Here is a 123,437-nt window from a genome sequence, read left to right as displayed (position 1 = left end):
TGAATTAAATTAATTTTTTTTGGCACTTTCGTTTTTCGCGATTATCTCATGTATAATGAGAGATAGAGCCTTAAAACCTATTCCATTCGATTCCTGAGGAAATTTGGGTTCCGTATAGGCAGATGGACGGCTCAGAATTGCGTTTTTCCACTTCCTACACCCTATACAAGATGAATTAAATTAATTTTTTTTTGCATTTTCGTTTTTCGCGATTATCTCGGAAACTATGAGAGATAGAGCCTTAAAACCAAATTTGGCTTCCCTATAGGCAAGTGGATGGCTCAGAATTGCGTTTTTCCACTTCCTAGGCCTTATACAAGATGAATTAAATTAATTTTTTTTGGCACTTTCGTTTTTCGCGATTATCTCGGAAACTATGAGAGATAGAGCCTTAAAACCTATTCCATTCGATTCCTGAGGAAATTTGGGTTCCGTATAGGCAGATGGACGGCTCAGAATTGCGTTTTTCCACTTCCTACACCCTATACAAGATGAATTAAATTAATTTTTTTTGGCATTTTCGTTTTTCGCGATTATCTCGGAAACTATGAGAGATAGAGCCTTAAAACCTATTCCATTCGATTCCTGAGGAAATTTGGGTTCCGTATAGGCAGATGGACGGCTCAGAATTGCGTTTTTCCACTTCCTACACCCTATACAAGATGAATTAAATTAATTTTTTTTGGCACTTTCGTTTTTCGCGATTATCTCGGAAACTATGAGAGATAGAGCCTTAAAACCTATTCCATTCGATTCCTGAGGAAATTTGGGTTCCGTATAGGCAGATGGACGGCTCAGAATTGCGTTTTTCCACTTCCTAGGCCTTATACAAGATGAATTAAATTAATTTTTTTTGGCACTTTCGTTTTTCGCGATTATCTCATGTATAGATATTCCAAATTTTTATTCTTTTCCTCATTGAAGTAGTTTTGAAAAAAATTGCGAGCTAATAAAAAACATTTGCTGGTTAGGACTTTTTTTTAAATAAATTTTTGAAAAATCTCCCCTGAAAAAAGAGGCGTTATCCCTCCTATTTCATTATTTCCAAAAAATTTTATCACCAATCGGTAGCAAATTGTTTGAAGATTTTTGCGAGTTAAGAAAAAATCGTCAATGCACTCCTATTATTGTGTAAATTAACACTTCCAATTTCAACTGAAAACCAGAGTTGATGACCAGAATTTGTAGCAGAGATGTCAGACAAGATATGAATGTTTTTTTTGGCTCAAATGAAAGAGCGGGTCGAGAAATGGCGTGCAGAAGTCTTTAAACATGACAAACGTCTCTAAAGATGATGTCTGTTTTCAATTGAACAGCAGAGAGGTGACATCATTGTCTAGGAGGACAATGGGGTCTAGGAGTATGTATAGATCATTGGGGTCTAGGAGTCTCCCCTGCAAGTTCACGATTATCACGGTCGCAAGTTCTCCATTATCTATGTACATTTTCTTTAATTATTGTTGTTGAGACCGGGAGAAAAATAATTTGAGAAAAATAATTTGTAACATGAATGATTTAGCTAGTCAATTTTGTTTTTCCTTCCGACTAAATTGTCCACTTGATAGGTTAAACATCCTTAAACTATTCTTACTGGTCCTCACTCACCTTTATCGGTGTCTTTTGCGGTAAACATATTCACCAGAATTGATGAATGACGATGGTGGTCGTGTCACGCCTCGATAGCGTGGATTTTTCTATTCCGGGAATAGTCTGGAGGTGAAAAATATCCAATGATGGAGTTAATAGAGTGGCTGGAATAATATCTAATCGCTTCCGGTGGATGTTATAGAGTACGTGTTCCGTGGACTACCCTCTAAACCTCCAGTGTTAACGCCTGAGAATTACAGTGAAGTTGACTTCCCACTTCCTGTTTCTTTAGGACATCCCTTTCCGGAGGCAATTGTTATCTCATATTACGCAGTGATGACATGTATCTTACACACTTTTTTGATTGATATTCGTTCATGAGAGATCGTTACATCATAAATATGATTGGTGTTAATTATTTTTTATTTTTAATCACTGTATTTAGGCTCTATAAATTTTTATTATTCAATTTCCGTCATTTATTTTCTTCTGTTGATGATTTTATTTAATCAATACTATCGATAAATACTAATGATTACTGAAGGGGAAAATCTTGGCATTTACATGAATAGAAATATCTGTTCCACGTACATGAAATGAGGAAATGTGTAGGGGATATTTTTTGAGCCTAGTGAAAGGAGCATGAATGCTCATTCATGGATAACGTGTTTAGCTTTTTGCTTTTTATATTTTTGTTGCTTTAGTCGAATGAAGAAAATGGGGCCTCAGTATTACCCAAGGATGTCTAGTCAGGGGGATCTCGCCGAACGAACTTTGAAAACATTGGAAAAAATATTTTAGTTTTTTTCTTTATTCCCAGGCGAGATGAAAACGGTTTCAGTATATCGCGCTGGATGACTATTGAGAGCACATGGGCTCCTAGGATTTTTTGAAGTGAAGGAACTAGTTCATTTCCTCTTTTTCAGCTTTTTTTTGACAATTTATCGTCATTGATTTTTAGGAATTGAAAAAAAATATTTCATTCCACAAATTCTCAAAGGTGACAGGAAATAAAATATTTTAGCACTTGAAATGGGTTGATTAAGGCCCGGGTGTACTATCTTTCGAACGTTATCTCGATGTTATTTTTCATCTTTCGTCATCTGAAATTGTCAATTGAGTCCTGCATCATGCAGAAGTTTTGAAAAATTATGAATGAATAATCAAAAAAAAGTAGAAGGAATTCTTAATTTTTTCAAAGAGCATTTGTAATTTATATTCAGAATAAGTTGAATAACAAGAAATGTATCTGAAAAATGTATCTGATTTACGGTGACAAATGGCGGCCTGTCACCCAATATCATGCAGGGGGAAGACTTTTTACTCGGGTGAGGTTGGGGTCCGAGCCGAAGGCGAGGACTGGCCAACCACGCGAGTAAAAAACCCCACAGCTCTAGACGCGAACGATATTTTTCCGTAGTGATTTTCACTTTTACAAGTTTGGGGAAGGGCCAATACCAATCCCCGGATGAGGAAAAGTGAACGTCAGTACGGAAAAAAATATTGTCATAGTCCAAAATTGTTAAATTTCAAAATTTCATTAGAGAAATTAAGAATTTAAATGATTAATTCTTCAACAGTGCAATTCACCTGGTAGGCGAGTACAATATGTTGACAAGTGGTAGAAGAAAATAAACAAGGTAGGATATCCTGAAACAATCCTTGGAATACTGATGACATTCTCAAGTAGACTTTTCGTATTTCCACGCGGCGTCCCTGACCGCCGTTGTACGACTTCTGCCGGATGTTGATCGTCTCGGATCGCTCGTTGGCTGATGTCAACGGGCGATAGAGACTGCTCTCCTTTATTTAGCAGCTCGAGATATTGTAGACACGTGCAAGGTTATATACCTGCTGGATTCACTCCCAATTGAGTCATTCTCTTCATCCATCCCCTGAATTCAAGAATTATTTCTGAGAATTCTCCCCTGAACATTGGGCTGTATCTTTTGGGGTCACAATTGTGATTCACTGTTTTTCATTACCATTATGCGAAACCATCTGTCTTCAGGAGAACGTTGACCGCAGGGCGATTGGTAGCTGGTACTCATATCATACGTTGTCTCAAATTACGTCCACATTAGTTACATCATATGAGAGGATTGATAAATGAGTGTGCGGATAGCAAAAGCGTACGCCGATCCCAAGGTCATCTCTCTCGATCGGGATAATTGAAAGNCCTCTTCCCAAGTGCTTCCGAGACCTTTCTACCTCTGGTTATGTCCCACTTCAGCACTTGTTAGGTGTAAGCAGGACTTGCATTCAGACTTTCCAAATCCTTGCCGGTCCCCGTAATTCTATGGGCCTATATTAAATCTGCGTTCATATCCCTGTTTACTCATGCGTTATTGAAATAAAAAATGCAATTATTGTTTTTTTTTTAATCTCGAAAATCGACATTTCACGAGAGGGTGGAGGGGAGATGCATGTATGCGGAGGCTTGAAATTTTTACCCAACAAGGGAGAAGGTTCAGAATCTATTCTAGCCACTCTTGTCCCTCCGCTTGCATGCATTGTCCAAATAAAAAATAAAATTGTTAACAAATCTGATCCTTGTTCCAAGTAGAAACCGAAAATCTGACCCTGTGGCCCCCGGTGAAAAATTTTTTTTTCAGTTTTCACTTTTTCCACATACTTTTGATAGTTCTGAATAGCCCGTCGCTTAAGTAGTTGGAATCAACGTTCACCCGGCTAAAAAATTCGATTTTGGCGAAAATCCACTGGCCCTGGAAAACCCGAAAATCTGACCCTTTTGCTGGGGCCAAAAAAAACGGTTTCGCAGTTTTCACTTTTTCCACATACTTTTGACAGTTCTGACAAGCCCTGCGCTTAAATAGTTGGAATCAACGTTCACCCGGTTAAAAAATTCGATTTTGCCGAAAAATCCAAGACCTGACACTTTGACCCTTGTGACCCTTTGACCATAAAAATTTAAAAAATAAAAAATTCAATTTTGGCGAAAGTCGACATTTGTAAGTCAATATATTTACTTATAAATGAAGACATTGACAATTGGAAAAGATCTCAATACTTCCCATTTTGCCCGACCCTTCCCTATACTATATTATGATACATTGTATAATGTATGTATTGTATGTATCCTGCTTATTGTGTTTGCTATTCCTTTCGCCAAATTTGGTGTTTAGCATGTGATGTTGTATATAAAAAAGAAAGTGCAGTGATACATACAGGAAGACTTGAATGAGGCTATCATAATACGTTTTGAATTATTATATGCATTGTAACGGTGTTGTATTTTTGCTTGCTAAGCAGGCTCCGATGGATTTTCAAACTGGGGTCTATATAATAAAGATAGATAGATAGATAGATAGATATATATATATATAATATAGTATAGTATTATCATAATACCTTTGATGTATGCTATCATCATTTATGAAAAATCTAATGACACAATACGCCGAATAGATTGGCTTCAAAAAAAGTCACACTAGATGTATTACATATAAAAAAATGGAATACATCCTGAGACTTTCCCTTCGGAAACTTTGATATCAACTTCAGAAATCTAATATAAAATTATTGATTACAATTAACATACATTAAGCCCTACGGCGTAGGACATACGCCTGCGGAGCGCGCGGACTAATCTAGTGATTATAAACAATCAATTAAAAAATGGAATATCGAATCTAACAGGAAAAAAGGCATCAACACCGTGGCGGCGGTTCAATTACAAAATTAAAAAATTGAAAATCTCCAGCCGAAAATACTCAAATATCCTCGAGAGAAGGAAAATTCTGAATGGAAAAAGCCAAATGTGTTGCCCTTGGAAAATCCATATATCTGTAAATTCAATTTTCCCTAACTCTTATCGCCTCCCATGTTTACATTTGCATTGCGATCAACATTTATTCAATTAAACTATCAGACTAAAAGTGCAAATTATCATGAAATGCGGTCATTACTGGGTCACGCCTGGTGTCAGCCACCATTCCCGGTTCTTATCTGCATTATACGACCCCTGCAGCTATCGTCGTGTTGAACCGTAAGACGTGGGGATTTTTCCATCAATATCAGTCGTCGATAGAGCACGCGTTGAGCCCATGCCGAACGAACGAGAGAAATAAAAAGAGGAAGTGGAGTTCCAACGAAGTCACCTATATCGCTACTTCATGTTTTATAATCCTCTGTTCCGTTTTATTCTGAGAAAGCCCCAAGCACTATTGGTGACTCGACTAAACCCCCTTTTGTGCACGGCATAAACTCCGTGGCCTCATGATGACCCAATGGGTTTTGCCTCTCTGTTAACTTCCTCGACCCCCTCCCCCCCCTTGACCCCCTCCCACGACCCACATTTCATCTACTACTGGGTTCATGCTGTCTACGTGAACTCCTTGGTGACCGTAAACAGACTATTTCTCGTTACGTTCTCTTTGTTGTTGCTTGAGAGAAGTCATGAATAATTTTTTCTTGTGGTTTGGAAACATCTGAGTACAATGTTTGAAAAACATTGAAATTTTATGGACAATTTCGTAGTAATTTACACGGCAGCGACATTAGAAATCATGAAATCTCAACTTCAACTGAAAATTCAGTGGAATTCCACATTTTTGAGCCGCAGGCAGATGAGAATTCAGGAGCGAAGCGGTAAAACGGTCTAGTCGATTTTGACTATTGGCCAGTTTTCAATGAATATCTCTCAATCTAAGGGAGATGGAAAAATATTTGTCTTACCTTTTTTAAAGTACATTCTTTGATATATTTCGATGCTCGGTGTGGAGTTTCAGATTGCTGAGGTTAATGGTTCGAATGGAATGAATTATTTTTTAAACAACGCAAATTAACTCGTGTTCTTATGGGAAATGCAACCAATGTTCCGAGTACAATGAAAAATCCCAAATTATTCAACAATTAAATTCTCGTTATGAACAACTTTGTTGAAACCATTCATTTTTTCTGCATTATTATTGAGATGAAAATTAATGAAAGTGAAAAACAGTGAGGTTTTACTATTCCGGCACCCATGAAGAACAGTACATGCGCGGTGTTCTAGTAGTGGAGAAAAATGGACATGTCCATCTAATATCTCAAGCATTTATATAATGAGATCCTCATGCACGACACCCACGACGATTTTGTCTCCATTTTTCACTCACCTCCTGGCCCCTCGATTTCATAACAATTCTGACCGTCCACCACTGCAAAGATGAAATAACAATTTGTCTCTTCAATCACGTGGCCATCAGTTTGAAAAATTACTCCCCGTTCCTTAATTCTCCTTGTAATACCAGGAACAATGAAAAGTAATCAAAATAGATGACGTAATTTAATAATAGTTCCCCTTGATCCCAGAAATACCTGAAATAACAGAATTAAATTGAATGCTTTCGTGGAGTCTCCCAGGTTAATTGCCACTGATTTACAGTTATAACGCTTTTTGTTCTCTGGTTGAGGTACCACAGCTAGATGAAAGGATACAGATACGAATTTCAATGCAAAGGCTGAATAAATCTTCATTCTCACAACGATCTCTGTTGATTGTCTCGACTCTTGAGTTTCTTGTGAGCATCTATCAGTTTTCTCCGTTATAATTATTCACAATCTGCAATTTTTCCCCATTTTATCACGAAGAAAGAGTTTTTAGTTTTCACAATCACAGTATTGGGTTCACGAAACGCGTGGTTTAGAAGGCCTCATACGGACAATGAGATCAAGAAACTGGGCAATTAATTCCAGCAAAAAAATCTCTGAAATTCAGCACCAAAACCTACTTAATTTCAGTGAAAGAAGTCCTTGAATCCAGGACTGTTTGTTTCTTAGATTAAAGTAGTATGATCAAACACCAGTTGAGTCGTTGAGTGTAATCAGGAAAAATAAATTCACAGAGCCCAAAAAAAATGATTCATCATTGGTAATTTTTTTCATGACATCTAATTTTGATGAGTGTAAGAAATTGATCTCATCAAATTCTTTCTTCAATTATTATCTTAAACAATAGTCTCTCGTTTAACACTGACGATAATTTTTATATTGGACATCGGATTTTTCTTTAATTTTTCCGACTGAAAAAATTTTTTCTTCTAGATTTTAATTGTCTTCCGAACCTCGAAAAAATCATTTTCTCATAAGACTCTGTATTATTTTGCATTATTATTTTGCGATTGAGACTGTTTAGAATTCCTTTCAAATTTTAGAGTAGAATATTCAAACTCCACGTGAGTCTTTGACTGTAACAAGAAGATGAATTTAGAATGCCCGAAAAATAAATTAAAGTAGCTCTACCCTTACGGTAAATTCAAAGATTATTGAAAACTGCAAAAAATTGCAGACAATTCGATTAGATTCGGAATTATAATTTTTTTCTCAATTAAATTATCATTTTGGTTGGTCATTAAATTATCAAAAATCGTTAAGTCGATTTTGACTTTTGGCCAGTTTTTGAGGAATATCTCGGAATTTAACGGAGATAGAAAAATTTTTGTCATGACCTTTTTTGTAGAGCCAATTGTGGATTATAAAAAAGGTCATGAGAACAATTTTGCTATCTCTCTTAGGTTCCGAGACATTCATCAAAAACTGGCCAAAAGTCAAACTCGACTTAACCCGGTTTACCGCTTCGGTACTGATTTGAAACTATTTTTTTCATGGAAATCGGATTGTGCACTATATTCGTTCACTCGACATTGCTGACTCGGCTTTCTTTTCTATTTCTTTGTATTTTTCAAACATTTCTACTTCTCATTAAGAACCAAATAAAACGTTTTCTTGGCTCAGTTTTTTTCACAAAATATCCTTAAAGACGTATCGACGTCAAAAACTTTTTTTCCCTGGGCTCCTCTTTCCTGAGTCATCAAATGCGTTTCTCGTGGGATTCTGAAAGTCGTGAAAATATTTTCCTGAATCGAAAGGTAAAAACATTTTCAAAATACTATACTTTACCGGAAAGAAAGTTTCTGAAGAAAAATCCCATTTCCTCACTCGCATTCCACGATTGCACACTCACATGTGAAGGAAAATTCTACGTCTTGTGTAATGAGACAGGAGGCGAGTGAAAAAAAAGGAGAAAATAAGTGATAAGTTGTGCAGGAGAATTATCACGTTGAACCATCTCTCATTTTATTAATCGTATTTCGTTTTGTTACGTAATTATCGCGGAATGCGAAACGTGTGATATAATTCTTTTGCCCCACATAATCTCCCGTTATATTTAGTTTCTACTCGCGCGAGCACTGCATGGGGTTTGATAGAATTTTTTACAATCTCACATCTGGTGAGATGGGATGGGCTCAGCTTGAGAGTGAACAGCCAGATGATCCATCTGATTTATCTGATTATGTCCGTCACTAATTTAATTTTATGTGATGAAATGGAAGGGCATTTTTGACGTCTTGTTTGAACATTGAATTATCTTGATGATGAGTTACTTTGGGGGAAAAATGGGAGAAGGAATTTTTTGTAGAGAATTTTTTGAATTGCAAAACCGGTATTTTGATGTTTTTGTTCTGAAGGTACTGGTTCTCGAGATATTTTGAATTTATGAAAACTCTAGTTTACTGAAAATTGCATTTGGTAATTTGGGATATCCAAGCAATTCGGGAAATTTTTCCTGGGGGAAATCCTCTTCAGAGTTTATAGAGTAGACCAGGGAAAAAAATATCTGAATTGAGTAGGGGAGAGTGGGGCAAAATGAAACAGTCAAAAAACGACTGTTGGACGCAAGTCAAGCAAAAAAAAATTTTTTTATTCAATACCGTGACTGAAATAACCCCGTGAATTCATGACGAAATAGTGCGTCCGGTGTCAACCATACGAGCGTGGTTTACTACGATAGTGAATTGAAATAGATGAGTTATTACGTTTTCCAAGCGAGGATGTGAGCCACTCATATTCTCAGCGTCACGGGAATTAGATCGTCAAACGGATAATGCACCCACATACATTTTTACTCCGACTACTCGGCGCTATTTTATGCCAAATAGCCGTGAAAATTAATGGGAGGGAATGAATTCGATATTCAGTCCAATGATTTTCATCTTCGTTATAAAAAAAATTCCACCTCCGTGATTTTTCCTGTTGAATTATCGTCATTATCATTGGGATCTTCTCAATATTTTTCTCCACTTTCACTAGTTTTTTTCCAAAAACTTGGGACCGAGATGAGATAAATTGACTCGGGGTCATCACGAGAGGAGTCGATACTGACTGGGACGAGACTAAAAATTTTCATGTTCATTTAGACCGAGACCATCTCTCCAAAGTTATTGTCTCGTAAAGTCTCTCGCGGCAGGCCTTTTTCATAGATAACTGATAAAGAATCAAATTTTCACCCTAAAAAACTAATTTCAAAAAGCATTATTTTTTTTTTCAAAATGTAATTGAAATTCCATTGATTGTCCATATATCTTGTCTATTCTTGGTCTCGCAATTTAACAAGAAAGTTTGATTCTTAAAAAGACCCGAATTTATAATATGAAGAACAATAATCTATTATTACAGTTATTTCCTCAATATTTTTCCACACTTTCACTAGTTATATTTTTCCCCGCAATTTTTATTTTCCACTCCAGTTGTAAATTTTTTTTTCCCATTGCAAAAGCCTCGAAAGTACTTAAATACGGCTGTTCTCAGTTCCCCTGGTTGAATACTATGTTGGCAGATACATCAAAAACGTTTTTGTTGAACATAAACGTCGGAGTGGAAAAAAAGGGGGCGGGGAAACATGTAAATCGTTTGAGGGACTGCAATGGCATATAACACATTTGAAGGAGGTGCACACAGACACAAACGGTCAGCTCCAAGGTGGCTTGAGCACTTTCTCGTGTATACGAGGGTTCCTGCTCTAACGGTCCTGCACAGGTTATTGGAAAGCTGTACTAGACGAGACTCTCCGTGCATGCCAATAGGCCATCGTAAATATCTTATCGGTTCAACTGCGAATGTTTCAACAATATTTTTGTCACATTTCAAAAACAGGATTTTGGGTTGAGAAGACAGAGAAAGAAAAGTCCCAGTGTTTAGGGATGTTTTCATTATATATATTTAATTTTTTACATGAGGTGTTCCATATGAAATGAGTTAACGGCTGACCCTCGCCCTCTTGGAAATTGATTTCAATTTTTTCTACGATTGGGGGACTAGAAAAACTATCTTTCAATTTTTTTCACATTTTTTCGACAGCTCATTTCGGAGATATGATTTTTTCTTTGTTTTTTTTTTCAATAACTCCAGTTCTATTCATCTATAAGAATATTTTCCGTATTTTATTTTAACCCTAGGTGCTCATAATACCGAATTTTCGAGAAAAAAAAGTTGAAAAACTTGAATTTTCAAAATTCTGTCACATTTTATTTTTCTATTGTATTTTCTATTTTTTCTCCTCGAAATTCCACGAATTTGGTCAAAATACCTCAAAATGGCATTGATTGACTTTTATTATAAACAGTATGAAGTGAATTTAAATGTATACTTATATGTTATCAATTTTTTTGATACATAATCGAAGTCGTTTTGAGGTGTTTTGACCAAATTCGCGGAATTTCGAAAAGAAAAAATTTAAAATAAAATAGATCCAGGACGAAACGCAATCTGTATAATGGCTCAAAATACTTGTTTTGATTATACGAGTTACTGAAAAAAAGATGAGAAAAATCGAAGGTGACATAATTTTGAAAATTCAAGTTTTTCAATGTTGTTTGTGTTTTTAATATTTTTCCTTCAATTTTCATATTCAGTAGTGAAAGTATTTTTATGAATAATTAACTGGATAAAATAAATTTTAAATTTTCATGGTTCATTTTTCTCACGTCCCAGAGCGATGATTTGAATCTCTATCATCATCTTGTTTATTTGAAAAGAGAAATGCTCCACTCATTAATTTTATACAACCAGAAAATGTGAGGAATTCACTTTCTAGTCTCCATTACGTCCTAATTGTTCTGAAGACTGGCATCCGGTTGCTTCCTGTTGATCTGGATATTTTTCCCGTTCTTTTTTTCTCCTCGTCTGCATCTTCATTCATTATTGTGTTGTTGGGCATTACTTAATGGGTCGGGAGAGCTCTAATGAAAGAAGGAGAACAAAGGCCAAGCGCAAGCTGTTGTGACGTAATGGCTTGTCTCCAAGGTGCCAACAATATTCATTGCATTGCCCCACCTCGTGATCTCATCGGGGAATTGATGTAGGATATTTCTCAAGGGATTAGTGAGGCTATTCACTAAAAAATGAAAAAGGTCTTCTCATTTTTCTCATGGACACCATTAGTTCAGATTTTTTTTAAGGATTATCCTTTCTCCATGTACTTTACCTTTGTTGATTGATGGAGGCAAAAAAGAGGTTTGTCTTGTGTTAAGATTATTGTTCTCCAGACTATAGATTAAGGAATTTGTAATTATCCAATTTCGTTATTAAATTGCGAAATGAAACTTCTTGAAATTTTTTTTAATGTGAATAATTCGAGTAATTTTAATTACATTTTTAAAAATAGTATATTTAGATACGAGTGAGACGGGGATTTTCAACTCGTGTGATTGTTCATCAACTTTACACTCGTGAAAATTCCGGTCACACATGTGTCGAACAATATTTTTCATGACGCTGTGCGAAAAAGTAACTTTTTACGTCCCTTTTCCACACATTGTGATGAAAAATATCGTTCGATACACAGGAGAACCTCTCCCCCCCCCCTTCCCCCCGCACAAGCACTTATCAGTGAGCACTTTTCAGTGGTTTTTGGCTCGTGGAAGATTTATAGCACGAGCCGAAGGCGAATGACATAATCCCACGAGTCAAAACAAATTTTCCGCACTCGTGTCGAAATTATACTATTTTGACATCCGTAAATCGCCGCTTACTGCCGTTATTACAAAAAATATTGGCCGTCACGCGGCCTAAAAAAATTTTCTAGCTCCTATGATTTCAACGAAATATACTATTACGCATGCTCGTGAATTTTACCCACGCGGTGCGGAAAACAGCCGCTTTACGCACACTAAATCGTCTCGAAAAGTTCACTTTTCAGGCCGGTAGCGCAAAAAATACAAATTGTGAGCTGAAACTATTGTAAAATTGCCTATTATAAAATTTCACTTCATCCACAAGTGACGAAAAATTAATGAAAAACAATTAATTCGCTAAATTAAGTTAATTTTGAATTCAATCCATTGAGTCATTCATTAATCCTTAATTAAATTGATTAAGCATTGAAAAAAAAAATGTCACCCGGCGATAAAAGTATTATCTAACTCATGTGATTATAGAGCCTTCGGCTCGGAAAATAAAGTCACATTCGTCACATAATATGCTATGATGAGCTTAAGAAATGAGGAAATACCGCGTGTTTTCTTAACGACTGCTTTCACGCGACTGATTGACCACTCAGAATTGAGGATTCGGATGAGGATCGGTCAGGTGGATGATGCGGTACATTTCGAGATAAAACAACTTCATGAAACGTCGTGCTTTTGGAGACAGAATATTCTCCATTCTAAAACCACCGATCGCTCTCTAACCATCGCAGACACTCGTGAAACCAAGGAGCAGCCCTATTTCCGATTGAATCGCAAGAAAGTGATTTAAGCAGATCGTTTAGAATGTTCAATGTTCCATTACTTGAATTCACAGACACGAGAATTAATCTCGAACCACGCCCAAATGAAAAGAAGGCCACTTGCATATTCCCCCGCAGTCTAGCTGCCCCACACAATAAAAACCGACTGAAGAGAGCCAATGATCGAAAAAAAATATCGAGCACAGAGAGTCGAAAAATGAAATGAATCCCTGAAAAATTCATTGATACCGTCATCCGTGCATGCGGGGGTCTTATTCTGTCCAATTCTGTTCTCTTCCGAATGCATTTCTGGCATGAGCATCTGCTCACCATACGCTCCGCCTACTAATTCCCCTCGTTTAATATTTCCAAGCCCGTGCGACGACTCTCGGTGATCTTTTTTCCTCTCATTACTTTATCTTCATTCCCTCCCCCTCATCACCCCCCCCCCCCCCCCCCCCTTTTNCCCCCCCCCCCCGCCACTCTATTTTTCCATTCTCTCATTTCTACATTTACCTGGCACTGGTCACTACGGATACCGTTTGCATTCCGGTTTTATAACGCTGGAGCGAGACAAGGTCGGGGATAAATAAACTTATTTTCGATTTTAAACGTGAAAAAAATTTCACTTTTTAATCGTTAGGAGTTTTTCATCCAAAATTGTTCGGAATGGTTTCGTTTTTTAATTGTCGTTTTGCAGTATTTTTGTAGTTTCATACGCGGGGAGACAACTTTAGGAATTGTTACGGATAATTACATTTTTTAACCTCCACTTTTTGTCCCTTATATTCTGAGACTCGGTGCCTGACCCTTATGTTGGTGTGACCCTTATCCGGCCTGATACAAAAGAATCGTCTTCGAATTGACATAACTATCCCCCAATTGAGTATAAAATATACTTGATTCAAGTACATTTTACATTTTATACTCAATTCAGGTTTTTTTTTTCCATGACTGCACTGAAAAGAGAAGAGTTTTTTGATAAATACGTATTTATTTGTATCAAGAAATTCATGGCTTGAAAATCACCAAACGCCCAATATCTCACACTAAGAAAAAAAAATCTTACGCCACGAAATTTTGAAGATGAGGGCAATCAGTTCATGTCAAGAATACGAGTTCTCAAATCAATTCAAGTGGTTTTTGCATTCAAATATTTTAGAATTGAGGCTAAACAACTGTTGAATGAATTCATTCAATTTTACTTGGCACGAGAAATCGTCTTCTTGTCATCAAGAAATTGTTCTCGTCTTTAGGACTAGCACAAAATTTCTTGACGAAAGTTTTTTTTTATTGATGCAAGATAGGGTAAGCTATCCAGTAGATGGGCAATGCCCTATAGATGGACGAGCTACTTTTGGATAGGAAATTACGCAAAAGAATGCTGAAATGTGAATTGTTGCTTTGAATTTTCATCAACTGTTGTGATTCTTCACCCCCTAATGACGGTTTTTTTTCGATCAATTTTCTTTTCAATTGATAAAAAACAAACGTCCGTCTTCTGGGCAGTTTATCCTATTTTGCTCTTGAAAATTTTCAAGCCACCTATTTCTTCATATAGAGGAGAGTGGGATAAAACGGCCCCTTTTGATTCTTTCAAAAATGTTAACAACTCATTCAATTTTAAATGAAATGGCATAATTTTTTTTTTCATGGAAACTGCACTTCTTCCCCTTTAGAATGAGCTTAGAGTGATCTCAATCAATGAATTTATTCCACAGTATCTTTTTTTGTGATACTCATAGTATCACAAAAAAAGTCAAAAAGGGCCGTTTTACCCCACTCTCCCTTAAGTAAAGACGTACTTCTCAAAAACCTTTGTTTTTCTCAGTGTGAGGTACTCTTACAGCCCCATCTCTTTTGCATTTTCATGCCAATGATGATTGAATAACTGATGGAATATCTCCTATTTATGGCTGCTGAAGTGTGCGTTCTTCAGCCGCAGAATCCCATAATTATTTTTTATTTATGATTGAAAAAAAAACACGTATCTCCGTTACATTCCACGGCTCATATTTTTTCGCGCTGTTTCATCATCACTGTTATTAATTACGCACAAAGATATTGCTGGCAATAAAGCAGTAATGTCAGAGAATCACTGGGGGAGAAGATAAAGGGCCGAGATAATTGTTCCATCATCTGTTATTATAGGGATAAATAAACCCGAGGGGAGAGATGAGATAAACTGAGAATTTCTTCTTGTCATCCAGTTTGAGAATAGTAGTGCTGATCTTCACCTCTTTTACCGAGTAGAGGTATCTTGCGATAATCTTGAACCTGGGTTATTTACCCGGAGATCCATGTTTTCAGATACCTGAGGACTGGGGCTCGTTGTAATGTACTTCTTGGGGATAGCTCTCGGTGAGTTTAGGCTCGTACGTTGCGTCAAACATAACTGTAATTCTCGTGCTCATGCGATCGTTCGTGCTCCACTCCTGTGTACTCGATTCACTCGTCATTCTTTGTATTTTTTTTTTGTTTTCGTGTGAAGGAGAAAAATTCCAGCGATTTATTTGTGGGGATTATAATCGGAGTTTCTAACGTTTTGGGTATCTGTGGTAGATAGATGGATATCGCGAATTTCGTTCAATGTGATGTACGGAAAGCTCAATTTACACATCGGCTTCATTCGAGAAAACAACATTCAATTTATTCCTCAATGTAATCATCTCCTAAGTACGAATTTTGGATCAATTCATGAAAGCAGAAAATTTCTCGACTGGAAATTATATTGTTGAAAAAATAGTATTTTTCCGGCCTGTTGTGATGGGGTTTTTTACTCGTGCGGCGTTGGCCTCCGAGCCGTAGGCGAGGACTGGCCAACCACACGAGTAAAAAAACCCCATCGCAACAGCCCAGGAACAATATTTTTCTGTAGTGATTTTCAAGTTTTCGAGTTTGGGAAGTTTGTAATACCAATTCCCAGACGAGAAATCGTGAGAAGCAGTACAGAAATAGAACTTTTCCATTTTTGTGGTGAATACATGTGACTTGACGCCAAAGACTGTTTTATTTGATTCAAGTAAATGTATCTCAAGAAGAAATACTTGATATTTACCGCAAGATCTTATTTATTTGAAATTGGTTCAAGTATGTAATACTTGTTCCAAGAAAGAAACATCTCAATAAAAATAATTTTTTCTATCAGTGCATGGAAAATTTCCTTGAAACTTGAGAAGAAGCGAGAATTCAAGCGACTCATTCGGGGAGAAAAATCCAAACGATTGATTATCATAAATGAAAACTCGTTGCCTCTAACATTTTTTTACCCTTCTTCCTCACGGGCTAGTTCTTTGTTTCTTCTGAGTCATTCATACGAGAATATGGAGAGAGTGAGACAAATCTCACGTGAAGAACGTCTTTCATGAAATTGATAATATTGTTCTCGATTCAAGGAAGAACGGAGGAGAATCTGATTTTTATTAGAAAAATTGATGACGATCAAGGTTGTAAATGATGCCATTAAAAAGATAGTAAAATTTTATCCGGAATTGGATAGAGTGGCCATCCTGAAAAGTTTATGGAACTTAACATCCACGAAATTTCTAATGACCAATGAAAACGATTTACGTGATAATTCAATCGTCATTCTCGGAATTTAACATGCAGGCTATCTTCTTTATGGAAAAATCCGGTCTTTGAGGAAAAACAGAGAAAAGATTGAAAACTTGTACACTCAAAGAAAAAAATACTTCTCACCAGTACCGAGCGCAGTACATTTTTGCAGTTTTCAACTAGCGATTTTGTTGGCCCAAACAAGACTTATTTGAGAAATTGTTTGTTTTTCTTTCAGTGTATGGCAAGAAGAGATGAGAAGAGATTTTCTAAGGTTGTTTATTTGATTGTTTTGTCAATCAGAAGAAGAAAGACAGTGGAAAATTGCTAAAACGTCAATGTCAATGTCCAAAAGTTTCTATAGAAGACAATGTTTAAACAGAAAAAGTTTTCTAGAAAGCTCAAATTCTACTGTTTTTTATGTAAAAAAGCAGTTTATATTGGGCAATTTTCTAGTAAAAAAAACGTGCAGTAAAGCTGTGGAATTCTCAATTCTTTCTAATTCCCTTAGTCACATATTCTCCGTAACATGCGGATAGGTAACTGGCGAAAATTATTGAGAAATATTCCCTAGATGTCTCGTGATAATTAATTGAAAATCAGTCGTTATCGAGGCCAATTTTTCGATCATGACGTCACGAAGACGGTCAGGTGAAGCTTCATTGGTCGAAAAAGGAGAGAGTGGGGAGTTGTCGTCTTCTACTGGCCGAGGCGCACCTCAAGATCGGGTTAGATCGGCTCGAGCCATTCTATGATTGGTCCAGCGCTCGACCGTCAGTGTGACGTCATTAGCGATGTAAAATCGATTGAAATCTTCAACTTTTAACGATTCATTATTAATTAATGAGCAGTATTTCAAACGTTTTGAATGAAAAATGAATTATTCAGATCCCAAGCTTGAAAATATAAATGAAAATATAAATATAAAATAAGCTTTAGAAAATTGAAAGAAATTCATGCAAGTTCCCTATTCTTCAATACAATTTCAGTAGCGTTCTGTCAAATTTTCTAGGTCTTTCTATTAAATTTTTTCGTGCGTAAAAACTCCAACAATCATTGATCTGCAATTTTTTGAGAAAAACACCCCTGTCCCTATATCCGTCACTTATCCGATGTCACCGCTTCTCTCTATATGAACAATATTGTTACTGTGGGAACATTTTCTTTCCTTTGTCACGTAAACAATCGGATGAATCAGTCCCGAGGTATTTTTTGGGGACAAGAATTGAATAGAAAAGTAACGAACAAGTGGCTGATGGAAATTGTAAAGGTTCACCTTTGATGTTTGAGTTTGAGTTTGTTTGATGTCCAGAGTGTTCTCAACTTGGTGAATGTACAAATCGCAGCGTTGAGGAAGGTGTTCGGGGTAGAGAGGCCCACATAATCGAGAGACCCAGCAGCCGCATTCCAAGTTGGGTGTGAGCAGAGGGAAAGACGAAGGTGAATGGTTTAGGATAATCTGCTCACCAATGCCCACTGTCAATTTTTTTCTCGCATTCAATGGAAAATTTGTGGAACTGAATGACCAAAGAACGATTTCCCATCGAAATCCTGCGAATGAGTCACGGGTGCGCGGGGAAGAAATGGGGATGAGAAGGTCGAAAAAATAGTTGGGAATTGAAAGTAAAAAAAGCATGTTGCATTGTCGATGAGATTGCAATTTGTTTATTTATATAACATGAGATATCGGAGAGTTACACACTCACGTAATGATGACACATCACCGGCTGGGCTGAACGCTTGAATAAATGTTGACATGCACACTTGCTCCATAAATTAAATATTTTGTTCTTTATTCTCTTTTTCTCCTTGAATTAATTATATGGTGTGGTGGTGAGTTATCTTTTATATCTCTACGTGCTTTTATGTGGATTTTGCTGGAGATTGAGAGGAAGCTATCATTAGGATTCAGTTGGATATCTTGGGATTTGGGGAAGTGATTTCAAATCATTTTGTAAGCGATTTGTTTACCCTACCACGAGTTTCTGGATTTCAGTACCGTGATTCTGCCCTGGTAAAACAGTCCGATTATTTCCGACTGGGTGATAAAAAATGAATCGGCGTCAATGATGTCTCTGTCTTTGCCCGTTAAATTCCGATTGGCTGGTGAGGAGAGTTTGGAGTTTGAGAAAATTATGAGAATTAATGGGAACAAGGGTATGTAGCCGTTATCGTCCGATTACTTTCCAAAAAAGTGGTTGATAGATCTCATATTATGCATATAGATATTTAAATGAGCAATAAATATTAAAGATTTATATGAGCAACATGAGATCTATCAACCAGTTTTTTGGAAAGTAATCGGACGATAACCGCCACATACCCTTGATCCTATTAATTCTCATAATTTTCTCAAACTCCAAACTCTACCTACCAGCCAATCGGAATTTAACGGGCAAAGACAGAAACATCATTAACGCCGATTGATTTTTTATCACCCATTTTTCTGCAACGAAAAAACGTCGAATTCAAATTATCACGTTTTACAACTTGACTACTGAATTCATATCATTTCCAGTTCCACTCCCACTCCAATTTTTCCATCATCACACCGGCTTCCTACTCGACTCCATCCAAAGGAATAAATAAATCATACCTCAACAGATATGAGATTAACCCGTATTTCCAACAACTTTATAAATCCCAATTTTTCTAGATTCCCTTATCTCTGTGTATTTAGTTATAGAGCAATAGTGCAACGTTCTTTGTAATGCCAGCGCGTGTATGAACTTTAGCAGGCTCGAGTGAGCACGCAAAAGGCACAATCCCTCCGAGTACAAAACGAGAGCCCCTGGGGGGGAGGGCTCGGCATCGGTCAATGGACCCTCGTAAAGAACTTTTCCGTATAAACATCACTTTATTATTTTTTCTTCACTCCACTTTCATAACTGTACCCCACATTCACGTGAAATTTCCTTTTTCTCCCTCGGGTCCTCGTCATCGTTGAAACTTTCCCACTTTGAATTTATTTAAGAAACTTTTCCTTATCCAGTGGAGCATCACGTTAGACAGTTGAATGGGTGTGAAAGAGGAATGATAAAAACATGAGGAGAATTAATGTGTGAGTGATTCTTCAGGGGTTCGCTCGCCTTTTTTTTTCAATCTTTTTGTATTAAAATCTGGGTCATATCATCGTGACCGTATTTCTTTGTCTCTCGGGGCCTCTCGAGGGTCGCCAATTTCACTGGAGATACCGTTGATCGATTATAAAATATCTTTGAGATGAAACGCGCTCCCCGAGATTTTTCCATTTGCATGAAAGCATTTATTCATGGAAAGGCGGGAAGGGTGGGCATATACAGCCAATTAAATTGTCCATCTATAGGGAACTTCTCTGGAATTTATTTTTCCCTTATTTCTCTACTCACCCATTCCACATAACCCATGCGCTGAAAGAAGAACGAACGAGTTTCTCCAATGTAATATGAGGGTCAGACATTAAATTTGATTATATAAGTGTCAAAAAGTGAAGGTTAATGAGGGTCGGGATATTAGAGTCAAAACGTAAGGGCCTGAATGTAAACTAGATTTTTTTCCTGACCGTCACTATGCGCCTCTTTTTCCGTGCTAGCACCAGAATTTTTCTAAAAAATTTCTCTCCGTGTGCATGAAAAATGTCTTAGCATCAAGAGAAAATTCAAACAATAACCAACCTATTCTTATTCTTCATTCGAGTCAAAATTCGAGTGTTGATTTGTTACCCAATGTATAAGGTACCATTGTAGGGGAGGGTAGGGCAAAACGGGGCAGGGTGGGCAAAATGGGGCGCCTCAAAATTTTCACAAAAATTGAAATAATGATGAATTTCCGAGAAAAGTATCAAATAACTACCAGATGAGTTAATTAAAAACTATCTCTCAATTTTTTTCAGATTTTTTCGACAATCCATTTCAGAGATATGATTTTTTCTTCATTTTTCAATAAGTTCAATTCTATTCATTGGATTTTCATTTAGAACCCATCAAAATTTTCCATTTTCTACTATCTATAAGAATATTTTGAGTATTTTTTCTTGGTAATCCCTAGGTGCTCATAATGACGAATTAAAAAAAAAGTTGAAAAACTTGAATTTTCAAAATTATGTTACATTTTAATTTTTTCGTATTTTTTTCATTAATTCTTGTCATCAAAACAAGTATTCTGAGTTCTCAAACAAGTTAGGTTTCGTCCTGGACCCATTTTATTTTCAATTTTTTCTTGTCGAAATTCCGCGAATTTGGCCAAAACACCCTGAGACGACTTCGATTATGTATCGAAAAAATACGTAACATATAAGTATACATTTTAATTAATTTCATACTATTTATAATCAAAGTCAATCAACGCAATTTTGAGGTATTTCAATTGGGGCATTCCCATTTTGTCCTTCAATTATTTTTGTTGAATTGATGTGATTTCAACTCATGCTGAAGCCATACTTTAACTCAAATATAATAATTTTTACCAAAAAATAGGGGAGGATGGGGCAAAACGGCCCCCCTTCAATCGTCAATATTTTCCGATTCAATAATCCGATTGGGATGAGTTAGAGCTCGTTTTGAAGAATGAAAAATTATCTTCAAAATGAAGTTGAAACTGGGAATTTTCACAATGTCATTCACAAGTTGTTGACAATTGAAGGGGGGCCGTTTTGCCCCACCCTCCCCTACTCATAATTGACCTCTACGTTTTCATGCCCCATTTTGCCCTCCGCTCCCCTACAATGTCGATCAACAAAATGAAATCCTGTTCTCACAATCTGCTCTTGTAATCTGTTCTAGGATGCGTCGAGTCCGAGGGTGGTTGTGTTCGTTGTCGCGGCGCATCGTGCGCCCGTTGTGCAGCGCTCCTGCACGAGGGTAATTGCGTAGACTCATGTCCACCGGGTTACACCGTCGATTGGTCAACGAGGGACGAGTACATGGGGAGGATATGCCACAAGACTGGGTACATCCTCGGTCTTACGGGGAGCCAAGTCGCCATTCTAGTTGGAATTATTTCCGGTGCAACAGTCTGCATATTCATCATCTTGTGCGGTGCAATTGTGGTGCACAGGAGGAAGAAAAGGGCGGTTAAACTCATTCGGCAGTATGAAGACAGGTACTAAATTCAGTACTAGACTGGGCAATAGGAGACCTTTCAACTTGGCTCGGGATTGGCTTCTGGGGAAGTCAGTTCTACCTCCTTTAGATTCAAGAATTTTTCAACTTTCTGACCCGAACACTGTTAGAAATTTCTTGAAATTTCGGTCATAACGTCATCTGAATTTTCGAAGATGTGAGTTTGAGTCGGAGATAGCCAAATCCATAAAATATCATTACCGTTAATTGTAGCCGTCAATTTAGTTAACATCACGCTCAAATTTTTTGATTATTTAAGTATCACCAATTCACATATTCAAATTTTTAACTATTTTAGTGATCAATAATTGTGGTAGGAAGATTGACGATTATTTGTGTAATCGAAAATCCCCTTTTAAGAAATTTGAATTATTCACCTAATGGTAAATTTACAGTTCCATATGAATAAATTTTTAATTCATCATAAATCGAAAAAATTAGATTATTAATATTATACTATTTATAAAGTTTGATCAGCATATTTTAAACCTTCACTAATATAAGGGACAAATCCTTGTAATTTTACAGAAATTTAATATTTATGGTGATCCCTGGTTTGAATTCAATTTCAAACGAAAGCGTCCACTAAATTTCTCATTCGTCTTGAAAATTTGAGACAATTCGGTATTTCATTATTATTATTACATAATAATCCGATATAATTTTTAATCTCCAATTCCTAATTTCTGTCTTTTATTCTATTCATTCTATCAAAAGACAAGGATAGAAATCGAATTTATGGATGTTCTTCCATTATTCGAAAAAATATATCGATTTCAAAACTTTCCGGAGACATTGAAAGATAAATTTTTTAGTTCTTTCCACATGCGTTTTTTTGCATTTCTTGAATTTCTTCCCCCTGAAATATTGATATCCCTCTAATACTTGAAGGAAAAAAGTGATTCGAAGTTCCCGCCCGCATGGAAGAAGAAAAAAATCTAAAAAATTAAAAAATTATTCATAACTCATAAAAAAATGTAACAATAGAGCTCAGTTTAGGCTCATCACAAAGGGAAAGAATTGTTCTTTGTATTAAAAAAAAAAAATTATTAAATTTCATCAACATTTCAACCCATCACTACTATTTAAAAAAAAGTCAAGTGTCCATTTTACCCCAACCTCCCCTAACTTGAAAAGTGCTTCTCTTCATGTTGTTTAAAAATTAAATCCGCCATGTTCGATTACTGACCCATCTCATTTATATATAAGGAACAAGGATTATTCCATTAGTCCATTACAAGTGAGATGTCATATTTTTTATTCATCCCCAATGACCTTTCTTCCAGTGCTGAAAGACGAGAATTCCTCAAGCATCTTGGAACATTACGAGGCGAAGCAACAACATTTCTTGCGATGTTAAACGATACGAGAAGACAAGTAAGAGAATTGTACTACGCTGGTAATAATGGAGATGGTGCAGTCGGCGTGCAGGCCTACAGGTAAACTTCACTCTTATTTTCCAGGATCCCTCTGTTATCCGCTTGAATTCAGAACAGACAGATGTACATTGTGAGAAAAAACGCTAATGTCACAAAAATAACATAAACTTCTTGGGCTAGGGAGATAGCATGTAAATTCGATCTAACCAGTGGGATAAAGTTTTTGGGATAAAGTACACTGAGAAAAAATCAAACAAGTTCTCACCCAAGTCATGTGTGGAATAACAAATCGCGAGTTAAAAATCATTTGAAAAATTGTTTGAAAGAATTCTTTCAACAGAGACGAAATATTTGGGTCAAGAGGCAGATCATTCTTACCAGACGGTGCCTCAGGATGAAAACATTTCTTGTAAAGAAAAATTTATGAAGAAATATTGTATATTTTTATTCTATTTAAGAATTAATTTCTTATCTGTGATTATTGAATAGTCGAAATGATAAACTACTGTCCCTGGTTTCGCTTGAAACAAACATTTTTCGTGTGCAAAATACATATGAAAGAAATGAGATTTATTGCTTGTAGAGAGAATACAATTTTTTTGAAACAACTAAATCTATTTTTGCAATACAAATTTGTCATCTCAGGATAGTCTTTAAATGGTCAGCCCTAGATTTTATTTTTCTCGAGAATTTCAAGTTGCTTTTTTTTTTAATTTCAAGAAAATGTTCCCAAACAAGTTTTCTTTAAACCAAAAGAATGGCAAGTTTAAAATTTCAAAAATAGAAATTTTTTCATTTGATTCAAGAAAAGATACGAGATCCCTTTTCCTCTCAGTGTAACCATGAAGTCTGTTTTCCTTCGCAGACCCGTGCTACGAGACCTCGCCAGAATACTAGTTTTGGTAAATCGAAAAGATGATGAGATAGCACTACCCCCCAACGACTGGCAGAGGCTTCTGGCTTGGGCCGAGCGTCTCCTCAGGAGATACAAGAAACACACGTCCCCCGAGGTAAGAGGAAACACTTGAGATAGTTTTTCGAAATAAAAATAGTGCACATAGACCTATTGAAACGACTCGACCAATTGAAGAATCACTGTGTGATGCAAAACCCCTTTGTTCTTTCCGGAAGAAACCGAAGAATTGACGTGACCACTAGCATATGTAATTGCCCTGAAACAAAGGGGGAAAAAAAATTATCACAAACTGTTTTTTTTCTCATTCCCCGCAAACTGCCAGTCGGTCAGACACTTTGGTGAGTGGTTTTTTTTCCTTCAAACATCGAGCGTGATTACGTTTATTCTATTCAAGAGGCGTTGCTAGATTGTTGCGCCATGGTGAACAACTCATAATGCACTGTTTATGATTTCTTCACGTTCTAGTTCCTCCTTTTTCGCATTTTCTTTGCTGAGGTTTTTGAGAGGAGGGTACACGGAGAGAAAAGTTGGATAAAAATTATCTAGAAAATCGTGACAAATTTTAGTGTAGAGTGAACAGGCCACTGTCACGAAGTTTCATGGTAGTGCAATCATTTTCCTGCATTTTTTCTAAAGTTTTGCGATTTTATTGAAGAATTTTGCAACTTTGCAGCGCATTTTTTTCCACAGCAAAATATCTAATAACAACTATTTTATCGAAAAAATTAGTAGAATTTTATCTTTCTATACTTTTTCTATTGAGACATTTTCTATAGTAATGCCTCGACATGGATTTTCTGAATTTTTTTCACTCTACGTTTCTTCTCTTTTCATTAAAAAAATGAAACAAAAAAAATTCGAAAATTCAATAGAATAGAATAAGTTGTGAATAAGTTGTGTAGAAAAATAAAAATTTCATTGATTTGTCCCATAGAATATTTTCCATCGAACGTTTCTGTTGCAAAAAAATGCACAGATAAGCTGCGAAATTTTTCAACAGTGATCCAAAAACCAATAGAAAATTCAATAGAAATCAATAGAATTCTCTATCGAATTCGTTAGCTTTTTCTATGAATTTTCTCCCTACGTGTTTCATTGTAAAAAAATTGGTGTGAATTCAATAAAAATAAACCACTTTCCTGAGTGCACCCCATCATTTATCTTTCTAATGGTCAAAATATGTTCCAGGTGGCCCAACTAGTGACATTTCTTCAGCAGCCCACACACCAGTTGACCCCCCAGTCACCCCAGCAGATTGCAATCGCTCAAAGCACCCCCCAGACATACGAATTACGTTCAACACCAACGAATCTCACGACATTCCAAGCAAATGCACCACTGACAACATTTCAAGCGAGTGATAAATCAAGCATAAGTCCAGCCTCATCGAGCCTGGGCTACACCAAAGACAGTAGTCCAATAGGCTCAAGCCTCGGGCAGAATAACTCAATGATATACAATGACAAGCTGAGTCCATCTGGCTCGACAGTTGGCCAAACTACACCCCTTGTTTATGGACAGAACCACAATCCATCACCACAACTCCAAGAACTCGCTATTTCAGCATTCAATCACAATTACAATAATTCATTGGGTGAAAATAGTGTGTCATGTGGAGAAAGTGAGTGCAATGGACTTAGCAGTGATCTTAATCCACAGTGGGAATTTCAGACTAGTATCGAAGCGACAAATTACACCATTCTGAATGATTGGGCCCCAGGGAGGGACTACCTCATCGATGATTTTACGATTCTTGGATTCAGGCCGCAGGATGAAATCACTACTGAGTTATAATTTATTTTTAATTATTGATGCATGTTACGAAGGAGATGAGGAGGAGAAAAGACAACGATTGGTCCGAATTTATGTAAAAGTTATGTTTTATTTAAGTTGAAGGATTTCGGAGGTTTAGAGATGGGATTCGGTAGTGGAGTCGTCATTCCTGATTTACTGAGAGTTTACGAAGTTTTTTGGCAATTGGATATTTATGTCGAGAATAAGGGGGACCAGATGGCAATGTCCACAGACATTTTGCGTTGTTGAACGAATTTCTGTAGAAAATTTTTTTCTGACGTTTTTGTTGGAGAGTCGATGATGAAGATAATTGGATATATCGATTAGGAACTGGATTTTTAGTGGAAATTGAGCTTTTTACAGTTGAAATATCTTGAGATTCAATGGATTGAGGAGAGATATATCAGGAGAGATCGTCTGTGGCCGAATTAATTTTCATCGAAGAATTATTTTCTGTCATTTTGTTCCAGAGGCGATAAGAATGGAGATAATTCGATAATTCATTGGCAAATACAAATTTAATTCGGAATTCAATACCTTTACACTTGGAATATATGAATCGATTTCTGAAAAAGTTGTCTCCTGATTTTTTTGCAAAGGTGCTTAATTAGATAAATTCATTGTCTATTCAAATTTTGATTAAAAATTGGTCTATTTATATACGGAATACCTAGAAAACAAGTGGATCCAGCTGTAAATTCATTAATAATTGAGGTCTTTTACGCTTGAAATATTTTAAGGGCGAGGAAAAAATCTCAAAAGAGCGAATTTCGAGACCAATAAATTTCCGACATTATTTTCTTCAGACATTTCACCCCAGAGCCCATATTTGTAAAGAAAATTCGATTATTTCTTCAGCAATTTAAATCTCGATTGAAAATAAATGTTTTTTATGCTCGCAATATCTCAAAAACGAATTTGCGAAAAAATATCGAACGATTTTTTCCTAGTAGAAAAACTAATCCTGGAGATGATGACACGAGTTCATCATTCAATTGAAGTTCGATCAAAAATTGATTTTCTTGCAATTTTTTAAAAGTGATTTGGGAAAAAGTGTCAAGGGAACATGACAACTGTCTTCTGACGTCTCGTCTTAGATTCAAGTATCAACAAGTTAATTAAATAAATTCATCATTAGATGACATTTTTTTTAAGATAAATCCGTGACACTCGAAATATCATAAAATTGAAGTGTCCAAAAGTCATGTGGAAGCTTTTTGTAAGAGCTGGTTTGTAGGTAGACAAAATTTTCTGAAGATAATGAGGTAAATTGGTCATTCAGTTCAATTTCGATTGAAAATAGAAATTTTTCACTTGAAGTATCTTGAGAAAATGCCCTGTCTTCTGACGTTCTCACTTGGACTAGATGGTGAACGAGATAATTAAACAAATGTCTTAGAAAATCCAATTTAAAAAAATAAAGATTTTACGCTTGAAATATTTTCAAGTGGTTGAATTTATGAGGGACAGAAGATCTATCATGTCCTCAACGAAAGCAGTCTCATGAGGCTTTCTCTTAACATAAACCATTCATGATTGAGATGATTAAATATTCAATGAGCCAAAAATTGATCAAATTTCGCTACTTATTCGAAACTCATCTTCTTTCTTTACTCGAATGTCTGATGTCTATAGTAGATGTGTTTTTCACCAACAACGTGGGACTGATCTTTAGTGTACCAAATGTTCAAGAGGTTCTAAGAATTTAGGTGATAATTCGTGTCAATTATTTAAGAAAAAAAACACTGCACTAGTCAATTTGCAATATAACGTGCAGTGGAGAATAATAATGAGACTAAGAGTGTTACGAAAATTTTTTCGAAAGTTTTCAGTGGCTACATATCAAAACTTGAGAAATCCGCCCAATAAGCAATGTCAATTGTCTATTTTCGATAATCTTGAAAAATTATTAGAAAACCTTGAACGATGTCCAGTGATGATCTGGTATTTGTGTATTTTTCGTACACATCATTATTTTTCACGGCTCGTAGAGAGTCTCTATGTACAAACATTTGTAAATATTAGATAATAATCTGGAGATATATTCACATAATATATATATATATATACTCGAATGGAAACAATAAATTTATAATGAAGAATCATAATAAACCGTTCTTTCGTTTTCTTTCAAGGATGATGAGGAGAATTAGTTTCATTATTTATAATTTAAATATATCTTTTGTGTGGGAGTGATGAGAAGGAGGACGAGGGGGAGGAAGACACTTCGGAGGAGCAGGAGCAGGAGATTGAACTGGAGATGGATCAGGAGCAGTATGAGATCGAGGGAGGAGGAGTTCGAGGAGGGCGAGGAGTTTGATGCAGAAGAGCAGATTGTCAAGTTTGAGGCTCAAGAGATTGAAGGGGAGTATGCGCAGGAGTACGAGGAGACCTCCAGGGAGGACACTACTGGGAATATTGAGGGGGCTGAGATGATTACGCATGAGATCTCACCAATGAGTAACTTGAAGAGTATTATTATTATTAGTATTATTAGTATTATTTCTTGTGAGAAATTTTATTTTCTTAAAAAAAGTTATTTTAATTTTTTCCTCTGAAAGCACTCATTATGGAGATAATTCAATGTTTAATAAGATAAGTTAATTTAAATTGTTCATACTTCCATACAGAAATAATCTATGACTAAATCTAATCTATGACTGTGTACAGACTTATGAAAAGTCTAAGGGAACAACTGTACATAAAAAAAATGTCCATAACGATATCTGTCCACCATCATTGCAGTCGGCGAAACAGTATCGTAGAGTAGAAATTGCGTTCGTTTTATTTGCCGTCGATATTAATTATGGATGGCGCCATGTGTCCCACTATAGCGCAAATGATCTAATCGTCGCATAAGCCACTGTGAATTATCAGTTTGATAATTCACCGGTAGCCCGGTGCATTATCAAAATAAAACTGATGCCAAGGTCCCACGTGACCCTGAATACAGCACTCTGATTGGTCGAAATTGGAATTAACGAAATTATCCATCGAATCGGCGCACCACCTCTCAAAAACTCCCGCGACCACCGCAAGAACCTCAGCGCCCCCGGAAGCTGCGTGCGCACTTTCCCCCCTTCCCGTTCCGATGAAATCCAACTCCCGCCTGTATTTTTCCACCCAGCGAAAATTGAAACAACCCCCCGAACCCCAAAAATTCCTCCGGAAAACCGCCTCTAGCCCCAAAAACCCAAAATTCCGTCAATTTCCGGGACCGTCACGCCCAAAAAGCCCCCGAAAATGGCTAAAAAAATTCGGCAGTTGCGGTGAACAGAGCGGAACGGGAACGGGTGGAGAGAGGGGTCGGCCATGACAGTTAGTCCCATATTTTCGATTCAATCCGTTGGTGTGTCCACAATCGTCCCCTCACCGAGTAATCCCAAAATAATCCCTCCAAATATCCCGATTAAATCGCAAAACACAATTAAAATACACCTCCAACAATCGTCAAACAAATTGACGACTGAATTTGCTGAATTGAGTGGTGTCTGGTGGCCATTATTAAAGATTGGTGGCTGAGTGTAGAGGTGGTGAGACGTAAAGAGAAACGTTGGAGAGGAGGATAAGGCAAGGTGAGGTGTGCCCCCCTTGCGTCGAAACAGAAACGGCTCGTTGAGGAGGGCCGACGGGCGACGTACGGGAGATGCAAGAACCCCCGACGGCACCATCCACCACGTGAGTCTTCATCAAAAAAATTGTGAAAAAAAATTCAATTACCCGTTGTCCATTCGAATCCCAGCCATTTTAATTTTTTACACTATCGTGATAAGGCTGGCTGCACTTTATCCGACAGACCCGTAGGCCACAAACCGTCCATCTTGTTGGCCCCTTGTCCTCGTTCCACGAGCCGTGATAATTGACGCGTCATATGTGCAACGAGAAATTTATTCTCAATTCTTTAGCGATAAATTGTATCGCTTTTCGTCGATTACTGAATCACGTTCATCTGGAGTTTTTGCCTGTTCGGTCTTGGTTTTCCCTCGCATTTCCGATGCTTCTTTGGGGATTGAGCGGGGGATTTGGGTGGGCTCTCGCGGGTTTTTAGAAATGTTTAGAGACCTTTGTAACATGGGGGGACTTTACATACAACCGATGACTCACTCTTTCCCGCTCTCACGCTGGAGTTGTTGATTTGGTGGCTAGTTGTTCGGAATTTATCTTTTTTTTTTGTTTCGGGGGTTTTGATGGCGAGGGGTTTCTCAGAGGAGAGGGACGTTTTTACTCGGTGCTTGGGGAATGGAATATTGTTTTTTCGGGCTGGTGGTATATTGTTTTGAGGTTAAAGTGCAGTGGCTGTGCGGTGAGTGCGTGGGGTTCTAGGCAATTTAGAAGTTTTTTTCTGAGAAAATGGTTTTTACGAGTTTTAACGATTTTGGTTTGAAGTCATTGTGGCTTGGGGAAGGAAATTATTTCCGTTGTTGTCGGGTTATTGAGTTATTCGATTTGTTTACGGTAATGGCTATTTGTGGAGAGTTTTGGGGACTCGTTTGATGGAGGAAATAATTGCAGGATGAAAAATGAAGACCGCCCAGAGGATTTCACCTGCAGGTCTCATTGAACAAAGATGAACAGTGACCAGCATGCACTGCCAGCGACGACGCAGGCACAGCAAGAGGTAAATACCAAATTTGATACTGGTAGACTACTCTCTAGCCTCCAAGTGCGTTAACATGAAGGATCAATTGGTGGAATGCCTCGGTGAATCATTAAAGCTTGAATTAATGCTTTGTTAAGTCCTTAACTAAATCATTTCGGTGGAGAAGTGGTCAAACGTACAAGTTCAGTTTGACAGGTCGAATGGTGGGTTATCTCTTTAGGAAGTGATTTTAGCGGAAAATATCAGGAAATATTTTCTCATGAAACTACTCGTTCTCGAGATTTATTCGGTAGGATCTCCGGATTGGCAGAGGAAAATTTGAGAAATTTGAGAACATTTTCAAGGTTGTTTATTGAGGATATCCAAGTACTTTGGCTATTTTTTTTACAGTGAAATGTTTTTTTACTTTTGTAATCGAACATCAGAGCTTTCATAATAGCGCTTTTCTTGAACTGTTTTTTTTCAAAATTATCTGAATGTGTTCCTTCAAAACTACTTTTTTTGTTTATAATTTTTACGTGTTTCTTGAAACCTGGATTAACCTCTAAAACAATTGAACCCTGATAAGCAAGGGGGGGGGTGAGGGGTTAGAGGTTAATCCTGGTTTCATGAAACATGTAAAAATCTAAAACAAAAAAAATAGTTTTGAAGAAACATACTCAAATAAGTTTGAGAAAAAGCGGTTCAAGAAAAGCGCTATGAAGTCTCCAATAACCCTAAGTTTCCGGACATTTTATAATGATTTTTTATTATTTAAACATTGTAGGTTTGAATTTGAATCTCGATATTGAACCGTTACAAAACATTTAAGAACCTCAAAAAAAATGAAAAAGTTTGCTTTTGGAAATTGACGAAATAATTGAAAAATTTTAATTTTAAAAAATCACGCGTATTTTCTATAAATGATTTACGAACAATCAATTTTCCACTATCAAAATCATTTGTTCGGAATCATAACAAATTTATTCATATTCAGAATTTTACCAGAAATCGAGTTCATGCCTAAAAAAATTGTTTCCGAAAGTTTACGAGATAATAAATAATTAAGTGCGGGCTTTTAATATGCAAGACATAGTCCAAACTCCCCGAACTCGATTTTTCGATCTCATGAGACAATGGTTTTTACACAATTTTTAAAAAACTGATCCGTGATGAATTAATAAATTCCGAATACCGCGAATTTTATGGACAATTTTGTACTGCATAGTTTCTGCGATATTTAACTCATAAAAATGCCACGATTTTGCCCAGAATTCAATCGAAATCGAATTACATGTAGATGCATCGAGCGTACTAAAAAAATAAAAACCCATCATTATTCTCGGTAAAATTGTGGAATTTTCAAAGAAAACTCATTTGTTTCAATTTTTTCGCGTTTTATGCGAATTACTAACGGAAAACTTAGACGATCGTGTTCATAACCTAATGAGTTTCTAAGTCACATTAACATTCATCGATTGAAAACAAAATTTTTTGAATCGGTTCATTTATTCAGAAAATATCATTGGACACGCACACCCGCAGAGACATGTCTTCAAAAACGTATCAGGATGATTCTAGAGGTCAAGAAATAGTGGAGAAATCATGGAAATTCCATATTCGATTTTCGGGGTCATTATAATAACTTCCTCCGGGTCGGGAAGTTAACAATTCCTTATTTGATTCAAACAGTTGTTTTCTAAATCAACAACATGAGAATAGAGAAACCCAACAGCTTTTGAGGATGCGATAAATCAAGTCATTTAGAATTCTTTCCGGAAATCCATAGGTACCAACTTTTGGGTATTATTGTCTGGAGATATACCTTAAAGAGCAACGAAATGCCGCTAATGTTTAAAATTCATGGACAAATTTCCTGCCTAAAGTTATCGATTAGCGCCTCCAGGAGGCGCTGACGAAGATCAATCTCCGATGTCGAAAAATATTAATAACGTTGAGCATAAAATTTGTTCAAAAATTTCGAGAAAGCCGTGGCCTTCTGTTACCCCTTAACAAAATAATTTTCTCCCATTGAGTTTCACCACTTCATCACAACAGAATGTAATCTCCAACCAAAATTACGAAAATTAACAATCACGAATTAACGCATTTGTCGCTAGAGCCTAGTCCCCACGCCGCCAATATCCTGTACAAATAAACCATTTTGCACGTAAAATCGCATGCCATCCCCGTCGATGTCGTAAAAACGTGATTTATCTTCTCTCTTCAGTTTTTTCCTGAATTATCCCCCTGTCCCCTTTTTTATTATTATTTTTTTGAATATAAAATTGGTAGGAAGTAAACACGGGTCAAAGTGGTCGTCCTTCTTATCCAGTTGGTCTGACATCTTCATCGAGTGGAAATGTAGGCACTACTGTTCCCCATTCGTCGGCAGATCTACGTGTAGGTACAGCAGTAGCATTAGCATCTTCAGTAGCTAAATATTGGGTCCTGACGAATTTATTTCCTGGACCGATACCCCAGGTATCAGTTTATCATCCACACCACAGTGCAACACACAGAAGTGGTACTGGTGGTAGTGAAGTACAGACAAGCAAAGAAACAACAATAGCCCAGGATATGGCGTTATCCTCAAATTCACATCATCAAACAACGAGTTCAACGCATCATCATCAATCTACGGTTACCACTAGCAGTCATCACAGCTCTTTACAGTCCCCCCAGGTTTGTTTGGGCGTTAGAAATTGCATGATTTATGTCCCATTCTCAGCTTCATGCCTTTTGTACAGTGTATACAGTTTATATTTCGCTTTTCATGGTTTTTATCATTGTTTCATGTTGATGGGGATGGTTCGAATTTCATTTGGAATAGTATTTTGTCTTCATTCCATTGATTAGCGTATGTGAATGAAAGAGATGATTAATTTCATTGTGAGAAGTGGTAAGATTTTGGGAAACAAAATGAATGGATTCATTTTTTTAACATTAAATTGTCTCGAGGTTCAGTGATTTGCAGGCGAATATCACAAGATATTTTTGAAAGGGAATTTTGTCAGCTATAAAAAAGATCCCTTGACATTTTCTCTTCGAAACAGCTGTGGAGATTAATGCATGGTTAACAAAAATGTAAAGTTTGAATTATTAAGATTTATTACTCAACGTGTTGTTAAATACTAAAACACGTCAATAACTAGTGAAATTGATTCACCTGCAAAAAAAACCCTTTTGACATTTTCTCCTACAGGCACTCGTTTTCGAAATAAATGGAAAATTTAATGACATTTTTTAGTCAATTTTTATCCCAGGAATGCTCTCTCGGCGACGAAAATAAATAGAAATAATATTGATGTCTATGTAACAAAAATTATCTTTAATTCATTCAGTGACTGAATAATATTCCCAAGCTAGTGGAGTAAATGGAAAAAACATTGTTTTGAAGAAAAAAAAATGATTTCAAATTGCCAGATACCAGTGTCTCTACCAGGCTTAACTCTGGACGGTTCACATTTATCATCGAGCCATCTCCAAGCTGCTCACGCACAGATGCAACAGATGAATGCCCAACAGCAACAACAGTTACACCAGAGTCAGCAGGGACAGCAACAGTCACATCATCAAATGCAGAATCATCAGAATAGCAGCAGTGGTGGGGGCCAGGGCCAGTCTGGCCGAGAGGAGAATAAAATTAAGGATGAGGGGGGGAGTTGTACGACTGAGAGGTGCAGTGATAATCAGGTGCACTGTCAGGTACAGTGTGATCTACAACTCACTCAGCAACAGGATTTACAACAGAGTATGATGCAGAATCAGGGACAGAATCAACAGTCCCAGCAGATTGGGGTTAATATCAGTGGTAACTCGGGGGGTGAGGCTGGCAGCCAGAGTAATTCGGAGAAGGGGGAGAAGAAGGAGGAGATGAGACAGCTAAATATGACACAGTGAGTTCAATTCAGAAATTAAATGGAAGGAGTAGTTACACTGTTAGAAGAAAATTGAAATTACGTAGACTGTTTCGTAGCAATTTTCTGGGGAGTGACATTGGAGTTGATTTAGAAGGGAAAAATGACGAAGGCTTAATTCAATTAAAAATTAATTAATTAAATTTTATGAATGAATGATTTCAAATATTAAATGGAAGTCGATATTTTTGAGCGGCAGGAAGATGACAACTCTTCGAATTACTTGAATTTTTAATTAAATGAAAATTCAAAAATATATTTATCTGAAATTTGCTGATCTCTATTAATTTTTTTGGAATAATTGAACTTAAATTCATAATTTCCATATACTTTTGCGTCAAATTGGGGTTTTGCAATCAAAATCACTTGGGATTTCCGTGAAACTGTCACTTTTTCTTATTGTCAAATTTTTAAGTCAAATTTTTCTTATTGTGGATTTATCTAGAAAACAGGTGGGATTAGGAGAATATGTTCGTTTTTTGTGGAACATTGAAGTGAACTGAATATTCAATTACCTGTACGAGGTTGTGAATTATAATAAAATAAAAAATAAAAACTCACGACATTTATTGATTTATCTTCAAACCGGTTGATTTTAGGGGAGATTGAGATTTTTGCAGATTTTTTGTAATTCACAAAATCTGCAAAAATGTCTCCAGCACTCTCTCAAAATCACTCATTAACGAGATAATTGAATATATGTGTACATGTGAGAAGTGACGAATCGGCTTTATCACCGAACACTATAAAATACATCAAGTCAACCCAGAAAAAATCCTGCAAAACCTGTCTCTTCTCAAAATTCAATATTTTAAAAGCTCTGAAAAATCGCCCCACCAGGAAGAGACGATTTACCCAATTGTTAATTCCAATTGAAGGTTCCAAGTCCCAGAGTTGAAACCAGGTGGTCACATGATGGACGTGAGAACAGCAGACGGTTCAGTAGTGAAAATAAGTGCTGGAAATGAACAAGATCTTGCTAAAACCCTTGGCGTTGAGATGGTGCAAAACATGTACAAGGTAATCCCAGCATTTTATTTTCATTCTCATCTCCATTCGACTCTCATTAAAAATCAATCTCCACTCACAAAATCGTATTTTTCCATTCTCAAGGTCAACGTTGAGGACATAAATCAGCTGCTGGCTTACCACGAGGTGTTCGGCAAGCTCCAGAGTGAAATAGCAGCAGGTACAACCCTGGTGGGTGGCACAGTACCAACTCAAACTGTTACTACCATTCAGAATGGCACGCCAATTGTTCAACAAGTGCAATTGAATAAATTCGATATTAAAACGAGTGATGGTGAGGCAACACCAGGACCAAGTGCATCGCCAGTATCAGTTGGCAGTCATGCGTGTGAAGTTTGTGGGAAAATATTTCAATTCCGTTATCAGTTGATTGTGCACCGACGGTATCACACGGAGAGAAAGCCCTTCACTTGTCAGGTGAATAAAAAAACATGAAAATTAAATGTTTACGTCTAGTGTTTGTTACATCTGAGTGGATAAAAAATTCATTATTCATTGGATTGGTTATTTATTTGCAACTGTTTCAGGTGTGTGGAAAGGCTTTTACCAACGCAAATGATTTGACCAGACATGGAAAGTGTCACCTGGGGGGTTCAATGTTCACGTGCGCTGTATGTTTCCATGTATTTGCCAATGCCCCCTCATTGGAGCGTCATATGAAACGTCATGCCACTGATAAACCCTATAACTGCACTGTGTGTGGCAAGAGTTTTGCCAGAAAAGAGCATTTGGATAATCACACACGGTGTCACACTGGAGAAACACCATACAGGTAATTTTTGGTCAATATTTACGATTAAGGTATATCCCTGGAAAACATGTTTTTCTAAAGATTGTCCCCGTGTTTTTCACAGGGGTCAGTGGGGCAAAATGAAACAGTCAAAAGACGACTGTTTGACGCAATTCAAGCAAAACAAATTTTTTATAAAATATTTTTTTTATCAACTTTTGCTTATTAACTGTTTTTTATTCTTGTGAGTACATTCAATAGAATGGAAAATTATTGAGAAGTTTAACGCAAATTAATTGCAACTTAATTGACACATTTGATTGTTGAAAATGATTGAATCTATAGTATGGTCTGTACCAAACTCTAAAAAATACTAGGAAACCTTGAGGATGTTTATCCAAAGTCCCAAGCACTTGAACAATTTTTATTTTCTTTTCAACTTTTAGACAGTTATTTTCGATTTTGTATAAATGATTGTACTCATGGAAACCGCCTTACTTTCCCCATTCGTTCGAGATATCCGCCATGTTCGAGTTCTCATTACTGAAAAATTGTCCATCTCTCGTCGATGTCAAGGGATTCACACGAATTTAGTCCCCAAATGGAATCCATTCACCCCGTTTCACCCCTCAATTTCTAAATTATCAAACTCCACTCAAAAGTATGAAGTACACAAGTTAATCTCGACGTTTTTGTACTCCAAAAGGTGTCAATACTGCGCCAAAACTTTCACCCGTAAGGAGCACATGGTGAATCACGTGAGAAAGCACACTGGCGAGACGCCCCATCGATGTGACATATGTAAGAAGAGTTTCACTCGAAAAGAACACTTTATGAATCACGTTATGTGGCATACCGGTGAGACACCCCATCATTGCCAAGTTTGTGGTAAAAAGTACACGAGGAAGGAGCATCTGGCTAATCACATGCGTTCACACACTAATGATACACCATTCAGGTGTGAAATTTGTGGTGAGTACCTGAAAACCAATATTACATTTATCTTGAAAACAGTTTCAACCCTTTTACAATGATTACATAACTATCTTATACCCCCCAAAAAGAGTTTGAAATGCCCTTTTCAATGAATCCCCTTTAATATCATCATCAATTCAATTCTCGATTCAATTACGAATAGGATTCCCCAATTTTTATTTGAATTATTCTGTTTTACCACTCCGCAATGAGAGGAAAACAAACAAGTTCTCAAATAAGTTTTGTTTGGATCAACAAAATCGCTAGTTGAAAGTTACAAAAAAAGGAACTGTTTGATTCGAATTGGAAAATCTCAAATATGAATAATTAATAAATTGCTCATTAAAATTTATTCAATTATGATTTGATGAAGAAATCAATTTGATGATGTCGTTGATATGAATTTAGTTTACAAAATTAATGAATAAATTCATTAGATTCATTAATGCTACATTTACTGCTATTATAGTACAAAATCATTACACATCTCCCAAGCATTATTCAACTCTTTCTACAATCCCCTTTTTTAATTTAATTCAATTCAATTCTTTGTCCAGACTTCCATAATTGGCTTTATTCAGGCTGAATTTAATTACAAATAGAATTATTTTAATTCACATTTGAACAATTCCAATTATCAGTTGAACTATTTCATTTTTGATCTTCAAAATAATCAGATGATGTCGTTTATATTTCGTTCATAAAATTAGCGAATAAATTAATTTTATTTCGTGATCGTCTGAAGTTTCATGAAACCCAGCATAAACCCACCAACTGTTGTGGGAGAGGGGATGACTGTGTGCGTTACACTGGGTTTTGAAATAAAATTTTTCGCGAGAATTGATCGCGCATCGCAGCACCCAAGTTCCCCCCGTTCACCGGTTTCATATTCACGGGTCGCGCGCATTCCACTGTAAAGCGCCCCTCTTTTACCATATAACCTTAGAAATCAGACATTGCTTTTGTCCCCTCCGTCGTTGTGTACTGCCGTTTGCATAATTCGTGGATATAATTACATCTGTCTTTGCATTTGTAGATTCTACTTCCCCGTCTTGTCTAAAAATTCCTAATTACATTCACATTAACAGTTATGTTGAATAATAATATTGATATAGTGAATGGAAATATTAATATTCAATACTTAATAATGAAAACAATAAATCGTATCGAAATGCTTTGACAAATCGGCTGTTTAATTTCATTGAAAATCTGTGTAAACAAGAACTGAATCGTTGAAATAAAATTGAATAACTCAAATCTAAAGTTCGATTGATAATTGTGATGGCATGACTTGCTATTTTGTAAATATAAGTGGTTAGTATTGATATTTCAATGTTTTTTGGATTGAGATGATTCATTTGGGGAATTTTGATCATTCGATAATTTAATTGGAGATTGAGGTTTTTTTACTTTCATTTTTGTCGATGTGTTTTTGTATTTTATGCTCGGGTTTTTCGCCCCTCGACCGCGCCATGCGGGCGTTTGTTTGATTGGTGCATATCGATTTTTAATACAATCGTCTGCGGGCGCGGAGCCCCCCCGTCTCCTCCCCCTTTCTATGTTTTCGCTGTAACTGCCGTAATCACGGGTTTACGGTGATGAATACATGCGCAGCAGCGTTGAATTATGCTCTGTCACGATTCATCTGAAATTAATTGATTATTGATTGGGATTTTTTTATTTTAGTCAATGATTAAATGGGTAGAATTCAATGGAATTCGGAATTTTTTCTATTTTTTTTATCATGTTATCATAATTTTTGGGAATTTCTACATGATGTACCACTCAATTGACAATTTTTGATTACGAAAGATAAAAAAAATCCAGATAACACTCGAAAGATAGGACATCCGGCCCTTAAATGCAAAATTCTCACCCAACAAAAAACCCTAAAAACCAACAGAAAAAAATTCATTATTTCTGTTTCAACGACACAATACAGGTAAGTCGTTCACGAGGAAGGAGCACTTCACGAACCACATAATGTGGCATACTGGTGAGACACCGCATCGTTGTGACTTCTGCTCCAAGACATTTACAAGAAAGGAGCATCTACTGAATCACGTACGCCAGCACACGGGTGAGTCTCCACACCGATGCGGCTTCTGCTCCAAATCGTTCACCAGAAAGGAACACCTTGTTAACCACATCCGCCAACACACAGGTGAGAGCGGTTGGCAGATGTTCACTTCACCGGGCAATCAATTATCTGTTGTTTGTCCAATCTAGAGACCGAATTAATCTATTGGTGGTTTTATCGTACTATTCGTCATTCCAACCATCCCTTGATCGAATTAAAATCTCTACAAATTCATTGTCACTCACTTGTTCATTGAAATCTCCAGGGGCAGACGGTCATCACTCATCTGTCATTATTTTACGAAATTCAGGGGAAGTTCAACCCGAGAAAAAAAGTTTTTCGTTTTTTGAGGAAAACGTTTGAAGGGCGGAGCTAAAACTGGTGGAATATTTGCAAGCGGAAAATACAATTTAGGGGATTCTTTAGACTCGATGATTTAAAAATGCTTGAACACCTCTGGATTCCCCTAAATCGAATTTTCCGCTGGCGAATCTCGCTAGTTTCAGCGTTATTTTTAAAAGTACTATTCATCCCACGATTTTTTTTTTCAGATATCCCATTTTGCATATTGAATTTGCCTTCGACCGCTCAAAATTAGACATTCGATTTTTGCGTAGCCAAAATTTTTGAAATAGTTTGTCGAAAATGATCATCAATTTGTGTTCCTCATGCAGAGGGGGTGACCGCGGTGAAATTTGAGACTTGCAGGGGGTTGTTTCTATCATACAAATGAATTTGGGATTTATTTTCTATAGGGGAGAGTGGGCAAAATGAAACAGTCGAAAACAGTCGAACGACAGTTTGACGCAATTCAAGCAAAAAAAATTTGTTTTATTCACTATTGTTTTAAAACTCATTTTTGTTCATTAACTTTTCTTTTATTATTGGGAGTAATGATTAGAATAATAATTTTCTATTCAGTAGAATGGAAAATTATTGAGATGTTTTTACGGGAGAAGATTTTGTCAATGGATTAATTGAAAAGAAAATGAAACAAAATCCAAAGTCTAGCGGAAGGCCCAGGGGGAGATCCAGATTGGGAAAAAGGAAAATGTTATACTGAATTTCAATCGAATAAAAAAAAAGTGTAATCTGTCTAATCTAATCAATTGTAATCAATTGAATTATAAGACGAATAAGGACTCCCAATAATAAAAAAAGTTAGTAAGAACATTTTTTTTGCTTGAATTGCGTCAAATAGTCGTTTTACGGCTGTTTCACTTTGCCCCACTCTCCTCTACTCAAAAAATGAGAATAAATCAAGTTTCAATTTTTTCCAATAGCGACATGTGGCTGTACAGGCATAAAATCGTCAAAATAGTCCCCTTAAAGGATTTTTGATGGATTGGCTTGAATTTTGGTTTCCACAAACAATATATTGATGACAAAAAATATTTGAGTTGGTTTGCAAATTCCATCATGGGAAAAATAGTACTTTCGAAAATTGTTCCTCGAAAATCGGAAGTTTTTTTTTTCGGGATGACCCTCTTCTTAATCGAATCTGTTTATCAAGGAAAATTCATATTCACGTAATTCTCTTTCATAGAGCATCTGTCCCGTCATTCGTTCGTCCCCCAAAAAAATTTCGGGATCGACTTTTAACATCTTTGAGAGTCCTCGCCACCACACCATCACCACTCATCCTCTCTTCTATTCGAAGAGTCGATGAGACATTCACTCTGCCTAATACACCGCTCTCATAACGCTTAGTCTTAAACAATATAGAACACTACTCGCGAGGGATTTTTTGTCCTTAATTGTCTGATACATTTTCTCGCGAAGCGAATGAACACCTGACCCATTTGTCACGATATTTTTCAGGCACTTGAGGATGTCATGGATTATGGAGAAGGAATTCAATGTTTTCTTGTGTTTAACTGGTTAAAGATAATATATGAAAATAATGAATTAAAATGTTTGAATGGTAAATGATAAATCGATGAGAATCTCTCATGATTCCAGGGGAAAATCGAAAGACTTCTATAATTAGAGTTATTCTCGATACGAATTGTCTCGTCTTTCTCCCCTGGAATTACTCCTTATGGTGATTGGTGAACAAAATGTGAATGATTGACGTAATTTAATGAGGTTGGCCCAACAAGGAAACGAAATTTTTTATTCCATATTTTGGAAGTTCGTCCAGATAATTCCCCATGACATCCTCAAACTCAAATCGATTCAAATGATTTATAAATGCCTAATTACCATGAAGTTCGTTATATTCGTGCTGGTAACAGTGCACTGAGAGAAAAAAACTACTTGATACCCCAAAAATAATTTTTACTGCTGGGATAATAACATATATATATATATATATAATAATTCAGTTAATACGAAAGTCCCTCATCCACAATTCATACAATTGAAGCTTTATGCAATAATTGTTTCATCTTTTGCCAAAAAAAGAAACAATTTGTTGGACTGCGAATTTTTCTTCTCGAAATTCCAGGAATTTGGTCAAAATATCCCAAATATATCAATAGTTAACAAAATTTAATTTGGGTGATACGAATTAGGTATGAATTACTATCAAACATCAGTCAAAGGAACAGACAAAACGTCAACATCACCTTCGCAAAGCTCAACAAACAGTAGTCCAGTGATATTAGGTAGTTTTTTCTCTCAGTGTGGGTCAGTGTGTGCGGCTCGACCACGTCAATTGCGCAAGAGGACTTTCCTCGAAGGGCAACGCACGGATATTTTCAGACGCCAAACGAACCACCACATACGTCCACAAAACCACTGCAAATACTCGTCGTTTTGCAGTGCAGTGAATTACTGTCCTGACTCCAACGAGGAAGTAGAGTCGAATATTTTCAGTGGCAACTAGTCGACACACATATCACGCCATAATTCTCAGCTACCAATGTCGTTAAGAGCAGCCTAAACCGATGGGGTGCCCCAAAATTAGTGTCAACGCCCTGAATCCTCCACTCGTGGTAACGTTTGACGCTCAGGGAGAATGAAAAAAAAAAAAAAAGAAAAATACTGAGAGAACAAATATCCGTGCGTGTCGTTCGGCAAAACTCGCCTTGTGCAGGATAACCACCATGTCTGAATGACGCTGAAACGAATTAAAATCAAATTGAAAGAGTCAGTAGAATCATTGAAAGAAAATTTGAAAGATGATGAAAAATCAAAATTTAGCTTGAAAAGAGATATAAAGAAAACTTGTAAAAATTACACAGGTGAGACGCCTTTCCGTTGCCAGTACTGTCCGAAAGCTTTTACGCGGAAGGACCATCTGGTGAACCACGTCAGGCAGCACACGGGTGAGTCACCGCACAAGTGCCAGTATTGCACTAAATCTTTCACGCGGAAGGAACATTTGACAAATCACGTGCGTCAACACACAGGCGAATCGCCACACCGATGCCACTTCTGCTCCAAGTCATTTACGCGTAAGGAGCACTTGACGAATCATGTACGAATTCACACAGGGGAATCACCGCACAGATGTGAGTTTTGCCAGAGGACTTTCACGAGGAAGGAGCATCTCAATAATCATCTTAGGCAGCACACTGGAGATTCATCGCACTGTTGCAATGTCTGCTCCAAGCCCTTCACGAGAAAGGTAATGGATCATTTGGTTTTCGGGGGGAATCTTAGTTGTGAGGGCTTAATGAGATGAGCCAATTTTACTTCGAAATCTTTTTATTTTATTGTTTTGTAGTTGTGTTGATGAAATTCGGTCAATTCTCGATTTCTTTGGACTCTAAGAGTCTATTCCATTTCCCAAAGATAACAAGTTTATGGAGTCGGGCAATTCTTCGTGTAATCTTCGAAATTTATTGTAATTTGATTATTGGTTGAGCTTCTGGTGGTGAAACTATCAATCGAATAATTTTTGTTTTCAATTTCTTATCGAAAATTTGTATTTTTTAATTTTCTAAATGGATTAAATAATATGTGAAAAAACTTTCATTAATGTTCCTGATGAATATGTTTTTCTTATAATGTCTTCACTCCTTCCAACTTTTAATTCTCAGCAAATACCAGGCTCCAAAAAACTGAAATTGTCTCGTCTTATTTCACTCCTGAACTGCTAAATCCCCGTCCCCCTCTCATCAGAAAAAAATCTTACCAATTTTCTTTTTAAAGGAGCACCTGGTGAATCACATGCGTTGTCACACGGGTGAGCGTCCATTCGTCTGCACAGAGTGCGGCAAGAGCTTCCCACTGAAAGGAAATCTTCTCTTCCACATGCGCTCCCACAATAAGGGGAGCAATGCCGAGCGTCCCTTCCGTTGTGATCTTTGTCCAAAAGATTTTATGTGCAAAGGACACCTAGTGTCCCATCGTCGTTCACACTCCGACGAACGACCACACAGCTGTCCAGACTGTGGCAAGACATTCGTGGAGAAGGGCAACATGCTGAGACACTTGAGAAAACACGCCACTGAGGGACCACCGACGCAAGTTAGCACACCATCGGCTATTCCGCAACCCGGTGTTTTACCTCTGCCCACAGCTGCTGCTGTACTTGTGGGACATCCACTGGCACCACCAGCACCACCAGTTGTACCACAACACACCGTCGTCGTGCCGACACCACCGGGGGTTCTAACGTCCTACTGAACTTAGATATTTGGACCAATTTAGAGAGGAACAGAAACAACTCAGTAGAATATCCACTTTTCATTGAATTGAGATTTTGCAGGGGATTTTTCCATTTTTCGGGGACAATATTGAAGGAGTTTTTTTTATTTCGATTAATGATGAAACAAAGGAGTTGACGCCCATTTGATTTTTGTACAATCAGCTATAGCTTCTTCATTAGTCATCATTGCTTGTAGTAAAAAATACGTATTCAATGTTTTTAATCCAATTTCTGTACTTTATCGTTTATTTTCGATACATTTTTTCATTGAATTATTTCATTCAATGATGATACATGGAGAAGTTTGAAAGCTAGGTTTTTCCACTAATTGGCTATAACTTCTTCATTTCTCATCACTCCTTGTGATAAAGAAAAAATACGTATTGTATTTTTTCCCTCAATTTTTATATTTCATTGTTCATTCTCAGTAGATAAATCTCACGTAACCACTCGATTGTTCATCGAAAGTCAACATTTTCGTAGAAGTCTTGCATGAAATTCTTCAATTGTTAAAAATGAAAGTTGGGTGATAATTGATATTAAATGCCTAAATTTTCATTTGAAAAGTTTGAGAAATGAAAAAGTTTTGCGTTGAATTGACTATGGGCTAGTTGCACCCAGCCCTGTTAGCCAAATAAAAAGTCGGAATAAATTCAGTAGTGAAGCGGTTAAACAATTCAAGTCGACTTAGCTCTTAGCTGAGTTATCGTTGAATATCTCCGAATCTATGGCAGATAGTGAAATTTTCCTAATAACCTTTTTTGTAGCTCTTAATTCGCTCTATTAAAAAGGTTATAACAAAAATTCTCCTATCTGCCGTAGTTTCCGAGATTTTCAGTGAACATTGAGCAATAGTCGAAATCGACTTCAACCCTTTTACTACTTCGCTACTGAATTTATGTCTGGAGTAAATTTACTCTACAGTTGAACAATTTTAGGAACTCATCGTAGAGTGCTTTCATTCAGCCACTCGGGGGTGAATATCGACTAAACACTTCGTAATTAGTGGTATTATTGGCAAATAATGATGATAAATCGATAGATTGGTAGATTATTATGGTTCGACAATGTTTGGACGTATTCTACCTCAAAAATGAAACCGACCCCATCTTCTAGACATTTTAATGCTAATTTAAAATTTCTTCTGAGAAATCTTTTTAGTACATCTATTTTTGAGAAAAAAATGTTGAAATGTTGAAATGTTGAAAAATGGCTAAAATCAACAATTTGAATAATTCGTAAAAAAATTAACTTGGACGTTGTTTTTTCCAAATTAATGAAAATGCGATTTGTTTCGTGGATTCGATTTCATTCCAATTGATTGAGTCACCCCTGTTTTAACGTCAACTTGACTTAACATGAAGTTTGAAGATGCTTTTCCTGTAAGGTAACCAGTTAATTGCTCTTATGAGAAGTCATCTTCAATTGTGGAGAGGTTTAGTTGCTGAAATAAAGTTGAAAAACAAAGAGATTGATGCACAAGGTTAACACACGTGTGTAGATAGATTTGAGATTGGCATGCATGAAAGTGGCGTAAACAAATTGCATTTTCATTAATTCATTGTATTTTTTCTGGGACAAACTACGTCCAAGTTCATGTTTTTATAAGTTGTTTAATTTGCGCTTTAATAAAAACTAGGCGTGGTAGAAAGATTTTCCGAAGGAAATTCAAAATCAACATCAAAATATCTATAAAATGGGGTCAGTCTCATTTTTGCGGTCGACGATGTCCGAATTTTCTGAACCGTGTTATTGCTTCCGAATGGAAGCATTGTAATCGTTCTATTTTTAGGTTTTCTAATTTTGCTTGGAACTCATGGAGAATGGTGTGAAACGTAAAAATACGAAGTTTGACCACCTTTTTTTTTTATTTATTCCGATACTTAACTGAGGATTTCTAAGAGGGCTCGGTGTGACCGGCCCTAAGATGTCTCGATTTTTCATTATTTTTTAGAAAATAATGTATTCAACATCTTTCATTCAATTTTTGTATTTGGTTGATCATTCATTTCCAATAGAAATAATTCAATGCAAAATCCCAATTGTCCATCTTTTGTGAGATAATTGTGCACTTGTTTGTAATACTTGACTGATATGGGACTGACAAAAAAACATAAGAGAAGAAGAGAGAATTTATAATAGTGCGATGGGAGAAATACTGGAACCTATAAATAACAATAATTACAGATGTAGAATTTGCATTGAATGAACCGATGAAAAAAGTGGATTCAGCCGATTTTCTAATATGCGTTTAGAATGTAACTGTAACGAGATTACATTTGTTTATTAATCATTAGCTTCTGTTGAGAAAAACATTGGATAACGCAGGGGAATGATGTTTCGTTCATCTTTAACATCTCTTCTTACTTAGTTTGAATAGTTTTATACATATTGGGAGTACGTGCTCCCTTAAAACATGTGTAGATAATGAAATATATAGAGTATTTACCGATCTGTGAACATTGTAAACAAGATTAAGAGAATGAAAAAAAAAAATGAATGTAAAGGAGAGAAAAAAAATAATTTCATACGTCTCTTTAAGTTTGTAGCCATTGTGTCAAGTGCAATATGGTGTTATCTTCGATCGATGAATATCCCATGAAACTGATAGAAGATCGAAGTGGAATTATGTCTCGGAGACGTTTTTCTCAAATTTTGTTAACTTTCGATAATTAAAAAAAAGTTTATGTTTTATAACATTGAAAAATATCATCGTTTTGTAATAATCGCCCAAAATTTATTATTTTTAGAAATAAAATGAAACAAAATTTAGATCTAATTGACCTAGAGATTGTGTAAGGCCATGTATTTCGTATTAAGAGTATAAAATAAATGAATAAAAAAAATAAATGGGACAAAGGGAGACGTGCACGTTGTGTGTCCCTCAGGGTGGCCCTTATTTTCATCAAAAAAACGTGGAATAAAAGTTTAAAAGCTCGAGACACTCTGAGGGGCGTACGACATGGCAGTTATGTATGATAAAAAAAATATTAAACCCGAAGTAAGATTTTAAAATGGTATATATGATATACGTTGTAGGTCGCGCAACACACGAGCAAATCAATAATAAAAAATGAGTAAATGAGTGGAATGACGTGTGATCATCCGTAATGGGCCTGAAGTGAGTAAAATCGTAGGAACTATAGATTCGTATGAAGAAAGAAAACTATAAATGAAGAATTAGTGTGTCCGAGTAAATCTAATGTATCACGTACTATCCCAAGTAATCAAAACAACATTTTTTTGTAAAGGAAATAACAACAAGTTATATGTCATAAAGATGAAGATACCAAACAAGCACCGAGAGGGAGATTGCATGCCCAGGTTGATCTGATCAAACATTGGATAATATACATCGTGTATATACGGTTTATATAGCTGGATATCAAGGGAATATTGAATGATGATTATAGCAAGTGGGATAACTCTCGGATGTTCAGTTTAATGAATGATTATCCTCCAATTTAATGTCCAAGTCATCAGAAACAACTCCAATACCTTTTAATGATCTAACGATATGAAATAGATTTAACAGAAATAATAAAACAAACGAGAACGAATAGAATTAATGTTTATATGAATTATTATTACAGAAGGAACAGAAAAATAATACTATCATTACCGTTATGTAAAAGTTAAGAAGTTGATTTATGCTTTTTAGGGTTGATTTCCTCTTATTTTTTTGTGGTGTTTGGATGACGTGGGGGGAAATTAGGGGACAGGGGTTATTCAGATGAGTGCAGTAGCGAAACGGTAAAACGGTTCAAGTCAATTTTGACTGTTGACCGGCTTTCAATGGATATCTCGGAATCTAACGGAGATAGCGAAATTTGTGTCATGACCTTTTTTGTAGAGTTAATTGAGGGCTACGAAAAAGGTCATTATGAAAATTTTGTTATCTCCCTTAGATTTGGAGATATTGAGCGAAAACTCAGCTGGGGGCTAAGTCGACTTAAAGAGAAACGAACCCCTATGTCTATATGAACTTTTAGAATTGTGTTTTCTCCTGCAATTATTAGTTTTTATTTATGAAACTACTTCATTCACTTAACAATGCAATGATCGAGTCAATAAAGTAGTTTCATACGTAAAAATTCAATTGCGAAATGGTAAAACGGTTGAAGTCGATTTTGGCTATTGGCCAGTTTTCATTGAATATCTCGAAATCTAGGGGGGATCGCAAAATTTTTGTCATGACCTTTTTTGTAGTTCTCAGTACGCTCTACAAAAAAGGTTTTTACAAAAATTTCGCCATTTTCCTTAGATTCGGAGATATTCCTCGAATATCTCTTGATTTTTGAAACTAAAAACTTGAGTCACTCGATTACTAGGGGAGGGTGGCGTAAAATGGACACTTGACTTTTTTAAAAATGTTCATGACGTGTTGAATTGTTCATGAAATGGAATACTTTTATTTTTCAATTGAAAGAACAATTCTTACTCTTTGTGACGACTTCAGACTGAGCTCAATTGATAAATCTGTTTCTGAGTTATGCCTATTTTAAAAAAAGGAAAGTGTCCATTTTGCCCCACCCTCTGCTATATTGTGCAGTGCTTGAAGCTTTTTGGTTTCTAAAAATGGAGAACTATGGACACGAGGATGATTATAAAATTCAACACATGCAAGGGCTATCGTTACCTCTCAAATGGTTTTACCGCTTCGCTGCTAAATGGGGTACAGTGAAAAATGCGAATGACTTGATTAAAAAAAATCCAGACTAATAATTCTTTGCCAATCCGAAGCGAAAACACGTTGCGTCACACGTGTCTATCAATTAGTTCATAGCTGTTTTATTTTTTTTCGTATAAGTTTCTTCCACTGAAACCGTAGGATCGGAAATCTTTACGGGCCATGCGCGCTTCGGCTTGGAGAGAAACAGGGTGATGGAAAGACAAATATTGAATGAATATTTGGAGATAATTAATAAAGATGATTAAATTTATGATTTAACTTTTTTAGATAGATCAGAAAAAAAATATGTATAGAATTTTATTATGCACCATTGTAATATTATGTAACCCAACTGCGACGCAATATACACTGGTGTTATGTTAAATGTGATAATTGTGTATTCATTGGTCTGACTGCCTTCCAGTTGTTGGTGAGAAATGTGCGAGAGTTACTTACCTCATGTTCAGTTAATTTGTTGGAAAGATGAATGAAGACTGAAGTTTCAGGTTGATTATTCTATGAAAATTCACGGAAATCAGGAAAATTCAGGTAATTATATTCTTGATTGAACATTTAGTAGTATTTCGTACTGAATATTCATTATTTTATTGAAAATTCAAATATTTTGGGGAGTTCTCATGGTCGTGCTGCTAAAAATTTTGAAGAATTTCATTGAATTTTGAGTGCAATTTTTAAATTTTTTATTTTTTCCGGCCGAACCGAATTCAATGTCCACGAAATTGCAATTTTTTTGTAACTGTTTTATTCGGAAAATGAAAAACTATGGTCCAATAGACGTGAATATGTGATCTGGCTCTCGTCGCAATCAGGAATGATTGAATCAGAATAATTGAGTCATAATCATGTGCTATTTTTCACACTCCCAACATCCCTGATTTTTCATGATTAATCAACAACGTTTGAAGATGAACACATGCATTGATCCTCCTCAACGCTTGCAGTTGAATCTGAGAACTTCTATTCAAGCCCAATTCCATTATTTAAACTCTTTTGAAGGACTAACTCGATTGCTCTCTTAAATATAAATATTTAAAGAAAAAATATTTAAAGAATAGACAAAAATTACGAATAATTCATGACTTTTCTGACAAAAAAAGATATTTTTGTCCTGAGAAGGCACCGTCTTGTACGAGCGATCCGACTCTTGAACCAAATATCTCGTTGTTGTTGAAAGCAGAGCAATTATTCATGTTTGAGACTTTCAAATTCGAACCAAACAATTACCCAATTCTTTATTTCCTTGACGTTACAAAAGTTTTTCTTCGTTTTACATCTACATAATCAAACCATTTTTTTTGATAATTCTCAACTAACGATTCTGTGGCCCAAACAAGACTTGTTCGACAACCTGTTCATTTTTCTCTCAGTGTAGACCCATAAACATCAAACAAAGGATGCGAAAATGTAGCAATGAAAAATCTCGATAAATTTGGTAGGATAGATGACATTTATTTCATTTAATTATCATTATAATAATTATTTTAAGCTACTGTTTTCTATGGTCATACAGAATACCTACAATTATGTCCGATAATTATGCGTGAATCCAGAGAATGCGTTAAAATTGCCTCCAACGCGCGATCATTACCTCCCGATAGAATTCCATCGTATTCACGTAAAACATTATTTATTCGTCACTAGACCGAAAAAAACTCTTCATGCAATCCCACGAGCTAGAAATTATTTTTTCGGCCACGTGACGAACGATATTTTCCGTCACAACCGCCGTAGACAGGGATTCGTGGACGCGCAGCGTCCGTGAAGCGTTGCCTTACAGCCGGAATGAAAAAAATTATTGAACTCCCGCGATTGGGTGAGGTCCGGATGCAGCGGTTGACCGAGTGGACGGAATGACCCATTGGGGTGTATCAATTCACAGCCGGAAGTGGATCGAGAGCATGCTGTTATCGATCAAAAACCGGCCGGGTCATTCTTCATTCTTGCAATCATCACTTCATTCAATGAGAATTTCTCTCTTTTCACCATTTTTTTTAAATTCCGCTCCGCCCGAGACCCGAGAACACATTCAATGATTCGAACGCGAATATTGTGCTTAATTACTTCTCATCTTCTCTGTCTCTCGTCGGTTGACAATGATTCATTATATTTTACTCTATTCATTCTTCTCTTTTAATCGGCGAATAATCGAGTCAACGACGATACGACACGACTGGCCTAATTTTTATTTAAATTATATACTTTTCTGCCTGTCGGATGCCCCTCGGGGCATCCGGGGAACGCTGGAGAGACACTAGTTGCTGGAAATAATGATATTCCCCTGGGAGAAATATTTCTGCATGCAACGTGATTCTCGAACGTCTCGACACAATTTAAAACCGATAAAACACTCGTTTTTGGTTTTAATTATCTTTTGTTCATGATTCAAAGTGTAAACCTCTCCCACGAACCGAGAAATCTGTCGTTCTATTCTCCCGGCAATTGGGTATCGATACTTTCGACAGTTCCTGAACGAGACGAGTAGAATAAGAATCGCCATTTGTTCCCAGAATCGTGAAGCTCGATTTTTTCTCGATACCGAATGCGCTTGTGCGAGTTTTTAAGTGAAAATGACAGATGATGGGAAGATTTATCGATTGGAATGAAAAAATTCCAAGCTCCGGATGATTTCGAAATGGTTCGTGATTCAGGAGAAACGATTGTTTTCACTCGGTTCTTTGAGTCCAATTAGTTGGAGATAATTATTGCATGAAATAATCTGGTTGGTCTGAATCCTTCTCAAACCTCTTGGCCTCCTCCTGCATGCTCTCCTTGATCTTGAGAATGGCTGCTGACTCGTTCTGATCCTGCGAACCAACCAATAGCAGGCCGGTTACACCTCAAAATCCAAGAGCGAACACAAAAACACCCAGGAAACAAATATTTCCAGGAAATGATGACCACTCTCTCTCTTTTGGTAATTTACAGGGGCGAGAGGACAAGAGGAATCATTTTCAATATTTATCAAAATTGCTTTTGGTACGTAGGGAAAATTAATGTTTTTGATTTTTGAAAAAAAAAACAATTGTTCATTTTGTTGGGGAAAATCAACACATTTTACAGGTAATTATGAGAATGAGTGATAGTTTAAAAAATTAAATTGTGTATTGTGACCCATATCTTCCCAAATTGGTAGAAAATTACTACGGAATGTTTGAATGAAAAATCTTAGAATTTTGGAATCACCTATTTTTACATGAAATTTACATATATTTTGGGAGTGACAAATCAATTAATTTCTGGAATATTCAATGAAGTTGGAATCTTCAGGGAAATGAGCCAATGAAAATCATTAAAAAAAGTGAAAATGCAATTGATTGTGATGTTTAATTTCTATAATGAGTTTGAAATTTCAATGTCATTTCAATATCAATGATCGAACATGAAAAATGATATTTTGTTGAATGTCTAAGATGAGTAAGAATTTTCATGAACAAATTTTTTGATAGATTACACGAGACTGACGAATGAATATTCTTTAAATTTTCAGCAGCGACCAATTTACATGAAATTTCCGTAATTTGTTACCGACAATTCAGTTAATTTCTAGAATATCAATGAAATTGCAATTTTTCACACATATGACTTTGAAAATCGTTAAAAATGGTGAAAATTCTATGGAATGTGATGTTTAATTTTCCTGATGAGTTTGAGAATTCAATCTGTAATTGAAATATCATTGATCTAACATAAAAAATTCAATTTTGTTGAATTTCCATGAGGAATAAAGAATTTCAGGAACAATTGGATGTTGAATTGAATTGAAATTCACAATATTAAAAATTCAAACGCAGCTATTTCTCATTTTTCAAATAATTTCGAACAGTTGATACCAGAACAACATGTAAGTAATATGTAAAATAATAAATCCAATCCGGTAACAAGGTATTCCATTATAAAATGTCATTTTTTATACCTTTAACATTTGTCCCTAAGTTTGATATTAAGGTCGTTTTCTGTATTCAATAAAATGTAAGAAATAAATCCACCAATGTGTCAAATCGGATATTCTATTGTACATTTATTTGCTGGCAGTGGGTAATTTAAGCGATCTCGGGAGTAAAAAAAACTGCTAAAATTCGGGAAAAACCTCGCGCAATGAATGCTCAGCCACAACGAGGAGAAAAAATCTGAAAAATAACTTAAAAAATTTGATCTTTCTTGAAGAACTAGATGAAACGAGTTTAAGGTGACCTGAAGATGATAAATGATATTTAGAAACGTTCAAACATACGAGGTGGTTGACAGGTGCAGGTTTCGCCATCTTGTTTGACTTTCTCCTTCTGCCGCAAGGAAATTGAAACATGGCGGCGTCTCCACCTCGCATTTTTAAACATTTCTAAAAATTATTTATCCTCTTCAGATTGCTCTCAAGTCGATTGAATTGGCTTCGACAAAAATAATAAATTTTTTAAGTCATCTTTTAGATTTTTCCAATGATTGTTTCAGAAATAAAATCAGTAAACTATAATATAACGTACACTGTTAAGTACTTTACGATATATAATCAATCTTCATCATAAATAATTTGGTAAATTTTATAACCTTGTCCTTATGAAATTTGGTATATTCTAGTAAATAAATAAAATGCTTCTATCAATCTATCTATCCCCCTTTGGCTGAGAATTTATGGCGCAAAGTTTTCCCCGCAATTTACTAGTTTTTCTACTCCCGACGCCTCCCAAAGGAAAATGTCAAAAAAAAATTCTCTCCTAAATAGTGATAACGCGAGACATTTCACGAGACATCACGAGACCATATTTTGGAGGGATTATCTCGGTCTCAGTGAACACGGAAATTTTTAATCTCGTCTCAGTCTTGAAATACGCAGTATCGACTCCTCTCGTGATGGCTCCGAGTCAATCTATCTCATCTCGGTTTCCAGTTTTTCACGTTTTTTATATGTAGAAAATCGCGACGAGACAAAGCGAGACAAAAACTGAGATTTACGTTAAAAAACACGAAAAACTTGAGACCGAGACGAGATAAATCAGTAGCGAAGCGGTACTGATTTATCTAACCCGGGTCAAGTCAATTTTGACAATAGGCCAGTTTTTGACGAATATCTCGAAATCTAAAAGAGATAGCAAAATTTGTCTCATGACCTTTTTTGTCGGGGAAAATGAGGGTTATAAAAAAAGGTCATAACAAAAGTTTTGCTATCTCTTTTAGATTCCGAGATATACATAAAAAACTGACCAAAAGTCAAAATCGACTTGACCCGGTTTACCGCTTCGCTACTGAAATTGACTCAGAGTCATCACAAGAAGAGTCGACACTGCGTATTTCGAGACTGAGACGAGAGCATAGATTTCCAGGTTCTCTGAGACCGAGATCCTCTCTCCAAAGTTTCGTCCCGTAAAGTGTCTCGCGGCATCACTACTCCTGGATGATAAAATTACCAACAAGAACTGTCTCTTGCCATTTTCCCTCAGAATCATCCAATATTTGTCAAGATGTGAACAATCGACATGTTGTCTCAATATGATGCTCTTGTCCTCCTCCCAAAATGTTGCTTCAATAAACGTGTACCACACACCCCATAGGTGCGTGCTAGGTGCGGTGATGGTGCGTCGGGTTTGGGCTCCGAGACAGAAGAAGTAAAAAAAAAAATAATAATAACAATCAACAAGAGGATTTTAGCGATTGAGAGGATAGTCTAGGATTTTTGGTGAGAAAAAAAAATGCTTGTTCATCAGGGTGCTCTGACCCACAACACATGGACGTTAAATGTAACACAAATGAATGAATAATAATACAAAAAAAATAATAAACGGTAATTTCTGCCCAAAATGGCGGCCTGCCCCCCACGCACGCACACCTCCATCGATTGAAAAAAAAAAGAATTAAAAAATAATAAAAAAGAAAAAGCAAAAAAAAATTTGAACTGTGATTCCATCTTTGGTCTAATTTTTAACATTTAAAGACTATTGTTTCTAATTTGATGTTTTAAATTTATGACAAATTGGCAATCCACAATCGCAATCCGGCTCACGCATCCATGTGCTACAGGTCAGTACAGCCTAGTACTATATACAGCCACCAGATTTATTTATTCATCATTATTTTATTTCGAAAAAAATCAATTAATTCGCATTTTTTACCATTAAAATTCAATCTTGAAATACCACTCCACTGATTTATCTTTCATTTAAAATTATATTCGACGTCGTGTGATACAGAACGTGTGTCTCAAGCATTATATATCGACAAAAGATGACAATAATTTTCAACAAATCGCTCCACAAGAAATTCCTCGAAACACACGTCCTTAAGACTAACCCAAAAACCCGGAAAATAACTACGAGATATTTGTGAATATCCGGTAGCCAGCACCCTGCGGGTTCAATTAACAGATTAAAAAAATAGTAAAAAACGCAATTATGTCAGTTTAACATGATTACATTTATTGTCTCGATCTCCCTTGGGTCAGGCATATATTTCTATCAATAAAAAATATTCTCATCCTTCAATAGTTGAATTCAATCTTACGTAGCTCTTGAAATAAAAACATTACCAAGGTGCGTTTACACTTCAAGACTTAAGAGAAGACGACCTCCCATAGGAGCATTCGCATGTCACTTTGAGTAACAAAAAAAAAAGATTAAGAAAATGAATTCATCAAAACAAAATAAATAAAAAGAAACGCGTTCAAATGCTCTTAAAATTCAATAATCCTTATAAAAATGTGGCAACCGTATCTTAAAACGTAAGCGTACCTTCGACGTCGAGTATATTAAGTCTCATAATGACCCTCATTACGAATAAATGTAGAACGAATTTTTGAATCGACATTTATCGAGCAAATAATCATCGTTAAAACAAGTATGTACACGGGATTCAGTCTCTCAAAACCACAAAATGAAATTAAATTGTAATAATGAAAAAATAAAAAAAAAATTATTGATTGTCGACCCAAAATTTCGTGCTCCCTCATCGAGTATTTTTACATGAATTATAATTACGTAGTTTAAATAGTTTAATCAACGATAAGTTAATCAACTAATAGCAGCACAGCATAGTCTAGTACTGACCTATAACCACCTGCGGACGGATGGATTTCCATAGTATCTTTAATCAATATCATTCCCATGATTTTTGAAATGAATTCTCGTTATTGAATTGTGAAAAAAATAATGAGATAATCGTCTGCCAATTCCACTCATTCACTTTAGGGGTCAGTACTCACACTGCCTATGTGTTTTAAATGCATACAAAAATATTAATATCTTTTTCGTTATTTTTTTTTCATGTGCAATATCTTGGAGTTATTGACATTAATCAATTGAACGCTGTTGCAGTACCGTTGAATATCGGAAAAGAGTGATTGCTATGTTAGATTGAAAAATGTGAGCAAAATTTTTGTTACTTTTTCTTCAGCAACTATCACCCACGGAATCAAGCCTGAAACCTTTGAGTATAATTTTTCTCTGGGAGCATGTTCCAAAAACTTCGTTAAAAAAACCTGGTTAAATCAACTTTGGAAAGGGAACTTTTGGTTAATTCAACTTTTGTCAAATTGAACTTCGGTCTTATCTCGTCTTTTGTAAGAATAAGTGAAATTGTGTTTGTGTATGAGATTCTACACTGAGAGAAAAACGAACAAGTCTTGTTTGGGGCAACAAAATCGTTAGTTGAAAACTAATAGAACAGTTCAATAGAAATTCAATCGAATTTTCCAACGAATTCGATAGGTTCTTCTGTTAAATTTTTTCGTCCGTGGACGGGGACGCAGCTGGCATGAACCCCAAAAACCCCAACATTATCAAATCGTAATAATATATTAGAGTGGATCACTTAATTAATTACTATGAAGTATTTGAGAGGGACTGCTTCGACTGTGGTGCTTTAAGATATTTCGTGCAAAAAAGATAAATAATGACGTTCATCTGGAATTCATATAGAATATTTATAATCATAATTGAATTGTCTATCATAATTGACCCATAATTGAATTTGTCTATGAAAATTCTAGGAAAATTCATAGATAATTGAATTGTGCTTGTAAACATTCTATATGAATTCCCGGTGAATCTCATTATTTACCTTTTTCGCACAAGACACCTTAAATGACTGATCATTCGTTATATTTTGTTTTGTTGTGGATATGAATAATTGTGTTATTCATTTCTTCATACCTATGAATTTGTGTCAAATTCCTTGCCATCGAGACTCGATGTTGTTTACTCTGGATACGATGTATGCAAATTTAATATCGTGCTCCGTTTCTTTTTTTTCATTTCGTTATTTTCATTCTTTATATATTCATTGAAGCGTTATTAGTGCTCTATTCTTGTGTTTTTGCATTATTTTCCTGGAGTTTTCAACAGTTTTTTTTTCATGTTCTTCGAAGTTCAAGTTGTTCAAGTTTTCTCAGTTACCAAATTGTTCTGACGAAGTTTTTTAACGCAAGTTTTTTAAACATGGACCCTCTTCTCCATATTTATGTACATTTATATGACTTGTTGATGTATTAAGTATCAATCTGGCCACTTCTACGCTCATCTTCGTTAGTATCTCAAACAAAAATCACTGGGTTAACCATGCTGCACCGATGTGTTAATTACTATTCATTAGCGAAGCGATAGAACGGTTCAAGTCGATTTTGACTATTCAGTTTTCAGTGAATATCTCTGGATCTAAGGCAGATAGCAAAATTTTTGTAATAACCTTTTTTGTAGAGCGGATTAAGATCTGCAAAAAAGTTAATTACGTAAATTTCGCTATCTGCCTTAGATTCGGAGATTTTTTTCGAAAACGAAGCTGAAGGCTACGTCGACTTGAATCGTTTTACCGCTTCGCTACTGTATTGATAAAAAAAAAGTATGAAAATAAAGTACACTGTTATAAGCATCACTCATGCTGGTTATTGGATCAGAGAAATACATGATCTATGTACAATGCAACTGAGTATATTCCCTTCGATGAAAAAAAACAGAAGAGGATTAATAAAAAATGCAAAAAAATTCAATGATTATTACGCAAAAGTTCTCTCGACTGAATGCACAGCACGAAATTTCTATAGCTACGAATTGAGAGTGTTAATTGTACTTTCGCAAATTCTTATTTACAAATTATAAAAATATCAGGCATTTTTGTAAAAATTGAGCAATCAAGCGGCAAGAGAATAAAATCCTATAACGATTTATTCGTAAATATACTGGGAAGTCGATTTCGATTAGTGAGCAAAGGGTAAATGATGATGGAGGGGTTTTTCCGAAGGTTTGTTCACCAATTCGGTGGATTTTTTTGTGAAGTTGATGCATGAGGGGACTAGAATTTCATGAGTGGATAATTTTCGTCTTACAGTTTTTGTTTGTGAATGACAAGTTGTGGGTGTGAACCTGTGATAAGTTATCTATTGATTCGTGAGAAAATGATCTTGTCAATAAGTCCGCAGATTTCAAATGTTTTGGGTCAAATTTTTGTGGATAGTTGCTTCAATAGAAGATAATTTGAGAACGATAGAGTGAAATTCCTCGATTGTTTTTTCAATTTCGAGCCTCAAAATGAGCCCTGACAAATCTAAATCGTATCATTTGGTTGGGAAATGTTGTTAATTAAAGAGATTTCACTCCTTCCCAAATGAAAATAACAATTCAGTAGCAACGCGGTAAAAAGATTCAAATCGATTTTGACTACTGGCCAGTTTTGAATGAATATCTCGAAAGCTAAGGGAGATAGCAAAATTATTGTTAAAACCTTTTCTGTAGCCCTTCATACGCTCTACAAAAAAGGTTCTGACAAAAATTTCATTATCTCCCTTAGATTCTGAGATATTCCTCAAAAACCCAGTTAAGGGCTAAATCAGCTTGAAAGGTTTAAGCACTTCGCTTCTGAATATATGACTTTTATTTGTTGTTTTCGGTTTTTTAAAGTGAGGAATTTTAAGGAATAAATATAGTCTACATTGGAAGGCAAAATCCGATGGTGGAAATCAATCTCTTGTGGGTTTGATGAGAAATAACTCATCACAGGTTCAACTGTACTTGAAAATCGTGACGAATGTCAAATGCATAAAAGGATTATCGGTACACTTGTCTTGCCAGAAATCGTTATTTGTGTAGTGGGGAACAAATCACCTATCGTTAACTTAGGAACTTCCAGAAGTATTATTAGTAAAAAATATTAATTAAGCAATAAAGCCCAAATCACAGAGCGAATATTGAGTAAACAGCCTACAGTACATCAGGCACCGTTTGCTTGAGGATGTCATAAGGATCTCTTTTAAGGAATTTCAACAGAATTCCTCCCTCGTATCAGGGAATCCTGTCATTGAAAAATCGCAATTTGTTCATAAAATTTGTGGAAACTGTAAATTTCGGTGTAATTATTCAGGATGAAAATTAAGCTCCATTTCGTGATGAATACTTATCATCAATTGAAAATTTACGTAAATCGTAAAATCTTCATCTCATTACTACTTGAAACCGTTTGACTTCACTCAAATTTCATCTGAAAATTGAAAATTTTATCTGAAAAATTATCTGAAACTTGACATTTTTTAGAATTTTTCCTTGTGAATCAAATTTAATGTCGTTCTCCTGAAAATTTCTGCTCAATTATCCATGAAATTCCATTTTTCTCTAGCAGTGAGACATCAAATTATTTAAGAAATCAGTGGTTTTTGAGGAAAAGTAAAAAAAAAATTTGGTTTGAAAAAAATCTCCTGGAAAGTCTAATTTTCGAGTAAAAAAGGCCAGAGTTTACTCCATTTTTAAATCTATTTTGCCCATATATAACTCATAATAGGCCTCACCAGTAAAAATATTTTGAACATCAGCAATTGATGGAATTAATGGAAGTTGGAAGAAATCAAGTATTTTTTTTATATTTAATAATGATATTAGATTTGATATTATTAATAATTATATTTCATTTTCTTCAAGCAGTGAGACATCAAATTATCTAAAAAATGAGCGGATTTCGATAAAAATCTCAAAAACTTTTTTGTGTTAAGAAAATGTTCTTCTGGAAGCCCTAATTCTCAAATAAACAACTAACTCAATAATCCTCACCAGTAAAAAAAACAATTTTGTAAATGAAAAATCGACGGAATCCTCATGACATTCTCATCAATTAAGAATTTCTCTTCCTCCGAAGAAAATAAATATAAATAGTCTGAGATAATATCATCCCTAACTAGAAATATCAGAGAGTCTAAATTCAAGACTTGGAAAAAAAACTTGAAAATAATGTAACCTTGAGAGTACCAGCGAAGCATATACATAGTCTGTATGGCAGTAGTGGCATAAGTATCAATAATTTCAGATCTTACTTAATAATCTATAAAAAGAGCTATTTAAAAAATAGTGGGACAATTGACAACAGAATTGACGAATGTCGTGTGACTTGATATTCCCACATAATTCCTTGTGTCATCGTAAGAACAACACTGATAGTGTGAATCTAATATCAATCGATCGTTTAAATAATTGTCTGGGCAATATTCACATTATCGTAAACTTGCTTAAGTTTATTCTAGTTTTTAACGCGTCGAGATCCTTCCATCTGTCTCTTACCCGGGTAGTTGTACAGGGTGTCTTTTGAGCTCGTAGCTGGGTCCAAGGTGATATCGAGATTTAAAAAAACTGTCGAGAATACAAGAACGTGCACGTATGCGGTTAAACTTTGAGGTATGTCTCATCAGCCCGAGGAAATTAATCAAATTAGAATTAACAACTGCATCAATTAAGTTGTTAGGAGTAAAAGTTATTCAGTTGGGATTATTTGTATTTTATTGATCTAGCATTATGAGAAAGAGTATCCTGTGAATAACAACAGAAAATGTATGAACCAATAAAAAGATAGTCTTTCAGATATTACGTCACAAAATTCGGGACCTCCCTTCGCCCGTGTTATGGCGTATTTTTTAGTTTCTTTATAAAAGTGAATTTGAAAACGACACGTATGAGAAATTCAAGGATATCCAAGTACTTTGGCTATTTTTCTCCAATGAAATGCTTCTCTACTTTTGTAGTCGAAGATCAGAGCTTTCTTACAATGATTTCATTATTTAAACTTTGCAGGTCTGAATTTGAATCTCGATATTGAACCGTTAGAAAACATTTAAAAAATCTGAACAAAAATGGGAAAGTTTAGTTTTGAGGAAGATTGATGAAAGAAAAATAGAATGAAGAAAACTTGATGGACACAATTGGGGCTTGTTTTAGATTCGATTAATTAATGCTCCTCAATAATAAATGGGTTAACTCCATTAATTCCTTTAAGACCTCAAAGTATGACTGAAAATTTTCAATTGAAAAAATTTAGGTCAGCCATCTTGTGAGCTTTAGCGCCGCCACTCGTCAATTGAACATCGCGAATACCAATCTAAATGCTTCTAATTCGATTGTTTGCAATTATCTATCCGGAAACTCATGTTTTTCAATATTGTAAAAATATATGCGGTCACGTGTACGAGAAAACGCTTCAAGACTATGAATCATTGGATTGAATGTGAGAGTATACAGCTCTTATGGCGGCAAAGTGCTAAATTTTCGGAAACTAAGGTTGATATTGCGCCTAAAAATACTTCTGGTCTATTTCCTAAACATTGAAAATGATTTCCACCCAAGAATGGCCATCAATCTTCCGATTCTTCAATATTAGGGGAATTTCCGACTTACATTGATTAAGCTTTAAATATACGAATCCATTTTTAAAAATATTAAAAGAAATGATAATCTCAATTTCCAATTGACGATGAATTAAATATTTAATAATATGAAACTGTAAATTTTCTATCAAGTAAATAATACTAAATTTCTCATAAGGGATTATTCAATTACCCAAACAATCGTCAGTCTTCCTAACTAAATTACTGATTAGTAAATAATTCGAAAGTTGAATATTTAAATTGATGATCACCTCGATAACTAAAATTGAAGGGTGTACTAACGAATCGACTACTTAATAATTTACCGGTAATTATAATTTATGAATATGGCTATCCCTGTTTCCACCAGAAAAAATGGCTCGAACTACTTGGATATCCTCAACTGGACGCATGAGTATTTTACGACTTTCCCGAATCCCTTGGAAAATCAGCCAGAAACTGTGGTCAGTGTACAGTCATCCCTTTCTCAAAATAAATACTAGACCAATACTAGAGTTATTCTTCAACTAAAACACCAGCAAGGCACATCATAATTCCACTGACTGAAAAAATTCCTATTGTCTTGACCGACTGAATCACCTCATAAAGTTAGAAAACATCCTGACGGAAGCTGTGTTACTGTTTTAGCCCAATTAATAATGTGCATGCGTATTAAGCAGTTATCACATGAACATATTAATAGCAACGCGATACGTAAGACGTGGATTGTGATTGCAAAAAATTATTTTTAATGTTTTAAATGGACTAAAGAGAAGTCATCGGAGGATTAAAAGAAGCTGTTGATACTCACGTTTTCACCAGGACCACCGAAACCTCCTAAGTTATAATCTCCCATTCCACTGCCACTGTCTTCACGAGGTGTGCCAGGACCACCATTCGCTGGACTATTCTTCATTCCGTCTAAACCATCGCCGTTTAATACTGGACCCATTGTGTTTGGCCCCATGGGACCCATCGGCCCACCCTCAGGCCCTCCACTCATCGGGAAGTCCTGAAACATTTACAGGAGTATAATGAAAAATAAGCAGACAGTTTATGCATCTGAAGGTATTTTCAACTGTATTTTCACTCCCCTTCAGTGACATTTTTAATCTTATGTCGATTTTGCCCCTTTTCCCCATATAAAAATAAAATGCAAACAATAATGCACGGTTTTTTAAAATTCGTGTCAAGTTTATGGAAAGGCTTGCAAGTGGCATTGAATAACTATTTTTGAAAAAAATTTTGATGAATTTAAAGGCAACTCACTCCAGGCATATTGCCTCCAGGTACTGGTTTCATCATGGTGTACATATTTTCACCACCACTATTACTGCTGTCTTGTGGACTTGGCATTATGGGTGTACCTGGACCTGGTGGCCCTGTAGAGCCTGGAGGACCACCATAATTACCCGGAGACGATGAGGAATAATTCATAGGCTGTTGAAAGAACCACAGGAATTAATTTCCCCGGTAACTTGTGTGGAAAAAATATAATGTGAGGGAGAAACTTACAGTCGATGTGTTTGGCTGCCACTGAGGCCTGCCCCCAGGTCCTGCCATGCTCATAGGTGGCATACCAGGGCCCCCAGGCCCTCCAGGACCTAAACTACTGTTTGGAGGTGGTCCTCTCATCCCTGGACCGTAATTCCCGGGGCCCATTGGTCCCATTGGCCCTCTAGGTGGATTCATCCTCGGGTTCATTGGATTCATACCGGGAGGACCTAGAGAAAGACGTCTCAGTGATTTCCACTCCAATATTTGTACTTCCACTACACCATTTCTTAAATTATTATATTTCAGGCTAATTCTAGGTCACTAATTGGCATTGGTACGGATACTGGGTAAAGCGTGGCCCAATCCAAGTGTTTAATTGTTTCAGCATGAAGAGTTAATTTTTGGATTAAGGTATATTCCTAGAAAACAGGTTTTTCTTACGATTGTCCACATGTTTTTCATGGATAATGTTTGTAATGTTCCTTAGCTATTGAAAAAATTCCAACTATCTGTACTACACGATTTAGGAGATAATAAATGACGAATCTTATGACAAAATAATAAATAATGAATCTTATGACTGAACGGTTCTTACGACGTTCTTAAAAAACAGATCCGTGATTGATTCAGAAAATCCAAATGTGGTGAATTTGTTGTAAAATTTTATTGTTCATACTTTCTGCGATATTCAATTCCAAAAAGTGGAAATTTCGTGAAGTCATTTCTTATTTAGTTCAAACAATTAATTGACAAATAATTTCTTATTTGATTCAAACAGTTATTGTTGCCTTCATCAACAACGTATGACGATAGAAAACCCGTTACTTATGAGAACTACATGCAATAAATTAAGTCATTTAAAATTTTTTCCGGAAATCCATCGAGACTAACTTTTGAATGGTGTGGTCTTGGGATATACCTTAAGGGATTTCATTTCTGAGAATAAATGATGGCACTGATTTGAAATTTTTGTAAGATGTTCATTGCAGTTGTCAGTAAAAGCATAGTATATTGTGCATCAAGGGCGGAAAGTCATATTTTCCCGCCCGAGGTGCACGTCCTATTTTTTAACACGCCTGCAAAGGAAAGTTCGTATTTTGCTCTTTGATGAGCGGGAGGGAAGTACGAACTTTCCGTGCAGGTGTGTGAAAAAATAATCTGTGCGCCTAGGAAGGAGAATAGGTCATTCCTTGGTGCCCAATCTACAATTTTTTTTTGTGAAAAAAAAAATTCGATCATTAGCTATCTCGAATTTTCTAAATTGATTTATTTTGAAAAAATGTCACAAAAATGTGGCACTGAACGTTGTTGGATTCCCCGAGTGACCGAATTTTTTTGATCACACTGCAAGGGGAAATCTAATTTCCCACAGCTAGAATTGACTGTAATAGAGAAACAGCCCTAAGGATGTTGTGCTATTTGCAGGAAAGAAGTGTTCAAAAATCACGTCAGTAACAAAGCGTTAAAAGATTAAGGAGTCTCTCTTTTTGGATTTAGGACACCCTTTGCCCGTGGAAACGCTAAGCTGTATGGAAATGCATGCGAATTTACAAAAGTTTCATATTCTTAAATAATTTATTAGGACGCAGGATTGTGGCGCGAAAGCTTGCGGAGTTCTGAAAAACAAATAAAAGCGTAATGTCTGGCTCACTCTGCATGTGTTTTAGGCATTAGGGTTGTAAAACGATAATTAATTAGTCTTCCAAGTGAATATAGAGAAACTATTTTATCAATTTTTCATGTGCATTGATGCATGACGTACTAATGGTGCAAGAGACGATTTAAAATCCTCAGGGAATGATGATTTCAATTGAACATAGACAATATTAACACAAAGTTAATCCGAATCACAATGAAAATTCATTAATCACATTTAGCTGTTTGACATCGACTCAAAATTTAAGCAAATGACGTTATTTCTTCACCTTGTCATGCTGAAATGCTAAATTGTGAACACCAGAACGTGAATTTGTGTCTAGTGTGACAGAAGCTTGTGCGACTGTACTTGTTCGGAGAAAAAATTCTGTTGAAACTTATCGCTATTCGCGATGTCAAATTGACGAGCGGCGGCGCTGAAGCTAGAAGATGACTGACATAAAGTTTTCCAATTAAAAATTTTCAATCTCTCGATCAGGTCCTGTGAAGATCAATGGAGTTAAAACCCATTTATTATTGAAGAGCATAATTAATCGAAACAGCTACAATTGTGTGTATCAATATAAAGCTTCTCCTAATACCACTTTTGCTGATTCTATTCGAAATCTTTTATGTCGGCCATATCGAAGTGTCAGCCCTGTCTCGCGTCCGTTTAACGTCACGAATATTGAGAGGAAAAGAATATGTTCTCAAACGAGATTCGTTTGGGCGCAAAAATCGCAAGCTGATAATGGCAAAGATAGGAATTTTGGCATTTGAGCATACGTAATTCCAAAACATAAATCATCGCTTTCAATGACGAAATATTTCTGTTCGGGAGGAAAATATCTCTCATAAAGTGAAGTTAATCAATACTGTTAAAAATTTTCCATTTGAATAGCTCGTAAGAGTTGTGGAAATTTTTAATAAGTAACATTTCCATGAAATTTCAAGAAATTTTATCGTTGAAAATTCATAATGTCACGGAAATATCCGTGGGAACTGTAAATTTCAGTTTACTTATATTTCAGGAAAATTAACGAAAAATCAGGAAAATTCTAACAAATCTCTCCAAATTTTCAGGGAATTTGGCAGTGAATATTCATTTTCACATGAAAATTTATGTAAATTGTGAAATTTCTACCTTCCTGCCGCTAAAAAATTGCGATTTTACATGAATTTTCAGAAATTCCATTCCTTTTTTCTCCTTAAATCGACTTTAAAGTCTTTTTCCGGGAAATTCAGCAAAATTTTTTGAACAGTGAAGAAATGTTTTGTTCCTAAGTTGCAGGATTTCTATCATATCGATATTTGAGAATTCATTTGGCAACTTCAAGGATTCTATATTGAAAACTACTCTCATTCGTTTCGCATAATGCGAACATTTTTTGTAGCCAAATACGTGTGGTAATGTTAGAAATGAGATGTTCAACTTCCCGATTTACGTCGGATAGTTATTGTAATGGCCCCGAAAATCGAAACCAGAAATTTCACAATATCTTCAAGTTTCATGATCTCTAGAAACTTTCTTGAAGTTGTTTGGAGGATATTTGTTTGTCTGCGTATGCGTTTTTATTTTTCGAACGGTCTCTGATTGTTTTTCTTGGTAATTATCAACTTGCAATTTTTCCAAACGAAACTGATCCAAGAACCTCTTTTTCACTCAACGCGAAACCGAGTAATCGTGGAGCTTATTGGTTTTTGAGGAATTATCACCAGAAATATTGCATTTTTCAGTAGATTTTAGGTAGAAAATCCCGCAAGACCAGCCAATTACACGACTACAACAATTAATTCCTAAATTTTAATAGGAATTTCTCTCCGCGTGAAAAAAGAAATGACAAATAGGCAGAAAAATGAAAATAAAGGGGGGCATGAATAAATAAAATGGGAAAATGTTGATAAAAAACGAGAAGTTAGCCTTGACTAAGTGAGTGTGATTCGGTTGTTGGGGTTGCTTTCCTACCTTGCCACCCTACAAACTCTCCAGCTTCGCCTGAGGAACACAAGAGCACACATTAGTACGGCAGGTAGGTAAGGTATCAAGTTGATGGTGGCAGAGCCTAGTTGTTCAACAGTAGCACAGTTATTTTTCATTATTAAAAATTTTTCCGCTCTACGAACATTAATCTCCGAAAAAACGCGATAACGCGGAGAATAAATTCTCTTCTTCACACCAATATCATTCCTGTTCAGTGTATTCTGATTCTTTTCTGAGATTATTTTACCCCTTTCTGTTTAGAGGATAGAACAGCCCTATTTAAAGTTTATTTACACCAAGAAAGGACTAGGCATCCACAGATAAGTGTGATTCACACGGAAAAATGGTAAATCATCCATGAGTCATTGCATGCTATTCAAGAGAAAACTAATTTCGTTTAGATTTTCGTTGGAAAAAAGGTTCCTTGCAAAAATTATGCAAAATTAACCGTAACTCAGGACATATCGACTGAATGAAGACTATCAGATATAGTAAAAGACTACTACTTGATTCATTGTACTGATTGAAATCGAACCATCGCAAAACTACTCTCATTCGTTTCGCATAAAGCGAACATTTTTTGGAGCCAAATACGTGTGGTAATGTTAGAAATGAGATGTTCAACTTCCCGATTTACGTCGGATAGTTATACACACACGGCCCGGAGTTTCAGAATAAAAATTTGAAAATCCAACTACTTATGATATTTTTGGCCGATATTTTCATTGATAGGGTTTCTAGACACTTCAAAATGAGGTGTCAAATTTTTTCAAATTCTTCTGAGGCTTTACTGCAGTGTAATTTAAAAAATCGCAAAAAGTGTGGCGCGACGCTCATAGCGCGGCCAACGAAGTGTTAATACACAATTCGAGCAGCTGATAAAAAGATGCATTTGTATTGTGGAAAGTTTGCAAAAATTTAATGTTACAGAGTTTAATCAAAGAATTAACTATTGAGTTTTGGTTATGAGAATATTCGTGTTGTGTAATCCTCTATGTGAAAAAGGCTGAAATGTCCTCAGGAAAAGATAAAATACCTCAAGCGGAGGTTCACTTGTCCCCGATGACTTTTATGCGTTCGACTGATAAAATATATCTTAAAAAGGGAAAGAGACACTTTGGTAAAATGTCATCAACGAAATTTGGAAGAAAAATGATCTGTTTCGATTAATTGAAACCTACACCACTGCTCTCGACCAGGCATTAACAAATAAATGTTGAAATAAAAAACCAATCCACTCCACATCACAGCAATCCAATCCGTTGTCAATGATAACGCTTTCGTTCAATTTGCTGTGTATTGAATATTTATATATTTATTGATAAACATGCGCTTATGTCATTCGTTCCTTGAAACGCCAATACTCAAATTAATGAAAATAGTTGGAAAACGTATCGAAGAATGATTATTCAGGGGTCAACATTTTTGTTTCTTACCTTGTCTCGTTGGATCCATACTATTTGGCATCATTGTTTGTCCTGGTGGCTGTAACATAGGAATGTCAGGAATCTAGAGTTTGTCATGAAAGATCATTATTTCGATTGTTAACTTTGCGTTTTCTTAAGGTATATCCCACGACAATACGAACCAGAATAGTTAAGATCCTTAACAAGTATCCGTACCCCTTGCATATGTTGAATGTTAGTTATTAATTTTTGGAAACCGAGAAACTTCAGACAATGCACACTATAGTAATGAAGTGATTAAAGTTTTTTGGTTTCCAAAAATTAATAACTATAGATAGGAGGACGATTTTTAAATTCAAAAACATGAAAGGGGTACCGTTACCTGTTAATAAGACAACTTCGTTAATATTTTACTTACCCCATTGAAATCATTTCCCATTTGTGGCATACGAACTGTCGGCCTAGGCCCAGATGGATATCTAGGTCCCATAAACTGCAACAAGAATATTCATTTTGCATTTCCAAATAACCGACTCTCCCTCTTGAATCAAAGTGATGTAAAAGTCTTGTCATGATATTCAATATTATTCATTAGTCGACAAGTTGTGCATCTCCCGTTATGAAGTTATATTAATGGCACGTTCTGTACTCTTGATATCACTACACGCGTTTTTGGAAGAGCGCAAGGGGTCATACTCTACACTAATGCGTTACAATCGAATTTGAATATCAGAGTTCTGTTATTATTATTCAATGAATTTTCGTAATGATGCATGATCACGAGAAGAGCAACTCAGGCGGGGAAGTGGCGAGGGGTTCAAGATGCCAAAGACTCTCAGTAATCCGTTAATAAACAAATGCAAGGATTTTCTTGAATCACTGGAAACGTATCAACTTCCAGTCTTACCTTGCTGATACTTTCGGAACATTTGAAAGTATCCGTTTGGAGGAAACTTATGAGCTGTTAGTGCACAAAGCCGGATGATGGAGCTTACCTTATTCTTTCAGCTTATATTAAACAATGTTTTCGAATAACATAAAACACGTGGATATAATGAAAATTTCCCCGATGAGTGGAGGTAACCACTCGACAGTGGAGATGTGATATGTGAAAAGTCAATTTTCGCGTGTTTGTTGATAGTGAATTTATCTTAGATATGAGAGCTTTCAAGAGAAATTGTCCAACAACTTTTCTTGTCTCTGAGACAAGAAAATCTTAATTTTTGACAACTGTCTTTGGACTTTTCCTTAATATTCATTAAGATAATTAGACGAATTCATCACCAGTTTGTACTTCTAGTGAAGATAGTTTCTGTACAGGCGCATCATTTCGAAAACAAGTGTAGGACTAAAAATTCATTGTTTTTAGTAATTGAACATTGTAATCATGCGTAAACAAATTTTTATGAACAAAAAAAATGGTAGGTTGAAACAAAAATACGGGTTCAAAAGAAATTTATGAAATTCAAAATTCATTTATTCATGATCTATTGCGAATAAAGTAAAAGGGAAGCTTAACTTCCTTGTTTGGAGTGTAACGAACATTTAAAGGGAAGCTAAAAGCGTATGAAAACTACGGCGCAAAGAGTATTTTGAAAGTAAAAACAGGAAAAAATGAAGTTTTCTGTGGTTACACGGGGCAAAATCAATCGGGTTCGCGATTTTCCCTAATTATTCCCATATTTCGTCATATATCAGAAACTGTTCAATGGGTCCGAAGGCCCAGTGAAGACTTAAATTTCACCGACGTATCCCCTTAATGAAACATTCAACAAGACATGAAAATTGACTTGTCTTTCCACGTTCCCCCACTCCACTCCTGAATGACGAATAATTAATCAAACAAATAAAGTATTAGTATTAATATCATGCTGATTGTGTATAAATTAGTAACACGTATAACGAACAGGTATATTGAGATAAAAAACAGGAGGTAAGCAGACTCTAAAGTTAATTCAATAAATGCAATCATAATGATTAGGTAAATTGGATGAAATGATCAGATGAACGAATGAGGTTAAACAATTTCTTGATAAATGAACGTGATGTGTGTGTGTTGAATGAGGCTTACCTGGGCGGGCATCATCTGCGAGTGTGAGGGCGGGGGTGGCTGGGGGTGCTGGGGAGATGGCTGTGATGAGGGGTGTGTGGGCGGAGATGGTCGCATTGTCGAGTTGTTCTGCAACAAGCAACGCAAACGACAGACATGTAGCAACACTGCGATCCAGGCAACAACTATAATTACTAGAGAGGCTCGAAAAAAAGGGGGAAGGGGGATGAATGAGAAGTACGATCAGGGGTCGATGAATGGTTGTGAATAAGGTTTCTCCCATTGAGGTCTGTCGAAAAAATTTGAGGAAATTGTCAGCACACGTGATATTCCAGTAGTGAGATAGGGAAAGTCTTCAGTTTTTGGTCATTATCTCGGAACGTGAAATCGATTAAACATGTTTTTTATGAATTTTCAGAGTTTTTAACTCTTAGGTACCGAAATATATCTTTGAAGTTAATCTGCAGTTCTTTCTTAGGGAATTCTAGTAGTCTATGATGAGAGATAAAGAACGTGTTCTCAAACAAGTCTTGAAATCCAATTAAATTATGAATAATCCAAAGTTAATCAAGAAATATTTCATTCCTAAATTACAGGATTAATATTGTATTGTTATTATTACTTTATTTAGTTACAAACAATTGATTCATCTTTGAATATTGAATTTTGAGTTTCGTATAAAACGAACATTTATGAGGAGCAAAATACATACGCTAATATAAAATAACTAATAAATGGAGCTTGAGGTAAGATTTCTTGTTTGCAGAGAAACTAACAATTTTTTAGAACAACCGAATTAATTTTAGCGACAAAAATTTTTCATCTCTTTTTGGTAATTTTCAATTCGCATTTAAAAAAAATTCAAACAAGACTTATTTGAGAACATATGCCTTTTCTCACAATAAAGATATATTTTTGTGTCAAAAAGCATTCGATTGTTTGTCTTCAATCATATGAAATATTTATAGATCTGCATATCAATGAAATACGATCTTTATATGAATCTATTCGCAATTTTCGATTTAAATTCCTCCTCTGAAGTTGTGCAGGAATCTCACATCAATAAAAAAATCCCAGAAAATTGTACACTTTGAGTAGGGTCAGCACATACGATAAGAATAATCACAGTGATAAATTTAAACTGTACAATTTTGCTGAACATGGACGTAGAGATATGAACGAAGAATTGAGCAAGCAAGTACCATATGCAAAATCCTGTCGTCAGATGTTTCTTTCGCATATGTATGACCACAGGAATTCTTCTAGTCTCTAGGTAGGCTTTTTAAGTGGTAAAAGTAACTATTCAAATGCCGAGAGCTTGCCATAAAACTTTGAATTTCAAAAGTATTTCCATTTCCACTAGACGAAGAATTTAGTTATCATTATGCAAATGAGGATGCAAAAAAACGATTCAACAGTATATTTGGACAAGTGTTTGGCTCTACTGTTCTATTGTGGTATATCTAGCTCTAATATCTAGATAATATTTTTTCGATATTATTCAATAATGAAATTTGCGTCTTCTACATTGACTTATAACTCAGCAGAGAAATAGAAAAACAGTCAAAGTGATTGGACGAGCGCACATATATGAGTTAATAAATACATAGCACAGGAGTAATGGAAAATAAATATACATGTACATAAAAATGGTGTTGTCAAGCATGGACACAAGACTCTGGTATTTACACTTGTTTCAAAATCACATGAATAAATTCAACTCCATGAAACCATCGATAACAAAAAGAAAATTCAACATTTTCAATGAATTTAATCAACAATTTCCTGCCTCCTAGAGCACTAGGTAATTCCACCCTAATAACTCAATCCAATGAGCCAATAATATTTGAATCAAGTGTAACTCTAGCCATGATTTTATACTTAAATAATAGCTATAACAAAGTGGATGGAGAGACACAAATGTTAGTGGGGGATAAAATAATTTCACTTGTGAAAAAACGTTCATGAATTCTCCCTTTCCGAGTACGAATTCGATGTAATTATCTCGACGCAACATTCACATTTATGTACAACGTGCACCGTATGAGATGATTTATCATTTTCAATCAGTGATATTGTACGACGAGATGAATTGACAAATACAATGTGAATAATTGGTGAAAATATTGATTGTTCATCATTCAATCCATGAAACTTGGTTCGAGGGATGTTAATTCCGAAAGAGGATTTGTAAAGAAAAATGGTAGGACTAGACTTTCGATTGAAAAATAGGATGTGATTAACTTACTGGAAAGAATCCAGGGGGCATTGGGCCACCAGGCATGCCATCGTTGGGTGGCATCTGCCCAAGTGGTGATGGTGCTGGTCCAGCATTCTGTAATAATCTCTTGGTTAAGCAGTCGCACTCCCACAAAAGTAAATGGAGGAGAATCTAGCACTAATCAACACGGAACAATTCATCATCTTTCATTGTACGACGACTGAACGTTGCTTATTTTATCAGAGGGCAGATTAATTATGTGGATAACTCGTCACGTGGACAATTTATCAAGTGACCGCTCCACTCCAATTTCAAGGGATGCAGGTGTTGAAAATTGATAATTATATGAAAAAATTAAACGCAAACTGCGAACTTCAGTTGAATTGTTGCATGGAAATTGATAAAAGTAATGAAAAACAGGTGTAATTTGTTACTGAATATTAATGATTTGATCACAAAAATTCAAGTAAATTGGACAGTTCTGTTTTTGCTGCTGAAAAATTGGTAATTTCGTTAAATCTTCAGTGAAAGTCGAGCAGAGGAATTTGGGCAGGAAATATCTCAATAAAATAAGTTATATAGAAAAATCGAATTCTATTAATTTTTTCAATGAAATATTTTCCACTGTACATACCAATTATTCAATAGAATTGACCGAAAGCTAATAGAAACTTTAATAGAAATCCAATAGAATTTTCTAACAAATTCATTAGGTTTTCCCATGAATTTTTTTTTGCACGTAAAGAAGTCTTTGAACTGTCTATGGAATTAAATCGAAAACCATCATTATCATTTTTCTTCTGTTTTCATAAAAAAAAAAATAAAAAAAATTGAGCCGAGGAATTTCTACAGAAAATACCTTAATAGAATAAGCTGTATAGAAAAATCCCATTCTACTGATTTTTTATCTGGAATTTCCCATTGTACATTTTAATTTTCCAATAACATCGGCTACAAACAAATGGAAAGTTTAATAAAAATTCCATAGAATTTTCTAGAGAATTCGTTACGTTTTTTGATAAAATTTTTTCGTATATAAAAAATTTCGTGAATGAAAGAGTCCATGGAATTAAATCGAAAACAATCATTATTACACGTGTTACACGCAATGCCCGATGATGCAGAAAGACTACCAGAAAATCATCGATTGAATAAATTATTCGCTGAGGAAGCACTTGAGTGATGCATTTTCCACAGAATCAATTGTCCAAGTGATGAAATGTTCACTGATAAGTTGTCCATACAATAATTTTCAGTGATGAAGTTGGCCAGTAACATCACAATACTTTGTGAAATAAAAATGTTACCAACAAAAGAAATACATTCGCGGTAAGGACAGAGGGAGATGCGTGAATTTATGATTATAATTGTAAAAGCGTGAGATTATCAGCATGCAGATTAAGGATCATTGTTACTATTCCTAAGAATGGTAAATAACTTAGCAATTCATTAATTCAGTTAAAGCCCAATGATTTGAAATTCAAGCATTTAATCGGGAGAATGTCGACGAGTTAAACTGACCCCCAGTTATGAATGAATTATTACAGCAGAATACTTACGTGAGTAATTCCATTCACTCCATAACCACTGTTTACAAATCCCTAGAAAATTGATACAAGCCAATTAGTAATATTTCTCATGCAACTGGCGATTGTTCCATGTTAAGAATATGATCTGAGGTAAAAATTGATGAATTTCATGATTTTATACTCACATAATCGTGAAAAGCTTTTGCTTCACTACTGTGTTCACACGAGTCACGTCTCTCAGGTGCAGCACAGTACAAGTCCCAGAATACACTGTAAAATAATATTTCGTTGTAAATCATATTTAATTTTATTGGCTTATGGCAAGTCAGGGTAATAAATAAAAAACACTTTTCTTAAGAGCCATTGGACTTGGTTTTTCTTAAGGATATCCAAGTACTTTGGCTATTACTTCCGAATAGAAGCTCTGTAATCCTTTCAATTTACGTTTCGGATTCATAAATTATAATTACCGTTAAATTATTAAGTAGGCAATTCGTTAATATCACTCTTCAATTTTAATTATTGAAGTAATCATCAATTTGAATATTCAAATTCCGAATTATTTATTAATTAGTAATTCAATTAGGAAAATTGACGATTATTTGGATAATCGGAAATCCTTTATAAGAAATTTAGCATTATTTGTGTAAAGTTTAGTATTATTTACACTAATTATTCGTTTTTAGACATATAATCGATATTCAATGCATGAGAAATCTCACTCCAATAGCCCGCGACTTTTAAAACTCATAGTAGTCTCCCTTAACAAACCCAAGTTATAGGGGAGGCTGGGGTAAAACGGACACTTTTGACTTTTTCTAAAATATTAATAAGGGGTTGAAATGTTGATAAAATTTAATATTTTTTTTTCTCAATACAAAGAACAATTCGTTCCCTTTGTGACGAGCCTAAACTGAGCTCAATTGATCGATTTGTTTCTGAGTTATGAATAATAATAAAAAAGTCTAAAGTGTCCGTTTTACTCCACCCTCCCCTATCGTTCAATAATACGATCGAATTATTTGTTCTTTTCAATACATTCATTAACAACCAAAAAACAATTCCTAAACTAACTTCAGTTCAGGCTCACTGAAGCGAGAATTACTGAATTTCATAAACAATTCAATGACTCTTCAAAATGATTCATTTCAAAATAACTAAAAACAATGGAGCATAAATCCAGTAAATGAAAAGAACTCACCACCACCACGAGTGTAGAAACCCTGGAGGTTCCCCGAGTGTGATATTTTTCTCCCATCGAATCTGCGAAAAAAAATCAACACCATCTCATGAATATCACCAGCAATTGCCCTGTTGTTGATTCAAAAAATTGCATAAATTACCTCCGACAGGAATGTTTGTGCGGCTTTTTGTGCTCCAACATGTAGTAAATACTCATAAACATACAACGCCAGTCTGAAACCATGAAGTAACCAAGAAAAACAGTAAATAACCGAGTGAAACAATGGACGACTGGTGCAACACCAGTAAAATAGTAAAATGTTCAATGATTTCCGCGCTGCTTCGAGTGCATTAATCGGCCGAGTGTCAACGACCCGGCCCGTCAATTCTAACGGAATTCTCCCCAGTCTTTAGTGAAAATGAAAAAAAAAAAAACAATATAATCGAGGGAGAATGCTCTAAAACGTGCATGTATTGGTGCATGAATTGATTCCTCGCAAGGAGTTGAACAATTTTGCGTGAGAAAGAGAGGAGAAAGGGGCCTTCCTTGGATTTTATCTGGAACATGAACAGGGGTGCTCAATCCTAATCTTGTGTCACGTGCTCCACGTATTGTGACAGAGATGCTTGTCAATTATAAAATGATGCACAACAACAAATGCCATTGCAACATTAGTCACGAATTTAAACATTTGCATAATTTATATCATCATCATTTATTTTCGCCTGTTGATAGCAACGAGAACAGATAATTCTCAGTTAGAATTGACTGAAACATCGTCAGCAGCAGTTTATTGATTTTCATTTTGAAGCTGTTGCTTTAAAAAATGCAAATACGTACTTTTCCCTTGCTTGACTGTCTGAGGGCACTGCCGACCCCTTCCCCTTAGCGTACATTGTTGTGAACTTGTCAATCTATCCAGCGTTGAACTCCACCACTCGAAAACTCCCCCAACCGTTGAATCCACTCCGATAAAATTTTAAAATCCCAAAATCCCCCGAAAACCATAAAACCCCAGTCGATTGTTTCCAATTTCCCCCAGTAAACAAGGAACAAAATTAAAAACAAAAGTAAGAAAAAAGTTTCCTCTGCACCCGCGTCACAGCCCAACCGATTGCCAACAATTGATCTCTCCGTTCTCAACAACAATGAAAAAAAAAAAATAATAAAACCGAAATTGTTCTTTTATCCTTCAGCCAACGGCTTCACTCCTCATGGCTCCGTTTGCGGGTTAAAATCCGGTGTACAGTCGCGCGTCGTCATTGCAGTACAACAAAACTCGTGTTATTCACCGTAACGAGTACAACTGAACGTTATATTCTTCAAACGATGAATATTTTCAGACGCGTGCTGAAGTGAGATGGGAGAGTTAACAGGGGCCAATGGGCAAAAACTGATGGTTAGGAGTAAGAGGGAGACACTTGAAGCTGTTGGCGTTCTCTCGCCTTTTTCTACCGAGTTTCTTCGCGTATCGTGTTATCACAAGTTACTTTATCACTCAAGTGTTCAACCCCCACGGCAGTTAACAGTGGGGTGTCAATTTTTTTGTGAATTTCCGGGCCTTTTGTCACCAGGTAAATGTCCCTTTTTTATTCAAACAAATTTCCTTTAATCTGGAGTTTGTTGGGACGAAGTTACGCCTCTGTTGGTCACTTTACTTGGTCGTCGCACCTTACTTCACCGCGCTGCCTAGCATCGCCTCCGTACACCCCCCACAGTATAACACTCTGTTTCAACGCTGTACACCAACACGAGTGGAGAATATTTTTCTTTCCCCGCTGGCTGCACCGCTCTTTCTCTTGTTTTCGGAATTTTTCGTGATTCTATCCTCGTTCGGGTTTCCAATGCTGCCCCCTCCCCCGGCCACCGACGAGCCCCTCCCCCCCCTTAGGACCCTCGAAATCGCCCCCTCCCCCCGCTCTTTTGTACGTGGCGACGCGCCGAGGCACCCACACACCGGCAAAGCTGCTCCGTTTCGCTGCAGAGAGGGGGGCGAATTATTTCTCACGCACACTATCGGCGGTAAATACACGGATGCTCAACTGTGGAATACAGACACGCGCTCGCTTGTCCGGTTGTGGCGCGTCTAGACGAGGGGCGCATGCGCACCGATACCGGGAAACATCTGCGCGCGCAACAGTGTTTCAAGGTTCAGGAGCGGACGGATTGTTTTGAGAGTTCGCTCCGAAATGAGATTTCGGGGGCGGGGGAAGGTTCGGCAGGTGGATTTATTTATTTATTTAATTGTGTAGATGTTTTTATGGGATTTGTTGTTTTGATTGTGTTGGAGCGGTTGGGACTGTTGGAGAATGTTTTCTCAGCGTTTTTGGGACTCAAATGTCGTTTGTTTACGTCTATTCACAACTGTAATTTTGTTTTTTTTTCTGTGAATTTCTCTTTGTTGGGAAGAAATTGAAGACTTTAGGCATCAGAATTTTTCCATTACTTTTGATTATCTGGAATGATTAAGTTCTATGGTAGGAATAATATTTCAGTAGAGAAGTTTTTCAAGTGTGAAGCTTCAAGTCGCCTCGGCTGTCAGCTGAGTTTTCGAGAAATATCTCGAAATCTAAGGGAGATAGCGATGTTTTCGTAATCACCTTTTTTGTAGAGCGAATCGAGAACTACAAAAAAGGTTCTTACAAAAATTTCGCTATCTGTCTTAAATTCCGAGATATACATTGAAAACTGAATAATAGGGAAAATCGACTCGAACCGTTTTACCGATTCGCTACTGATTTACATTCGGAGATATTGCATATTGTCATTTCCGTAATCGTAAAAGCGTGGTAATAGATTTTTTATTACTACGTCACTGATAAATTCTCGATTCACGATTGGTCCTAGGAACTTGCGCGTACAACTCCGAATGTTTACGAACACCAATACAAGTGCGAGGGCACTCACGTATGATAGGGAGATGGGATTTGGATGGGTAAATCAGAATGTGTAGGGAAGGGGCGAGAGGGGGAGGAGGGGTTTGACACGATGGTGTCCGATGGCACACGAGCGCTGCCGATTTGAAATAGTCGACAATTGACGAGGCCTCGAGGGGGCCAGGACAGGGGGGGGGAGGGGATTGGGAGACACTGGCTGTTCTCATAGGTGTACCGCTTCCCCTTTTTCATTTTTCTCATCGAATCGATATGTCGACGAATGACAACATTGTCCTGATGCATGAAGTGCAGTTTTTTTTCGAAATTTCGATGTTGATTAGATCAACTGAAGATGTGATTCACAGGGCGCTGATAGGTTCAATGATATTATTCAATTATTTGATTAACGATTTTAATCAAGAGAAGGAGAATTAATCAGACGGATAATTGTTCATTTATCAAGCGGAAGTGCTGATTATTCTATTAATGTAATGATGCTTGCAAAATATTGTTTTAGGGATATTAAAAACACTAGCGAACCGGCGCGAAGCGCCTAGTATAAATAATAATTTATACTATTTTATTTTGTTTTATTTTGCCCCCGTTTCTGTCTTCACAATTACATTAATTTTGTTTTATCCATTCTTATTCTGATTATATGTTTTTTGCGTCCGAATGGAAGCATTGCAATCGTTCAAATTTAAGTTTTGGATTTTTTGTGTTATATCGATCCAAAAAGTCCGAAAATACAATTTGTAGACCGTGTCCGTACGTACGTGAGTGGTATCGATATTAATTAAAATTTAATTCATCGATTAGTTCTTTTAATTTTTGAATTTTTTTGAAAATCGGATGTGTCATGATAACTAAAAAAATGTTCTGAATTGATTGATTTGGATGTCCTTTTGACCGAGTTCGAAAATGAACGCGATAGCAATGATCGTTGTTATGATTTATTTAAAAATTTAAAAAAAAATTGTATTTTTTAAAAATCAGAATTCCGGGGATATCTTTGATTATCATACTTCAAATGAATTCAACCAAAGCTTATAATGTTTGTTTTGATGCCATGGAGTCGAAGTTGAAAGATGATAACGACAGCTGTATCGGTTGATTTAATTTTTATGATGATTGTTGAAAATTTCGAATGTTCCATGAATTTCCCTGAAAGTGAAATTTCTGGTGGTTTCATCAAATGTGACGTTTCAAATTCAATCAAGTATACATAAATACAATTTTTCTATTAACACTTTATGGGAGGGCTGAGGGGAGAGATAAAACCGCGAAAAAGACAATCGGTTGTATAGATGAAAGGGATAATAAGAATAATGATAACGATAACATTTAACTGAGTTGAAAATCTGACAAAATTAGTTGAAACGAAATCTTGTTCAATTTAATAAAATGAAGTAAACAATGAATTTTACGGAGGACGTTCAGTAACAAATCATTCTCCGTTACAGAAAAGTTATACGCAATGATGATTGTCCAGTTCTGTGAATAATTGCCCAAATCATTTACGTTCACTGGGATCATTTTTGAGGGAATGCAGAGTAAATTTTAGAGTTTCGGCACAGATTACCCTTCTCATGTTCGGTAAATTTTCCCCGGCGAACGCAGAAAAATTTACTATTCGTCTCGCACATTTTCCCCGATGTACGGCGAAAAAGTACTAAAAATCGAATTCACTCCACGATTACTTAACGTATTCGCTAATTTTAATTGCGAATTACTGCCAAATGTTTGATTGATGAGTGGATTTCACCAAAGATGATTTAATGAATGGAGTAATGAATTAATGAATGAAAAATTTCTTTCTCCATTTAGGAAAACTCGGAGGGAATTCCGAAGATAATTAATTAATCTTCAAATTTCAATGGACGGTCCAGGAACATTAACTTGGGAGGAGTTTCTCCTCAATGCAAAGAGTTTAGTTCGAGTTTCGAATGAAATTTCGGACAACTGGGAACTCCGTGGTGACGAGGTAATACACGCGCAGATCGATAGAGGAATGACTCTCTTGCCAAGGGACTCCATTATGCACATGTATTTTATGCCGTATTCATTCACGTGTGCATATGATATTCGCGGCATCAATACATACAAATTATTCAGTTATTGGACATCAATGATGCCGAGTTTAGTAACAACGAAATTGTGTTTTTGGTCTATGTTATTGTTAGGAAATACCTGGACAGGCTTATTTATGCAGGAGCGTAAAGACTTTTGTATCGAGCGATTTGGCGGCTACATTGAGTGGGAAGAATGCGCGCGAGGAACTGGGGAATTTCGAAGATGTTGATGACCCATTCGAGGCAAAGCGGGTTGGGGATTCCCCGATGTGCGTGGAGCATCATATATTGTGGTCCATGAGCTATGGGGTTCCTGTTCTCTACTTCAATGCTTGGATGTCAGGTATTTGATGAGGAAAGTGATTATGTTGTAACTATTGGAGTATATCTATCAACTCTATATATCAACTCTCAACTCTATCTATCAACTCTTCGTTGCTCACCTGGTTTGTGAAGAATTTTTTCAATTGCGGTTTTTTAATAAAAAATAAACATAATGAATCTATGGCAATTATTTTTTAGAAAACTCATTGACTCAACTCTTTTGGGAAAATTTGGAATTTTCGACAATATAGAGAAACCTTTCTTGTATCTTTTCAAAACTTACGAAATTTTTAAAATTCTTCAAAGGTTTAAGAATTTTCCGGGAGGTTCTAGATTTTTTCATACTGTTAAAAATTTTTGGATGTAATTTCCGGTACACTTTTTGGAAATTTTTATCGAGTTTAGTTACCACTGAAACTTCAAGGAATTTCGTCAGTGAAAATTCAGAATTTCGTGGAAAAATCAAAGAGAACTGTAAATTTCAATTCTATTGTTCCCTGAAAATGAATAGAAAAACAAATTACGGTAAATATATTCTTGAATTTTCAAGACAGTGACACTGAATGCGATTTAGAAGAAAAAAATCATGAATTTTGAGATTTCACTGAAAGTTCTATGTAATTGGGCACTGAATATTCATAATAGATTGTATATTCAAATAAATTAAGGAATTTTCGTTTTTATGCTGCTTAAATTAATGGAATTTTACTGAATTTACAGTTAAACCTGAAATTACATGATTTTTTCCCCCCTTAAATCGCATTCAATGTCATTGTCCTGAAAATTAGTAGTCAACTGTCCATGAAATTTCATTTTTTTGCCAACAGTGTATATTTCTACGTTAATTGATGTAGTAGACGGAGAGAAATATTCAATAAAAATGACGTATCTTTTCCGTAATTCCGGAGCGAAATGTGCTTGTAGGAAATTTTACGGAACCGTCACGGATTTTTTCCAGAGCGTTTCCTAATTTTTACCTGAATCTCCTGTGAAAAATTACGATACCGTCACTTAAATTTTCTGAGTCGATTCAGCAATCGGTGAGCGAACTGTGAGTTCCGTAATTTTTACTGAACATTCCTCTCCGTGTACGTAAGACTCTGGTTCATTTGAATTTTCAAAAGGATTCAAGATTATTTTGGTAAAATACCGGGGGACCTTCATTACATTTATCTTAATTTATAATATTATCATTTCAACTTTCCAAGGAAATATGAAAATACCGGATTGAATAACAAACCAAAACCGAAGGGAATAAACATCCCTGAATGGCCATTCTGTGAAATATTGTTCTCTTGTCCTGTTGAGTTATCGATTGCCCATCGATGCCCTTGGGAATAAGTCATGCATGAGGGATTTCGTAGTAAATCTGTATTAGACCCCAATCTCTCGATTGGGCACTCATAATTGTTCGGAGTCTGGAGAGCTGTCTCGGAAAAAGAATTGGGGGTAAGAGGGACGAGGGATTCGAGTAGATGAAATAGATCAGAAATTGGAGGCGCAGTATTTGATCGTAGATGTCGTATTAAGATATTTCGGTCGAAAAATATGAATGATTAGGTTGATCTGGAACTCATATAGGTTGTTTACACGTCCTGATCTTATTTATTTATGAACAGGTGACTTTTTTTATTAAAATTATTGAAAATCTATCGTGTTTTTTGATCGAATCTACTCCAAAAACTGAGAGCTGAGAGAGACTACACCCAGAAAAATGATTTATTTGAATAAAATAATTTTTTTCTTCGAACTAAATAAATATTTATTCCATACTAACAATTTATTATCGCTTTGAGATGGTAATAAAGTCGAAAAAGACTGTACGAAAAACAATAATTATTGGGGGCTGTACATATGTCACGTAAAACTTTTAGGGGAGGGGAGGGGGAGAAATTTCTGTTCTGTGGTTTCACTACCAGGTAGGATTACATGTCAAAGTGTCAACACAAACAAATTCAACATAATTTCAACACAATTATCAACAAGGCCTTAGAAATCAATAAATATTTATTTTTGGTATGAGAATTGATTGATGGAAAATTAAAAAAATATGGATAATCATTGCCACAACCAATGAGGAAGTATCTGTTTACTTATTTATTCCATTTCATATTTGAAAAAATTTTGATACATTAATTTCTGACACCCATCATAGTAGAGTTTATGGGAAAAATTATCAATGATGGATCATTTTTATTTGTGGCTTTTTGAATTTATTTCTCCTCGTTACACGTAACGACTCAGCTTAAGTGTATTCATACTACTTTAACGAGAGTTCTGCAACGTGTCGTTTTTTTTTTGCCACTGACTATTAGTCGAGCGGAAAAAACCGAAAACACTTGAATCGAAGTGTCTACAAAATTATGGTACTTAAAAAGAGACCACATCATGCGCAATTCCTGAAGAATAGGAATTATTTCTACCAGATGCACGATTTGTTCTCATGTTCATAAAATAGCACATGACTTTTTCGCAGTGATTTTTCGAATGAGACGTATCAAAGTAGATTAGATTTGAAGGAGCTTTTCACGATAAAAAATTCACTGAATATAATCTAAGTTCCTGTCTCCCCCCACTCAAGTTGTTGGTGTCAATAGAATCCTTTCCAACTCCGTCAGCCTTTTCCAAAGAATCCAATTGCTCAAATTCGATGTTGAATGTCCAGATTTCCCGGGGGTAAATGCAGTGACAGTCGAATCAATACAAAATCTCGTGCAACAGGGAGTAGGCTACAATGAGCTATCGCAGGCAATGCATCCAATTCTAGGCACAATATTTCTGCAGTTCCATCCTTGTTTGTCGAGCGAGCTCATTCAGCACACGTCGAAGAGGTAAGATGCCGTCCCCCAGTCTCCATGACTCTATTAAATTAGGATAATCACAGCTTGATGTCGAAAACAGAAGAAAAAGTTCTAATTTTCAGGAGAATGTCACTAATTTCCAGGAACCGATTTATGATTTTTCGGAACACTGGAGAAAAGTTGTGTAAAAATCCGAATTCGAAAATTGATTGAACCCCCAAAACAAGACCATTAAAATTTCTCCACGGACATCAGTTCAAATGTTATTGAATCAAATCTGAAGTCCGTGAAAAGATACAAATTCCTTGAATGAAAATTGAAATTATCTGGAAAAGTTTGAAGCGCTTGGCCGCCCTATATTTTAAATATCCAATGAACTGTTGAAACTGCTTCGTATTCCCTACATTATCGACCAGTCGACAAAATAGGAAAACAGCTAAAATCTACGAAGCTCTTTGAAACCTCACTATAAAAACTAAATTTGATAATCAATTAAATCCTGACAACCATGGTAAAACTCCTTACACTGTTAAAAAATTACACTTGAAATTTCAAGTGAAAACGCTCGAAATTTTTGACAACGACAAAATTACATGAAATTTCTGTAGAATTCTTCATTAACGAATCAGTTAATTGCTTGAATATTCAAGTAATTCTCGATTTTCAGGTGCATATGGCACCGAAAAACCTTGAAATTATTGAAAATCCAGGCAATAACTTCTCTGAATTTTCAATCTGTTGAAAATTGAATAGTATGTGATGTTCAATTTTCACAATAAGTTTGAAAATTCAAGCTTTCATTGAAAAATCAATGATCGTTTAACATGAAAAATCCAATTTTCTTGAATTTTCGAGATGAATGAGAAATGTAGTGACCGTTTTCAATTGAAATTGAATTCAAGTCCACAACATTGAAAATTCAGATGACATGACTTAGTAATTTTCACTTTTATATTCTCTCCGTGTAGAACGGGTGATGTGACGCATATGCATCTCTAATTACAATTGAAAATGCATCGCCATGCACCAAAAATTATTTTCAGCAACAACAAATTGATCAGCTGGCTGAGTACAGTAGGCCCATCAGCCCTAAACTTGAAACTGAGTCTAGAGTATTTCAACCTGACCCTCGAGGAAAGTCCAACCAGCTGATAGCAGTCATAATCGTCCTCATTTTCACCCAGCATGATAAAACGGTTCATAATTGACAATGGAGGAATAAAAATGGAGAAAGGAAATGGAAACGAATGAGCTACATCTATATCCCTCAACAAAAGGCTTTTCTGAATGGCGAATTGGTCAGGCTGACCTATCAGAGTCCTTCGGCATTGTGTCACCAACTTTTTTTTTTCTCGATAAAAGCGGATTGACCATCTACGAGGATTTTGTTTAATCAATGAATGGCTCTGCTGGAGGGTTAAATCCTCTCATTAGTCGTTGGATGTAGCGAGTGGGACGTACGTACACACATGTATGCCATTGATGATGAGATTATTGATCCCGGGAGAGTCAACGCTCGTGTGAAATTCCGGAGTTTGAATTTTCCCTTGCGAATGTGAATTGAGATTTGAAAATAAATTGCATTTTCCCGTCCTTTGGAATGAATTCGACAATTTATTTTACTCAACTGTTAATAATAACTCTTGTGTGTGTGTGTAAGGGTAATTACATTTGCACGGAGAAAAAAGTTGGAGGAAAATTACCGAACAAGTCAAGTACTCGTGGTGCGAACTCGATTTTCAGTACTGTTCACCCTATATCGGGGAAAAAGTGCGAGACGAATAGTGAATTTTTCTTCGGTGATCCGGGAAAATTTACTGAACGTAATTTTAATTAGCCCAGTGAACGTAAATGATTGCTCAATAATTAATTAAAAATTATCTCCCAAATAAGAAATAAAATGAATATTAGCAAATGGTGGAGGGTAGACTCATTATATGTTCTATTATTCATCTTCAGTAGGATTTTTTGAGTGAAAAATTATTATTTCTCTAATTATGCAATTGAAATACATTTTTCAAAGAGCTTTTATTTGTTGCTAATGTAGAATTCAATTGAATTGACTCATTTTTAATTATTCATTTGAATATTCACTCATTTGGGGGATAATTGCATGAATAATAGCGATTTTCGGTTATTTTCAATAGCTGTCTCACTGAAAAAAATAATAACCGCCGAACTACGGCGAAAGACAAGCTCTAAGTGGCGCCAAAATTCGTTTCATTTTATTGAATTTTTGATGAAAATATCTGATTTTTAAAAAAATTAGCTTTTGTAGTAATTAACCCATTACTTCGCGTAAGTCCGGAATCGTCTCGGTGCGAGAGCGGAGGATTGTGGGGCGGGAAAACGGACAAATAGTTAAGAAGATATTCAACCTTTTGCGAAAAACAGTTTCGTTCAATATCTCCCAAACTACTGGCCCAATTAATTTTTTTTCAAAATACTCGTTTTGTTCTCTTACAGAACGAATCGTAAAATATCCTCCACGAACAGGTATTTTTTCATTAATGCATTTGCCACGATTCTCTACGTAATTTTTCTCCAACTTTTCTCTCCATGTATAACATTAATTCCAACATTTACCATATTCGCATAATTATATCCAACTACGGACTACGGAGAAATAAATTGTGGCCGTATCATCTAGAGTATCATTGCGTCATTGAATAACGGAACAAAAGAAGTAATGGAGAGACCTATCGTGGCTTATGCTCATTATTCGGAAGCCCTCATTAAATTTTCAATGAACCCTATTTCTAATGAATACTCACTATTCATTGTCAACGTGCGCATCCCCCCTCGTTCATTCTCATCATTCCTCCCATTTTACTCGACTCGATTTTTTTCGCTCCTATCAAACTTTTAATCTCCAAATGACAGCCATGAACTACCAGCAAATTGCCACGATTCCATGAATAAGATCAATTGAGAGTCACACAAATCATAATGCTGGAGGCAGTATCCACCCGATTAATTTAATCACGTTGATGTATTTTCAATAATTTTAATTAAGGAAAATAAATGTCTGGGGGATTATCTGTTTCAATTTTTATTCACCCGCCCCAATTATTATTCCTCGATGTTTTCGCATAGGGAGATGAAGAGTGTTCTGTTCTGCTCGGAGGGACAAACAAAAATAGCGGGAAGGAGAGTGAAAAAAAATATAGGAGGAAAGATCGGGTGAGTGGGAAGCCCGCCTAAACGTCAACCAAGGTGGATCCTTAGGGATGCCCGTTGCCATGGATACGTGGATGCTGCCGCTTGTTGCGTGCCTGGTAGCTCCGTTCAAATCCCACCCACTCGATCGTTCTCCCGTGCCGTTCGCTCCCAACCTACTAAGTCTCATAAAACAAGAAAAAAAGGGAGAGCAGTAATAAAAGTAGAGGAAAAAAACGTCACGTTGCTCCGATTTTTTTCACTCTCTTGCTCTCTCTGTTGCGCCGCCAACACGCGACACCCTCTCGCTCCTCTTCCAACATCTTCTTGTTCTGCAGGCTCCTGGAATACACGGATTCATGGGTGTCGTATCACACTGAAGCACTCGTTACCCCTGGGAATGGGTGAAAAAGGCGCGCGAATAAAACGCACGGATGTCGCTCACTAGCGCCTCGTTAAAACTGACACGAATTGAAATAAAAGGAAAATTTTCATGTGTTCGCTTTGTTTCGGGATCTTGTGAAGTGTCTGCGCGGTGGAAAATGCTGGGGAAAAATTACTGAAAAGGTCGAGTAATCGCGGAGTGAATTCGTGGTTTTTTGAAATTCTGGGGCTTTTTGATTCTATATCGATGGAAAATGCGCGTGACGAGCGGTGAATTTTTTGCGCTTGCTCCAGAGGATTTACGAATTGTCAGGTAATTTCCTCAAAAAAGGTAGACTTTATCCGAAATTGCATAGAAATTGAAGCCAGCAAACGTAAATAATTAATCAATGTCTTGGAATTTTTCACGGTCACGGTGATCGTTTTTCCTTCTCGGATGTCGAATAGTAAATTTTGGCTTTTATGGATGTCATGCATTTCAGGAAACATTAAATTTTGTTTCTCCACGTGCGCGAAATTTTACTTTACGCACAAGTGATGAAAAATAAGATTTGGTACACGTGCGTAAGAAAAAGTGGAATTTTACGCACTAGTAACACAATATACTATTCGTTTACGAGTAATACAGAAGCAAAAACAAAAAACATTGATGTTTCGGCAACGGGAAGAGTGTCGCAGAGAGCGAGTTCCCAGCAGAAATTGGTTCCATGATTTCTTATTGATGAACATTGTGAATGTATCCCTCTCTCCCTTCTATCGTCATTTTATCATTTATTCCTGCATTGTTTCCGCTTCAAATAATCATTTCCCATACTTTATGTATTTTATTAGGTACAGAATCCATCGTTGGCTCATTTAGGTGATTTATCTGTTTTTTATCTCTCGACGAACCTCCAATTCCCCTCAACATTCTATCTATTAGTGAGACTTACCCTCCAAAGAGGGGTAGTTTTTCTTCTCCCAGGAGTCATTTTATTTACTCGACGAAGCGGGAAAATTTTCTTCACGCAAAGTATTTTTTTATTACATTATATTCCGCTTCACGCAGCTGTTACCTAAAAATTAACAAAATTATCAACTGAAGAGGGAGGTTGGGGGGGGAGGTCATTATTTTAAGCTCAATGATAGATGAATTATTAAGATAATCGGGGATGAGGTGATTTATTTTATGCTCTGACAGAGGTTTCTCTTCTGTATTTTATTGGTTGGATACAGGGGAAACGTGGAGGATTTTTTTTAAGAGTTTAAAATTGAATTTCAAGCGTAAGTTCGAGAAACCCTTCATTTCCTAAACTCTGCGTTTCCATTTCCGCGCGAGAGCAATCGGAAGGAGCTCTGATGGTTTGTAACTCGAAGGAATTACAGAAATATAATACAGTGTCGGAGATTTATTGAAAATTAAGGGATAATTTGAAAGGAATTCTTTCATATTGGGACTATGGATTGGATTTAGATTCAATTGTATTTTTTTCTGATTCATGTAGAAAATTTATGAAGGGTTACTTTTTCTGTTTTATGATTGCGAGAATTTCGGGGACTAATGGAATTTTTCGGCGTTAATTAAATTTTTCGAAGATTGATAATTTTGTATTTAAAAAACGGCTTTGAATTTGAGACCGATGGACGCGGCTGTATTTTTCTGGAACACAATCATTTTTCTGTGTTGTTGGAGGGTGGGATTGGCACGCGGTGGACCCGGGTTCGCTTCCTGGCTGTGTCGCCAAATTTTCTGACACTCTCAATCTCACAGTTTCATCGTCGAGCGGGAGTCTCGTAAATAAAAGGAGACAACTGTACCTGGACAAATGGAGAAAAAAAATCCAGAAAAATTACTGTGCCAACACGGTAAAATGGGTTCATTTGGACGGACCCACGGTAATTTTGCTGTGAAATACAAGAATTTTTCACGGTAAATCCGGGAAAAATTTCTGTAGCGCACAACAGAAATTCCGGTGGTGGCACGCGCATTTTTCCGGGTCCGTCCAAATGAAGCATTTACTTACAAAAAAACAATGATAAGAAATTTAATGTTCATTAAAATCTTGAAAAAGTTTTCTGAGGATATATTGCCATCAAACACGTCAAGAATTCCTATACTCAATTCAGGAGTAAAATTCCCATCAATCTCCCCAACTTATTGAAACCACTCTCCCTCCACCGTCAGATCCTCACTAACTTCCCTCCTCAGTCTGACTAATAAACCCAGAGACAATGTTCTCAGTGAAAGAGGTGGAACACCCTGGGCTATCTCTCACTACTATATCACCAATGACATCTCCACCTCCGTATTTGCGCGCTACTACTATGGCCACCGTTCGGTTTTGGCTCCGTTCGCGTCTCCTTTGGTCGCCCCACGCCACAAGTGTTCGTGGCGTGCTCGCGCGAAGAGGTGCCGCTCCGATATTCCATCCGTCTCGCAAACACGCACCCACCGCGAGCCTTCTCCAGCTGTCATTACTCAATTCCCAACAATTAAAATCCGAATTTAAAAAAATTGCAAAAGTAAGACAATCGTATTTTCCAAATAAAATTGATTCTTTGGAAAAAAAAAATCAAACAAAATAAACCAATGCAAAAACAGAATGATTTGTTGCTAATTGAGAGATCATTTTGGGAAATTCCGAGGTGTTAATGTGGTGACTTTAGTGTTTCTCCCGTTTATCGAACGGCCAGTAGACGATCCCTCTATCTCCCCGAGTCAAGTAGGCGTGATGGGGTGCATTTTCCTTCATCATCTCCTTTTGTGATAGTTGATATCATCGTAAGCCCCGAAATGAGGGGCTTGACAGCCGTCAGGCGCGAGTGGATGAGAATCCTCCCACTATTTCTCATCTCTCCTTACACCGATAAAGGAATATTGTTCGTTCTACTTCCTGTTTTGAGTTACTGTTAAAAACGAGATATATATATTTTTTTCACGTCCTCGGTGATAAGCCACGGATGCTGAAAAACATGGGGGGGTCAGGATGAATGTGCTTGGGGAACTAGTTGTGAGACGATAGGGTGGGCTCTATACCGATGTGCAGTGACACGCGAGAGGCCTCCACAGGAAGAGTTAAATGAAGTGGAATTGAGGAGATAAAGTCAGTTGATCATTGGTGAACCGGTGAAACTGTGAATTTTTAAATGCCGATACTTGTTATTATTATGGGGATTATTTATCTTCGGAGGAATGGATAGTTTACTGATTTCGAGGGAAATATATGAGGATATGGGGAGTTCCACGCCGAATCTGAAGCCCGAAACATTCGATGTCGGGGATTGTTTTGCTGATTTTTTTCTGCACAGTTGGGCATCAGACGAACATTTTGAATAAACATTTCGATACATCGAAATCGATCGATTATTCTCATTGTGTCGTGAATTAAAAATTTCCAATTCAAGAATATTTTGATACAATCTCGATTGAAAAACTCTCAAAGTAGAAGTGGAAGGGATTCTTTTTCCTGTGTTAAATTCATTTTTTTACTTTTTAATGGCTTAATCCAATTAATTATCGGAGAATTGCACTTTCTGATTACTCTCAAAGTCCTTTCGTTCTATTCTTGACCGGAAAATTTAAAAGAGTGACATATTTATTACTCATATTTCTTTCGAGAGTGAAGATTGAATTCTGCGGGAATTAGTTCATTCCGATACCTCGGAATCGATCGATTATTCCCATTGTGATTATTTTGAAACGGTGTTGATTGAAAAATTTTCAAATTAGAAGTAAAATGGATTCTTTTTCCTGTGTTAAATTCATTTTTTTCCTGTTTAATGGCTTAATCCAATTAATTATCGGAGAATTGCACTTTCTGATTACTCTCAAAGTCCTTTCGTTCTATTCTTGACCGGAAAATTTAAAAGAGTGACATATTTATTACTCATATTTCTTTCGAGAGTGAAGATTGAATTCTGCGGGAATTAGTTCATTCCGATACCTCGAAATCGATCGATTATTCTCAACGTGTCGTGAATTCAGAATTTGTAATTCAAGAATATTTTAAAACAGTCTTAATTGAAAAATTTTGAAATTCGGAATGGAATGGATTCTTTTCTTGTGTTAAATTCATTGTTTTTTCTTTTTAATAGCTGAATCCAATCATTTATTGGAGAATTGCACTTTCTGATTACCCAGAATTGGATTCCACTCCACGATTACACGACTTGTTTGGTAATTTTTCTCCAAGTTTTTTTTCCGTGTATTACCACACGGAGAGAAATATTTAATAAAAATTATCCTACCGTTCTATAAAACTGGATCATGAGTCATCGTTTCCTCATTTCTATCCCGAAATTTAGTAAAAATTACTATATGATGATCAAATTTTATTCTACGTTAGAGAAATTTTATCCTGACGCACAATAAATTTTACCCTACCGGTACAGTAATTTTTATTTTTATCAGGATAAAATTTCTCTAACGTAGAATAAAATTTGATCATTATATATTAGTTTTTACTAAATTTCGGGATGGAAATGAGGAAACGATGACTCATGATACACTTTTATAGAACGGTAGGCTAATTTTTATCAAAAATTTCTCTCCGTGCACTGAATATTTCATATAAGAACGGGAAAAATTTACGTGCTACTCGATAAAATTTCAAGTGCCACCACTGGAATTTCCCTGGCCGTCACTTTGCTCCCTTTTTCTCGTGCTGCCACTAAAATTCTTTTACAGAATTCTCACTATGTACTGATATACATCCCGAGCGAGCAGATGAAATTCTCCAGAAATTAGTACATTTCGATATCTCGAAATCGATCGATTATTCCCATTGAAATGAGTGAATGCTCGAGTGAAAGGCGCATTTAGTGCCACGCCGTGAAAGCACTTGACATCCACCCCCTCTGCCCTGTAAAAAGTGGAAAAAGGGGGGAGGGGGAAGGTACCCTCAGCAATTTTCCAACCGCTGTTACCCTCTGGCCACTCGATTGTCGATCGTGAATCGAGGTCACTCTCTATCGCTTTTCTCGCTTTTTACGCAGATGGAAAATGAAAAACTCCATTTACAGAGCGATCAATGGCGCCCTAGTGCCTAGAACTTCGCTACAATAAATGAGACTTTTTGAGATCAACAATGACCCACTGATAACACGTAAATCGGGAGATGTATCGAGAGTTTCAATGGAGATCGGGAGGGAAATAGTTGTGGGGTTGGGGTGACCCGTTCAGTACATGAAAGGATTGAAGAATATTGCCTATTTGCTTGTGTAGCAAATTTCTCTGATTTTTTTTCTGTTGACTGGATGTGTTCATTTTACCACACGGAAAATATTTTTACTCACACGGAAAAATTTGTGCCCAAATTCTCATAGAAAAAATCTCAAGAGAAAAATTCAAACAGAAATTCGAAAGCTATTGATTTTTTCTTATCGGATATTCAATAGAATCAGCGCAACAAACAAAGAGAATTTTTCAATAGAATTTCAATAGAAAGTCTACAGAAACCCCATAGAATTCCTACAAATAGAATTTTCTGGCGAATTCGCTAGGTTTTCTATTCAATTTTTTCACGCGTGTACTTTTTCAAGTAGTACGAATAAATTTCAGTCGAGTCGTTGAGTGTAACGAGGAAAAAAAAATCAGAAAGCCAAAAATAAAAATGATTTTTCATTGGTAATTTTTATAGATTTCTTCTAGATTTTTTACAGATTTCAATCTTTTTCTGCCCGCGAAAATATCATTTTTTCATAAGACTGTGTGTTATTTTTGCACTTCTAGATGAATTATTATCAGTAATTCTAGACTGCCGATTGAGCAGAAACTCCACCAGAATGTTTCCATTCATCTTAACTTTCGTTCAGAATTTATTTCAGATTTTCATCTTCAAAATTGAAGTTATGTTTGCACTACTTTAATGTCAACATTTTCTGTCATAACCTCCGCCAACCCAATCTGTCTCGATCAGGTCACCCCAGTCGTTCTAATAAATCTACGATGAAATCCCAGATCGAAGTAATGTCAACGAAGAGGTCAGAATACAATAAAATACGGATGTTGATTCAGTGGGACAATGAGAGTGGAGGGAAACTAGAACGGACCCCAAAAAACGCTCGAGAAGTGGAAGAAAAAACTAGGTCTATAGCTGTGTGCGTTGATGTGTTAAAAGCTCTTCCACTTTAACAGGAAGGATACAGGAACAAAGAGATACTTAAAAGTTCCCATTGTGGGTAGGAAAGCCTCGGAAATTCGAAGAAAATTATCCCTCAGAAAGAAAATACTGCAACAAATCGTTCACTTCCATTTCACCCCAAAGATTAGGAGAATTTTCTGCTGAATGTCAATGATTATTCTTCAACATTTATACGTTCATTCCAAAAATTAATTATTCGTCAATTATTAAATTTTCCACTTGTTTAAATTCAATAACTGATGCAGAACCTTAATAACTGATGCAGAACTTTAAGGATGTTTATCCAGAATTTTCACAGAATAATTGAGCTGAAAAATAAAGTATTTTATTGATTTTCAGGTCATTCGAGGAGAAAATCAATGGAATATTTAATTTTTGAAGGACAAGATTTCCTGAAATTTCAGGGGAAATTGAATACAATAAAAATTTCCGGTATTTGGCACGGAAAATTCAGAGGAAAATTTTTAACAGTGAACAATTATTAGGGATTCGCAATTGTGAAATTCAGTGAGTTCAAAATTGTTAAATTCAGTGAATTTGTCAGTAATTTTCAGTGCCATCATCACTAATTTTCAGAGCAATATCTCCGACTTTTCAGGGCTCCATTGAGAGAAAAACGAACAGATTCTCAAACAAGTCTTGTTTGGAACAACAAAATCGTTAGTTGAAAATTACAAAAAAAATAATTATTTGGTTCGAATTTGAAAGTTTTAAACATAAATAATTGCTCTGCTTTCTCATTTCTTCGATGTTCATAACAATAATAACTAAAAACATATATATTTTTCCGTATATTTTTTTCTATTTTTGTGCTCTTCAATTAGATAAATTATCAGTCTGAAAATAAATGCCACGTAAAACCAAAAAATTCTCCATTTCATTTTGTCAAAGCTACTGCGGTTATTCGCCGAGACTGGGGTCCATATATTCCCCAATCGGCTTACAAAAATGGCCACTTTCTTTTCAACCATAAAACCGTTAACTTTTCAAAAAATGGATAAACTCCCCCCGCAATTGCTGCTTGACATTCAGCGAAAATGTTCATCATTTAATAAATAATTGCATCAACATTTTAAAGGTTGGAAGGGCCAGTAGGAGAAAAAAATCACCGACAGACTGATCACGTACCCAGTGTTTATAAATAAATTGACATTAATCTGGTGGCATCAGTGGACGAAGAGGATAATTAATTTTTTTTCGTAACAATGGCGATTAGTACAGTGGATGGACGAGTAAATGTGTAAAGCAATAGTCCCCGTTATCCATGTATCTGTGACATTATGATAGGACCGGTGCTGGGAGACAGGAAGGGATCGTCGTAGGGGGAGATATTAGTAACAGTGCGTGTATATTCTACCACATCAAGCTTTAATCGTAAAGCACCCAAGGTGGCACAGATTGAGAGAGACCCCATCAGCAACACATCCTCTTTTGTCGGCTACATCAGGATTCTGTGATTTTTCGTCGTCACGAATTATCGTTTTCCATCATTCATTGAAGATCAATGTGTGGGCAATGGGTGCTGTGTGTTTACCTGACCAGTGAATTTGTGGAAACAGTGAGAGTCAGCGCACGGGGGGAAGGAAGAATTTGACATTATTTTTTTTTCAACTCATCGATACGAGAGCAGTTTACGGGACCCCTGTTGCAGAAGGGACAGCTCTTCATACTCTTCGCCGCTCGCCCACTTCCGACACACCGGAAGTAGATACATGTGAACGGTTCCAGCGGAATTGCATACGATACATTTCGATCATTGGGAGGAATTAATTTGAATCAAATATGGAAGTTGCGTCAGAATTGTAAGTACTGGAAATAGTTGGTGCATTGTTAGCGAGTAGTTTATCAGCTTTACATTGAGAAACAAGAGTTTTTCGACCCAGCGAGTGCAAAGTCACCCCGTTTGTTTTGGTCTAATAATTTTGTTCGTCCAATTCCGGGGAAAAATGAAAAAACATGTAATACGTGCACAAAATTTAATCTATATATCAACTCAGGCTTGACTGTTGTGGAACGATCAATGGAAATACAAGACATTAACAATTAACATGAAAAAAACTCGACGTCTGTGAACACACAATTAAATTTAAACATGAATTCACTGAAAGTAGAATATATTAATTATTGACATAAAAACTGCTCGCATGAGAAAATTACGAATCAACAATTGAGGAAATTCATGTAAATAATTTATGAAAATTGTGATGGTATTCTTCAGATTTCAAGAATTCCAATGCTATCATTTGTCTTACTGTGACACTTAATTTCTCATCTGTTCCGTAGTTTCGACTTAAACCAAGTGTGTTTACTTTACGATTGACGGGCTGAGAGAATATTAATGTACATTGATTGTTAGAATGTAGTAGTTTCTGTTTCTGTTTTTTATTATTGGACGTTTATTGTGGTGAACCAAGTGGTTTTTGGACGATTTGGGTCATTGGACTGAGTGATTTTGGACGAAAATCCATTGGAAGAAAAGGTATTGGACGAATGGTTTTTGGACCAAAAGTAACAAACCCATTTTTCTCTGTGCATTCGCGTAGTAAAATTTGTCACGATTTTCGAGATAATTTTTATCAAACTGTTCTCTCCGTGTATATAGCTACGCCCGAGCTGCGTTGACTTCTTTCTTCGTGTGCCAATAGAAAAATCCCTGCAGAAATCACGGCACTGTATCTTTATAATCACAGCATACCACCCATTATATACAACATTCAAGCAATTTCGTGCAATTGCCAGTAGTACTCAAGAGTCTCAAGAGCTTTGTCAGCGCCTCATCATCCTAATCCACAGTATTCATCATCAGCATCGCTTGACAGCGAGCACAATAAAGCCGCATGTATAATGACATCTCCACAAGTCGGGCGTCGATATGATGCACAACGTGATGCACGAGGAGAGATTGCACGGATGATATATGCGACGGATTGTTCATTTGAAATTGTCCCACTGCTTCGGTCGATCTAAAAATAAATAAACTCTCTGTTTCATCTTGAATGTCCTCAAGTTGCGCTGTCATTGCTAGCTGAAATATTTTCGCGCTTTATTTTCGCATTTTATTTCCGCGGTTCTCCGCTGAGGAAAATTGAGGAAAAGTAGACGGGCAGTCAGCATATTAAAAAAACGATAAATCGCTGCTTATCCTCAATGCCGAGATGTTCAGAAGGAAATAAAGCCCGAGAAGAGTAGACATGACGTTTTGCCACTTCATTATTGAATTGATTAAGCGATTAACAATTCCAGAGCATTAAGATCCATGAAGTGATAAATCATCAGAAGATAATAATAGGCGCGTCCAGGCCAACCAGGAAGGAGTCAATCAATCAAATGTGGTTACCCAGGAATAATAAGTACTGATTACTGTGACATGCGTTAAATACACAAAGGCGAGACTACGTGAATCGAAAACTTCCGTGTTCTTTTCTGAATTTGCATGCACCTTGAATGAGGGATTGAGTATCAATGGATGTATCGCAGTCGCATAAGTTGCGAGTTGATGAGACTCGTAGCACCTCGCGAGGTAGAATTCAGTAATTAAGTAAGACGCCTACTTCAAAGACGCACATTCACCGCCATACTTTGACTGCTAAACTCGGTTATGGAAGTAATTGGAGCAATTAATGACGGAATTTATCTCACACGTATTATTAAAATCTTGAGTTTATATTGATCTTTCAATGCGAATGCAGTTCATCTTCTATTGTCTGGGGGAATTCTTCATTTCAAATTGAGAATATTGTTTGTTATTTTGGAATTGAAATAAATTTTTTCGTTTTTTCGTCTGAGGACGTGACGAAATTCAAATTAATTTTCAAATTGAGTAATCATACAATTCCTTGGAAGGTCGATAATTGCAGAAAAAGTCAGAATATTTTTGTAAAATTTTTACTCACATTTTTTGAGTTTTCACAAGATTAGGAGGGCGCGAGAAGTAATGGAATATGGGTGCAAGTGAATAAATGATTGTGGCAAAACAATGAGATACTTTATTAAGGGGAGACTACTATGAGTTTGTGCAAAAAAAATTATTTATAATTTCTCGCCTACGGCTCGGAGGTCAACGCCACACGAGTAAAAAACCCCATCGCAACAGGCCGGAAAAATACTAATTTCAGGCCGAGTGCCATGGTGTCTTTTACTCGCGGGAAGTTGGCGTCCGAGCCGAAGGCGAGGACTGGACTTACCTGAGGGGTAAGGGACAAAATAGCGTTGATGAAGCCCATGCACAAGCAGAAATTTGAATGATTAATTTAAAACAAATGAAACGATAAAACTACTCAGTTTCTTTTACAATTTTCCTTTTACCATCCTTGATTATTATATTACATAGTCAGTTCGCTAGTACATCAACAAAAGAAAAAAAACTCTTGTTCCCTATTCCCTCACCCATTACCAGTGACAAGGTTTGAATTACGCAACTTCCTCGATCTTACTCGCTTATACCCGGCATCAATGCCATAATAAACGTCTCAGCGACTCCCCTTCAAGACTGATGGGCATGAAGACATTGAGAATTCCATCCGAAATCGTGTCATTGAAAAGGGAGTCATCAATTCTCCATTCAAGGCTGTGACCTGTGACAATTATTCCATTTACTACGTCGTGGGATGTTATCATGATAATACCACATGGAACATATGGATCGAACATGAGAACTTCTATGCTTCTCAATGAAAGCGCCCGATAAAATTTTTTATTTTATCGTAGCCTTGAAGATCCCACGTGGAGGTGGGCCATGTGGGTGGGCGTATCTAAGGTCATGACGCGTGTCCGAGTGTCTTTGTCGTACTGCCTTTCACGACAGAATAACCTCGTTTGCCATTCCCCTAGGAACCCCATGGACTGAATGAATAATAATAATTTCCATTCAAATGGGAAATGAAGGCAAGTCGTGAAAACGTTTTAACACAATGTCGCGATTTCAAAATGCGGAACGAGATGCTGTTTAATGGCTTATTTATGTATTACCCGAGTGGAAATTCTGTTCAGGTCTTGATCAGAAACTGATCAAGTCCGATCCGAAATTCTGATCAGGCGTGTTACGCCTCTGCCTTAGGTTTTTCCACTAGGGTTTCTCCGCCTTCCATCATTAGGCATTAATTAAATTTAATTTTTTGAGAGAAAAAATTAGTAACTTCCTAGCCGGGAATCGAACCCGGGACCTCCCAATGTCGCGTCGGGTGCTCTTACTTTTTTTTTTTTCTTGGTTTTTATTCATTAACAAACATTATTTACATATTTACATAACTTAAAAACTAGAATTGAAAAACTTATATGTAAAAAATTTTCATACGATTTCGTAAACTTATGGTCCATTAGTGACTCTCAGGTTTAATTTTGTATTTGTAAATTTGATTTCATAATAACATAATATTTTTTGGAATGCAATTAACAATGCTAATGATAAATGAATGTGTACACATTCTAATGTGCCTAAAAAAAGGAAAGATTTTTAGATTTTGCTGTAATTGAAAAAAAAAGGCACGACAGGGTATCCGCAGTAGAAGGGATGATTAATGTAATTTTTTTTTCAAAAATTACCTATTGTGAAACTTTTAATAGAAGAAACACTTACAAATATGTAAATTGTTGGTATAAAGCAACTGTATTTGGGTGCTCTTACCATCTGAGCTACCAGGACACTTACGAATTTCACTCTCAAATTGACTCATACCCGAGTGGAAATTCTGTTCAGGTCTTGATCAGAAACTGATCAAGTCCGATCCGAAATTCTGATCAGGCGTGTTACGCCTCTGCTTTAGGTTTTTCCACTAGGGTATGTATTATGAGAAATTCTCGTCAATTCAAGTCGCGCATGCAGCACGAGGCTGAGGGATGTATGAGTAAATGAACGAGCGTGTGATTCCAACCAAAAATTTTCAACTGTATGTGAGAATCGCCCAATAAGTTAACATTGATTCGGATGCAGTAGATCCCAGGGCATTCCTAAATGTGCCACACAGTCGATCCAAAGCGCCCATTTAGCTAAGCACCTACACATGTAATTCAGTACTCATCACTCCGTCACATCCTGTTTGTAAACGCGTGTTAGTGGGCTCACAAACGCTGCATGAGTACACCATAGAGATCATCTCATATCGCCCACGGGTTTTCATCAATTATTCCAATGATTGGATTCCATGCGGAAAGGACCACAACATTTTTTCCAAAACACTGGACGCACGAAAATCGAAGCTCCGAGAGATCATTCAGCAATAATTGTTCATGCGAACTATATTTAATTGGCGGTTGGATGAATTTCCGCGAATAGATTGCACATAAATCAATAGTTCAACTGAGGAATAATTACGGATTGAAGTGTATCGGTGATGCCCATGCATTTCGAATTGATTAATATCTAATGCGATTCATCGGAATTGAAGAGGTCAAATGTCAGAGGTTGAATTTAACAGTATTTAATAGTTTCATATTTAAAGTCGCTCTACCCTTACGGTAAATTCAAAGATTATTGAAAGTGCAAAAAAATTGCAGAAAACTCTATCAGATTCGGAATTCTAATTTTTTTCTCAATTATCGTTTTGGTTTTTCAGAGAAGAAATGTTTAAAAATCAGGATTTAACCCAGTGTCTTATGCGAGAATCAACAGTTCCATTGTAATCGAAGATTAAAATCTGAATTTTTTTTCATTAGATGTGAAAAAAATTCTCCACTTAGTATAATATATTCAATTCATAAACAATTTGAGATTTTAAAAATATACCTATTTCACAATCTGTGTAGGTTTTTATTTCCAATCTCTCGTGTCATTGAATATTTATCAGTTTTCAAGGTAATTCAAATGTCATCGACAGTTTCACCATCTTTTCCATCAAGAATTCTTCCACTTAATTTGCATGAGACAAATTTGGAAACATGCGTACATAATGAGCATTCAAGCTACATTTCATAATGTGTAATTGTGAGGAGGTTGGGTTTTGGCGATCATTAGACAATGGCGCCCGAAAACCATTGGACATTTGGCTTGATATTTGATGAATCTAATACCGAACTATTGCACGAGGCCAATTTGTTGATGACCAAAAAGTGATCTTCATCACTTGTGCGTAAAGTGCGATTTTTCGTTATCTCGGCGCACGCTTCGCATGTTCGGCGCAAATGAATCCTTTTTTGACTATTTTTAACAAACAATTTTTTTGGCACGAGTAAGATTTATGTGACAACTCTACTGTTTTCCCGTCAATGTATCAAATCGCCTCTGGGGGCGAGAACACTCCAAGAACATGAAAATCCCTTCAAAATGAGACGTCACATAGCATTATCTTCTGATTGACGGGGTTTATACAAGAAACCTGTTTTTTTCAATCATTAATTACTAAACAAAACGCATTTTTAAAATATCTGAAATTTCCACCAAAAATTGTCAATAAAATGAAAGGAATTTTTGCGCCAATGGGAGTTCGTCTTTCGCCGTAGTTCGGCGGTCATCACTTTTTTCATTGGGACAAGAATAGAAAATGACTGAAAATCGCTAATATTCATGCAATTCAGTAGCGAAGCGGTAAACCGGGTTAAGTCAATTTTGACTTTTGGTGATTTTTTGATGAATACCTCAGGAACTAAGAGAGATAACAAAATTTTTCTCATGACCTTTTTTATAACCCTCAATTGGCTCTACAAAAAAGGTCGTGACAAAAAATCATCTATCTCTTTTAGATTCCGAGATATTCGTCAAAAACTGGCTAATAGTCAAAATCGACTTAACTCGGTTCACCGTTTCGCTACTGAATTATTCCCCAAATGAGTGAATATGCAATTGAATAATTAAAAATGAGTCAATCCAATTAAATTCTCGTTTACCAACAGATGTAAGCCCTTTCAAAACTGTATTTCCATTGTATAATTAGAGAAATAATAATTGTCTACTCAAAAATCATACTGTAGATGAATAATAGAAGATATAATGAGTCTCACCTCCACCATTTGCTAATATTTAATTGAATATTCACTATTTACTCTCATACGGGTCTGAAAATTGGGATTTCGTTAAATATCCCCGGAATGATCTCCGGAAAATACTAAAGCAATCCCTCCAAAAACACTTATCACTCGTACACGTTCGTGGCAGGTTAATGACACAAAGCCCTGATATAACGAATGAACTATCAAGTGCAATCAAATGACGCAATCGATCCGGAATAGCTCGAAATGGAGAGGAAATTCCAGCGCAACAGTTCAATTTGGCTTTGACGCTAATTGGATAAAGCCTAGCCCAAAATACCTGTAGAATATATCTGTGAAGGGTCAATACCTACTGCAGAGAATTGGTAATACTAGATCAGTTAACGCAGTAGCGAAGTGATAAATGGTTCAAGTCATTTTAACTACTGGTCAGTTTTCAACGCAGATCTCCAAATCGAAGGCAGATAGAATAATTTTTCTTATAACCTTTTTGCTTCCGAATGGAAGCATTGTAATCATTCTGTTTTCACATTCTCTAATTTTGATTGGAAATGATGTAGAATGTCGGTGTCAATGTCCATCGCCACCTTTCCGGTGGTCAATTTTTGGAAAATTGAGTAATTAATTGGCTAAACTTATTCCAAAAAATCTGAAATTTTGCCAGATTATAGACCCTGACAAGGACTAACTCTGCAAAAGTTCACCCGATTGATCAAATCGTTTTTTAGAAAAAGCTACTCGTTTTTAAATCGTTTTTCGCTAATGTCTTCGAAGCTAGTCAACCGATTTCAATTTTTTTTTCAAAATATTCGTTTCGATGCCTTCTATCCGAATCAACCAAAACATATATACTCGCTCATACAAAGCGAATTGTGAGTTCCGCAATTTTTAATGAAAATTTTAATTTTAATTGGTGTCAAAGGAGAGTGCTTTTAAAAGTCTATTCATGGAAAAATTCATGAAATTCGATTGATGCTGTGCACAAAAAAAATTGATCTTGAAACTTATGACCTCGAATTGAGGCTTTTGAAAATTTCATTTTAAGACCTTTGTGATCCTGAATTTTTATTATGTGTTTTCGTTTGAAATCTTAAAATTTTATTATGTGCAAGAAAATATTGAGCAGAAAATAAAAAAGACCACATACATACATGCACACGTACATACTGAAGAGATGAGTTTTGCGATATTGAATGCTTTTTTCTCCAAGAGTAGGATTTTTCCTAGGACAATGTCAATTTTCTCCTGGGACAATTTTATGTAAATTATGCACAAGTCCAGTGAACAGGACATAAAACGATAATTTCGTATTTTCACAGATCACCACTTTCGGGAAGTGACTCAGCGAAGCCCGTTGAGAGGAGCTCGTACTACCCCCAAGAGCCCAGCAAAAGGCCACAAACTAGACGACAGCGAATCACATCATGCCTGTCCCACAATGCCCTGACGATGCTGACCATCTTTGGTGTCATCGGAGGAATTGTCCTTGGAATCTGTCTGAAAGGGGTTGGTAAATGGTCTCCCCGGGAAATCATGTATGTCAACTACGCGGGTGAACTATTCCTCAGGATGCTCAAGAGTTTGATTCTACCCCTCATTATCTCGAGTCTCGTCTCAGCGATTGGATCACTCGATCTGTCGTTGAGTGGGAAGATCGGGGCCCGTGCCATTACGTATTACATGGTTACAACTGTCAGTGCAGTCATTCTGGGTTTGTTCTATTTTTAAAATTACTTCACTTTGTAGTAGATGTTGGAAGATATTCACAGATTTCCTCCCACAGGCATCATTCTGGTCATGTCGATTCAACCTGGCACGCTATCCAAAGGAGAGGACATGAAGAGCAGTGAAATGGCCAAGAGTGTCAACACTGCTGACACCCTGATGGATTTAGTCAGAAATATGTTCCCTCCGAATTTGGTGCAGGCCTGTATCTCACAGTATAGAACTGTACTTACGAAAAGCGCCAATGATACGGGTGAGTACACATTGATGAGAATGCACAATCACTCAGCTCCAACTGCGGGTTCACTTCTTATTCATGTTCAGAGGACAATAACACGTGGGCCATCAGCGGCGAGGACACATCAGGTATGAATATCCTGGGCCTCGTTGTGTTTGCGACGGTCCTTGGAATTACTCTCGGGAAAATGGGACCCGATGGCAAACCTCTGCTCAATTTCTTCGAGGCATTGTCCTCCGCCATGATGATCATCACCAACTGGGTCATCTGGTGAGTCCCCAGAATTTTTTAATTCCCTGAAATTAGTCCGAAAATCCTGCGTTTCAAACATCATTGTCTTGAGATTATTTCGATATTTTTGTTCAGTTGATCTTCATAGACTGATTGAAAGAGATTTCTCAACTATTTCTTAACTATAATTTTCCAGTCATTAGAAATAATTGAATTTGAGTCGTATTGAGCACACACTACGCTTGGTAACAGAAGGGCTCCGTCTGCGAGGGGTTAAAAACAACCAGTTAGACCCTCCAATTCAATGAATGCAATCAATTTTGACTACCAGACTAGATGATGAGGGCATATATACATTTTGAAACAATCCCACAATCATTTGTATCTTGATAATGGATTAATATCTCGCCTAGAATTTGCTTTCGCAATAATCTACAATTTGTTGTTAAATTTCAGTAGCGAAGTGGTCAAACGGTTTAAGTCGACTTAGCTCTTAGCTGAGTTTTCGAGGAATATCTCAAAACCTAAGGAAGGTAGCGAAATTTTCACCGATATCTTTTTTGAAGCTCTCAATGTCCTCTACCGAAAAGGTTATAACAAAAATTTTGTTATCTCCCTTAGATTCCGAGATATTGATTGAAAACTGGTCAATAGTCAAAATTGATTCATCTCCTTTTACCACTTCGCTACTGATTTCTCTCCGTGAATCTGATTCAATGTCGTCCTGAAAATTACCACTGAAAGGCTCATGAAATGACTATTTTCTCTAACAATGTATATCTCCCATGAAAAAAGCTCTTAATTCCATTTCAGGCTGTCCCCCCTCGGTGTCCTCTTCTTGGTGACCTCAAAAGTCCTAGAGATGCAGACATTCGACGAAGTATTGAGTCAACTGGGAATGTATTTCCTCACCGTTATAATAGGTCTCTTTATCCACGGCTTCTTCGTACTGCCACTCATATTCTACATCTTCACGAGGAAAAATCCCTTCAGATACGTTTACAATATGGCCCAAGCAATTGCCACTGCATTCGGCACATCATCGAGCTCGGCAACACTCCCAATTGCCATTGGATGCCTCGAGGAGAGAAATGGAATCGATCCCAGAGTCGCACGTTTTGTCATGCCAATTGGTGCCACTATCAACATGGATGGTACAGCTCTTTACGAGGCTGTTGCAGCGATTTTCATCGCTCAGGTTCGCAAAGTACCTCTGTCATTTGGACAACTGGCGGCTGTGAGGTAACGAGGCTATTGTAATTACTCATCGTTGCAATGATTATCGTTTCATTTCTCAGCGTCTCAATTCGATTGGAATTTCAATGAATTTTAAATGAATTCCAGCATTACTGCGACTGCAGCTAGTATTGGCGCTGCTGGCATCCCTCAGGCTGGACTGGTGACGATGGTTATGGTCCTGGATACTGTCGGTCTTCCTGCTAATGATGTCACTCTTATTATTGCCATCGATTGGTTATTGTGAGTATCTCCTATCACTCTATGAAATTACGCAGACAATAGGGGTTTCATCCGGATGCAAAAAATTTTTAGTTTCCAAAACCAAGTGATTATGATCCTCGCCTTTGGCTCGGATTATAGAGCCACTTTTGGCAGATAATATTTTTATCGCCTAATGACATAATCTACTATTTCATTACACTGTCCGTAAAACGCCGTTTTACGAACACTTCCTGTCCGTCAAACGCCGTTTACGGACAGTGTGAAGAAATGTTATATTATGTCGTCAGGCGATAAAAGTCATATCTAACGAGTGTGACTTTATAATCCGACGTGACTTTTATCGACGTGCGCCATACAATATTTCTTGTCATTGGGCCCGATAACCGCGATCTAACCGAGTAAGGTGAGACTTCCGAGAACTGAGAACGATAAAATGAAAATGCTATTTTTTTTCAATTCATTACTTTATTCACCTGAAGAAAGTTATTTAACAACTTCAATTATTATATCAATATTTTTATAGATCTTCAGGAAATTTTCTTTGTAATCAAGTTTTCTTTTATAATATAAGTTTTTTAGTGTAACGAATTTTTCCCTTCACTGATCACTAAATAAGGGAACTTTAATCATTGCAAACCACTCGTTTTAGTTTTAACACTAACACTATCTCTCCTTTTACCCTTTTTATTCGCAATCGTACCGTCGTTTTCGTTATTTCAATTCATCATTTAATTTATCTCGATTTCAATTAACGTTATCTCAACAAAACTAAATACTTTTCTTATGACAGTCAGGCGTGCACTGAATTTTTTAATCCAAAATTCATATTTAGAATATTTTATTTTTCGGCTTCCTTGGAGTAAAGAGACAATGGCTCTTCGAAGAAAATACTAGATTGTTTACTGCGGGGATTCCGTGGTAGCAGAGTGCGGCGAAGCGCTCTAGCGACGAGAAGACGATATGAGGGGAAATGCGACTATAATGAGAGTCTGCTGTACCGTATACTGTCCACTGTATCGTAAAAGTGATTTGTAATAGTTTCCCTGTACATGTTGTGAAACATTTTAACGGAAAAAAGTTGTTCTTATTGGTGGAAAAAAACGTTTTTTTGTGGAAAAAAAAGTTGTCTATCCCAAAAATTAAACTAACGGACAATAAATAATGAGTTTTCCCACACTAATGATCGTTTTTCCATACATGGAGGGAAACGTAGGGAGATCCTCACTTCAGTAGCCCGGAGTATTCCAAACTCACCGGAATCTTTATTTAAAAAAAACACATCTTCTCCCCCATTTTTCACGATTAAGAAGCGAAAATTGGCGATCACAAAAAAAATATCTCAAGTTTATACGCCAGGGATTTTTTTCACCACGATTCAATTTGTCAGGGCCATTTTCTCACCAGGAATTATCTGTTCGGGATCTATTTTCCGGATTAAATGATCTGTAATCCCCTTTTTATTCCCTCAGGGATCGCTTCAGAACATCAGTGAACGTTGTCGGCGACTCTCTGGGCGCTGGTATCGTCAATTACCTGAGTAAAAATGAACTAGCAGCAATGCCCTACCACGTTCAATCGCAAAACGGTGCCGATCGTCATACAACGTCGATATGAACAGATCGACCCGCACACCAACGACAATAATTGTCTCTCCAGGCAACTGGCGGGCGTTAACGAGATTAAGAAGATAAACCAAACGAGAGAATATTAAAAAAAAAACAAAAAAATAAAACAAAACAAATGTATGTAATAGAGGTATTAATCCTCTACGGGTACACTGGGGTTACTCACCACCCCATCCTATTTTCTCTCGAGTGTTATTCCTAGGCCAGTACACCCCGTGGTATTTATCCAACACAGTAATTTTGTTGAGAGGTACAAGTGACCCAGCAGAATCCACAATTTGTGTTAAGTGTAGGTTGGCAAAGTTTTTCGTGTCAATTGTTCGTGTTTTCACGCTCACGCTGCTTCATCATTTACAAATCAACTTCGTTCATTCCTCAATCTCGAGTATGGAGTCTAGACGAAAATACCATTCGATTTTTTCTACTGAGTTCAATAGAAAAAAATTCAAAGTTTTTCAGACGTAAAATTTTTCCAGATTTTTGACAATTGTTCAAGTGTTTGAATAGTATATTATATTACTAGTGCGTAAAGATCCATTTTTTCGCACGCAAGCGCAACACATCCTATTTTTTGTGATACCTGCCGCGTTCACTGTTCGGAACTGTAGTGGAGGTAAAGTGGTTGTTCTTGTGAACGAGTGCGTAAAGTGAACTTTACGCACGCCGTGCGAAAAACAACCGGTTTACGTACGCTAAACCGTTTCGAAAAGGGCATTTTTCAGGCAGGTATCACAAAATAGTAGCGGAATCCGGGGCAACATGAAATGGTGGGGCAAAATAGAATGCGGGGCAAAATGAAATAATGTGGAAAACGCATCACTCACACGATTTGGGGGATTTTTTGCTCTATTTCACTTCGAGAGTAACAGAGTGAGCTTAGGTTACGCGGTTTTTTATTTCCATTTGGATGGAATTTTCTCCTTGGGATTTCTATCTGCGGAAGTACTGTTGATGATCATTTTTTCGATACTGAATATGTCCTCTCCATAAATTTTTTACACGAAAAACCTCCCTCACATGTGTTCTACTGTTATCCAGAATATAACAAACAACTCACAGCGGATATTTACATGAGCAGAGCGCATATGCGCTAGTGCAAAAGTGTTATAGTTTACATTTGTTAATTGATTCGTACGTTAATTTGTTCGTAGTATTTTCTGTTTAATGAACAATAAACGAAATGAGTTGAGAATATTTTTTTTTTTTATGCTTATTTTATATCGCTTCGAGTCTGATGAGACTATATGGCGATTGATCAAGACTTTAAAAATGGTTAGATCTCACCATTCTACCCGGCCAGGAATCGAACCTGGAACCTATCCGTTGTGAGGCAACGGCCTTAACCACTACGCCAGGTCACCGGAGTTGAGAATATTGAAAATTGTTTTTTGAATGAGTGGAAAAATTCGTGAGTCGAAAAATTCACAACTATTTCAATTTGCCCCTCCTCCCCCATTTAATTTTGCCCCACTCACCCCTACATTTCGATACGAGTGCGGAAAAATGATTTTTGGCCCATGGGAGGTGTGTAGTGCTCGCCTAAGGCGAGTGCTTTACGCACAAGTGATGAAATATACTATTTTTCATCAAAGTGTAGGAAAAATTTCACTTTATGCACAAGTGATGAAATAAATTTTTTGACACCGGTGCTACGTTCACCTCGTGCCGAAAATTGCCTTTTCATTTACGAGTAAACAAACAGAGCACAGTTCGGCCACTTGTTGAACATAACGTCACTGTCAAAAAATATTCTTCGACACATGTGAGACGGGAACTTTCAACTCGTGTGATTGGCAGCCCTCGGTTTCGCCTCAGGCCGCCGATTTCACACTACTGAAAATTCCGTCTCACTCGTATCGAAATATACTATTTCGTTGAATTGAGCCGCACGAATTTCAATCCAAAGTTATACATCTCGTCAGGAGAGGATATCATAAAATGTACCACTTCGCTGTTGGGTTTGTAATGCAAGGTGAAGGTAGCAATGGCATCCCCCCAGTGTAACTGTAGAAGAAGCGCCCAAGAGGTTAAACTTCATCCCCGTGACGCTCGAACAAATCACCGCCTAAGTGTTCTAGCAGCCTCTGTGTTTCATTGTCAATCGTTTATATTATTTTGCCAAACCGAAGAAAGTAAATTAATTATTGTTTATGCAATATGTTGCCTTCGTTAATCTCATGTAGTTTATTTGAGCAATGGGCCAATACCGGTTAATTAAAAACTCAAATTTGTGCCAAATATATTAATAAATAATGTTCATAACACGATGAAAGTATATCGTTATACAATTTGATCTTATTGCATCAAGGACATTAATATCGTTCGTTGTACATACAAACATTGAACACATAACAACGAAAAAAAAAATAACATGCACAAAGTTTAAGTGAAGAACAATGACACGTCAACAATAATTAGTGGCCCATTTTTTATTACTTTTAATAATTTTTCGATTATCAATTATACCAGTAGATGATAATTATGATGCAATTGATATACGTGTATACATATATAATTAATGAGTCATAGGTACTAATAAAAATAATATATGGATTATAGTAAACGATTATATCAATTTTATGGAATAAACGCTGGCGACCATATCGATTGAATCGACTTGAAGAAAAACAAATAATATTTATTATATATATACAAAAATATTATGTATACATAGATATATGTATATGGAAATTCAGTGATTGTTCAGATGAAAATTTAATGAAAATGAATTATGGAAAGATCATATTTCAATTACTTTGAGATTGATGTCAATACGGCTGCGAGGCTATACACAATTAAACGTTCAATTTATTGTTGTCGAGAACTCACTAAGTGGGTACATAAATACTCAGTATAAATTTTAATTAATTATGGGCACGTTAAGAGTTAAACAGCGAGCTCGATGTTCGTTGATTAAAAATTAAAATGGGAAATATGGAAAAATGTAATTGTGTATGAACATTGTATTCGAGGCTTGAAAAAATATGGAAAGTAAAATAAAAATGTTGTTTAAAGTGTTTCTTTCCTTTTTTTTGACTGGTGGGTATTCAGTGGAGAAAGAGGATTGATCCAGGAAAATTTTGAATTCGACATTTGGAGTGTTAATATTTTTGAGTTGAGAGTTATTCATTAGTGATTAAAAAACTTGGCACTTGCTGCGTAAAGAATTTAGAGGATTTAGATCGATCCGTTTCTCAATGTAAGAGTTATTGTTTTCGATTGGAGCTCGTCTTGGTTTATATGATATTTTTGAGTGATGTTGGATTCGGTTTAGGGAACAAAATAGTAATTCAGATTTTAGTGAAAATTCAATGAATATTGCAAATTTTTTGGCATCAGGAAGACGGGAATTCTCTTTTACTTTCGAATGGAAGCATTGTATTCGTCAAATCCAAAATTTCCAATTTTTTATGTCAGGATAACTACTTTTGACCTCAGGAGCTCGAATATGGTATTTTTAGACCAGGTCCGGATGTATGCATGTGCGTATGTGATCGATTTTTTTTCGACGGTAACTGGAAGAATAATTGAATTTAAAAAAAATCCAATTGTGAAAGAAATTATTTTTCGACCGGAATTTTCATATTCTGTATTATCCACGGGATATCTATTCGGTCAACCTTAATTTTAATAATTATTTAATTGTTTCCCTCATATAGAGGACCGGAAAGTAAATAGCATCTCGCTTTCCATATAATTTATACCTTGAAAACACCTGAGGTTGACCAACTAAATAGCTCGGAAATAATATTGAATCCAATTGTGATTTAAAATATTCCTCCCAGTGCCATTTTGACCGAGTGAGGGCGTAAGATTGATTAAATCTTGAAGATAACAAATTTTAACATTGGGGTAATGTTGACTTCCAACATTGAGACATGAATCCATGAATCATTGAATTCAATTTAAAATACATCGTCATAGAAATTCTATTCGGTGGCAAATTGCTAAATGAAAATGCTAAATCTAAATGAAATTTTTTAGAAATTTCCGAAATGAAACTGTTTGACTGCCTCAAATACTGCGCTCTGATTGGCTGAAATCCGAGTGAGAAAAATAATCATCAAAATTTACGCTATGTTTACACAACTTCAACATGAACTTAAGGAACTTCCGCAGTAAGTATACTTGGTGAAAATTTCGAAATGGTATAAAGACGCAATATTTGGATCATATGTTGTTGAGCACATTCAAAAACTATTCCCAAAAATTTCAAGTACCTTGTCCACCCCATTTTCGAGATATACTTCGTTAAAAATGGAAAAAACCCAAAAATTGAATATTTGGCGATGCATATCTCAAAAATGGGGTGGACCAGGGACTTGAAATTTTGGGAATATCTTTTTAATGTGGTCAACAACATATGATCCAAATATTACGTCTTCATACCATTTCGAAATTTTCACCAAGTATACTTACTGCGGAAGTACCTTAAATCAGAAATGATCAAATTAATGCCTCAAGATAGTTATATCCTTGAATAGAGAATTCGATGTTCTTCCGTGTATCTATAGAGTACAAAAGTGGGTTGATGACCAAGTGGTGAGATCGATATAAATAAAGTATTCGATTATTGACGATGCAATATTGTTCGCAGATGCGCAATTCACATTGGACCCTGTCTACTCTGATCGTTTCGTCAATGACCTACGATCGAAATAGGGTATCCTCGTGTTTTGTTACGTACTGCGGACACAATCGTATCGACATTTGTCATTCTACGGTGAATCGTGGGTGAGGGATATTGTCGAGAGAGTGAGAATTTTGACAGGTAATTAGTTCGCAGAGAAAATAGTATTTCCTTCATTTTCTAAACTCTACTTCAGAATACAGTGTGGGGAGGGGGAAAGGCGGAGCAAAATGGAGCGTTCTGTGATCTTTTCTAATTACCATTATTTGTTTATAAATGAAAATATTGTAATTTAGAGATCACGAAGGGTTTCACTTTGAGGGGAAGGGATTGTCCCGTCTTGCCTCTCTAGTATCGATTTATAATCATCGAAAGTTCTTCGACTGAAGACTATTTAAGGATATTCGAGTGCTTTAACGATTATTTTCTCCTTAAAATCCTTCTTAACACCCGTAATTGAACACCAGACTTACTATTTAAGCCCAATTTTAGATTAGTTTACCAGACATTTCGCAATGATTTTTCGATTTGAATATTCTGAACCTTCAATGGGATTTTCATTCTTAAGAGGGGACCTCCCTGAAACTTGAAAGTCTGTGGTGGCTCAATAAATCTATCGAATGGCTCGGAATCTTGTAGGATGCAACCTAGACGAAAAAAAATATACCTGAATTGAGTACAAAATATACTTGAATCAAGTATATATTATTTTAATAAATATACTAAATATATTTTAGTATATATTTACTATATTTAATGTATATGTATCTGTTATAATTTTATGTCAATGGAATCAGCCAAAAACTAATAGAAAATTTAATAGAACTTCAATAGAATTTTCTAACGAATTCGATAGGTTTTTCTATTAAATTTTTTCGTGGGTGTACAATTGCAGTTGTCCATGAGACATTAATTACCTGAAGTGTCCTAACGAATATTATATCATCGAAAAACTTCGTTAATTGAAGATAATGATAATAACGAGAAGCTGAAGCGATCACGTCGCCTCGATGAGAGCGGAGGAATGAAAATACACGCTAAAGATATCCTAACTGCAACAAGAGCGACAGTACCAAGGACGGTAGTGAGAACTAAAAGTTACAGAAATATAGTGGGTCAGTGGTTTCTGGGGCCCTGCGGTGCCAACGAGTACCACAACGAGAGCATTGTCGAGGAAGACGAGACAATCGATATGGTTGAAGCTGGACCGTCGCACGAACTCGACGGTAAGTCCTCAAAACTTTCCTTTTATCACCCGTTGAGTCTCTAATTGACTTTAGAATCTCCAGCAAGACTCGGTCGTTCAGAAAACCACGAAATAAATGGTGGAAATTGGCGTGCAGAGGAGGACGACGATTTCAGCGATAAAGAGGATGATGAGGAAGTTGAAGAGGCTGATTTGAGACCCGCTGCTCCAATTCCAGATAATCCTATTGTCTACAATTCAATTTTAGGTAAAAAAATCCACGCAGGGTGACCCAATTTCAGCTTCAGTTTTATTTATCCATCAGATTTTTCTATAAATTGACATTTTTTTTATTGAAATTTTTACATTGAAAATTTAGATCAATGGGAATAGGGGCGTATGGGGCGAAACGGGCTTCAGGGGATAAATTTATAAAAATAGGGGATGGATACCTAAATAACTTCCTCCCTTCGGCTCGAGAAGTTGATAAATCTCTAGAGACTAAACCTTTTTCTCTCTGTATTCTCCAGACCCGCCAGAAATCAAGGTAACAGTCGACGAGAGCCTTCACCAAATGGCGCAAGAATACCGCGAAAACTTCGATGGTTTCGCCCAAATAAATCGTTTCGAATCAATCGAGGAGATGCACGACTTCATAAAAAATACTCTAAACTCTTCACCACCCCCTTCAGCCACTCCTTCCAACAAGCAAGAGCGTTACCTCGACCTTTTGCTCAACGAAAGACCTGAAGATCGCTTTCGTCGTCTATACGAGACAGCTCGGGTGACAGTTCGCCGAGTTTTGGCTCAAAACGAGGATATCCTGAGCGATCTCTTTGTCTCCGCGAGTCTGGAGAACTTCCCGAGTCCTCTAGCCCCCATCGACGAGCACGAGGCGCCCATCGACGAAAATGTGGATGAAGACACTTCATTCGAGAACCCGAGGGACTTGGAAGTCGAGGAGAATATGAAGAGGTGGTACATGATCGAGATGATTGGCTTGTGGCTGAGGATGATAACAGATGTCAAGAGTTATCGTGAAGCTATCAAGAAGAAAGTATTGATGAAGAGCTGGGGAATTGAGAATGATCGATACGAAGGCATTGCTGTGCCCTTGAGGTACAAATAAATCAGGCAGTGATCCAAGAGGATGCCGTGTCGTTTCAATCGTAATCTTCACACGGACCCGATTCAATTCAACTAGAAAATAATTGGGGTTTTGCATATACAGTGGACTTCCCCTAGCTCATAGCGTTCGGGGGTCTGATTCCAAGAACTCGAGCTAGGGAATTACCACCTCCACATGCGCAGGGACGTCCTTACGCGAGAGAGACAACGTCATTATCTGAGAGAGAACGCTGTAACATACTGGCCGACGACACAACGCTTCTCCTCTCGTGCATCACGTCACTACTGCGGTGGGGGACACATTCCCCGCCGCTAGGACACGCCCCCCCGAGCTACGGATAGTAAGAGCTAAGGGAAGTCCACTGTATTTTCTTTCACTGTTCGATACTACACGGAGAAAAATTCAATAAAAATTACTAGAAAAAAACGTAAAGATTACGTTTCGAAACGTAATCCTTGGGCTAAGTCAAATTCAATAAAAAGTGTGTCGGAACTGAAATTGTACGAATTGCCACGTAAATTCTACGATTCGGTGTGAATGAACATTTGGTGAAAAATCTGAGAGATGTATTTTTTTTTATAAATAATGAACAATGGAAAAATATGCATGTGATGGTAAAATTCAAAATCGTCGAATTTTGACGTCACATTTTCATTAGTTCTCAAGATGAAAAGAAATCGACATCAAATATTTCCCACGTAAATTTTCTCATTCCATACTTTTATCCAATGGAAAAATATTGTGCAAGACCCTGTAACTTTGTCGAGTAACAGTCGTCAGAAATTGTTTTCCGGAATTATTTCTTCATTACAACCCTATCATACTGCCCCACAATTACTTTTAAATATTTTACAAATCTTCTCTGCTATGAAAATCAAAAGAAGAGATTCTTTTTGGTGGACTTTACGGTGATCAATAAAATGCCCTCTGTATTTACTGATGCCTTTGATGTTTCTTTTTTGATCCTCTCGGAAGAGAATTGATGGCCATCAGATTGCGCACGTTCCGTCCAATTGTGCAATTGAATTATTCGAATTGTAATCTCGTTAGTTCTATTGGCACGATCGCTAATCGAGTTGGTGATGGGAATCTAGTGGGGTTTCTTGTCGATGGATTTCACCCGCTGAGTTCTTCATGTCCGACCGTGAGTTACCGCATCTACTGAAGGGGAATTCGGATCATCAGTGGTAGAGGTCAGCCGAGGACAGAAGTGAGTGATAAAATCGCGCTCACGTCATGCATTAAGGGGTTTCGTGTGTAGATTACCAGGGGATGAAACGGAAGGGAAGTCTTATTGTTCTCGAGCCCTGACTCAATCGCTGAGCACGAAAATTTTCAATTTTCAAGTAACTATTCAACTGTGCATTTGAACATTTTTTGAATATTGATTTTATTAAAGTTGATCCTAAAAATTTCTGATTACGTATGGTTACAACAAGGAATAACAAAAAACAACAAATTTTAAGATTTGCTAAAAATGGAAAAAAAATGAAAAATAAAAAAATTATTTGCTCAGGATCAGATACATACGTCCAATAGCTCTTAAGGCCGAGTGAAGACTCGTTTTCAAAAGAACATTTTTGACAAAATTAATAGTAAAAGATGAAAAATTTCGAAGAAAATATCCGAAAGATTATTGTTGAAAATTGAATTTTCATGAGATAATTCACGATGACTCTGAGGAACCCTGAGACTACTTACCTGAGTAGCACCATAATTTCCTCATCTCTAAAATCTCATCAATAATACTGCAACTACTCAGAACTTTCCTCATCCCCTCAATCTCCAGATGCCGTCTCAGCATATCTATACTTTCCGAACTTATCTCTAAAATCCTCACTGAATTCAGCTTGTCTATCTCCACTGTACGGAAATACATCAGCCCATTTCATCTGCAAATCTCAAATCAGTTGAACTGATCAGCATCCATTCTTTCAGCTAAAATCCAATCAATTAAAGCAAATATTCATTCGTTCAAGTTTCGTGAAAAGCAATTAAAAATCAATTAATAACCCCAGAGAATCCATAGAAGAAACTGATTAAACAGGGGAAAGAGCTCTATGAAAAAAATCATGGATCTGCGTTCACGATCTTCCACCAAAGAAATTCAATGATAATTAATCACCTTTCCACACCTTAATTAAAGCCAGGTTTGTAATAAATATTATTTCTCCCTCAGTACTTCGAGAATTCTCCACTCAATTACCGAATAGCTCTTGAATTTACGTATGAATAAATTTAATAACCCATTTTTACTGTTCATCTCGACGTTGATAAATCTTCTGTTGGGATCAATGGAAAAATTGTTAAAATAAATCGAAAGTTGTTAGATAATTTTTTTATTCATATTTCCTTCCTACTACTGTTACGATTTTATAGGCTATTATAACTATTAACTATTAACGAATGGTAGAGTTGAATATGATCAAATGAATATTCGTTAATAGTTAACGAATGGTTCACTTGAATGGCGAAAGTCAAGTCCAACAAGGCTCCTCAAACGTGCATTCGTTAACTATTAACGAATGAACATTTGGTGGGACCGAATAGACTCTAACCTCCAACCAAAATCAATTCGTTAACAATAACTGATCCGTTCTATCAGTGCAGCTGAGCCAATGTTCAGAATCTAATCAACTTCGTTCGTTCCACAGGAACAGTCGTGCAAACTTTTATTCACATACGCACACACACCCACACATTCTTCTGAAAACTTAACACAAAGTTTCTAGAGGCCATGAGACGTGAAGATATCATGAAATTTGCGGTTTCGATTTTCGGGGCCATTACAATAACTGCCCGATATAAATCGGGAAGTTAAAAATCTGAAATCACCTTAACGATCTTCCCCCCGAAGAAATTCAATCCCAGCATAGTTAATCACCCTCCCCCACTTTAATTAAAGTCAAGTATGCAACAAATATGTCTTTGCCCCTGACTCATGTTTTTTACCCCTTGAACCTAGAAGGCGCATATCCGCCATCCGTTCGCGGGGTTGCCGTGGAAAATGGTAAAAAGCGTCGGGTTCATGGTGGGAGTAGAGGCAGTAGAAACATGCGCACAGTAGAAAAGGTACCCGTGGCCGGGAACGGCCGGCTGACATGAAATCGTGACACTAGTTTCGGCCTAACTGTCCGCAGTGTGACCCGTCTGTGTCTCAGTCTCTCCTAATTGTTTTGAGAGAAAAGTCGAACTTGCGGCTCAACTGGACACGAGAACTCCGATCATCCAGCGTGTAATTCAGCCGAGTATTTATTGACACAACGTATTACTATGGTGAGTACTGCAGTGGCACGTCACCCCTCCGAATGGCCAATGGCGCGCGGTCGATCGTCACGAGCCTTGCGGCCATCCCCTCTTCCTCTTCGCCCCGCGCTCATCGCCCCGTTGCACTATCCTCCACCGGTGTTTAACGATATCGCGGATCTACGGATTCAACCCCACCGCATTCAAAATGTCTCGGATATGTATTTACATGTACGACATTCTCGTCTAAATGCGATCAATTGAAGCATCGTCCTTCGGCAGGGGGAATTGATTGAGGTGATTGCCGTTGTCGTTGCGAAAGTTATTGTTGGGTGATTGAGGTAATTTTGTATGCAGCGGTAATCGATGGGGCAATGTTGTTGTTGAACTTGGTAGTGAAGGGGTGGAATGTACACCGTTAGAAAGAAATTGAAATTTTATGGGCACTGCAAATTGCAGTCGATTTGGGGGGGGATCATGGCATTTGCAATTTTAATGGAATTCCAAGTTTTTGAGCCACGGGAAGACAGTAATTCATTAACTTACTTGAATTTTCAGACAAAGTGGGGATATTCAAAATCTGAATGTAATTTAAAGTTGTAAGTTTAAATATATATTGAACTAGATTTTTTTCTATTTCTATGTTTCTCTGAAAGTTCAAGTCCCAATTTTTTAGCGACCGACGAATGGAAATTCCACAATTTTCCTAAATTTTCAGGTGAAGATGAATATTCACTACCAAACTCCTTGAAATTTTCGGGATTCCAGGAATTTTGAAGGAATTCCCAAAAAAGTCAGAGGAATCTGGAATTCAAGGATATTTCTCGGAATTTTCCTCATTCTTCATCAACTTTCCCGGATTAATTAAACTGAAATTCACAGTTGCCAGAAATTATTCCACGAAATCATGAATTTTTAATGGCAAAATTCCTTGAAATTTCAGTGGCAATGTTACTTGCTAGAAATTTCCAATACTTACCGGAAATTTCAGCGCCAAATTTTCAACAGTGTAATGCCTATTCATATTTATTATCGACTCAGTAATCTATCCCAATGGTTCAGACAAATGAAATCATCTATTTCATTGGCGAAATTACCATTCGATCGGAAAAATTCTTCTCATTTCTTTGATCCAGAGGTACAAAATTTAGTATTCTGCAAGGCGTTCTTGCGACGTCTGTGAGCCCTTTTACTATCGGCTTAGACTTATCTACTTACGGGCCGGGCATGGCTGCGGGCATTTCCCTCGGTCCATGCATATTCGTCTGCTCCAGTCATCTGAGAGCCATATAGCTTCTCAGGAGTGCACGGTTCGAATAATAAAGACTCCAGGTTTTTTATTTCCTCTCCGCCTCGTTCATGCTCGTGCATCACGGGATGTAGCCTTTCAAAGGCACACTTTTTGCAATTTTTTTTACTCCAACTCTTTGTTTCATTCTTGCAACCAACGCTAGTTCGATAACTCGTTTTATCGTACATTGAAATATTGCAATTTTAATGAAAAGCGGGAGAAAAAAAATTCTATTTAGTTTGAAGAGTTTTCAGTCTTCTCTTTTCCCTCCGCATTGTTTTTCATCGTGCCATCGAGGGTGCGGAATATTTCATTCGCCATTTCGTATTCTTTGGTATTAAAAAAGGATGTAAAAATTTTGATTCGAAATCACGGCATAGGGCACAAGAGGGAAATTCCAATTCACTGAATAACGCCAGGCGGAGCGAATTTTTCTGCTCCATTTGAGAAATCAGAGGGCATTAGTGTACTGGTGCTTATCGAATATTGCTTTGTGTACGAGCGGAATAAACACACAGGAGGAAAATTCTCAAATTAAGGATATTGTGCTTAATTCAAGAACAATTGAGTAGTGATGCGGCTAAACGAGATAAGTGAATTTGCATTTGGGTTCAGTGTTCAAGTAAAGTTTCAGAATTGGAGGGGTTTTACGAATTTTCGTGGATATACAGGGTGTTATAGTTAGAGAATATAAAAGTCTCTTATGCCTCAAATTTTCGAAGAAATTTCGACCAAAAGCTATCGACACTTTTCAGAACCCAAGCACATTGACCTTCAGAAGGTGATGATTTTCTGCAGGAAAAACATAAAAAAACCCTCCGCCTCACCCGATTATCCTTAAGGGTGCCAAGTGAATTTGAAAAAAGATTCAAAAAAAATTTTTTCTTTCCCTCCATCATTGGAGAAATATGTATTCATCCATCCGACGAAATTTCAAACCCGCAACCGGAACTAGACATCGAGAAAATAAATGCGGAAAATCCTCTATTTCGCGTGACGAACCTCGAGAAAGCATGGGATCAAATGGGTACGGCGGGTTGAAATATCTCTCTTATTCACCCCGGTACCCCATTGTTTTTTGTCGCCATCACATTGAACACATCATTCCCCATATCTTCAAATTTTTTCAAATTTTTCTTGAGTTCCTAGGGGGTTGAAACGTTCAATTTAATCAAAACTCCATAAGAGGCCGTGTATAAGACTGATTTTGTTTATTTAATTTCTCGATATCCATAAGTTCTAAAATTTTAAAATTGTCACCGATGTTCACCATCTGTCTAATACTATTAATTAAAAAAATCATAACTTTGTTGGTGAATGTCAATTTTCAAGGTCATCGCCAAATTCACTTGGCACCCTTAAGAGTAATATTGACTATTTCCAAGACAATATTCTCGATGATGGTTACACCCGCTGGAAGAATGGCATTCTTTCTCCATAAAAAAATAATCTCGGATCATACCTGAGTGTTATTAAGCTCTCCGGCTTATGGAAAAAAACAAAAGCATAGGAATAATTCCGAGAGCGCTCGATATAAGCTCATCACATGGGATGAAACCATACATCACGTCTCTGTCATCCGATTGTGTCGAGGGATAGATTAATCCGGCTTGTGGTCTAATATAATCCCACAACGAGTCTCGGAATCGCGCGGTATGTTTTGGGAAATTCACAACACACTAAATAATTCGTATTAAACCACACAGTAGTTGGTAATAATGTATCATGGATGCACAATGGACCAGCAAATCATTCAGTAATTCTGGATATTACAGGGCAGTGACTCTGCTCTGGAATAAATCGTGCAGCATTCATGGGATATTGGATCAGGCTCTGAAAATATTTCTAACACGTGGTATGTCTCGCCCGGAGCTATTTTATTGCCTTCATTGGAAATTCTTTGATTATTCATTCTGCGAGAATGACGTTCTCAGAATATTCAATTCAAAACCGCGAATGTATGTGCCGCTTTTAGACGTAGTCTTCAATAATATAGTGGATATCTGATGAACATTGAGCTGGTACTGAATTTTACACACATGGAAAAATATAAACGTAAATTATTAGCTTAAGAAGCCATCTTTTATGCTTTTTGAAGCGTATTTTACGCTTGAAGTTGAAGTGTAAATTATGCTCAAAATCGCCGTAAACTGCGGTTAAATAAACATAATTTACGGTTTCGTATTCGTAAACTACGATTATTTTTTTATGTATTTTATGTTTACTTATACGCATCATAAAATAAAATTTTAAAAACACCTCTAATATTTTTTACTGTACTACACTGTTAGAAAATTACTCTTGATATTTCAAGTGAAAAAGCTTGAAATTTTTAACAATGACAATATTACATGAAATTTCTGTAGATTTCGTCATTGACAATTCTCGATTTTCAGGTGCATACGGCACTCAAAAACCTTGAAAATTCAGACAACTTTTCTCAATTCTCAATCTATTGAAAATTGAGTTGTATGTGATCTTCAATTTTCGGAAATTCGAGCTTCCATTGAAAAATCAATGATTATTCAACATGAAAAGACCAATTTTCTTGAATTTTTAAGATGAATGAGGAATTTAGTGAGCAGTTTCATTTCAAATTGAATTCACCCTCACACATCGAAATTTCAAGAAATAAAAAAAAATGGGAATAAACTCCGGCAAAATCTCACTGGATATGAAAATCAATCGAACACAAATTGCAAACGCTCGGAGATAACGAATTTCCCATTCAGCGTTCAAATCCGAATCAATTATAATGCTTCATAATTGATTTGGATTAACTCGATTTATCCTGTCGTCTATGGAATTCAATTCTCCGGTATTTCGAATGCGTTGTGTCAACCCTCGGAATCACCGAACGAGAGCTTTTGTTGACTAATTACTTTTCAGTTGAGTTAACTCTGAATACAAGCTCATTACCCGACCCCCTTTATCCTTGAAAGTAAATGAGAAAACGCGTGAAGGCTGAATATTTTCCGGAGGATTCCTTCACACTGCGCGCAAAACGATGGAACTGCAGCCATTCAGAGTACGCTGTTAGAAAAATTGAAATTTCATGAACAGTTTGGTTGAAATTTTTACAAGAGTGACATTAGATTTGATTTAGGGGAAAAATGATTAATTTCAAGTTTAAGGGGAGACTACTATGAGTTTTTAAAGTCGTGGGTTATTGGAGTGAGACTTTTCATTCGTTGAAGATCGATTATATAGATCTAAAAACGAATAATTAGTGCAAAAAAAAAATTTTCTATTGTTCGTTTGCCCGAAAATGCTGAAAATGCCAAAAACAGTCCAGAGCCTCCAATTTTTGAGCTACAAGATTTTTTTTTTATTTTCGCAAAAATGTGTGGAACAACAATTACGAGCCAGTTTTTTGGAATTCGACTCCTACGCAGCTGATTTTGTTTTTTTCATATAACAAAATTCACTATTTGTGTAAAAAAATACAAAAAAAGGAAATTTTGTCATGTAAGAGGTGAATTTAAAAAAACTAGTTCGTAATTGTTATTCCACATATTTTTCCGAAAATTTTGAAAAAAAAAATCCTTCGTAGCTCAAAAATTGGAGGCCCTGGACTGTTTTTGGCATTTTAAGCATTTTCGGGCAAACGAACAATAAAAAAAATTTTGTTTTGCACTAATTATTCGTTTTCAGATCTATATAATCGATCTTCAACGTATAAAAAGTCTCACTCCAATAACCCACGACTTTTAAAACTCATAGTAGTCTCCCTTTAAGGTTTCAGATATGAAGAGAATTCATGAGTTTTTAATAGAAATAAAACGAAAATTCATAACTTAAGGATATCCAAGTACTTTGGCTATTGCAGCGAAAGGCTTTTCTACTTTTATAGTCGAACATCAGAACTTTCATTTGAGCCGCATTTGACCCTAAAGTTTCCAGATATCCGATAATTATTTTATTATTTAAACTTCGCAGGTCTGATATTGAATCTTGATATTGCACCGTTAGAAAACACTTTTTTCATCACGCTGTGACGAAAAGTGAATTTTCGGCACGCTCCGCGTGCCTAAAAGTCCAATTTCCGCCACATTGTGATGAAAAATATTGTTCGTAACTCGTGAAAAAATGTTTTTTGGACTCGTTACGAAATATACTATTTCGGCCTAGTGACAAAATATACTATTATGTTACGCCGTGCAATAAGTCGAGTTCGAAGCACGCTACGCGTCAGGGAATCGCTGCTTAAAGCGATTCCCTCCTAATCGGAAGCGAGCGACCGACCTCCAACATTTTCTTAATTTCATCAGCTAACGATAAAGTTCTCTTGATATAATTCCCTAAAATTTAATGCAATTAGTTCGTAACAGTACTCAGTACTTTCTCCACTTCGTGTTTCTTGTGTATATGTTTCAGCATTTCGCCGGCTAGAACGTTTTTACGTGCCGAGCAATTTTTTCGGCGGACTGAACTAATTGCATTTCGCCACACTGAAAAGAAAAATTCTCCAAGTTTCGCATACAGTTGCATTCGGGGATTAAACGTCTCAGCGTTTCAGTCTGTTGGGGAAGTTTGCTTGTTTCACTGAGTGGCACACTGCTGACGAAGTACACTGAAGTACCCGTGATTAACGGAGGGTACACCATCAGCCTGTGTGTGATGCCACTGCGTGGTGTTCTATTCCGCACTCAAGTTGTATTAATAGACAAGCAAATTCACAACTGGCATTCTGCTGGGGTCAATGTATTTCAACAATCTCAATTTTCTCGTTAGTCATTTGTATCATTTTGTTAGAAAAACCGTCCGTTTGTTAGAAAAAATAGTCCGTTTTGGCTAGATTTTTTTCAAATTCAGTAAAATTGCTGAATTTTGAGCAGCATAAAGACGAGCATTCCTTAATTTATTTGGAGTTTCAATCTGATCTGGATATATTTATTTATGGATATATAATTAAAATTATCAATTTTTCCCTGAATTTTCCAGATTTTTCTCAATTTTCACAAAATAATTCAAATGAAAAATCAAGAATTTTATTGATTTCCAGATCATTTGAACAGAAAATCAATGAAATATTTGATTTTTCAATGACAGGATTTCCTGAAATTTCAGTGGAACTTGAACACGATAAAAATATCCGGAATTTCGAACGGAAAATTGAGCCGAAAATTTTTTAACAGTGAAGTACCACCAAAGATCGAAAAATCTCATAACAAAAATCATGACTCGATAATAATAAATGGCCTTTTATCCTCCTTTACACTTGGAGAGCGTGATTTATCCCCCCTATTTCTTCCTTTTTCGCCCACTGCATCTGAGGCAACTTGGAAAACCCGCCCCCGAGGGAGTGAGTAAGTGCAGTACGACTGATGGTAGAGACAAAAGTATGGAATGGGTGATATAGCTAACAAGCAAAGTTCTGGAAACAGTTTGACACGACTGCGGGAATGGTGCACAGAGTTTCTGAAATCCAGGTGGAGATTGGAAACCCCTTGGATTACACTTTGTTGAAAAAACAAAACTACTTTTTCTCACAGCTCTCTTTCTCTCTCTCCCACGCTTTCCTCACTACCGGACTGGCCCAATTGCGGGCGAGTTGTGTTGAAAACAAATACTCAGTTTATCACTGGTTACGAATTCAATCAAAGTTTCTTGGGATGAGTCACAATATTATTGAGGAATTGAGGTATTCGATTTTCAGAGGAACTTCACTTTTCCACTTCACTTCACGAAATCGATCCAGTTGCATTTCGAAGTGCAGATGTTATGCTCGAGAATTAATGTCACGAAATAAAATTATCAACATACGGACTGTTTCAATTTATTATGAGTTTTACTATGAGTTTTAAAATTCGCGAGCAGTGAAATTTGTCAAGCATTGAAGATCGATTATATGCCTACAGCCGGATAATTAGTGCACACAATTAATTGTTTATTGTCCCTTTGCCCCGCAGACGCTTCAAGTGTTGAAAATAGTCCAGAGCCTCCAATTTTTGAGCTACAGAGGTTTTTTTTCAAAATTTGTAAAAGTGTACAATAGCAATTACAAGTTGTTTTTTTTTAAATTCGAGTCTTCAATAGCTAATTTCGTTTTTTTCAAATCACGGAAATTCCACTTTTGATTTTTGAGGAAATTACAATAACTTCCTCCCTCAGGATCGGAAATATCCTACCCATTCCGGAAATTTCACAGTGCAGGAGGATAATTTTTGCATCCATACACTGATAGAATGATTTATTTATTCCAAACGAGATTCGTTAACTATTAACGAATGAACATTTGGTGGGACCGAATAGACCCTAACCTCCAACCAAAATCTATTCGTTACCAATAACTAATCCGTTCTATCAGTGTACATGTATCTTTTTTTACCGAAAGAATCGTAAAATATTCTCCACAAACAGATATTTTTTCATGGAACTACATTTCGCTCTACGATTACCCTCCAAACAATAAAATTTGCCACGCTTTTCGTTGTAATCTTTATCCTCTTTCTCTCTCTGCTCGAAATCTGAA

At 36.4% G+C, this 123,437-nt stretch overlaps 7 protein-coding genes across 18 annotated transcripts in view; 6 read left to right on the top strand and 1 right to left on the bottom strand.

The window, feature by feature from the left end:
- Positions 1–21,411: 21,411 nt before the first annotated feature.
- On the top strand, positions 21,412–27,945 carry LOC107046713 (the record flags this gene model as incomplete). The annotated part of the gene is made up of 4 exons (XM_015269390.1): positions 21,412–21,730; positions 23,037–23,189; positions 23,995–24,139; positions 25,234–27,945. Coding segments are annotated over 4 exons (1,223 nt in total), but the record flags the coding sequence as incomplete, so codon positions are not given.
- Positions 27,946–29,176: 1,231 nt separating this feature from the next.
- LOC107046722 (zinc finger protein 665) lies at positions 29,177–44,475 on the top strand. Of its 7 annotated transcripts, none has more exons than XM_015269409.1 (12): positions 29,177–29,517; positions 30,352–30,457; positions 32,714–32,821; positions 32,903–33,103; positions 33,845–34,317; positions 35,217–35,358; positions 35,452–35,784; positions 35,895–36,139; positions 36,804–37,069; positions 39,015–39,236; positions 42,341–42,726; positions 43,254–44,475. In XM_015269409.1, exons 2-12 carry the CDS (start codon positions 30,407–30,409, stop codon positions 43,728–43,730), a joined length of 2,904 nt encoding a protein of 967 aa, XP_015124895.1. In that variant the 5' UTR covers positions 29,177–29,517; positions 30,352–30,406; the 3' UTR covers positions 43,731–44,475. The 7 variants fall into 7 exon arrangements, with proteins under 7 accessions (XP_015124895.1, XP_015124898.1, XP_015124897.1 ...); XM_015269412.1 differs by having other exon boundaries at positions 32,714–33,103; positions 42,341–42,424; positions 42,509–42,726; XM_015269411.1 differs by having other exon boundaries at positions 32,714–33,103; positions 39,015–39,152.
- A 5,394-nt stretch (positions 44,476–49,869) lies between these two features.
- On the bottom strand, positions 49,870–76,379 carry LOC107046719 (single-stranded DNA-binding protein 3). Of its 5 annotated transcripts, none has more exons than XM_015269401.1 (14): positions 75,383–76,379; positions 74,703–74,775; positions 74,561–74,622; positions 73,545–73,629; positions 73,390–73,431; positions 71,858–71,944; positions 69,631–69,738; positions 67,978–68,052; positions 67,590–67,638; positions 66,139–66,168; positions 62,556–62,764; positions 62,310–62,480; positions 61,852–62,052; positions 49,870–51,249 (listed from the first exon to the last, which is right to left on the bottom strand). In XM_015269401.1, exons 1-14 carry the CDS (start codon positions 75,436–75,438, stop codon positions 51,145–51,147), a joined length of 1,353 nt encoding a protein of 450 aa, XP_015124887.1. In that variant the 5' UTR covers positions 75,439–76,379; the 3' UTR covers positions 49,870–51,144. The 5 variants fall into 5 exon arrangements, with proteins under 5 accessions (XP_015124887.1, XP_015124890.1, XP_015124891.1 ...); XM_015269403.1 differs by lacking the exon at positions 49,870–51,249 and adding an exon at positions 59,324–60,033; XM_015269404.1 differs by lacking the exon at positions 69,631–69,738.
- Positions 75,852–84,208, top strand: LOC107046721 (ubiquitin-like-conjugating enzyme ATG10). 2 transcript variants are annotated; one of them, XM_015269406.2, is made up of 5 exons: positions 75,852–76,116; positions 79,246–79,402; positions 79,602–79,833; positions 82,480–82,645; positions 83,659–84,208. In XM_015269406.2, exons 2-5 carry the CDS (start codon positions 79,295–79,297, stop codon positions 83,765–83,767), a joined length of 615 nt encoding a protein of 204 aa, XP_015124892.1. In that variant the 5' UTR covers positions 75,852–76,116; positions 79,246–79,294; the 3' UTR covers positions 83,768–84,208. The 2 variants fall into 2 exon arrangements, with proteins under 2 accessions (XP_015124892.1, XP_015124893.1); XM_015269407.1 differs by lacking the exon at positions 75,852–76,116 and adding an exon at positions 76,687–76,764.
- Positions 84,209–88,536: 4,328 nt separating this feature from the next.
- On the top strand, positions 88,537–106,728 carry LOC107046718 (excitatory amino acid transporter 3). Its single transcript, XM_015269400.1, has 8 exons — positions 88,537–88,660; positions 93,359–94,082; positions 101,520–101,911; positions 101,984–102,178; positions 102,250–102,433; positions 103,208–103,636; positions 103,739–103,873; positions 105,325–106,728. Exons 2-8 carry the CDS (start codon positions 94,063–94,065, stop codon positions 105,467–105,469), a joined length of 1,500 nt encoding a protein of 499 aa, XP_015124886.1. The 5' UTR covers positions 88,537–88,660; positions 93,359–94,062; the 3' UTR covers positions 105,470–106,728.
- Positions 106,729–110,149: 3,421 nt separating this feature from the next.
- LOC107046717 lies at positions 110,150–112,444 on the top strand. The gene is made up of 4 exons (XM_015269399.1): positions 110,150–110,251; positions 111,079–111,336; positions 111,391–111,564; positions 111,827–112,444. Exons 2-4 carry the CDS (start codon positions 111,135–111,137, stop codon positions 112,423–112,425), a joined length of 975 nt encoding a protein of 324 aa, XP_015124885.1. The 5' UTR covers positions 110,150–110,251; positions 111,079–111,134; the 3' UTR covers positions 112,426–112,444.
- A 3,102-nt stretch (positions 112,445–115,546) lies between these two features.
- The window catches only part of LOC107046716 (galactosylgalactosylxylosylprotein 3-beta-glucuronosyltransferase P), a 47,025-nt gene continuing 39,134 nt past the window's right edge, over positions 115,547–123,437 (top strand). The window contains exon 1 of the mRNA XM_015269395.1: positions 115,547–115,701. The gene's annotated coding sequence lies outside the window, so the exon portion shown is untranslated. The remainder of the gene's footprint in view (positions 115,702–123,437) is intronic.

The sequence above is a fragment of the Diachasma alloeum genome, unplaced genomic scaffold (genome assembly GCF_001412515.2).
Source record: "Diachasma alloeum isolate Michigan unplaced genomic scaffold, Dall2.0 Dall_scaffold_01766, whole genome shotgun sequence".
In the NCBI taxonomy this organism is placed as follows: domain Eukaryota; kingdom Metazoa; phylum Arthropoda; class Insecta; order Hymenoptera; family Braconidae; genus Diachasma; species Diachasma alloeum.
This window is presented reverse-complemented; position numbering and strand designations above follow the sequence as displayed.

Excerpts from the sequence above, each read along its gene's own strand:
- LOC107046722 (XM_015269408.1), top strand. The coding sequence starts at position 30,407 with ATGAACAGTGACCAGCATGCACTGCCAGCGACGACGCAGGCACAGCAA. Across the intron at positions 33,104-33,844 it reads GCTCTTTACAGTCCCCCCAG|ATACCAGTGTCTCTACCAGG; the intron begins GTTTGTTTGGGC and ends TCAAATTGCCAG. Across the intron at positions 34,318-35,216 it reads AGACAGCTAAATATGACACA|GTTCCAAGTCCCAGAGTTGA; the intron begins GTGAGTTCAATT and ends TTCCAATTGAAG.
- LOC107046719 (XM_015269401.1), bottom strand. The coding sequence starts at position 75,438 with ATGTACGCTAAGGGGAAGGGGTCGGCAGTGCCCTCAGACAGTCAAGCA. Across the intron at positions 73,432-73,544 it reads CAAAAGCTTTTCACGATTAT|GGATTTGTAAACAGTGGTTA; the intron begins GTGAGTATAAAA and ends TCAATTTTCTAG. Across the intron at positions 62,765-66,138 it reads AGAGTTTGTAGGGTGGCAAG|GTCCTCCCGGTATGAATCCA; the intron begins GTAGGAAAGCAA and ends GTCTTTCTCTAG.
- LOC107046721 (XM_015269406.2), top strand. The coding sequence starts at position 79,295 with ATGGACGGTCCAGGAACATTAACTTGGGAGGAGTTTCTCCTCAATGCA. Across the intron at positions 79,403-79,601 it reads GGGAACTCCGTGGTGACGAG|GAAATACCTGGACAGGCTTA; the intron begins GTAATACACGCG and ends TGTTATTGTTAG. Across the intron at positions 82,646-83,658 it reads ATTCAGCACACGTCGAAGAG|CAACAACAAATTGATCAGCT; the intron begins GTAAGATGCCGT and ends AATTATTTTCAG.
- LOC107046718 (XM_015269400.1), top strand. The coding sequence starts at position 94,063 with ATGGAAGTTGCGTCAGAATT. Across the intron at positions 94,083-101,519 it reads ATGGAAGTTGCGTCAGAATT|ATCACCACTTTCGGGAAGTG; the intron begins GTAAGTACTGGA and ends GTATTTTCACAG. Across the intron at positions 103,637-103,738 it reads GGACAACTGGCGGCTGTGAG|CATTACTGCGACTGCAGCTA; the intron begins GTAACGAGGCTA and ends AATGAATTCCAG.
- LOC107046717 (XM_015269399.1), top strand. The coding sequence starts at position 111,135 with ATGAAAATACACGCTAAAGATATCCTAACTGCAACAAGAGCGACAGTA. Across the intron at positions 111,337-111,390 it reads ACCGTCGCACGAACTCGACG|AATCTCCAGCAAGACTCGGT; the intron begins GTAAGTCCTCAA and ends AATTGACTTTAG. Across the intron at positions 111,565-111,826 it reads TGTCTACAATTCAATTTTAG|ACCCGCCAGAAATCAAGGTA; the intron begins GTAAAAAAATCC and ends TGTATTCTCCAG.